The 143489-nt window shown below is 47.8% G+C and overlaps 3 protein-coding genes and 1 long non-coding RNA gene across 11 annotated transcripts; 3 read left to right on the top strand and 1 right to left on the bottom strand.

Moving 5' to 3' along the window:
• The first annotated feature begins 30799 nt into the window (after positions 1 to 30799).
• On the top strand, positions 30800 to 36435 carry aktip (akt interacting protein). 2 transcript variants are annotated; one of them, XM_070835525.1, is made up of 10 exons: positions 30800 to 30920; positions 31625 to 31749; positions 32724 to 32932; positions 33061 to 33125; positions 33212 to 33312; positions 33605 to 33693; positions 33861 to 33959; positions 34280 to 34387; positions 34506 to 34566; positions 35055 to 36435. In XM_070835525.1, the coding sequence occupies exons 2-10, from the start codon at positions 31702 to 31704 to the stop codon at positions 35160 to 35162; spliced, it is 888 nt and encodes a 295-aa protein (XP_070691626.1). In that variant the 5' UTR covers positions 30800 to 30920; positions 31625 to 31701; the 3' UTR covers positions 35163 to 36435. The 2 variants fall into 2 exon arrangements, with proteins under 2 accessions (XP_070691626.1, XP_070691618.1); XM_070835517.1 differs by having other exon boundaries at positions 32721 to 32932.
• A 987-nt stretch (positions 36436 to 37422) lies between these two features.
• chd9 (chromodomain helicase DNA binding protein 9) lies at positions 37423 to 101096 on the top strand. 7 transcript variants are annotated; one of them, XM_070828147.1, is made up of 39 exons: positions 37423 to 37688; positions 41133 to 42848; positions 58761 to 59170; positions 69233 to 69338; positions 71753 to 71899; positions 72569 to 72637; positions 72776 to 72831; positions 73509 to 73626; positions 73934 to 74020; positions 74287 to 74424; positions 75257 to 75378; positions 76793 to 77036; positions 79174 to 79350; positions 79439 to 79582; positions 81675 to 81930; positions 82101 to 82311; positions 83921 to 84116; positions 84260 to 84445; positions 85324 to 85512; positions 85609 to 85719; positions 85850 to 86049; positions 86230 to 86429; positions 86540 to 86699; positions 89963 to 90052; positions 90820 to 90923; positions 91259 to 91376; positions 91484 to 91541; positions 91697 to 91745; positions 91956 to 92202; positions 92318 to 92523; positions 92991 to 93869; positions 94060 to 94229; positions 94397 to 94576; positions 95555 to 95732; positions 95999 to 96147; positions 96314 to 96544; positions 96794 to 96943; positions 97061 to 97165; positions 97284 to 101096. In XM_070828147.1, the coding sequence occupies exons 2-39, from the start codon at positions 41241 to 41243 to the stop codon at positions 98280 to 98282; spliced, it is 9048 nt and encodes a 3015-aa protein (XP_070684248.1). In that variant the 5' UTR covers positions 37423 to 37688; positions 41133 to 41240; the 3' UTR covers positions 98283 to 101096. The 7 variants fall into 7 exon arrangements, with proteins under 7 accessions (XP_070684248.1, XP_070684239.1, XP_070684280.1 ...); XM_070828138.1 differs by having other exon boundaries at positions 94397 to 94627; XM_070828185.1 differs by lacking the exon at positions 41133 to 42848 and having other exon boundaries at positions 37509 to 37688; positions 94397 to 94627.
• Positions 54275 to 55823, bottom strand: LOC139199167 (uncharacterized). The gene is made up of 2 exons (XR_011584114.1): positions 54798 to 55823; positions 54275 to 54609 (listed from the first exon to the last, which is right to left on the bottom strand). It is a non-coding gene; the product is annotated as an uncharacterized lncRNA (long non-coding RNA).
• A 660-nt stretch (positions 101097 to 101756) lies between the features above and the next one.
• On the top strand, positions 101757 to 109549 carry LOC139204882 (retinoblastoma-like protein 2). Its single transcript, XM_070834906.1, has 14 exons — positions 101757 to 101991; positions 103820 to 103945; positions 104033 to 104139; positions 104481 to 104584; positions 104747 to 104884; positions 105231 to 105395; positions 105577 to 105631; positions 105733 to 105824; positions 106207 to 106383; positions 106661 to 106732; positions 107227 to 107287; positions 107581 to 107741; positions 107835 to 107921; positions 108048 to 109549. The coding sequence occupies exons 2-14, from the start codon at positions 103872 to 103874 to the stop codon at positions 108504 to 108506; spliced, it is 1752 nt and encodes a 583-aa protein (XP_070691007.1). The 5' UTR covers positions 101757 to 101991; positions 103820 to 103871; the 3' UTR covers positions 108507 to 109549.
• The last annotated feature ends 33940 nt before the right edge of the window (positions 109550 to 143489 follow it).

Here is a 143489-nt window from a genome sequence, read left to right as displayed (position 1 = left end):
AATGTGGTGTCGAGCATTAAAGGGACCCCTGGTGATTTTTTTTTCCGAATCAATCGTGGCTACAAAAAAAGTTAACTTAGGTTGAGTGCATCTGCAGAAGTCAATAAGATCGCTTAAACACGGCCTGCCAGCCGAGGGCTGAGCTGCAGAAGACATGAACTTAATCTCAAGTTGTCCCTCCTCGCGCCAAAGTCTGTTCCGTTAAGTGGGAGACACAATTTAAAAACCTCCGCAGGCCGAGTGATAATCAATAGCTCTCTCTCTCTCTGCTGTTCAATCAGACGGCGATATTTTTAATTTGTTTGTTTGTTTGTTGCCCGGATACATGGCTGCATCTAGAATATTTATTTGCCCCAGAGGTTTCTCTTGCTTTGGTTTGAGTCAGCGTTTCGCACGGTGAGCAGTCCCTGTGGAATTCTCTAATGACAGTCTCAATTTGGAGCCTTAATTCAGCGCCGAGCAGAAAGCACTCCTCTCTTCAGTTGGCTGGTGGGAGAAGCTGCTCCGACGCTGGCCAAAGCCATTGTTTTACAAGTGGAAACCCCAACGACAATTATGCCTCACTGGTTATGGTTACGGTTTGGCCGAGCCGGATGGCAGAAGCCTTCTCCTCATGCTCCTTCTCTCCCAGTGTGGCTTTCCTCAGTTAAGGCGAAACAAACAAACAAAAACATACAAACACGCAGACAAACAGACCAAAAGCCGAACAAAGCGGAGGGGATAACAGACACAAGGACATGCCTGAGAGTTTCCAGAGCTGTCACTCCGGCGAGTCCTGGAGACCCGATAATGCACATAAACGGAGGATTAGTGGTCAACCTTGGAAACACATGTGCTGAAAGCAAAGGAAGTGGAGCGGAGAGGGAAGTTTGGCGCGTGCAGCAGCTGTGTGCTCGTCGGCCCCGCGGGGCGCTTTGATCTGCTGTACTCAGGTGTGACAGGGCTCTGGCAGACGCGGCGGCCGCTGCAGGCCGAGGCCGGACGGGCCCACGTGGCCTCGGGGAGAGCGTGAGAAAGGGCACCTGCCATGCGGCGGAAACGTTTCCCAAATACCTCTGAGCGCACAGACCTGGGCAGATCTGAAAACCATTTCGAGAGTTTGTTTGAAACTCTGCGGTGCTCCAGGTGGATCCAATCGATCAAACGGGACGGTGCGAACGCAGTCTGAAGGGAAGTGTAGAGCACCGCGCCTGGATCGACGACACATGTGACGCCGTCTCAGTGATCCTGGAGTGGCGAGCTCCACCCGGGGCCTGTCTGAGTCCGCTGCCCTCACAGTAAACCCCGTGTGCTGTCTGCCAGCGTCGCTGTGTACATCTTTTATAAAGCGGCACCATTATAAGGGATGAGTGCGCCGGCATTAATGGTCCCAGAGCTGATTGCATCTCATAGAGCAGCTGTCATTGTGTTGACCCTTTCATCAGCAGTGATCAGCTAAGCTCCAAAGGAGCCAAACAGGCTGTGGTATAAACAACACGGTGCCATCATCAACTCAGCAAATTCACAGTTCGTCTGGTAACCCGTCTTAAGGTCTTTCAATAAATCAGTCCGAGCGAGGATTTATGAATTTGACTGAGTGAACCCAGAGGTCACAGGCGGTTTAATTTGATACTTGGCAGTAAATCCTCTAATTGTTTCTCAATGCGGCTTTACAGTTGTACAATAACACCGCAGGAATACTAGCTTGCATATCTGGATACATAAAAGGAAACAAAATATCATTTTTATGTGCTGTCTGCTGGACACACCTATGTTTAATAACACGTTGCATTTGATTTTGCCCAATAAACCTTGTCTGCAAAATAGGAAATTAGCCTGTTACCCCGATGCTTAATGAGCTGCATGTTTTTAGGGAATCCAAGTGAACCGTTTCTGCCATTTTATCATGATTTGGCGGCCTGTGTTTCAGTCCTGGGCTCTATTATTTCTTATGGGCTAATTAAGACATTAGCCATTATAGAAATTCCTCCACACTCTTTGTGGAGTTAAGCCTCTCGTCTTTAGACTCATTCCAACTCCCCCCGGTGCCTGGGCAGAGCTCAGGCCTGAGGTTTTCTCCCTCTGCAGCTGTGATTTCTGGAGCGGAGGCGGGAGTCGGCGACGGCTGTGACCCTCGTGACCCCGGCAGCGACCGTCCGACGCGACAACCTGAGCGCTCAGACGGGTGAAAGCTGGGAGTTGTTCCAGTGTATCCTGAGCAGCACGGCCCTCCGCCTGAGCCTGCAGCCTTCTCCGACTGGAGTTTGTTAACTCTGTCATTTGCAGGGAGAGACTTTACAAAGGTCACTGTCTGTGTATTTTTCATTAACGACCAAGCGCCGCTCACTCCTCAGCTGGATAATGAGAACCATCGCCGCGGCAGATCTGGAGAAACATTTTTGGTGTCAGCAAATGTCGCAGCTTGATGGCATATAAATGTAATTTATCAGCGTGTTTATGTTGCCGGTTTAGTAGGACATTTTTATGCCCCACTAGAGCAGGGATGCTGTGTCAGTGCATAATGACAATGTCACTGGCAATAAGAGACAGATTTGGTATTTGTGGCGTCATCTCATAAAGCAGCTCTGCACAGTTTGTGAACTGTGACAACTTTATGATTGTATTTTACTCTCTTTAGGATAACTTTCCAATAGGAACACAGTGAGACGGAGCCCAGAATAGACTGGACACGAAGACACGACTGCTGCCCTTTAGTTCTCTGACTGCTCTTGTGCTCGTGCTGCTCTCCTCTCGCTTTAAAACAGTGCATAAAGTCCTGATCGCAACGGCACCAACATGGAACACGTGTTGGACCAACGTTCACGGGAGGCGGGTTCAAAAGCCATCGGCTATTTCACCACGAAGGCTGCAGCTCTGTTACTGCACATGCACATAAAGATACTGCAGTCTTCAAACAATACGAGGGATTGAACTCCTCCAGCTCTCACATCGTGTCTGCGAGGGAAGGGACACTTTTATGGCAGCAGTAAAAGAAGCTGGCTGAACTTCCACGTTTGATCCTCCCAGGGAGTAGAAAAAAGGGTAACACTTTAATCAGTTCAATACCTTTTGTTTTGTGCTCGGACTTAACGGCACCGTCACCAAGTAATTGTCAGACTAATTTTTGCCTGTTAACCCCATTCCCCTGCAGATTCAGATCTTTCCAAAGCCCCGTCTTCCTCGCATTTTGCAGGCACGTCCCGAGTGTCGCGGGCCAAACGGCGCTGTCAGTGACGATTACACAGACTGACGGCTACAAAGAGGGAGGACGCTCCTTAATAACTCGTAAACACGTTGCAAAATGGAAAAGAATAGTGCGAGCCTCAGTTAGCCCCGCGACGCAGCTCCAGCACTGGATATTACTGATCAAAGGCTTCGTGCTGTTGGATGGCGGCCATGCTAGCAGTCCAGCCATTGGCAAGCCACCATGGAGGAGCCTGATAACAGAGCTCATTTCGACGTAGCCTTCTTGCTACAGAGGTTTCACATGCCAGCGTATTCATGAGGTGTGCATTCCCCTTCGCTGCTGTCATTGCTGGTGAGGCAGATACTTCATATGGATGACTGCCACTGTATCAGAACCAGACGGGTCGGACAATTATCACGCTCTCGGGCTGATGGCTTGTGCTTTCTATCAACCGAGAGGCATCAAGTAGTGAAAAAGAACAAAATGTGGAAAATCAAAATCATAAAAAAAGAAAAAAAGAGGAACAAAGCATGAACCCAGAAACAGAGAGTGTAATGGCGGGCAGAAGAATCATAAATCCTTTCTTTGGTTTGAGTCTAATCAACGAGACTTTCGCTGTTGCCAGATTTGATTGATGTGTCAACCATTTTTTCACGGATCATTTCGCTTCCAGTAAATATGTGCACAATCACGCTGCCTCTCCGAAATGAGAAAAAGAAACACAATTTCTTTTTGTTGTCAGTCTTGTAAACCACAACACTTGTGTGTTGTCCAGTAATGACAATGTCAGACAGAAGGAGCCCCAGAGGGCCTTCTGGGCTCCGGTTCTGAGGGCCACAGGCTGACAGATACATGTGGGAGAACAAGGCGCAGAGGAAGCCTCATCATGACTTTGTGCAACCACCACCCCTGCCCCTCCTCGCCAAGCCTTCCTCAGTGACCGGGATAGTGTAACCTCAGCTGCATGACATATTCTGATGGCAGGCGCTCACAGAAAAACTATGTTTTTGTTCAGGGTGTAACTGCTATGTTTTATCACCACCAATTCCACAGTGACAACAATCTATTAATCTCTAAATCTCTAACTTCAGACTGATGAAGCTTGGTGAAATGCACGACCATGTGTCTGCTGTTTCCAACTGGATTTAAGGATTCGTGCTCCCTGAAGTGGTCGTTGGAGCCTTGCTACCATCGCTGAGGCAAACACACGCTCTGAAACATAAACACATACAGACGGGCTGAGGGACCTTATTGGAGATTTAAAGGGCAGTTCCACCCTGATTAAGTCAGCCAAGCTTGCAGCACGGCTCCAAGGGTGGCAGTCGGTTTTTCGTCCAGACCCCAGGATAGGGGGACATACGAGTGAGCGCTGTATGACTCCCATCAGCCTCAGCTGTACTTTGTGTTTGGTGCTAATTAGCAAATGTTAGCATGCTAATCTAAGATGCTGGTTAGCATCGCAGCTGCTAAACATTAGCCTGTTAGCATGCTATTATGATCCCACGAGGTTCTGGACTTAAAGCTGGTCTGAAGATCTGTGACTTTTCTGGACAGAGACGGGAGTCGGCCAACAGCGACTTCCTCACTTCAAAGATGTTTGATACCAGACTTTATAGAGCCTACGAGTGTGAAAGAATGAGATATTTCCCCGGGACAGGCCATCAAGGGGGGAGTCCATCTGGTAAAGACACTAAGACGCACACATGCACATGAACCGACTGAGACAGTAAACGTTTACTAGGATGAAACAAAGCGTGTTCTCCTTTTGAAAAAATGACGTTTCCTCTGTGAAAAATTGTTGCTGCAACATTAAACTCAACACTTACACTTGAATCTTTCCATACGTTTGCTTCCTGAAATAAATGTCTAAATGACTGTACGTACAAACAGGCAAAGTTTCCTCTGAGAGAAAACGCAGCGATCCACTGCGACCCGGTGCGGATTCTACCTGTGTCAGAACGCTCGACACATCTTCACAAGAACGAGCTCTGCAGAACGGTGCGATTTCAAAGAGTTACACCAGGAGCTGTGATAGTACACACGAGTGTCTGTGTAAGTGATGAATCCTTACAAAGAGGCCCTCGGCGTCCCAGGAGATGTCCTCATCTTCTCGGAGAGGTAACGCAGAGGACAGAGCACACACTGCATCCATCCCTCTAATGTATATTTATAGCTCTTCACTGGTGTTTAAAAAGTTTAAAAACCCTTTCCTACAATGCTAAATATCTTTGATCTCCTTCTGAGCGTAATGCAAACAGATAATTATGTTTGCTTTTTTCTGCCTATTGATATTTACTCTGGTTTCCTTATGCCTGTAACAGACACTATCAAAGCAAAGTCTGTTCCTACAAGGAAGCTTTGTGACTGCTCTCTAGTCTGCAATTTGTCAGTGTGATATTCATGCTCGCTTTCATATCTCCACCAGCTCTGGTGGCTCCTGGTCCGATGATTCGTACACTGCTAACGGCTAACGGTCCTCACGTTAAGGTGAGGACCAGGTGTCTTCCCTCACTTTAACTGGCTGCTCTGTCGGTCTCCTTCTGTTTGAAGGTGAAATCAACTCATTTCAGGCACGTTTTTTTTTTGGGTCGTAATGTGTTTTACACGGATGTCAATAATTGATAAGGAAAAACAAGCCAAGAGGTTGAAGTGGTTAAACAGTAATGGAGTCAGTTTACCTCTGACAGCCGATCGGTCGCACTCCTTCTCTTCTCCTGAGTTTGATCCGCTCTCCGCTGCAAGCTAGTCAATCATCAGGAACAATAAGCCGCGTTGCTGCGGGCGTGACGGCGTGGAGAGCGGAGAGGAGAGTGGTGGCTACTCGTCAGACTAATTAACCATACAGACAGGGCCCAGCGCCATAACCCAAGACAATTCCAATCTGAGGGGCTGTAATTGAAGTGACAAGTTAATTACAGGCTGATATTATCGTACGTTCCTTGTAACACCCCTCTCTGGTCTCACCCCCTCCTCACGTCTCCGTTTCCTCCCGTCTCGGTGTCTCCCCCGTCCTCTCCTCCCTGCTCTGCCTCCCATCCTCTCACGTGTTAATTAAGGACGGAAGCCCAACAGGTTTGGAGCTGGTGCGCGCGCCCTCTCTGTACCCCTGACCTTTTCACCTGCGCTGGATGTATAATTAAACGGAAATGAGTCCACTTTGTCTCATTTTCATTTACAACATTTATGAGCTGCACTTTGTAGACTCGAAACTCCCAGCAGCCACGGCGGCGGCGGCGGCGCTGCCACAGGCCCCTCGGCTCAGCCCTCTCCACCCGATCCCACCCAGCACCTCTGTGCACCTCTGTAATTAGCGTTAGCATCTTCTTTAAACAAGCTACATAAAGTTTAGTGGCAGGATTAAATCAGATCATTACCATAATATGGCTGTGCAATTTGCCCCTATCTCTCTGCTTTTCCGCCACATCAAAGCCCGGCGGAGCTCTGGTGTAATTGGGCCATGCCGCCTTGTCAAGATGATTCAGCCTGATGGCTGCTCCTCTCCCTGAAAAACCTCCTGGGCATGATAATTAATGGAGAAGAAAGTCGAGTCAACGGGAAGAGAAGAAGAAGGAGGAGAGAAAAGGAGTGAAGAAAAAAAAACTTTGGACAGCTCCACATGAATATTTCACACCTCTGACTTATTCAAAATTAACATTATCAATTTGATGTATAATGGATATTAACTTTGTCAACGCTGTTTCCTTTTAATCCGCCGATGTTTTTCACCATGTTCCTCAATCTGATTTCTTATGCTGTGACCTTATGAGTGGCTCTAATGATGTAAGTGAAGTGAAATCAAAGTTTGTTTGGCTCATTGAATCCCTCTCAGATCAATGTTGTCATTTCTGATGAGGTGTCGACATGAGGACAGCTGCCAGTCACCGAGTTCACACACACACACACACACACACACACACACGCGGATGATTGTGAAGCTGATTTCCCTTTGGAGTTAAGGTAACAAACAGCGCCTTGTGTATCTATTATAATTTCCTTTTCAAATAGTCTCGTGAGACCAACGCCAATGGCATTACAACAACCCCGGCGTCTTACACAAAATCAGTTTTCTTTGATAATTTACATCATTATGTCACCTTGTAGGAAGAATGCAAATTACAGGCCTGCTGTGCCTTTGTTGACACTGTTTGCCAACACACTTTGGTAATGAATAAGGCAAGGCTTCAAACGCAGACAGGTGCTGGGCGTCTAGTAACTCTCACTATGAATATCCCGAGTAGAAAGTCAGCCTGGGTCACTGTTGATTTGTTGCAAATTAGCACCATATGTTTTATCTCTGCTTTTACATATGAATGACTGGAAACACAGAGAGGGAGGCTGGAGGTGGACCAGGCGATGAATATCGATGACTCCTCTGTATGCCGGGTTCGGGGGGGAGAGAGGCGGTGGTGGCGGCGGCGGGGGGCAGGATGGTGCCTGCCATTCAAACGTCCGTCATCTGTTCAGCCAGTGAGGGAGGAGAGACAATGCGGGTGACAGTTGGTGACAGAGACAGCTGGTTGTCCCACTAGCCCCTGCCTGTGAGGTGACACCTCGCTCACAGAGAGAAAAGGGAAGCGGAAAAAAACATCTTTGACTAATCAAAACAGCAGGCCAGACGCCCGGCCTGCGCCAACAGGAGACCAGTGCCACCAGGACGCCCGGCTGGCATGTCAGACAATACCTCCTCTGTCCCAGCGCCACGCTACTCCTTCTTCCTCCTTCCATCTGCCCTTCCCCGAGTCTTCACCCACCAGCGTCGGGGGCACTGGGGGTTGTCAGCTAAACCAAGTAACCTTTCCGCTCTTTCATTTCTTCCAGCCCAAATTTGAATATGAAAAGGGACTCTCTCTTACCCAGTCAAAGACCATCACTTTAATGACATTTGGCAGTCATTTGATTTATTAGGTTTTAGAAGGAGGGGAGAAGAAATCCACTAAATATTTCATATGCCATGCTAATCCTTGTAATATTGCCAGCTGAAGCCATGTACCTGCACCACTAAGACGTGAGGCACATGGATTTTTCGCAGTCAGGTGGCTGCAGATGCCTGTGAGTCTACTGAATAATAAAATAGCTGTATTGAAATATTTAGTCTTTGATTCCCATTAAAGGAATCTTTAAAACATGAGATTTACGTTTCGGGGAAAAAAAAAAGAATAGAGCAATCACAACACACTCGCGGTGAACAACCTTCAGCCGGTCTGGATAACGGTGTCTCCCTCTGAACCCCCTCTGAATTTGGGGAGAGCCAGACGGCAGAGGTTCAAACAAAGAGCACGCTACCACGGCACAACAAATGGCTCACAGGAAGCCGTGTGCGTGATAGCATGTGTCGTGTTGTGTTTCTGCGGTTGATGTCGGGTGAAAGGCACAAGTGAGCAGCGATAGGACCCACGCACATAAAAATCACTGTGTGACAAACGTAGCTTTGAATGAAAGGAAATGAGGTGTCAGCAAGTTTCATGCCGCTCGCGACACTTCTCTCATCTCAGCCCCGTTTGACATTTCCACAGCTGCTGCGAGCAGTGAGCGCCGCGCCGAGGACGCCAAGGCTCCCTTTGTTCGCCCAGCACTTTGTCCATTTGACTGCGTTCCAGAGCGTCTGAGCGAGGAGACAAAGAGCGACAGAGACATAAACGGAAGCATGTGGTTTACTATCTGCGTCCCCGGGCCCGCAGGCCGCGGCTGGCTCGCAGGGCAGCCGGGCCTGATGTGCAGCCGCGTAGGCGAGTGCGCCACATGGTGCCTCCGTGCCTCCCATCTCAGGACACTTCTGGTTAAATTTGTCTCTCGCCACAAGTCCTTGGCAGCCACTTCTGCCTCTTTCATATTTGACATTGACCCTGCAGTGACATCACCCCCTCGGGGCGCTGTGGCATCGCTGAGAGATGTGATGAAAGCATCCGACGGCAGGCCACCATGACTACACACAAAACAGACACCACTTTGAACTCTCCGTCTCCTTTTGTTGTCACTGCAGTTTAAGAGCCGGGGTGGTCAGAGGCCAGCGCAGCTCGGCGTAATGTGCGGCTCACATGTGGCCAGAGCCCGAGTAATGCCGCTTCTCTGGTCGGGCCATGCCGAGAGACGCGCCGCAAATATCCACGGACTGAAATAACAACAACTGTACGACAGTAAACGCTACAGATCTAACATTTCATTTTAAACCAACCAAAACCAGCGTGCTTCTCTATTCTGTTCCACATAACTGCACCGCTGTAGGCTGTTTGCAATATGCAATACCCAAAGGCTTTGGAGCTGGTAAGATGAGAATTCGCTCTGTTGACTAGAGAAGGAACTGTGATCTTTCTGTTCCCAGCAGATTCTTTTACTTTGGGGATACGTGTCACAGTGGCATGTGTCACATAATAGTATTGTTTGTAAGCGTGATGACTACCTGCTCACCTGCATTGCCTTTAAGGAGAGATGATGCGCCTCAGATGTGATGTGAAATATATACATGTAGTATATATAGCCTGTCACTCATTAGCTGATGGCTGCTCTTTGCTTATTGCGGAGCACAATCAGGAGGCTTAGAGGAGGAGATGAAAACCCAGAGGAGACACTGCTGCTCTGCATCCGCAGTGAGGGGGATCGCAGGTAATGAAGCTCACGCTCATGGATGAGGCTGTGTGTGTGTGTGTGTGCACGTGTGTTTGTTTGTGCACTCCGTGTGTGTGTGTGTGCCCATGCTGGAGCGGCTGGTTATACATGCTAATCACAGCTACTGGGTGTGTAATTGGACATAACAGGCGTCACTCGCGTGGGGTGGGCGGGCAGAGGCAGCGCCGCTCCTTGAAGGCCCAGCTAGCTAATTTGCACACAGTGATATTCCCGCGATGACAACTGGAGGCAAATAAATGAGCTGGGGAAAGGCAGCCAGACGAAGTGCCACCGTGCACCCGCTGCTTGATTTGCCACCAGGGCTTCGGAACCCAGGTAGCACAATTACTGCCCATCCTCTCTCCCTAAATTGTGAAGCGGAAGAGAAGTGACACCCATAAGGCGTGCATCACTGTAATCGAATCTAAATGAAGGCTGTGCATAACCAGAGCTCCCACCTGAGACAGCGGGAGAGATGTGACCGCGGCAGCCTGTCAACACCGTGTCAACACACCCGTTCACAGCCCCGTCCGCATGCATAATCACACCAATCATTACACTGTCAATGATGATAATGTAAATATAAAGAGGGAGGCAGGCGAGAGGAGGAAGAGGAGGGAACGCTGAGCAAAGCCCCAACTTAGAGAGGAGAACCAGCGATTGTGAGCGCCAGCCATGTGGTCACATTTCCATCGGTTACACTGAGCTCACTCAACATCAGGAGGCGGGAAGAGCACACACACACACCTGTCTCACACCTGTGTCAGGGTGAAGATCACATCTGACGTCTGGGGTTAGGAGAAACTTTTAGAGAAAAAAACTTTCAGGAAGCATCACGTCAACATCAGCTATGTATGTTTTGGTGATGCCTTTGCCACCAGGCCACAACACCGGCTGAACAGTGAAAGAAGCTACTGGCTTCACCTTGAAGCTAATATTAGCGGAAAGAGTCCTGTGAGGCCGCAGCAGGGTTCAATAATTGACAGAAGGAGCCGTTTAATAAGTCACATACACTCACGGCTTATTGATGTGCGCTGTGACAGCCTAATGTTGAGTTGTAATTGGACTTTTTTTAAACACCACTGAATTGTATGTTACAATCTGAAATAATGAGCTATGTGCATAAAATATGTCTGGCTCCAAGTTTGACAAGCTTAGACTGTGACATGTGTAGCACAGGTCATTGCACATGGTTGTATCTGATAGCTGGTTAGCAAAGTAGCTTGTTAGCTCAAAAATGCTGCACGAAAACTCAGGACTCCTGTCACAAAGCCAATTACTCCTATTGAAATATATCCAAAAGAGCCGTGGCAGTCGTAGCTCCAGCGTTCAGGCTGTTTGTGCGCTGCAGAGTGTCAGAGCTAGCTGGCTAGCGCTGGGCAAAGTGCCGTGAGTGCAGTCTAGTTGTACTGCAGAAGTGTGTTTGACAAATGCAGCTTTTTACACGTAGTTTGGCTCGAAAATGACGTATAGACGTATAAGACAGCTTTTCTAAACCTAGTTTGGTCGTTGTGATTCTGTATTATCTGTTTTTTAACATTAAGACTGGTTACGTAATGTGTACGTTTCGCGATAATATTAAAATACTGACGACTGCGGCCGTGTGTCAGGGTTACTCACAGCACTACGAAGCCTGGAAACATCTACGGGATGTTTGTGTGTCAGTGTCAGTGCTGTTGACTGCACGTGCAGCTCTGCAGGTTATTAATAATAATTACATTATGTTGGTTTCGTACCGCTGGTATCATGTTATGTGTATTGTAATGACAGACTTTTGTTTGTGTGTCAAACTTAAATTAATAATAAACTGTAGCGTGCATTTGTTTACGATGGTAATAGTGTCTGTGGTTTGTTCATGGAACATGGAAGTGGCTTTTTGACATTTTAATCAGTTTTAAAGAATCATTTCCCTGCTGGAAAGATCCTCTTCTCATTAGACTGGACTGTCTGTGCAGGACTAATTAAACTGTGATACATGACGACAGTAATCAGAGAAAAGGAGCCGTGGTATTCCCTTTTGCTCAAAAGCCTGATAACCTACAACAACCAGAATGCACTGCTGCTATCCTCACTCGCTGGCGGCCTCGTCCTCCTCCAGGAGAAGCTCTTCGGTAGCTCTGAATGTCTGATTTCATCGTTAAAGCTGTTAAAATGGGTTCGTTACGGCGAGCAGACACAAACTGTGGAAGGACAATCTGTAGTTCCAGCGGTGCAGGAAACACGGAGGAAAGTTAAACGTGGTTGTGTTCACTGCTGAAACAGAGCACAAGTTTACAACCAGCTAATTGATTAACGAGGCTGATGTGTTCATTCATGTCTGTCCATCTAAAAAATAAAGATGACATTAGGTTCTGTGGGCCGTCATCTGGACTGGATGACTGTGTGTGTGTGTGTGTGTGTCTGTGTGAGTGTGTGTGTGTGTGTGTTTGAACTTGCTCACCATAGCAGGAGTTTAAATCATGGCTGATGTCAGGAGGGACACGCTCCATGCCACCCGGCATCATTATCAGCACTACCTGGTGCCAAAGGGGAGGCATTAAATCCTCTCCACCACCCCGGCGATTGAGACTGTCACTGTCATTAACCTGAGGTGACTTCGGAGCGGCCCGCTCAGCCTGTAAGCAGCTATCCCCACTGACATCGACGCTCCGCTAACCTGCCAGCAACAGAGACGGATGTCTGTGCGATGCTCCAGCCTGAAACCGGCCCGTCTCCGTCACCGCTGCTGCCTCCCCAGCTCGACTCTGCTCCGTCCCAGGATGAGCCGGAGCCTGTGGGAGCTGCTGCTGATGATCTCGGTGAGGAAGAGGAGGTTACAGGAAGGGCCACGGCTCCTCTTCTTGGCCTTTACTTTGCAGCACAAGTGAGGCTGTTGATTAGGGTGTTTTTTCGACCTTTGACTCCATAAAATGATCACACTTTAACTTTAATCTTTGCTAAACAAACCAGTGAACCTCTCAGTAGCATCGTCTTCCTTAACTTTCAGTGTTTTTGTCCCATAAAACGTTTCTTCCATCACATCATCCCTGTGTCTCTGTCGGCCTGCCGGCCTAAACAGTCGGCTCAGTGAGCGGTTTCCTTCCCTGTCATGAACAAAAAAAGCTATCGACAGCACGGCTCTGGTAAAGCGGGGATGGCGACACCCTGTTTAACGACGGCGTGTACTTGGTGCTGTAAGTGTAACACGTGATTTACAGTACAGTGGGTTTTATTTTAAGGGATCCGACTGCCGTCTTGGGTGATGATGAAGTAGCAGCGCAGGGATAGAGGAAGTCGGACAGTCTCTGGAGGCTTTGACCAGACATGTTTTCCTCTTTCTTTGGCCCACAATTAGAAGCGATAGTCTCCCACTCCTACGACGGCTCCCTCTCCTCGGCAGAGATATATTTATCTGAGGATAATTGGCCATTAAATCCTCACTTGACAACTGTGAAAATGCCACCCCAAGAGTAATCTGGCTGCCAGAAAATGACAACGGTTGGCAGAGCTGTCGACTGCTGGGAGCCACATCAGGACTGGATGGATCTATTCCACACACGTGCACACACACTCTTTCACACACACACTGAACATTGAGCCGGCTGTCCTACTCAAATTTTGTCCACAGACTTGTGATTTATTTATATATATATATATATATATATAAGTGTGTATATATATATGTGTGTGTGTGTGTGTATATATATATAAAAGGGAACCCCTCATTATGATCCTTATTAAAAGACAGGTCTCAGCTGCGAGGATAAAACACCCTCCTTTAAACCCTCCTGTCACCGAAGACAAATGCACTTTTTAGCTTTATTTATTTTCATTAACTTTGCAAGCTCCCCGCTTTGATCACTTTATCGGGGTACTCTACATTCAATTACGGGTGTCGCACTTCTTTGAAAGCCCTTATGTAAAACTGGATTCTTCTCAGCGCAGCGTCTGTCTGACTTGAGCTGATCCTTATCGCGCGGTTCAAAGTGTCTGAGCTTACCAGCTTTTTGAGGCTGTCGAAAGCCCGGCCAAGGCACATGAGAAGACAAGCGTTGCACTATAAATTTCTGTCCTTTTCGTCCAAGTGCCTTGGCTGTCTCTCAAGCTGCTGACACGAATCAGGCTGAGCGGCAGATACAGTAAGTGTAATTACTCTCAAAGGACGCAGAGAAGACCGGGTCTTTGATAGTGTTTCAAACGCCGGCCACAGCCAGCCCCTGGGTGAACATCCTCCGCTAGATCTTTGTTTTCTTTCTCGCTCTGATCAAATCCATACCAGACCTCTTCTTACACTTGAAACATTTCCATTTTGAGGTTTAAACATTAATTAAGTTGTGTTTGCACAGAGGGATCCCTTGATGAGAACTTCATGGAAAAAGCGGTGGAAGAGCGGAGGGCGATCGGCGGGCTACCGGCCGCACCGTGGGAGTAGGTGGCTGTGGTTTTTGTTGTTATCAACATCTTGGATGGGCGGCGTACAGCATTTATGTGTTTTATTGTCTGGCGAGAAACCGCTGACCATGACAGAGCGGTTGCCACGGGAATGTGAATATTATCTCTCACGCAGGAGGTCGAGGGGGTCTCTAACTCTTAATCTGGTTAGCATGTGTTGGCAGTGCGGGGCCGATGGAGTTACTGTATTTGTTGGGGAAGTGTGAGGTTGTGGCAGAGCGACAAGAGCTTTAGAAAACTGCCACAAACGTACGGCTGGAAAAAGTCAAAGATGGATGAGACTGGCGTGTTTCCACGGCGCTCCAGATCTAGGCCATGGCGCGGCGGAGACACTTACAGCGCCGCACCTGTGTACGGAGATGTCACCGGCTTTCAGACAGAGGTCTCTGAGAGGATGGGGAGAGCGTGCTTGGAGGGCAGCCTGTCCTTTCAGATCTACTTTGTGTCGCAGATTCAGGAGTTACTGAAATCACAGCAGCCTGCCAGAGCACGTTTCAGGAAACAGCCGTCTCCGATCGGCATCCAGCAGGCTGAGAGCTTTCTGTAATATCACTCAGATGGTAGTGGACGACAGGCTGCGGGTGAAAAGTAATATCACTAATAATACAGTGAGCAGCGGGAACAGCGTGGATTCGCCTCTAAAAGCTCCAGACTGTGTGGTTTATTAATTCAAAGCGCTGTTTCAGTTTCACAATCCATGTTATCAAAAATTCCAACATTGTCTTGAGTGCAATCTCATGTCGGAGTGATAATGGGACGGAAAGTACGGCCGAGGTGGATAGAAGGTACGCGGCATAAACTATTCACCAGAGTGCATGAGACAGGAGGAGAGCGAGCGAGAGGAAGCGGTGTTTCTGTATTTCCGCACCTCTCCCCACCGGTGACGACACCCCAAACAGACACACTCTACGTTTTAACAGTTTGTCGAAGAAGCTTTTGTTTGTTCCATTGTGTTCTTTGCCTCTGTTGTTTTTCTACACCCCTCCTTTCATATCAGTCCTATACTCTGGAGGCTACCTCGCCGCTCACAAACAACAGCGCTCTCCCAGTCGGCTCTGTTTGATGACCTACATTACATTCTCTTTGCATGGAGGTACAGCGGGCTTACATGTTGTGTGTGCATAAACTGCGGTGTAAATGACTCGAACAAAAGGGGGGAGCAGCCGTATGGGGATGGAAATGAAAGCGTGCACCATTGTAGAGGACGTGCTGCATCAAGAGAGCTCAGTGTAGTCTAAACACCGCCACGGAGGGAGTGGGTGACGCTGCTGATGCTGCTGATGCGGCGGCGTGTTTGTGAACATGCTTTATGTGCATGTCTGTGAATATACACATGCAGGACGTGTGTACACATCACAAGTTGGTCCCCAACACATGAAACACGGCTCGGGCTCCTCTGGGACCGACTGGCAGCCACTTCCTTCCTCGGGCTTGACGAGTCTCGACACGGCAGAGCGTCTCTGGGCACAAATGAGCTTCATCTGGCTGCATGTCGAGCACACTGGACTACCATCCTGTACTCAGCATGCCTCTGTTAAACCACACATGTTCAAAAAGTTAACTCCACGCTGCTCCTCCACCAGCGGCCTGTTTGTTTCCACCACGTGAACCCTTCGTCTCTCCGCTCGGCACACACTCGGCCACACCCGCGGCGCTGTTGCAGTTGGTGTAATGTGTCGTGTGGACGTCTGCTCGCTTGGAAGTAAAAGCTCACTTCTGAGAGAGCCACCGCGCAGATTAAGCCCCTTCGTTTCCTCTTTCCAAAAACTAAAAGTTTTGGTGTTATCCCTGAGAGCAGCACTAAAGCAGAAAGCCAGTTAAGCCCCATTAGGAGCCTGCGCGCTGTGACGATCTCATTGGAAGTGCTGGATGAAAATTGCCCGGATTAATGTGTTAATCCACCTCTTTAAAATGCTAATGTCCATTTTATGCCCATTAAATCTCAGTGTGCGTTTTCTTTGATGCGTGCAATTTCTATCAATTAAACACAGAGGAGTGAAACAGGCAGGAGGGAGATTAGTTCCCTTGCTTCAAGCATGAATTTCTCCTTTTGGTTTCATATTTATCTTGAATGGGGAGGGGCGGGGGGGTTGTTTGGAATGGGTTTGTGAAATGCAGAGGGAGCAATGTGGTGATATGAAGAATTCAGGGAGCTTATAACAAACCCTCAAACATCCACTAGTAATAGGGAATATGTAAACATAATACTAAAGTGATTCCAAAACTGTATCCATAAAAACTGACTTTCACTTGAAAACCACGTTCATTTACCTCATTTTACATACTTATATGTTTACCCTGCATTCCTTCGTAATAAATAGGTTTTGTCAGCTGAGGGGGGAAAAGCTGGCTGTATACTGACCACAGCGCTATAATTCATTTTGTAAGATCGCACCTAAATACCCCATGAGCCTTTGCATGATCTCACATGCACTGCATTTTACAGTAATTAGCAACTGTCCAGGTTTTTTTTTTCTTTTAATGAAGCACTTGCAGCTCTTTAACACGTACTGACAAGCCCTTTGCACGTTAGGCAAAATATGCTTTTCTACAATTTCTAAATAAAAATGTCGTGGGATGACGTGTGTGTGTGTAAAGGTGTCGCTTTTGGTTTCAAACCCACGGAGAGGATCACCGGTCCCACCCTGCATCCCTACAGAGAGACGTGGCTTCTTTCAGCCTCAGCTTTTGTTTTTGTTCTGTTTTAAGTGAAACATTTCAGATGACAAGCTTCCCAGCACCAGACAGACAACAATTAGCAGCCAGCTAATGAACACGGTGAAGCAGGCGAACATCCAGATATTTGAGAGAGGTGGAGGAGACCAAATCAGAGCTAAAAGGAGATGCTGTTTGAATCTCGCTGTAGACACGTGTCGATTTGTCTGTTTCACTGCAGCCAAGTGGCAAAGAAAGTCGGTTTAATCTAAGTGGTAAGAAAGAAAATCAGAGTTTAGACTTTTTGAGAATTGTTAGCGAGGGTGAGAGGATTTATTAGGATGTCAGGTTTTTTTCGTAGAGGAAGCAAACCAGTGTTGTGAGGAGGTCAGTAGAGGTAAACTCCAGGTCTGTCCTGGAGGTAACAGATGACGGGACTGTGAGTCTAGTTACCGCTGAGGAAAAGCTGGGGACTGTGCAACCTGTGCCACAGGACCAAGTCATTCAGACAGCAAAGAGAAGAAGGTCACAGTTGGTAGGCTGCATTTAGAGCCTGACTCACAATAACACATCAGAGAGTTAGTGATTCAGAGCCATCATCCTGTAACACTGACAAATCCATCACCACATTAGTCAGAGTGAAGCTCCAGAAACCCGTGGCTATTGATTATGGACAACAATCACAAATTACCGAGCTGAATCATGTGTCTGCAAGAGCCTGCAGATAGAATAAGCAGTTTGGATAGAAACAAACTGTGTGGTGAATCCTGAGGAATTTCTCATCCCACAAATGGCGGGATGACTCGCGGATGCCCTCGCTGTTGTGCAAAGCCTTTTAAGACCAGGAGTGACATAGCTTGTCCAATCACAGAGGCCTCTGCGGCTGACCATAAAATGCTTCCAGATTTGTCACACACAGACACACACACACAGACTCATTGTTCAGAGTTAAAATGCTTCCAGTAAACTCGCATTTATCATGTGAGCACTATTTTTGAGGTAGAACGCAGGGAATGATTTATGGAGGCATTTCAACTTCTCCCGCGCTCGCCCTCCATCATGAGCAAAATATGCTGCCGTAAAAGTAAAATACACCCTGTGCTACGCGGTGAAAATGTACTAACTCATATTTTATTTACTCCCGCATTGTGTGACAAGTTGCTGTGTGCCAGTGGAAAGGCCAGTGGCTTTTTGGGAGGTCCAGGAAACGAGATGAATATAGATTATTCAGATGTGGAGGTCTGTGCAGTCCATTAAGATGACTGAAGATACAGCTAAAGCCTTAATTGCTCCTGTTTACAAGGACTCCAAAGTCACGGAGCAACTAGGAAGTGCTGCCATTCCTTATTTGGATGTGGGCACCCCCGAGCCAACCCACCCTCCGCCTCCTCCTCCGTTACTCCTATTAAAACAACCAGTCCTCCCGCCGGCAAAACAGCCCCTCCTCCACGTAAGCATATGTGGACCATTCACTGGGTAATTTATTAAAATCAACCTAATTTTCCGTGATATATCAAATCTCTGCCTCAGTAATCGCAAGCCCCATTTCATTGAGTGAATTAGGTGCCCACTGCTCGGCGCGATCAGAGGCCTGGAAAATGAGGCCCGGCCTGGTATTAGCGAGTGTTCACAGCCTGCTAATGGTCGGGGGATGAAACAGATTAGCACAGCATTCATTACAGTCCAGCAACGACGTCCAGCAGCCAAATATAAGCAAGCACACGGTCAGCGCCTCCATTACTGAGGCCTGTTTAAACACACGGGGGCATCTGGGGTGTGGACGTCTCTGGCATTTAGCTCCAACTGTCACCCAGAACTACTACTAACTAACCACCACTGTAACTACTGGTTACCTGCTAACTAACCACCACTACAACTACTGATTACCACTATAACTACTGATTACCTGCTAACTAACCACCACTACAACTACTGATTACCACTATAACTACTGATTACCTGCTAACTAACCACCACTATAGCCACTGAGTACATAACTAACCACCACTGTAACTACTGATTACCACTATAACTACTGATTACCTGCTAACTAACCACCACTACAACCACTGATTACCTGCTAACTAACCACCACTGTAACTACTGATTTCCTGCTAACTAACCACCACTACAACCACTGTTTACCTGCTAACTAACCACCACTGTAACTACTGATTACCACTATAACTACTGATTACCTGCTAACTAACCACCACTACAACCACTGTTTACCTGCTAACTAACCACCACTGTAACCACTGATTACCTGCTAACTAACCACCACTATAACTACTGATTACCTGCTAACTAACCACCACTGTAGCCACGAGTACCTAACTAACCACCACTATAACTACTGATTACCTGCTAACTAACCACCACTGTAGCCACGAGTACCTAACTAACCACCACTATAACTACTGATTACCTGCTAACTAACCAGTCCTGTGTTATGAAAGCTGTCAGTGTTTGACATGATCAGACAGAAAGCACCATGTCACCATGAGTAGCTCCTCTTGCCCCTTTTGTTAACTTGTTTTGTTAACTATGTTATATAAAGACCATGTTGCCGGGGGCCCACGCTCTTTGTAGCCTGCTAACAGCAGCCGGTGGTGCTCCGGCTACACTGAGCGGGCTAACGTAAGTTAGCTTATAGTGGCAGCTAGCGTAGCATGTGTGGAGCAGGACTGAACAGTAAAACATTTCTCTGGTAATTTACTAACCTGGAGACGCAATATGGTAAAAATATCTGTAGTATGTGTGTGTGGAGTCTGGACTGAAGGGACTGTTAGCCAGTGTTAGCTTGATTTAACCTTTACTATACCAGAAAGACTTTGTGCTTGGCCCCTTACTGATTTAAACGTTTCTGTGCATCCCTCCCACCAGCTGACTGTGTGAGCTCACGTCTGGTATGATATCACCTGCAGAACTGACACACACCTGCCACCCAACAGGACACAAGTATGTCCATGTATTTTCCTGTACGGTGACTGGCCTTGCTTCTGTTCGGGGCTTCGAACACACAAAATTACAACTCTGGTGTCTTCTTTAGTGACAAAGTGGAGAATTACTCTGAGTTAAATAAGAAAATCTTGGGGGTAATAGCCCTGAATGCCCGGGCCACGACGGGTGGAGGGATGGCTGAGAAGGTTTCCCCTTAACGTTAGTGTTTCTTCCCATGTTAACCTGTAATGGAGGATGACAGTAATCTAATCCAGCGTCTGTGGCGCCAAACTGAGTGCTCTGCCTCCAGCCTCAGCGTGTACAAATGACCTAAATGTAAAAAAAAAAAATAAAATGTGCGTTTCTCGGTCATGTTGAATGCAATTATTCTAAAAACTGTTCACAGCCCTGTGGAAAGTGGATAACTACGAGTAGAGTTCCCGTCACATCCAGCCAAACCTCAGAGACCATTTTTGCGTGGAAACAGACAAAGCCTGGTCATTGTCATGTTGTTCTGCTTGTTTTGGGGTTGAAGCAAAATTAGTTGCAACCGAGTTTGAGGTCCAGAGACGGCACGCTCCCACGATGTTTGGGCCACCATTTGTCATTATACAATTTGTCGGTACTGTTTTCAACAAACAGGAAGTCCCTTAAAACCAGCGGAGGACCTGGCAGGGACGCGTCTCCTCCGACAGGCTCACGGAGGAGGAGGACTGATGGGATTGGACAGATTCAAGATGGTGCGGTTATATCTGATGGCTGGGACTTTTCCCTCCCACCTCTCCCGAGGAGGGAGCCAGCACACTTGGACAGCCTGCCAGCCGCTATAGCGCGTGAGAGATCTATCCCACAGAAAACATTGTCATTCTTGTTCTCTTTTTGCCTCTGGTTTTTCTCCTGAAACACAAGCGCCCATGCGTTCCAATAACTGAAGCAGCGTTTTGGTTTGCACTCCAAGATTTCCATTACTTCCCCTCCCTGTCTTCCAGTGGTTACAGCTGGTGTTGTTGGATTGCATATTGCAGCGTGATCCACGGGGAAGGCATTGTTATGGAAGTTGGGTCTACTGCACTAGAATCTATTCTGACTCCATTCAACAGCCTCCCTGTCTTAACACCACAGCTGTCAGCAATGTCACTACATGATGAGCCGTGACACCGCCGAATCTAGCAACGCTTTGTCACCCTGATACACTTAAGCATTGGTTACAGAGCTCTGGCTCGGCAAAGACATGCTGTCAAGTAGGGAAAGACCATTATCTGCAATAGACACAAAAGTACAGGGGATCCCTGCAGACACAGAGATGATTAAGGGCTAAGTGTCATTCTTCCTGTCTCGGTGTATTTTTTTTTTAAAGAGCTCTGTCTCTTACTGTCCTTTTTACCCTGCGCTTCAGCCTTATAGTCGAGCCCCTCACGCCTGCTGTGAAGGGACGCAGACCCTGACAGCTGTGCCGGGGTGTTATCCAGCCGTACCGGCCCTCGTCATGCAACACTTCTCCGCTAAACAAGTGAAGATGGATGGAGAGAATATGAGCGTGAGGATTTACATACATGTGGGAAGCTCTCGGTGATGAGCACGGGGAGCGAGCGAGGTTTGCACTGATGGGAAAGTATCTGAAGAATGCACACACAAGAATCACACTCTTGGTTCTGGGGCCAAAATAGTGGAGCTAATCCTCGCCGACATTCGTCTGGCTGTCGGTGTCTGATTTCCCAACGACGATACCACCGGTATGCCACTAAAACTGCCAGATTTGGAGGTGTGAATCCCCCCGGGGCCAGTCATGCTCAGTGCTTAACCACTCAACGTACTTTCACTAATTTGGTGTACGTAAAGACGGACCGTAGAAGACAAGTAATAGTTCAGTGGTGTGGAAAATACACCTATTTGCTCTTTTCGCAAAAGAGTTCGATGAGAATAAAGATCCCAATCTCACAAATACATAAATACACGTCTACAGCCAGCAGCCTCTGAGCTTAGCTTAGCTTAGCTTAGCACAAAGACCAGAAACACAAGTCATTAGCTAACAAAATCCAACTACCAGCGCCTCTAAAGCTCAACATCTGGTTCGTTTAGTCCGTCCTCAAACCAAAGCGTCTAATTGGCAAATTCTGTGGGAGCAGTAACTTCGTCGGGTCATCGCCGCTCTCAGCTAGTGTGCTAATCAGTGAGCTGGTCCCCATGTTTCCAGTCTTTGTGCTAAGCTAAGCTAAGCTAAGCTAAGCTAAGCAGACAGGTACTGGTCTCCTCCTCCAGCTCTCTGCCAGAAAGCAAACGAGCTCATTTTTCCAGAATGTTGAACAACTCCTTAAAGTGAAAGTTGTGATTTTCAGAACTTGTTCCTTTAGCCTGCCCCAGATTTGGGCGTCCTGAGCAGGAACAGGAGAATCTTTCAGTAACAAGTCTGCTCCTCCAACCTCTGCGCTGCCGCGGCCCATCTCTCAGCCTGAAGAGTGGCATTAGTATTCACAGAGACAGACAGACAATCAGGCTCCAGTTTTATCACTCAGCATTTGTAAGAATCAGATCTGAGACACAGCAGTATCAATAAAAGATCTCATTTCCAGCCGCACTCAAACAACTGCGCCTCTTTCAACCTACACTGTGGGTATCAACTGTGCACTGAATAATGAAAAGCAATTATGTAGCTAAACAAAGCCGTGGCGGTAATAGGCTTTTGTTTTATTTTTATCCACAAAGCGAAAATAGATTCTGTGGCTGTGTGTGGTTTTCTTTTTCGGGATCCCGTGGGTCATGTTCAGGACACGCTCCTGCTAACGCCAGTCTGGCTGCAGCCGTATTGTGACGGCGGTTCCAATCCAGATAAATTAGACGGGCAAGTTGGTATGAATGCGGGGGACAGCGTCAGACAATCTGGCTGCAGCGAGGAGGAAACAGAAGTCGGCTGCTTAGATTGTGTCTCGATTAATTATTCAGCGGCCAGATTCTCTATCCAATGACCCCGGTAAAGAAGCACAAATTATTTAGCGAGCTGCCACATCAGCGCTTGGTGTGAGGACATGAAGCGCGGGCTCTCACGGAGGTATCATAGGAGGCATGTGAACCTCCGCTCAGGCCTCGTGGGTGTTGAAGGCTGTATCAGGGTACGGGGGCACCCCACCGGCCCGGCCTGATGTGGAACGACTCAGACAAAACACACCTACCACACGTTTGAAACAGTGACACAACTGAGGGTTTAAACTAATGTTGGTACTCGTTACAGGGAGCCGCACAGAGACAAACACGGTAACACATCAGATGCTCCACAATTAGAGGACGGCGAAGAAATAAAATTATGTTATGTTTTTAAATAATTCTTCATGAGCAAGTGTGGCTGAAAGTGAAGCCTGCTCCGTTGCAGCCAGCCGTGTGACTGTGATCCAAATAGACCGTGTTTCATGTCGAACAATGAAACATGTCGATGTAGTTTCTGCTGCAGCGTGACCAAGACCAAGTTCTGAACTTGGTGACATAGAGTGAAATGAGACAGCCACGTCTGACAGCATGATTGTCACCCTGTTATTTTTGTTGCTCTTAAAAAAGCTATATACTTTCCACAGCCACTCAAAATGTGTTATGATTTCAGAGGGTGCCAGAGAGAGAGAGAGAGAGAGAGAGAGGAGGGGGGGTTTGGATGAAGAGAGGAGGGACACACTGCAAACACATGCAGGTGTATGTGTGTTTGTATACTGTGCATGTGATGGGGAGTTAGCCTTGATCTTGTTAGCGGTGATTGGGGTCTCTGTGAGACCTCACACACTGGGCTGTGGGTGTAATTGCCCCTGGCAGGCCGGCCTGTAACCATGTGGAGACTTGGGGAAGAGGAGTGGGGAGGAGAGGACGGGGCCTTTGTTTGTGGCAGCCGCCACATGTCTGCCTGTGTGGCAGTGCCGAGCTCCCGGGTGTGGAGGCTTGGCTTCGGGGAGATGATTGTTATAGCACTGGTGTTGGCTTTAAAAATGCCTTTTTAATGGGAATGCATTTCACAGGCGAGAGCAGCGAGGTCTGGGAAGCCAGCATCACAGCGGCGGGGTGCAGAAGTTCAGCATGTGCTGCTGTGGGGAGGCGGCCGATCAGTGGAAACAGCCTGCCATCTGCTGCCGGACGCGAGAACGACAGCCAGGCTGCCTGGGCCGCGTTTGACACACAGGTTTCATCTTCTGACACAAACCTTCTATTACAGACACGTGCAGCTGCTGCCTCGGAAGAGTTTAAACGCTTAAAATATAGCAGGTGAAATTATCCTACATGCAAACGCAGATTACACACGCACACAACGCTTCTGGAGGCTGTTACATGTGATTTTAAATAACTGGGTCAAATCAGCGTGGCCCTGCTCGTCTCCATCGTTCCTCCCTGACTTATTGTCTTTTCTTACATACAAACAAACATGACGCACACATGTCATCAGCCGTGTAACTGTGGTTGTAAAGTAGCTTAATTAAAGATCCATTCAATACATGACCTTTTCCACTTACCTCAAGCACTTTCAGTGCTCTTCCTTAATGAACAAATGAATTATGCAGTAACCTGGGCTCAGCCAACAAAAGGCATTTGCTGCCTAATGTGTTTGCCTAAATAGCAGTGAAGAGCAGGCCTACCTTTTAAGTGGATAAGGTACCTCTGTTCGGCTGGCGGTAAGTGTCTCGTTTAATTTAATTCAATAATCCTGATAAATGAAATAAATCCCTTTTGGGACATCCATTCCTTGAGTAGTGAGATAATATAAAATGAGGTTCACAGAGAAAAAATTAGAACATTATGGTTGATTGAGCTTTTACAAAAAGCAGAAATATTAATACAGAGATCTTCTTTATGTTTATAATTTTGCAATAATGAATGAAGGCATCCATGTGGAAAACAATCAGAGCTGGAAATGGATGACGGTGATTGTGAGGCTTAGTGAAAGAGTGCATTAGCATTTTCACACACTCCCAATGCAAATTGTTTCACTTAAACTTTTTAAATACCATTTTGTGTTCCGACTTAATTTTAATAAGTTTGCAGATAAGCAAGCATAAGCATGGACTTGAAAGGCAGATCGTGAGCCTCTGCAACACAAATAGTCGCCATGTGATTCATGAGAGGAACGGGTAAATTGAAAAGAATGAAAGAACACGATCTTCTCCGAGAAATAATACATTTTGTGCTGAATTGAGATTATTTGAATATAATAAAAATATCCATATCAGACATTAATTTGAATCCAATGTAGATGCTTGTATAATTGAATGCACCACTCTGCACAAATTAAAGGGGGCCTCTCCGGGCGCTGCTCGTATTGGAAGTGTTTCCCTTCTACCCTGGACATGTTTGCTCGGGCTGAGGTCCATTTAATAAGCGTGTTCTGTGCGTGCTGTACGCTCCCGTTATATTAACTGGCCAAACTAACTTTGTCTCAGCTACGTGATTGAGGATTTTTAGCCCGGCACATAAATATGACGTGTGATTCCTCAGAATTAGTTTCCTCCAGTAAAAACAAACGCAGGCTGACTTTCAGTAATAACTTAAATGGGCTTATCGCTGACAGCGGTGGAAACAGCAGCACCACGTTTTGAGAGGATTTCACTCCATTAAGTGTGTGTTCTCGTCTCAGAGACCCCGTCGGTGATCTCACTCTAAATAATGGGCCGACTGTGAGCCTCTCCTGCTGAACCGGTGTATTACCACAGCAAACTGTTTTTATTTAACCCCTCGTTCCCCCCTCACAGACTTATCGCTGGTTTCCGGCAACTGCAGCCTCTTGTAAGTCAAATTGATTGAGTCGTCCTTGAACATCTGTTGTTCAGCCAAGCCTCAAAGGTAATCCCACTAATGGCCCTCTAAGCTATCCACATAAACACACACATAAATAAAAATGTTTCCAAAGAGATTTGGTCATTGACTTGCTGCTAATCAATTCTGCAGCTGCATCTGTTGATGAAGGTTTGCGAAGTACAGAGCAAGATATATGTAGCGATCAATGCCTGGCACTGCAGCGGCCGGGCCGTGAGTGACAGTCACTGCTCCTCCGGGAGTCAACATTTACACACAGATGGACCGGGCCTGTCGGGTGTCTTGGCTGCCGCACACACACACACACACACACCGGTGAAACACTGACCGACAGAATGTTGTCCATCAACGACACAAGAGGGAAAATTACGGTCTCGTGTGAAGCGGACTCAGTAAAGTGAAGAAGTGGCATCCCATAATTCGAGCTGCTGAGCTCTGGCACAGACTGATATGACTGCTGTTGGATGAGCGCCACCTCAGAGAGCCAGTGTTTCAAGACTGTAGGAAAAAACACGGCTTTTCAAGTGGGGGCCAGTTACATTTTTTATATTTTGTCACCAGCTTTTCCTGCTGCACCCAGAGGATGTACATCTTCAGTTTAATGGGGGGGGGGTGATGATCACTAGAGCAGAGCAGCATCATCGTCGATGCTAAACAAAGGCTGAGCTCACACATGCAGCCCAATAAGGCCTCAGTTATCACAGCTCCATCCTGTGATGATGTGTTTAGCAGCTCATTTCTCTGTCGATGGATCAGAAATGTCTTTTTTCCTCTCAGTCTGCGGTCATTCACAGCCAGGATGTGTTGTCTTTTCAGACCAAGAGGCGTCTTTGGATTGGGGCCATAAAAGATGTCATGCTGGTTAGCAGAGTGCGGCTAGCAGCGTTAGCAGCCTGCAGGTTAACGTCCTCGTGCCTGTGCAGAGTGCGGTCACACACACACACACGCTCCGGTCGGGTGGCTGCACGCCAGTTTATTCTGACGCAGCAAACACACAACCTGGGGTTCACTTTCTAGATTAAAAGACTGTCCAACCGTGCTGGTTTTACGACCTGTCGTCTGCGTCCCAGTTTAAGTTCACATCAATGCATCTGACATCTGAGGCACAATAGTTAACCCAGGTTGTAAATTAAATATCAGTAAATGAGTTTGACTGGCGCTGACTGGCGAGCGTAGCTCCGTGTGACCGACTGGACACCATAACCACACCACACAGTAATCACACCATGGCTGCTTTATTTTCCAGCGACACGTTTCTGTCTAGTTAGACTAAAGTTGCCCGAAGCTTCTACTTTTGAATGACGACGGGCACAACGGGGCCGAAACATACCTGCTGCTTCTCCAAGGTGATACTCATGGGGAGACGGTGGGAGATTTCTCCAGCACCTGAGCTTACAGCGAGAGAAATATCTGCATCTGACAGACCGAGCTGGGCTTTTTTGGATCACTCCTGCTGCCAAGCAATATTCATAAATTTAATTTCCAATCTGCTCTCCTTTTATTAGTTTGGGTGTTATTAAATGAGATTGCTTCATCTTATGATAATATACTTCCAGGGCCTGCCAATGTGGCTAGGAGCTGATATTCAAATTCAATAACATGGCCTGTACTTAGTGCATGGCACTAATAAATGCCAATGTGTGATGCATATGAAGACGGGGCTCAGTGCGGACGTCGAGGCGGGCAATAATAATGCTGTGGATGTCCTTCAGGGGGCCTGTCTCCGACCCTGCCTGAAGAAGTGCAGGTGACCCACATACAGACGCAGGCGGGATGGGAGCGCTGCAGCAGGTAGCGGCGGGCGTTCATATTTCCATGTATTTTATTAACTACACTCGACAAATCCCTGAAGAACACAGCACTGTGTCAGAGAGAGGACTACAGTATGTAAATCACCCCTGCGTGACCGACCTCTGGCCTCCCCAGCGGGCGCCGGAGGAGGCTGACCTGTTGGATCCTCCGTTGGACTGACATCTGTACGGTTTGGTGGCGGAGGAAGACGAACACGTGGCCGAGGAGCTGCGGCTTTAGCAGCAGTTTGGCTGCCGTGTCTCACCTCTTGGCCTCTGCAGGGTTAAAACCTAACGCTTCTCTCCTTCTCTTATTTTATCGCTGTAACCTGACAACTGCTCTTGCAAAGATTGCAGCTTAGGAAGCTTAGCTGCAGGAGCGAGTGACCTTTACTTTTATTATGAATATTTCTATTTCATCGTTATTATAGAGTGAAATCTATGCATATGATCAGCACAATGGATTTCTTTTTCATTAGTTGTGTAAAATGCCACTCAGTGAATGGAGGGGCAGCCGGGACTGTCTGCCAGATTACCCCCCTACCTGCCCCCCCACACACAAACACTGGAGGGATCTGACAATTGGAATTAATATGCGTGGAGCTTTCCCTCTCCATTTGTTGGCTGAGGTTTTCCAGGCAACTTTATCAGGGGTAACATTATCGAGAGCTTTGCCGAGAGCTTCTTCATCATGCTCACATCCGAGCCTGCCCAACACTTGTCACTGTCAATCACAGGGTGATAATACACACATGATTCTCTCATTTGGTTTAATAAAATCTCCGGGCTTATTTCAACTGCAGTCATTACAGCAAATAATTGCAGCACTGAGGTTTTAGCCAGGCCACAGCCTGAGGGATAAGGAACTACTATTGCTCTATGAAGGATGTGGCTGGTGTTTTTCTAACCTTTAGTCCCCCGTTGTTCATATTTCTAAAATGAATATTACATTTGAATCTAGATTTGGCCTTCTTTATTCAAACTAACATTGTTATTACACATTATCTGGACATGGAGTCATCTTTTTTCACTTTTTTCTGTCTGCGCCGTCGAGCCTGGTTTCGCCAGGGACTGCCAATAATAATTCTTTACTGTCATTTAAACCAAATTGTCGATCTGAGTCAGTGGGCCTAAAACTCTCTGAAGAAATGGACTGACAGAAGGGAACATATTTCATCTGATGCCGGTGCGTGTGGAACCTCGACATAATAAATCTTTCAGACAGGAACAATCCCTTCGCACCACTGACGGACACGGCAAATAGATGATGCTCGCTAACAATAGAGCCGCCACCAACGATGATTTTCATTGGCAATTAATCGATTATTAGAATTAATTATTATCAATAAGTGTCAGAATCAGTGTTTCCAGGAGCTCAAAATGACGTCTTCTTTGCTCAAAACCAAAATATATTCAACCAAACAAAGGAAAACCTCATAATTAAGGAGCTGGAACCAGAATTGGGTTTTTTTTTTTGCCGTTTCTGCTTGAAAAGTAAATCAAACAATTAATGTTCTGCTCACTAATTGATTAATCGACTAACCGTTTCAGCTGCAGTAGATCGGGTGGTGCAAAGGGTATTTGTTATTTGCCCCCCGCCCCTCTCCCCCACGGATAAACAAACTCCAGAAAAATGTTTACTTTGAAAGTATTAAAGAAAATTCAGCTGTGGTGGGTCACATAATCAATTGGCTAATCTAATCACCCTCTTTAATTACATTCATTAGTATATTTGTTTGACCAAACAAGGTCACGATAGCTGATTAGATAAAGAATCAATGGCAAAGACAGAAAACTCATTACAGAAGCAACGGTGTCGGTGTTTGCACCCTTGTTTGTGTCAGACAGTTCATCTCAATGTCGATGGAGGCAGAGCTGAACAAACTTATTAGTTCTGAGGTGGTCTTTGATTTGTACGTGTCAAAACAGTCATGGTGACCTTGCACTGTTGGCTGCCCCAATAAAGAAGCAGGACACTAATTACCTTTGTCAGTGAAGTGTACTTGGGACAATATACAATCAGATAACAATAATGGAGTCAATAATTTGTATTTACTCTGAAACCTGGACAATGTCATTTCTCCCAATTAATGCAGTCACCCATGCATTAAATTAGTTTTTTTTTTTCCTCACCCAGAAAAATAATTAGGGGTAATTGTTAGGAAATCAATCAATCAGCAGAATGAACTGCCAATGAAGCGTGGTCAAAACTAAAGAAACGTGTGCCACAGATGGCTTGGATGCATTTTACCCTCAAGGGACTTTTGCTGTGCACCACACCGCGAGATTAAAACGAAGGCGATAGAAAAGAAGAGTGTTTTATTTTCATGCTTGTCAAAGTGCCCTGAAGTGCTTTTGGGAAAAGTGAACAGGCAGTACGGAGGATAGAAACAGACACACGGACCGGACAGACTGTGAGAACACACTTTTTAACCTCTAGAGGGCTCTTATTAATATTATTCTACATCTTCAATGGCTATGTTTTCACAGACACATCCAGCTCCTATAAGAGTTTTCATAAAAGAAAGTTCACTTTAACACGCAGGTGAGCGTTTTAATCTGTGGATTTATTCAACCTTTAATACGGATGATAAAAAGTGAAATATTTCAAACAATAACCCTTCCCACGTTTGAAAGAAATGGCTCAATATTTTTGGACATTAAAAACTAGACATGAGTGCAGGCTTTGAGTTATTGCTTTTGTAAGCCGGCTCATTAAAACACGGTGAGCACGACAAGGTGAGAGACGATAAGCAGCAGAGCTTCTTCTCAGTCACATCTTGGCATGTCATTGTGGGAAAGTGGAGCGACTAACATTAAAAACTGTTGTCCTGTTGATGACTCACTGTGACACTAAACCAGGTCACCGGTGCTTTTCCTACTAGGACGAGTCAAAATGTCTGGTGTGAAAAGGTCTGTATCAGACTCAGCCTTATTAGCCGTGGATGTGTGCACATACAAGTGACTGGTTCCTCCATTGCTCTCAATGAAGGAGAAACCTGCAGCTAAAAACAAGACCAACAAAGCCGAGCAGAGGCAACTTAACATGTGACTACTGTGCACAGACAGAATGTAAATGTATACACCAGCGATGGAAATGTTAGTATTTTCTGTGCAGAGTGCAAAGATGCAAGAATAAATGCAGGAGGCTTAATATACATGAGATAGGTGGATGTGACAGCATGCAGTCTGTCTTTCCTTTCCTTGTCAACACTTATATAGGGCAGCTGTACTCACCGTTTGATTGACAGCTCTTCTGTCTCTGAGGTACGTTCTCCATTTCACATGACAGAGGCGCCAGCAAATCAACGACGAGGACGTCCACCCCATTGACCAATCACAGCCCGGAATCATCCAAAGAAACGCCCCTCGTCATGTTAGGTTGAACTCCGGCTTCTGTGTCTGTCAAATTATTTAGCTAACCGCCGTTAGCTAGTTAGCCGGGATGACATCCAGAGGACTGGCGAGCAGCTGAGCCGATTCCCTGAAACCTGAGCCGAGACACACGTTAACATCTCTGCCAAATCGTCTTTTACAGCTCTCTAGTATACACGGTGAGTTGTGTCGCTAAGGTTTCTGAAGTTCACCCGCTAAAATTAACGGAACAGTCAAGTTGTTAGCCAAGCCAAATGTAGCCTGGTAAGCTAATGCTACAGACAACGTAAAGCAGATGAGACAACGTCAGTGTGTGGACATTAACGTACATTAATTAACTAGTCTTAACTAGTCTTACGCGTGGAAAGAGTATTTAGTCAGATTTGCGGCTGTCAGCTAAAATTGACTGGGTTTAACCAGCTGGTGCACCAAACGCAGCTTCATGACGTTTGCTAACGCAGCGTTAGCAAACAATCCTTAAGTTGTGGCGAGTGACACTTAACTTGATACACTGTCAGCAACAACACGGCATTAATATCAAATATAGTGGAGATTAAAACAGGAATATCTACCCTGACAGCGTTCATTTATTACGCAGCGGACTTTGTGGACTTCGGCAGCAGTACAGCAGTTAGCATGCTCCACGAAACAGCCACATTAGCACGAAGCTAAGCTAACGTTTTCCCAAACAATCCCTCATTTTGGATTTTGCTAATGTTCCCCACCTGGTGAGCGCTGTGTCAGCACTCAGACATCACAGTGTGCACTGCCAGGTTGCATTGACAAGTAGTGTTGGCTAGATGACATGAGATCAGTATTAAATACCCGGTTGTGTGTTGACAAGTTGTCTGTGGTTGTCTCACGTGTCCTCTTCCCACCACAGCAGCGGATGGCCCCCACGGCACCTGTCCTGGGACCTACATGAGAAGAGGGACACCAATCTGAGCCTCTGAATGAGTAATGAACCTAAACCCCTTCTGGAGCATGTCTGCCAACACAAGTCGTAAGGTGAAGTCAATAAACACATTGAACCACAGTGTGTTTTAACACTCAGCTCTTTGTGTGGGGAAGCAAGAGACACCAACCAAAAGTAAAGACACAGAATAACTAAGCGCTTGTTTAAGATCTCAGTGCAAGTCTGTGGACTGTCTGTGCCGAACATAAAAGCTTTTTCAAAGTCTTGACAACAGCTGGTATTCTTTTGCCAGGAATCTGGGTTAACTGGATGGGTAAACTCAAGTTGAGGGAGGAGTCGCCTACTAAATTCTCTCTTGGGATTGGCTTATTTTGTCAAATCAAGTATAAATGTATGCCTGAAAATGGCAAATAACTTCCTTATCTTAGAATAGTATTAAGTGTTACTTGTGTCAGGAGCTTATTACTGTTGGCTTTTACTAGACTGAATTTCCACCGACAAAGGGGAGGGGAACTAAATTATAGCATGCTGGTGCAACCCTGGTGAGGTAGGAGGAGACGGAGCTTAGTCAGAGAAACACTTCAGAAACAGTCTGACTTCAGTGAGATCTGCTCAGAGATCGGCGCTCTATTCGCTGCGAGCATTCCTGGCATATTTGTCGCAGTGTTCATCCTCAGCAGTGCCCGTCACGGCTCCCCGATGCATTGCTGGCGTCCTGCTGCTGCTGTGTGCTCGGTGTGTACACTGACGCTGGGGTGTAACTACTCAGATTGCATCATTAAGATGCAATGATGGCTGCACCTGAAAGTGCCTGCTGTTGTCTACACTCTGCTTCCTGATGAGCTGCAAACCAGATGGTCAGTGTAACCAGAGAAGTTGGTCACAGATACAGTCACCACTCTGGGCCGCCGGTCTACACTTACACCGCACATAATGGCTCAACCAGTAGCCTTCTCTCTTCCCCTCTCAAGGATTTCTGACGGCCTGATTTTCACACAAGTAGGCTTTTTTTTTTTTACAGCTGACATGGTGATATTCATGCTGTTTTTGCTCCACTAAACAGCAGAGACCTGACAACGAGGAACAGAGCGGGCACGGGGAGCAGAGAGCCAGCCCAGCCCGGCTGCCCTTTGGCAAAAAGCAGCTTCCACCCATTCCTAAGAATGCAGCCCCCATCACCAAGCCTGCATCGACGGGCGCCCCGGCCCAGTCAGCCAACGGCACACATGCCTCCTATGGCCCCTTCTACCTGGAGTACTCTCTTCTGGCTGAGTTGTAAGTATTAGGCCAGTATCACAATTATAGAGTATTTTTCTTGGCACCTAAATTGTCTATCTAAGTTTTATACTTGATGTTGGTGTTAAAATGTTTGTCTTCATTTTGTATTGATCTAACTTCTGCAGCACACTGGTGATTAAGCAGAAACTCCCTGGAATTTATGTCCAGCCGTCCTACAAATCAGCACTAAGTAAGGATCCTCTTTTTTTAAGTCCATACATGTTTGATGTATCCACATATAAAACCTGAACTGACCTCGTGTCTCCTGCTGTTTAGTGTGGTTTGGGGTCATATTCATCAGACACGGCTTGTACCAGGATGGAGTCTTCAAATTCACCGTGTACATCCCAGATAACTATCCAGATGGAGATTGTCCTGTAAGTAGACTATACTCATGCAACGAGTTTTGGATTTTGAGGTGTATTTTCTAGCATGCATCCAGTCACACAGTATTTCTGCTGGCAGTAAGGTCGTGGTTCTTCATTTTGTTTTTATCTCCCCAGGTCAGGAAAGGTTTAGGAAAAAAGATGTTTATCATGGAATATGTGGGAATGTGTTCAGAGTCCTATTTTAAACTGCTGAATTACACATTTGTTTTAGGAGAATGTGTCTATGGATTAAAAAAAGTAGGACTCATGATGAGCAACTGTTGATCGTGCTTAATTTCAGAAATTAGTCTTCGACATGCCCGTCTTCCACCCTCTCGTTGACCCGGTGTCTGGAGAGCTCGATGTCAGGAGAGCTTTCACCAAATGGAGGTATTCTCTCTGCTGAATTAGCCGTCCTGTGTAAACCACGTGATTCATTTTGTGCACTAAGTATAAAGAAAATATAAAGTCTTTAGTTTTCTTACACTCATTCTGTTGAAGGTTCAGAGATGTTGAAGTTGAACATGTGGTGAACGTGTTATCTTGTGCTCTCGCAGACGGAATCACAACCACATCTGGCAAGTCCTGATGTACGCACGCACGATTTTCTACAAGATCAACACCACGGAGCCCCTGAACCCTGAGGCCGCGGTGCTGTGAGTGGCTCAGCCTCCTCTCAGTAGATCTGATCTTAAATATGGAGAGCAGCCAAGTGACCCCTTCCCTCTAACGCTGAGTGATGCTGCCAAAGAATAAGAATATTTCCTCAAACATGTTTCTGTTGTTGAGCTTTTTTCAACAATCTCAAATGAAACAAGTTACTGAGCCTTTAATAAGCTTCACCCACTATTACTTATGAGTGTTGATATTTCAACTATAATATTAATTAGATGGAAACATCATTTATTATTGCTTCTACCATTTTGGAGAGCTCCAGAGGTTCGGATGTGTTCATGAAGTGTTTCTGTCCTTTCAGGTATGAGAAGGATGTTCATTTGTTCAAAAGCAAAGTGGTGGACAGTGTAAAACTATGCAACAGTCATCTTTTTGACCAGCCCAAGATAGAGGATCCCTACGCAATAAGGTTGGTGAACCGTTCCTCAGCCGCCACTGCTCGGACACATGACCTGTAATCCTCTGTGTGTGTGTGTGTGTGTGTGAAGAGCTGAAGCCTCTCCCTTACTCTGTTTCTCCACTCATAGCTTTTCTCCCTGGAACCCAGCTGTTCACGAGGAAGCAAAAGAGCGGATGTTCACGTACAAAGTAAGTTTTACAACAACCTAAGCTTACCATCAGTGTGTGTAGTCTTCAGTCGTCTTCCTGGACTCTGCAACACACATTCAATAAGACAAAACTGTAAGAGGTGTCCATATGAACATGTGTAGAAGAAACTACATGCTGCCACACGCCAGATTGCTTTTAACTGCAGTAGTTCAGGTCTCTCATAAACCTTCCCTTCCTGAGTGCCTCAGTGACCATAGTTACCAGCAGCTAGTCATGCTGGTCTACATTGTGGTGGCTCTATACATCACACATCTGTTCTAGGTTTGTGACCTGATCGCCTTTAGAACCCTTTAGGTGGAGCTACAGACGGAGGAACATCCTCTAATGCCTGGTGGAGTGCCAGGAGTGCAGTCTGCTGACCCCCCCCCACAGTTAAAGCCCCGAGGGTTTGGTCAGATCGGAGCGTGAGCTGTGATTGGTCGAGCTCTTCCTGTTTTCTAACTGCTGACTTGCCTTTGTTGCTGTAGAGACGGCCCGAGGATCACCACAAGGGGACGCATGTGTCGGGGTTGTCCTGGGTGAAGCCAGGATCGACGCAGCCCTTCAGCAAAGATGACAGCCCCCCCCAGAGCTGAACCCGCAGTACCACTCAGCAGCCACTAGAGGGAGGCACACGCCCCACCGCTGGCTCGCCTCAGCTGTTTATGTGAACTGGATCCTTTAAAGAGTGGAGAGGACTTTCTATTGAATCTCCACGTTATTGCTCAGCTTTAAAAGCTTTGTAGGCGTCTCCTGGCACAGCTTTAGAATAAGGAAACAAAGCGTGTATCATATGTAAACAGACCGTGACAAATGGATGTCGACATCATTCAGGCTGTGATGCAGTCAAAGAGCTTTCTCATTTAGATTTTTGGATCCATGCACACGTCGGGCTTTAAGCTGATAAAATGTTCTGTCCCACAAGGAGCCGAACGGTGTGAGCAAAGCAGTCTGCGCCCACACGGCGTGCACAGTGGATCACATGATCTACACCACCACGCGCTGAGATTGGCTCAGGACTGTTTGTCAGACAGCTGTGTGAATGAAACACCCCCATCACCGCGGCCCGTCACCCACTCCAATCGGCACCAACTGTTTTATTTTTGTTTCTTATTGGACAATGATTTCTTCTGTTCCGCTGTGTAAACTGTTGTCTTACATAGTTCCTAATATATATTTAAAGGGGGGCAGGCAGGTCTGGTTTTAATGAGGCTAAATAAGTGAGCTCATGTGTTTTATTTTGTCTGATTTTAAATAACTTTGAATGTTTTTATGTACCATCGGTTATTAAAGGTTTGACGTGGTAACAACGGATGCTGTGCTAAGCTTTGACTTTAAGAGACGTGTCTGCATCAATGCTTGGATTTCTTTTTCTTTTTCTTTTAAGTGAATGTTTTGGGTTTTCTCGGCTTTCTTTCCATGAGGTTACAGCAGGATTCTCCTATAGGTCTGAAGGAAAATCAGACGTATTTTTAAGAAGGTTAAATAGTTACTAACTAGTTCCTGAGCAGCACCAAAAGGAGTTTGGTCCAGCGTCCTGTTGTGTCCGACTGAGACGTCTGCCTCTGTAAAGTAATGTTTCCAGCCCACTTTCATTATGCAAATGTTGTCAAACAAAGGATGTAGAAACGGTTTTTAACGTGTGGAAACCCCAGAAGGACGTGACTCAGCTGATAGATGTATTTATAGCTGCTGTGGAGGGCGACACAACCTCCACGTTCTTCACTCGCTGTCATTCGGGCCGTCGGCGTCATCACACGTGGGAGTTCTCATGTGTTCTACATGGACCTGTTGCTCCAGACGATCCTGCAAAGGTGACATGAGATTCAAATGCTGTTCTCTGAAATCAATAAAACGATCAAAAAACTGTGCCAGGAGTGGATTTCTTTTGTTTACACAGATGAAATAGTCAGCTCGGACTATTAAAGTATGATTTTAGGGAAGTTTCACTGGAGCATCTGTGAATCAGTATCTGAGGTCACTACCGTCAGTCATGTTATTCCTCATTCACCTCCTCTAAAGATAACTGCTAATCAAGTGCATTTTCTGCTGGTCCTTTATTCTAATAATGTTAATCTATCAATTAAGGTGTCCCTACAGAATACCTGACCTCAGGACAGTACAGTTTAACAGTCGTTTGCCTTTGTGCCTTAGTGTGACAACAGTTCTGTCTAAATCAAGGTTGGTATGGTTCACTAAAAACTAAACTAAAAAACAGGTGTGAAAGAACATTATATTACTGAAATACAAATTTAAAAGAAAAGAAAAAACTAAAGTAAAATAAAAACTGAGGGAACACTTTAGTTTGAGTCTTTGTCAGCTTCACTAACTCTGAATCACCTGACACATACATACCCCCCAGGTAAGAAGTAACATCACCTTACAGGACTTAGGCCCCTCCTGCCTCTCATCCAGCTCTTTCTTATAATAAACATTTTAAACTATTTTTCTCACATTCTGTTGTTAATATCTTCTATACTTTTCACTTCTCTATTATTTATGATGAACCATCAACCTGTAAAACCCTGAAGCTGATTCAAACATGAAACAGTCAGAGCTCAGGTGAAGCCTGCAGACCCCCTGAAGACCCCCTGAGGACCCCCTGAGCTGAACCAGGCCGGGCAGCAGCCCCACGCGGCGGGCCGGTGTGCGTGTCGGCGGCCGGCCGGCAGAGGTCGCCGTGCCCCCGCAGAGCGGAGCCTCTGTGCCGCGGCTGTCCCGTCTGCACCGAGCCGAGGCTCCGAAGAAAGGCCCCTCCTGATTGGCTCTGGCTCGAACGCGGCCATCTTATGCACTCTGTCAACACGGAGACTTTGCGGGTGGAAACACGGTCCAGGCAGCCGCGCTCCGGGGCTGGCTGGGGGGGACGCCGCTCCAGAAGCGCTCGTACCGGGGGAACCGGTTTTTAACTTCACTCCCGAGGGCGAAACTGTGGCGAACGGCCTGCGGACCAATCAGAGAGCGGGACACTGAAATGCAAATGCGGTGTTATCAGAGTCACGTCAGCAGCAGCGCAGAGCCGCTGGTCTCCAGCAGGAGTACAACTCACAACAGCCACAAGTTCGCCCAGAAAAACAGAGTCCGACACCGACGGCCGGAGCCGCGCCGGGGGCCTCTTCCAGGTAGGACGCCGCGCTCGGGTCGGGGGTTTTCTGGGAGGTGTTTGTGTCCGGGGGGGCCGCGCTTCACGGAGGGAAGGAGCTGTCAAATGTGTGACAGGCGGTGAGTGAGCCAGGCGGCGGGGCTCGGCTCAGCTGTGCGCCGACACACCGCCGCTCCGCGCGCCGGGCGGCACCGACGGCTCCTCAAACTTGTGCGCGCTAGTTTTCAGTAAGTTGGCGCAGAAAACGGCGGGTGTCCCCGAGCTTCCCCTCACTTTGAATGAGAAAGCGCGTGGCTACCAAAGTAGTCCTCCTCTTCCTCCCCCTCCTCCTCCTCCTCCTCCGGTCCTGCTCACGGTGGTCCTGAACTGACAGCGACCCTCCGGACTCACCTGGAGCCTCAGAGCCGGAGAGCATCACACTGGATGGTGGACACCATCACTGTCGACCCCTCCATCCACCTCCGCCCTCCCCATCCCCCTCCCCCTCCTCCTCCTCTTCGTCACGACAGCTCCTTGAGCCCTTTCAGAGTGGGGGGGTCGGCCAGGAGCACGTGTGGCCCGTCTCGTGCTGAAAATGTGTTGATCTTGTTAGTTGTGTTTGACACACCAGAGGAGATGAAGATGAAGATGAAGATGAAGATGAAGATGAAGATGAAGATGAGGAGCAGAGCCTGTGTCTGTCTCCAGACCAAAGCTGTGGAAACACATCCGGACCAGTGAGACCATGAGAGGAGTCTTCAGCTCACAGCAGCAGGACCAGGACTCAGGTCCGGTCCTCCAGGACTCTGGTCCTCCAGGACAGGACCAGACAGCAGGACAGGACCAGGCCCCCCCCCCCTCAGTGGCCCCTGGCCGGTGTGCCATCACTGACAGGACCAGCAGTTGTTGGTGCTCGCTAAGAGCTGCATGTGGCCAGACGGTGCTGACAGCGTCATGATGAAGGAGGAAACAGCTGGAAGGAGACAGAGGCCCCAGAGGGACCAGACTGGGGGGGGGGGGGCCGAGGCGTTGGCCTGCAGGCTCAGGGGCGCGCTGCTCTGAACACGACACAGATTAAATACAGATTTCATGAGGTGAACGGTGCCCGGTCACCTCCTGGTTCCTGGTGTACGTCCAGCTGGGATGGAGGCTGTGTGTGTGTGTGTGTGTGTGTGTGTGTGTGAGTGTGTGTGTGTGTGTGAGTGTGTGTGTGTGTGTGTGTGTGTGTGTCACCACCCAGAGATCACTTTCATTCCTGTTTCCACCAGCGAGGAGAAAAGAAGTCTTTAAAATGTTCAGAGCCCTGATGTCTACATTTCATGAATGTTTCTCATTGTTGTGGAAAGGTTCCTCCTTTTTTCATCACACTGGTGGAAACAGGCTTCGGTAGATGCTATCTTTACTATCTATCTGTCTGTCTATCTATCTGTCTGTCTGTCTATCTATCTATCTATCTATCCATCCATCCACCCTTCTACATGCTTCCTGTTTAGCTTGTTGACAGAGTGTGAGTCACATCGTCAGTGTGTTGCCTTTGAATGCAGCCATCCAGAGAAGCTTGAAGCGCTGACACGTGGGACCGTCACATTACACGACGGTCCCACGATCCCACGACAGGAAACGCAGCACCGGAGCGGACCTGAAGCACAAAGTGGGAGGAGGAAGGCTTCCCGTCTGTGCCCACACACTCTTATTGGGACCTGATGACGAAGACTGGCGCTCTATCCTGGTTAAAATGTTTAGTTTAAAAAGTCTGAAAGCGGGACAGGAGCGTGGAGGAGGAGGTGATGCAGCAGCAGGATCAGGGCTCTGGGGTTTTTTCTGCACAGACCAAACGTGCACATCTAGGCAGGCGTGGGTGTGACGGTTACCGTCGCCCTGTCGAGGGTTTACCCCACCTCACGCTCAGTAGGTGCTTTCGGACCAAACGTTTCTGGGGACTCCCTGAGAGGAAATGCCCGGTGGGGAGCTCCCCCTAGAACCACACACCCTCCAGGGCTTTTTTCCTGTTTGCATTCTCAGCGCCAACAGGAGCGCTGAAGTGATGTGAGCCAGTTGGTATAGCAACGTCACTTCTGCATGACATCCAACAACAACAGTCTGCTGCTGCATCTCCGAGCATCCACTCTGATGTGGGAGCCCAACAGGTCCCTCAGAACGGCACTGAGAGCACCACCAACACTCCCAGTTCTCCCAGTGTGACTCAGTCCAAAGGGAGGGGGCTCGTCCAGAGAATATGAAAGAGTTGCCTCAGTGTCAAAATGCTCAGTGGGAAAGACAAGTGACCTTAAAATTTACCTTAAAACAACGCGACCTACGTGTTGGAAAGTTGGCCGTTAGAATCCCATTTTAGTGGACCAGCTCAGGAGTGTGATGTTGGTACATTAACGGTGTGTCTGGGTGTGTTAAGCCACCCGTGTTAAATGAAACATGCTGTGGGAACTCTGTCCACCGTCACTGTGTTGTTTCTGTGCTCATAACCTGCTTCAGAAGGAGAAGAAGTCACCGTTACTGATTTATTTGGCCTGTGAACACAGATCCCACGCGCAGTAATTGATGCTGCCATAGTTATAAACAGAGAAAGTACACAGAATGGTACACAGACAATATCCCATATTTTCTAACCAGGTCTCAGCCTGACTGCCATTTGAAATAAATATCATCTCTACACCTTTAGACGCAGAAATGTCTGTGCTTTATGTGCCTGTGTGCATAGCTAGTCACCATATAATGACTGGCCTGGGTGAGCTTCTGTCATCTTCTGCAGGTCTGTGGTTGCAGAAAGCACACACACACACACACACACACACACACACACACATATATACCACAGTCTCAAAGGACCTCATCTGCTCGTGTCCCTAGCTGTTGAAACTCTATCAGCTGTCTGCACCTCCCACATACTCTGCCGGCAGTCGCAGGGCAGGCAGCTTCAGTAGTTGTGGGGGTGGGGGGAGGTTGAAGTGCGTTTGTGTGTGTGTGTGTGTGTGTGTGTGTGTGTGTGTGTGTGTGAGAAAGGGGAGGGTGTACAGGAAGAGGCACCTGCTGATGGCTGGCAGTTGGTTTGCACCAGCTGCTTTGCAGCACACATGAAAGGCAGTGCTGCTGATAGATGACTGACGGTACCAAATTTCTCCTAGACCCCCCTGACCCAGCCGCTACCCGCCAACTGGAAGCTTTTCTGGCGCTGCACGGGCATTCGTGCACTTCTACCTGCCAGCCAGCATGCATCAGTGACGAGCAAAGGGCTGATAAAAATAGGCATGTTGGGAAAATAATGTACTCGATAAGTTGTCACATCAGACTGAAAATGATTAATTTTCAGTGTGTTTGTGTGCGGTAGGGTTTCCGCTGCTTTTTATTTGTTTGCAAACTGTGATCTGATGTTCATCTCGACCTTATATAACTCGGCGAGAACACGCAGCCTTCGTCTTCTCGTGTTAGTGATGTATTTTAATGTTTCTCTCCCTCTGTTTTTGGACAGGGACTCGACGTAATGGACATGCTGTAGCCCTGTAGACAGCGAGGCTCGTTGGGACCAGCGCGGATCCGGTGGAGCTCCAAAGGTTCCGGTTATCCTCCAGGCTCTGCCATGGACTTCTTTAATGATCCCAACCTCTTCGTTGGGGGTTTGGAAGGGCTGGACGAGGATGGCTTCCCCTCGGCGCCGTCACTTGTTGATGAGCTCAACCTTAGTGCTGACTTTGAGCCCCTCCAAGTGGAGCCTCTCGGCCCAGGGAAGCACCAAGACCTGATGCCGCCAGTTTCTAGCCACCAAGCCATGCCCACGTACGGTGAGCAGATGGGTCACTACATCGGCATGAAGGCACAGAACCCTATGGGGCAGCCATTTTCTGGTGCTGGGGGAGGTTCAGGTGGCGGAGGCGGTGGCATGATTGCTGACCAACACGGCCAGTACCACAGTGCTGCCATGAGCCAAGTACCTCAGTCCAATGGGCTCTTCTGTAACAGCAGCAGCCCGATGTGGGGCAACCAGGAGCAGAACGGGAATATGTACCACCCCTTGTCTCAACAGCAGCAACATCAGCACCCACAGCTTTGTCATCAGCAGCAGCAGCAGCAACTGCACAACCAGCAACTTCATGTCAGACAGCAGCCAACACAGCAGCAACACCACCACCCGAGTCACCACCACCATCAGCAGGAGCAGCAGCACAGACTGCGCCAGCAGCAGCTGCAGCAGCAGAGTCATCAGCAGCAGCTGCTAAACCAACACCAGCACCAACAAATGAACACACAGACCATGTCCCTGCAGCAGCAGCATCATCATAACTTCTCCTTTCACCAGGGGGGTCAGCCTCAGAGCCAACAGCAGGTTCACCACCCACCGCAGCAGGTCCAGCACCAGCTGCCCGTCGGAGGGCCGAGGTTTCATTCGAGGGCTCTGCCCAGCAAGGCTTATGTGGACGGCCAGAACGTGTCTCTGAGCGAGTCGTGCCTACAGCCGCAGCCGCAGCAGGGTAGCTACCAGCTGACCAGGGGAGGTCAAGCCTTCTCTGGGTCAGGACCAGAGGACCCCAACCTGCCCTTCCCCATGCATTCAGCCTCTATGGTTCACTCCCTGCCCACATGCTCCGTCACGTCTGCTGCTGCCTACCATCCGGCTCAGTACCCTGCCTACCCCGGAGAGCCAGAAATACCCTCACTCAGTCAGCAGCCCTCTTTGTCCTCAGCCGCCGCGCCGAGGCCGGCCACCACCACTGAGCCCCTCACTTCTGCAGTGCCTGAGCTCTCGGGGACAGCGTGTCAGTTTCCATCCACAGCTGTTATGAGTCAGCAGCACACCAGGGCCTCTGTCAGCCAGGCACAGGAATGTCCTTTCCGGGCACTGCGTTGTTCTGGAGAAACCCAGGGAAACCACAAGTCAGCTGAGATGTTTGGTGACTCTATGAGCTGCTACCCCAGCATGGCCGGCCAGCTGCCCTCTGAGCAGCCTCCGAGCTGCGGGGCCATCAACACTAATGGATACCAGGCACTGGGAGACACTCTCCTGCCAACGGGGGCTCAGGATGGAGACTTGGAAGGCCTGGAGCCTCCAGACCTGCTGCCTGACCTACTGCCCCAGCTGGAGGCTGCTCTCAGCCAACATGACGAATCCAACTGTTCCTGGGCCGAATCCAGCCAGGAGAGGGGACGTGAGACCAGGAAACACCCACCTGTGGAGTTCAAGGAAGAGAAGGTAATGCAGTGTTAACAAAAGGAGGAAGGAGTTTTCATTTTTTGGTTCTTTTATGGAGTGTTTCTTCTGTCTAAAGCATGTGTTTGATTGGAGGCACATGTGAGGCAGTGAATAATGTAATATTCACTGTCTGTCTGTCCTCTAACCCCGTTTCTTCAGCGTCAGGTTGATGAGGGGACTTGGAGGGAGTTTGATAAGTTGACATTATTAATTGAAGACGTTAGATATTACATTTGCATGCGTATCTGCTTTGCTAACAGAGAACACGTCTTTGCTGACATTAAGCCCATTTTTTTGTTAGTGTAGCACGCAGTCATGTAATGTTTAACTAACCCCAGTCACTAACCAGATAGAGCATGAGCCTGTCTAGCAGGGAACCTGCAATCAGAGGTGGAGAGGGGGGAGGCGGAGAGGCAGTAACCTGGTCCACCTGAAAGCCTCGTAGAAATGATAATGGTCTGTCCGGCCTGTTCTGTCTGTCTGCCCAGAGCGCCGACAGCAGGTCAGGCCTGATTAGGCTAAGAGTGGCAGGAGTGTCTTCAGGACTTAGCTGTAAGCATACTTAGGGCTATATCAAGATGTGGGTCAGGGCAAGCCAGAGGCACTTGCACACTGCCTCGCTGGAGTGTGGGGGAGGTTGCACGCTGTTGTGGTAGCTGCCACAGTGTGTGTGTGTGTGTGTGTGTGTGTGTGTGTTTAGTGCGTGTGCACATGTGAGAGAGCAGGCAGGAAGAAAAGAGTGTGGTGGAGGAGAGTGGTTAGCACTTGGGGGAGGGGGCTTGGGAGATGGGGAGGGCAGTGGCTCATGGAAAAAGAAGGAGAGCTTAGGAAAGAAAGGGAGAGAAAGAGACAGAGAGGAAGAGATGAGAGGGAGAGGAGAGGAGAGGCGGAGGGGGAGGCTGGGAGAATGCATTAGCTGGCTGTAACAGGCTTCAGGCGGTTCCTGGACCTCGGTTGGCGAGTAACTCAGCAGCATCCACACAGCCTCCTGACCCACGAGTGACACATGACCAGCAGCTACAGCAACAGACGCTGTATCCTGGCGTGCACACATAAAGAATCAGCAGTGTTGTTGCAAAAATAATACGCTGGACCAACAGTCAGAGATATTTGGTGGAGGGCAGCAGAAACAAACGAGCTAAACCAGAATAAAATGAGCACTTGTGTTTTTGACGAGGCCGACGGTGTCTCTCTTCGCCACAGAAGTGGGGTTTGACCTTATCTACCAACCCCACCTTCTGCTATCTGTGGTGAGCATGTGAATGATTACAGCTTTACTCTAACAGTTTGACTGAACACTGTCAGAGGCAGCAGACCCACTGTGTCCCCCCCCCACACTTCTAAACCAAACCCAAAACACAGCCCGTGTGTTGAGTGCTGCCTCAGCCGCCCCCCAGCAGGCAGCGGGGGCACCGGAGCCGGTGGTCTGTCTCACCAGAGCTCATCCGCACGGCCCGTTTGGCCATCTGCAGAGGTCCTCGATTGAAACAGGGCCATGAACAGCCAGGGCGGTACGAACCAGCCCCTCCCTGTCTGTGTCAACATCCAGCCCCGTGTTGATGCTTACAGGCTGACTGTGCTATTCATGTGCACTGATGTGTGAAGAGCCTGCTGATAGTGTGTTTGCTGAACAGGCAAGGCATCGGGGGATAGCTGTCCGCTCTTCACTCCCCCGCAGTGAATGTGGCTAATTAGGATTTCCAATGGTCGTACTGGTCAGCTGCAGTTGTCACGAGCACCAGGCCTTCAGGATTGAATGGCCGTCCCAGGCTGCCATCTTCAAAGGTCACATTTAGTGAAAACCAACGGGTCACAATCCAGATGTGTGCAGAACTCTAGTCCGTCCCATGAATCATCTCAGGAGCATCTTTGGACCGCCGGGGTTTGGGCGGTGGTGCTGACGTGTCCTCATGTGAGCGACCAGCCAGCGGTCAGTGTGTCCGCTGTGTGAGGGGGCAGATAATATTAATGTACCGGCTGGAGGAGTGGGACACCTTTTTGGCTGGGGAAGGGTCAATATTCATCACATACTTAAATAGTCATTAAATTCTGAAAAACTGAGCAGTTCATAAAACAATTGTCATGTTTTAAAAATCTATTTTCAGGCCTGTGCACAGACGTGGATCAGGTCTCTGTAGAGACGTGGTTCAGTAAACACGTTTACATCGTCTGTACAGTAAATGGTTTCTCAGTTGGAGTCCCAGAAAATCTACTACTTCATCCTACAGTATTACTTGTTGTAATATTTATCACCCACCTGCTGGTTAAGGATTCCCTGGAAACATAGATGGAGAGTCTGATTAGTCTAATTCGAGGTCCATTTTCACTGGCAGACTTCCTTATGTTCTACTCCTGATCACAGCCCATACTGTGGATTTAATTGAGTTATATATGGCTACAAACTAAGCTGAGCCCCAAAGGCAAAAGTGAAACTGTTTTTTCTTCATTGGGCGGCAGCAGCAGCAGCAGCAGCACATTAAAACCACCGTGCTGGTGTCAGTCCTGCCCTTTGGTACCTCAGGAGCATCACTCACTGTGTTCAACAGCACTGCAGCAGCCTGGTGACTCTAAAACCTGGGACAGCGCTCCTGAATGCCTCCTTCATTAGTTGTGGAAGCAGGTGATTTGCTGCTGCAGATAAATAAATCAGAAAACAGGGAGCCTGAAACATTAGTAGACGTCAGTGAGGCTGACTCTCTCCTGTCAGGTGCTTCCTGTGTGACGTCACCGGCCTCACTGCACTTTAACCTCCGCTGGGAAGTTTGTGCCCTGTTCTTTCATCAGACCTGAGGCTTCAGACCCCCCCATCCTACCCCCCAGCGGTGACACAGAGCAGGTGCCCCCCCAAGATTTATTATCTGGGTATGGCTGCTCCTGTCTACCCTACCATGGCCCCTGAGCTGTGTCGCGAGTAAGCAACTTAGGCTGTGTGTGTGTGTGTGTGTGCGTGTGTGTGTGTGCGTGTGTGTGTGTGTGTGTGTGTGTGTGTGTGACATGCTAGCTTTGTTGCTTCCTGACCTCTCTGAGGTTTATATAACTCCCAGCCAACCAGCCAACCAGACTGGGCAGGCAATGCCATAATCAGCCCTGAAACTTGACACCGTGCATCACCCCAGCACTCACCCCACCACCCACATGCAGCACACACACACACACACACACACACACACACACACACACACGCATGCATGCACACACACACCCCTGGGAAACCTGCTGCTTCAGTGGCCACATGGTGATAGGCTGTCTCATTCACACACATTCTCCCTCCCTCTCTCTCTCTCTCTCTCCCCCTCCCTCCCCCTCTCTCTCTCTCTGACTGTTTGCATCCGGCCTCATCGGCCTTTCGGTTTGGAGGCCTGCCAGAGATGGGTGGGGGCGGGGGCTAGCTGAGGGTCAGAGGTAAACAGGAAGTCAGGCGGTCTTTGCTGTGGGCGGAAGGGGAGGAGCGGAGGCGGCGGGGGAGGAGCTGGGGGGGAGGAGGGAGTTGTACTTGGACCGAGTGTGTCGGGAGCATGTGGGAACGCTGCCAGCCCAGACTGCACAGTAGGTCTGAATTTAAAGTGTGCTCTTCTGCTCGGCTTTTCTTGCTTCTCTCTCGCCTCCTCCTCCAGGGATTAAATGGCTTTGAATATTTCTCGGGCTGATGGATGTGTGAATGTTTGCTCAGCGGTCAAATGTGGAGCTTCTTCCCTCTGTGTGTGTGTGTGTGTGTGTGTGTGTGTGTGTGTGACTGGAATGCAGTTTTTTGGTTGTGACGTGAGGCAACCTCCTTGAACTTGTGTTAACCTCTGACTGGTGGGGGTGGGGGGGGACCGGGGCGGCTGGACTGTCACAGAGGGAATGAGAAAGACTGGAGGCTCTATGGAGGCATGAAAAAGTTGTAAATTAGCCTCAGTGTTGGGTGCAAGACAGGAAATTAGAAAAGGCATGAAGGCTAATGACCCCTTTGCCCTTGTGTGTACAACTGACACTGTCTTATGTTCAGGGGGGGGGGCTGTCTGAGAAAGTCTAGAAGGAAACCTTTAAATATCAAGTAAAGCCTGACTGAAGCTAACTGGAGCGACGCTGGTTAAAGTTAGCCTGTCCCACTGATCCATGACTTTCTTCACCACAGTTTGACTTTGACTGAACGTAATGTCGGTCACGCTGTCCGCGGAGACGGCAGTCTGCTCATTGGTTACTGATTTGTAGGTTCAGCAAACAGGTTTGTCAGTAGGAAGTCATCAGGGAGTTGCCATGGACGCCCGTGTTGTAAGTGGAGACTTTGTTTATTGGGAGTCACGCTTCTATTTACAACTTAGTTTCTGTTGACAGAGCAGTTGTCTCACCCAAAACGCCGTCAGCGTCTTTCTGTGATGATGATTTTATTGGAGACGACACAGGCAGAGCAGGATTGTAGCGGGTAGCTTTAAACCACCAGATCAGATCATCAGTTTGAACGTGTGTGAAGAGAAAATAAAGTAAAACTGAGCGTCGTCATCACATCTTAGTGGAGCTGAGGCTTTGGTGAAGGCCCCCCAGGTCTCCCTCTCTGGATGATCTTGATTCATAGACCCTGTGTTTCTGTGAGGGAAGTGTCCCACTGTAGGACCCACACTTTATGCTCCTGTGGAAAGTATTCCAGTTTTCTAAACCTGTTCGTCATCAGTCTGTCATCAGCAGCGTGCAGTGCGTTGAGCTACAGCTCCGCCACGCCGGCTCAGCAGGGTGCATTTCTAAACCAACAAAATGTTGGCGGTAGAGGTTCAGAAGAGACTCATTGACAGATTTTATTGGACGGCCGTTAAGGATGTTTCAATCCACTAGTTTCACCAAAGTGGTTCCATTTCTTGCAAATGAGTGTGTGTTTTTATTCTTGAGAAATCTAGACATGAGGGTCACACAGCAGCCATTCGAGTGTCGGGCTTCACACGCTGAGTACCTCCACTTCACTGAGGGGGATTACTGATTAAAACATCTGAACGGTTATTTGTAATAAAAATTTTATTTAGCTGTTTAACGTTGGCACCCTCGGGGACAAAGTGCTTATGAGTGCCTACGGATTTTTTATGTTTTTCATAAATGTTTTAACCACATATTTAACAAGTAGAACTTACAAGGGTGTACATTATATATTAATTATTGTGTGGTGTCAGGAAACCGATGCAATCATCTCAGACGGAGATACGACACGACGGCTGATCCAAATTATCCACAAGATGTGCCCCGTGCACCGCTGCTCACAGGTTACGTTTGACCGTGTTTTCTACTTAGTGTCTGAAATTAAATCAAGGAACTGCCAGCCAGTTAGTTACTGCCAGTAAAAATAACTCCTCCATTAACATACAGCTGAAAATAGGACATTTTAATTGAGATTTAATCTTAATTGAATCAGCTTTGAATCAAAGTCTGATTTTAAAAAATGCTGTTTTTGTGTCGGATTGAATCAAATCATCTAAAAGGGGCAAAACTGATGAGGGAAGATTATTTTTCAGGGTGTGAAGAAAAGCCGGGATCAAACATCACCAAGGATAAACTGTTACTGTCTGTAATTATCAGGGGATGTTGATAAGGTGCCGTGCCCACACGGGGCTGTGACAGCCACCGAAAAACACATTTTTTCTGCTGCTTCATTTATTGATTGCTGTCAGGCTCTTGTGATGATTTCACATTCAACCTAAAATCCTCTAAAATAAGCTCCAGACGCTGCCTTTAAGCACAGTTTTCTGCTTTCGTGAACAGCATTAACTCGTCTGTGTTTGTCATCACGCTGCTGTTTGTCTGCTCTGTCTCACAGCCGGTCGCTCTGACTGTCACCGCGATGGCCGTACTCAATATTTACTGTCCCAGCGGGATGAACTGCAGCAGCTGAAGGACGGTGAAACAGTCCAGTCCACCTGTGACAGCCCTCTGTCTCAGATCACCAAACAATCACACCCAGGATGACACAGGAAGGGGAGCAGAGGCCAGAGCAGCCTGCTTTGATCACTTTCACCTTGAGAATAAATTCAAAGAGGCAAATGATGAACGCTGTAGTTTAGTAGCTTTGGTGTGTCTATGTTACCGGCAGCGCTCCACCTCTGCACGCCTCTGATCCCGGTCTGAAAGCAGGATCCAGGTGATCCTGTTCAGTGCTGTCTCTGCTTCGGTGGCAGAAAGCCCTCGTTTCTGGCCCGTGCTGCTCCAGCAGAGATTCACTGCAGACACCTGTCTCACACCGAGCAGGAGGTGGAAATCAGAGCCGGGGGTGGGATGGGAGGGGGGGGAGGTCCTTTCTCCATCACATCGTGCAGGCTGCAGGTTGACTACACACCCGCTCTGCCTCTGTGTGTGTTCTTTTTTTTTTTCGCAGGCTCTGGCCCTGCTCTCACTCTGCACTGCTTCAATAATGAAGGAGTTGTAAAGGTCTGGCAGTAAGCCCCCCCCCCCCTCGCTGAGCTCCCCTCAGCCTCATCCCTCCCTCCCTCCCCCCTCTCGCTCTCTCCCATCCTAAGGGACCTCCTCTGAGCTCTGCTCTTCAGCGTGCACCGATGTTCCCATTAATGAATGGCATCATCCGCTTGCTTGTTTTGCACAGTTCAGCTTCACTTCCCTGCCTGGTGTCTGACCTGCTGAGCCATCTCTGATGCAGGGAGCGCCGCGTCATTACTCAGAACCCCCACAGTTACAGAGCAGCCGCCGTTTTGTTTGGGACACAGCGTGTACAGTACACGCAAACCTTGAGCTCCTCTATATGCACAACACATTGAACCCTTCTGGGGCAGATGAATGATGCAGCACCTGCCAAACGCTCACTTCTTTAGAGGCCACCTGTGCTGCTTTCAAGTGCACGGCACTGGGAGAAGAGTCTCACTTCAAAGGATCAGTCAGATTCTGTTCGCTAACTCAGATCTCTGATCAGATTCAGATTTCTGAATGAGGAGACCTCACGTGTAGTTGGAAGCATAGTTCCACCTTATTACAGCATGGATCTTATTTCCACGGGCTGCGTCGTAGAGACCTCCATCTCGGTCCACAGGCCCGTGTTCCTGCTGACCTCCTGTCTGCGCTCCAGCTTTGGACTGTGGCCGACCTTAAAGGTGCAGCAGCATTTGGTTTTATCACCAAATTAGGTGGTTAGCTTAATCTGCCTGTACTGTTGGCTTTTAGAACCTGTTTGATCAGACCACGAGCTCGGGTTTCTTGTCCCGTCTGACCTCGTTGCTGCTGTATTTCAAGGTTTTTAAAGCCCTTGGTGTCTCCAGTGTTGGCGTCGCTGATAGAAACGATGGCCGATCGATTCGATCTACTTATTACAAACTAGAAGTACTGTAAAGGTTTGTGAAACCTCCAGTCAGCCCTCCTCTCTGTGAGGCAGCTGCTGCTGCTCCGGAGCAATTCAACAAATGTTGTCGGGGTGAAAAGACACAAGTGTCAGTATGTGATAGCTTCACCACCACCTTGACTTGCTCTGATATTTTATTTAACAGGAAAGAGCTGCACAGAGTGGTGTGTGTGTGTGTGTGTGTGTGTGTGTGTGTGGACAGCAGAGGACCCTCAGTGTGTCAGATCTGGGAGTCAGCTGCTAATAGTGAAGGGTGTCCCTCTGTGGATGGACGGCCTCTTGCTTTCACTTTGGCTCATGTTCACGAGTGCCTGCACACAGCACAAGCCCTTAAAATATCACCTGAAATCTTGCTGAGCGGCCGCCCTCTGAGCTGACACTTGACGATGCAGGAAGGGCAGATGCCCTAGTTAGAATCACTGCCTGCTCCTCTCAGCCGCTGGGCCTGACGGACACAGAGCCAGGCTCAGGCTGCACTCAGCCCTCACACCGACGTCACAGCTGCTGTTTACGGGGGTCTGCGAGAAAACGAGCGTCACCGGGAAGCCGGACTGAACCTACACACAAATTAGACAGAAGGCACATTATCATCACAACCTGCTCCTTCCTTCTTTAACGTCCCCTCTGTGTGTTCTAGCAGTGAAATGCATTAAAACGTGGTGGTATTCTGAGTGCGATCTGACAGGCAGCTCTCAGAGAGGTGTTGGCTCCGTGCCTTCCTGCTCTCTCCTCACAGTCACCCCCTAGTGTTCGATGCTGTCATAGCCGGAACAACATGCTCTACCTGGAACACTTCTCGTGGGTCACAAGCCCTCTTTACCACCAAAACAGTGGCTCGTCTGAGCTGAAGCTGATTAAATAAGAGAGTCAGTAAGCTGACTCTGTAATAAGGGCCGATAGGCTGGCTTTGTTTGGGGGGATGGGGGGGACGTGCCCGTTACAGCCGGACTGCTTAGATAGCTGTATCCAGAGCACTGCTTACTGTATGGGCACAGAAGGAGTCTGCTGTAAGTGTGTGTGTGTGTGGTTTGTCTTTGTGATTAGAGCTGAAACAATCAGTCTATTAACAGATTAGCTGAGTAGTTGACAATGAAAACAGTCGGTAGTTGCAGCTCTATTTGTGATTATTTGTGTGTGTGTTTAACCATGAATGTCTCCTAGAGAGGCACACACACACACACACACACACACACACACACACACACACACACACACACACACACACACACACACACACACACACACACACACACACACACACACACATACACACACACACACACAGACAGAGTCCTGGCCGTGCTGTCTGATAACCGTGTTGACCTCAGGGAGAATCCTAAACCCTGACGGTCTGTATCAGACTGTATGGCCGCTGGCCAGCAGTGGTGTGGGGGAGGATGGTGACAAAGGTTTGCTGCTGCATGAATTAAGGCCAGATCCTGCTAAAAACCACCACTGGGTCCTGGGTCACAGACCAGGATAAATGGATGCAAGACGAGCATGAACACATAAGTCAGAGGATTCCTTCAGATGACGCCTCAGAGCTCGAGCACACTGTTTTCTGTTGTGAGCTTGTGGTCCTCCTCCGTGTGCGGTTCATCGCGGGGCCTCGCTCTGGTAATAATGCTGTGTTAGACTGTGAGCAGCTTCTCCAGAGGGCACCGTGCTCGGCCCCGCTACTGTTACTCTTGGCCCCGGATAAAGGATCATTAATGCGTGGCGCTGTATTTAATTGGTTGAGGAAGCATTGCTGTGCATCATGTCCCCTTTCATTTATCAACCCTGCCGCTGCCTCACACTCTGCCGTGGCTGCGTTCTGGCCTGTGGCCGTGGGCCTAATTAGCAGGGCCTAATCCTTTTTTTTTCTTCTTTCACACCTAGTCTTAAGAGTGCACTCCGCGTTTCATCTTCACAGAGCCATAGGTACGAGATCCGGTGATGAGGCGTCTGTGAGAAACGCTAAAGGCCAAGTAAAGCCTATTCTTAGCAAACAGCTCTCTCTAGGAAACGTGAAAAGGGAGATAAGGATCAGCCGAGGTTGGAGGTGAAGCAGACAGCATTCCTCTCCAATATGTCCGACAGCATCCAGAGAACATGTATATAAGCACAGCTTTCTGACGTGAGGACTGATCAGCCTGGATGGACGCAGCATCCAGACAGTCACAGATAAGATAAATGATTCTTCAGCTCTCTCTCTCTCTCTTTCTTCGTCTCTCCTCATTTGATTTGCTAATCAGCTGGTAGTCACTGTTGGAGATCCTAGTCAATTAATTGATGAGTTAAATGATAGAAAATCAGTTGGCGACAACAATCATTCATGAGGATTTGCATAAATGATTAAGCACACTCTTTCATATCATTGTTAAATGAAAACCTTTAGGATTATTGGTGATCAAACTAAATGAGCAAGCTGAGGACATCTGCTCAACTCCTGTTGCCTCTTTAACACCTTCAGACCTTTTTCAGCTTCTGTCGCAGCGGGAAAGTCACTGGGAGTTACTGACCACAGGATCCGAGCCGTAATGTTGTCAGTTAAAAAGCTAAACTACTATTTACTACTATTACTATACCAAGCATAAAATAGATTTAAAAAAAAAAGGGTGAATGGTGTCAGACTGGATAAGATGATGTGACGGCCTGTTTGCCACAGCAGGGTCTGTGACCAGTGTTCAGCCAGCACTGTTACACACCTTAATGTGGAAGCAGAGCAGGTGAGGCACCGTGGACGATGCTGCCATTAACGCTGGGCAACATTATATTCCAGCTGGCTTCGGGTTTCATCCGTGTGTGTGTGTGTGTGTGTGTGTGTGTGTGTGTGTGTGTGTGTGTGTGTGTGTGTTCACTCTGAAGCTCCATCTTGTCATTTTCAGTCGTCAGCTCTCATTTCCCTAATGGTGAGTTAGCAGAGACTCTCACGGCGGTACAGGCAAGAAATGAGAGCAGTGGCGCACTAATACAGTCCCTCTGATGAGGAAGTAATGGAGTGTTCAGAGACAGACACCTGTGCCTCCACACACACACACACACACACACACACACACGAACACACTTCTTTTCACCAGCTCTGCTACTGCCCTCCCCTTCCTCTACTGCCCTCCCCTCCTCTTCCTCCTCCCTCCCTCATCTGTCCCTAAAGGAAGCCACTCCCCCTCACACAGAGCTGCCAGGCTCGTTTGCATATTAACTGTTTAGTTGCCAAGGAGCTGTGGCTGGCTGCCATGTGACCGTTGAAACGTGTTGTTGACTGTTATTTTCTCCTTTTTGTGCTCTCGTTTTGGACACAAACAAACCTTTGCAGTGAAGAAGAGTGTTTTATTGTCCCTAGCAGCTAGCGCTGGAGCTAAGAGCCTGTGTTTTTAATAAGGCGTCGTCTGACTCTCTAAATGTCGCCTGTTTTACACATCAAATAGTGTGTTTGCTGCAGCACTGATTTATTCAGACTGCATTTGGCAGCTGGTACATGTACTACTGTGTATTCCTCTGACAGACGCAGTAATGACGGACACACTTCTGTTTTCATTTTGCCCGTTTGTGTCACTGTAGTAGAGACTGTACAGGCCGAGCGTGTGTCGTCAAAGCCCCCCCAGGTGCTGCCGTTCCCTGCAGGCCATTATCTGACAGGAGATCTGTTTAGCTTGGACAGGACACTGTTGCTCTGCTCCTGGTGAGCATGTGGTCTGCTTTAAAGTCCAAACTCCAAGGCCTGGATGAGCAGGTGGATCTGATGCATGCTGCTGCACACACACACACACACACACAGAGGAAGGACTGGCACTGTCACACACACACACACACACACACACACACATATGACAGGTGCCTGTGTCTGATAAATAAGGCTGTAAAATGTAAAACTACACACACAGAACAGATACAGCAAGAGAAAGTCGACTGCCACGATGACACCTGAGTGCCAACAGCTCTCATCCTGGTCACATAACACACACACACACACACACACACACACACACACACACACACACACACACACACACACACACACACACACACACACACACACACACACACACACACACACACACACACACACACACACACACACACACACACACACACACACACACAGTTAGAATAAGGCTGTCCACACCGTTCCAGCTGGTCAGTTGCATATAACTTTATTCAGTTCATCATGCAGTGTAAAGCCATATTGTGCTGTAGCCTACACACACTCACCCACATATTTCACACCACACTAGAATAAACTCACAGCGTGTAGCGTAGTTTGCTTTGTGCAATGGAACAGAGTGAAAGAGAAATAATACAAAATAACAGGCAGAGAACATTTCGTATTTACCAAATAACAGAGCTCCTTGGAGATGCACGCTTGTTCTCTGCTCTTTAAGACATAGTGGAAGATCCTCGGTGATGTCTCACTGCGTGTGTTGTGTTGTCTTTGCTAATCTCCTCTGGTCAACAGCCTGCAGTCAGCCTCACCTGTCAGGAGCAAATTATTAACATGTTGAGGCTCAGAAAGTGTTGATGTTTTGGATCAGATGTGGTCAAACTGACTCCCATGAGCTGGTGTGTTCAGCAGCATGAAAAATGAGCAGGTTGTTGGCCGGGAGAGAAGCCTGCCTGAAGTGAATAAAGATTTTAAAGGCTGATGGGGTATCTGTCAGTACCTCAGGCTGATCCAGTAGTGCCGTGCACTGTACCTGGCTGCGGGCCAGCCATGTGTCTCTGCATAACTCCCAGTACCATGTGCCAGCCGGTGCACATGGCGTCATGCTGTCAGGAGTCCTCTGAAAGAATGGCTCGCTCCTGAAGATCTCCTCCGGTGCACAGGAAGAGCTGCGTGTCTTGGACACATCCCAGTTTCCCCTCCTGGAAGTTCTTGTCAGACGTCATAGCAGGGTGACCAGGCCTCGACCTCACAGTGCGTGAACTCACCACTGGAGACTCTGGGCTGTGTCTGCTCGGCTTCGGGAGGGAGGGGGGGAGAGAGTGCGTTTCCTGTTGTCTGCAGGTTCGTGTGCTGCTTGTGTCAGGAGCACATTTTTAGCCTCTGAGTTAGCTGTGTGTTTGTTATCTGGCCTTTTGTGTGATGCTGGTCCATAAATAAATGGGCTCGTCACAGGCGGGAGCCCACACGGGGACGAAAACAGCTCCGCTGCTGACAGTCTGTGGTGTGGGTGAATCCAGTACTTTGGGGGTTAAGTTGTGAAAGTTAATGTAATAACTGCTAGCACCATCTGCTGGCCTACTTCCTTACAAAGAGAGAGAGAGTGAGTGAGAGCGAGTGAGTGAGAGAGAGCGAGAGAGAGAGAGAGAGAGAAAAACGAGTCTGGGTTTTAACGACATCTCTAATATTCATGCTGATGCATTTTGCTGCTTTGTGCTTTCATTTTCCGCCGCTCTGCCTGCCAGAGTCTCGAGCTCGCCATACACGCCTCAGCCAGGGAGAGGGGAGGGCAGCGAGGGAGGACGAGGAAAAAGACAAGTGGGAAAGAGGAGGAAAAAACAACCGGCCAAACAAGCACGCAAGCAAACACAAAAGCCTTTTTGTGTGTAATAAAAGGAGTAACCTACCTTATCCTGGCTGGTGAAGAGGACGAGGAGAGGCGCAAAAGGGGAAACGGGCAGAGCGGAAAGAGCGAGAAAGAAGGAGAAACAGGAGGGAAAGGGCTCAGAGAGGTATAGAGAGCACACACGAGAGGCAAGCGGAAAGAGGAATCAATGAGAGGGGAGGAGAGAGGAGGCAGGGGAAGGCAACTCTGACACACACACACACACACGGAGAGAGAGAGAGAGAGAGGGAGAGAGGGAGAGAGGGAGACTTGGGTGAAGCCGGACGGCGGTGAAGCAGCACGCAGCAGCAGAATGAGAGCTTCCTGGACTGCCACGCACCTCCTCTACCGCCCACAGCGCTGCTCCCTCATCACCCTGTGAAGAGACAAACGAGGGTGAGAGAGGGAGAGAGAGGGGGGGAGGAGAGAGAGAGAGAGAGAGAGGGAGAGAGAGAGAGAGCTCCCATGCGCTCCTCTTGAGCCCTGCCCGCTGGGGGAGGAGGAGACGAACAGCTCCGGCGCTCTCACACTGCCTGAGGAGAAGAGCTGACCGGGGAGGAGGAGGGGAGGCAAACGAGAGGAGAGAGGGAGGGGAGGGGGGGACGCACGGCTCTAGGAAGAGTGAGAGAAAACGACTGTTGAAAGGGAAAGAGTGAGTGTGTTTGTAAGAGACGGCGTGAGCGAGCAACGGAGAGAGAAAAAACCCGGCGAAAGGGCAAGGCTTTTGTTAGCCGGTTGGAGAGGGGGAGGAAAGAGGAAGGAGAAAAAAAGCACCATGTCTACAGTGAAGAGGCCAAGAGGAAGGGTAAGTGAGCTGCTCTGAGAGCTGGGAGGGAGGAGGGACGAGGGGGAGGAGGAGGAGGGGCCGGCAGGAACTGAACAACCTCCTCTGCTACTGGCTCATGCTGCACTGCCGCCATCTTGAACTCATTGCTGCTTTATTTTCCTCCCCTCCACACTCATTTGCTTTGCTGTGTTGGACCTTATCAAGGCACACTGGAGTTACAGTGTTCCTCCTCCCCACCCCCACGCTCTCCTCATTCCACACATCCCTCTCCCATCCTCCTTTTGAATTCCTCTCTCCGAGCTGCCCTGCGCTGTAGCTGCTGTACAGTGCATGCTGTGTGTGTGTGCATGTGAGTGTGTGTGTGTGTGTGTGTGTGTGTGTGTGTGTGTGTGTGTGAGTGTGTCCTCCATGAGTTGAACCTGTCAGTCAGCAGAGCTCACTACATGTGGAAACGGGGGGGTGAGAGCTGAGCGAGGCTGAGCTGGCCGGCCGGTCCAAATGGAGCTCAGCCTGCCTGTGTGTGTGTGCTGTGATGGTCCCCTCCGTCTTCATGGGACGACGTGCTGTTAGAGAGATTGAAATCACTGCAGTGCTGGCAGGCTGTAATTTCAGTTATTTATAGATGTATTACACAGCTGCGGTGCTCGCACTTTTGGTGCATTTTATCTTTTCCCTCTCTCTCCCTCTCTCTCTCTCCCTCTCTCTCTCTCTCCGGCTCTCCGATACAATCCTGTTTTCATATTTTTCCTCCCTCTTGCTGCTCCTTTCATGTGCCCTCATGTTCTTCCACTCTTTAGCATTACTTTCAACCCCTCCCCCTGTTTTTTTTACCATTAACTTGAATGAGAACATTCCAGCATGAGCCAGTAAATTTCTTCCTAATAGCCTGAGCAGCGTCGCACACGTGAAAATCATAATGCAGCTCTTGTGTGTGTGTGTGTGTGTGTGTGTGTGTAGTGATTCATTTGGAAGGAAGGGGGAAAAACACAGTTATTCAACTCCCTCCCCCCACTTTGTTGCCGAGGTTCAAGCTAATTCTCTTTATTTAGCTAGCAGTGTGGAAAAAAAAGCAAGCGGCCGCGCCTGAGCAGTGTAGGCATACGCAACACATTTTTAGATTAGGTCATCCATTTATGGGTTCCCTCTCCGCTGGGCTCCAGGCCCACCACCAGGCGCTCGTGTAGGCATAACCGCAGCCACGCCATCTATTATTCACATATTATCATGTATCAGCCAGGCTGGATTATTTATGTCTGCTCGGCTCACGGTAACCTGCTGCACTGAGCCACTGTTTACCCCACCTTCGGAGAGCTTACACCTAAAGAATTCCTCTCAGAGTTTCCCCGTCACATGCTCTCAGAGTTTCTCAGTCCTCTCCACCCGATCTAAATTAATTCCTGGGGGGGACGCTGGCCGTTCTCACGCTGAAGCTGTGCCGCTAGAGTTACATACAGCGGGAGGCTGAAGTGAGCATCATGCAGAGCAAGACAGGTCCACCCCCCACCCCCAGCATCTGAGACGGGGGCAGCAACAAGCTTCAGGAGGACTGAGGGACGGTGGCAGTGGCCACATGGCAAAAAGCACTGAATCTGTGCATCATATACACACACGTGCACTGTGTGGCTGCACTGAGTGGCTTCCTGTATTTCGGCTGTCACACTTGCCCTCTCAGATGCCATTTCGCTGCTCAATAAGCAACATGCTGGCACCATTTCCTGCAAAGAAAACCACTGTTTGCCCGTGTTACTCACCTGGTAGCTGAGCTACACGCCTCTGTCACAGCCTCGTCTGTTTGTTAGCAGCTAGAAATAACAGCCTCGCTCTGTACGGCTGCTTCCTCTAATATCACCACACGTTCCATGTTGCAAAATACGAACACGGGTGTTTTGAACAATACGCGATACATTATTTTAATCTTTTTACAGAGAGAAGGGGTCTTAGAGGTTGGATGTGTTTAAAGGCTCAGCTAGAAAACTGCTTATTCGGTGCCTCTGTGCCGTGTGTGGAGACATGCATGTGACCAGGGGGTTGAGACCTGTAGTCGAGCACGTAGCACCTGACTGGCTGCTCATCTTTAGCTACAACATCAGCCTCAGTCACGGAGCTCTGCTTCAAAGGTCAAGTGTCATCGTTACAGGTCTGGGTGTCACCGGGTGTCCTCCTACAGCGCACACAGCACGTCTGAGTCTGAGGCTGGTGGCGTCCTGTCAGTAGCATTCATGTCTGAGCAGCATCCTCGTGCTGAGCACCAGTTCACTTTATTCCCTTTATTTTTCTGCCTCTTTCCGCAGCCTCGAAAGAACGCTAATGGTCCCGGTAGCCAGGTGCGGGTCCTCAGTCCCCCAGTGAAGAGCAGCTCATCGTCCTCCTCCTCTTCCTCATCGTCTTCATCCTCATCCAGCTCCTCATCAGAGAAGAGGACGCCGCGGAGGACGCATCATCAGATGGAGACAAATCTACAGGACAAGCAGGAGAAGGCCAACAGGATAATATCGGAGGCTATTGCTAAGGCCCGGCAGCGGGGGGAGAAGAACATCCCCAGAGTTATGAGCCCGGAGAGCTTCCCCAGCTCTTCCTCGCAGTACAAGACCCACCGTGACCGCGGCCACAAAGGAAATGGCAAGGCACGGTCCAAAGAGAAGGACTGTAGGAACGCCTGCATCGTCCCCTCCTCCAAGCCCAAGCAGAAGGCCAAGATCGGGTATGTAGCCCCACTTCCAATACTGCTGTTGGTAGAATAATCCAGTGGGCTTCGATCAGGCCCCACTAAACCACTCCAACGTTAATGAGCCCCAGTGATGGCAGAGCAGCAGGTGAAGCCTGTCACTGCATAAGTGGACTTACTGTGCTGCAATAAACGGTTGATTTGATGATATGATCACAGTATAGGATATCACAGTATGGCAATAATCAGACAAATGCACCTCGTAGAGTGGAGAGAAACGTCTTATTCATTTTCAACACAGCAGATTTCCCCTAATAAGGACAGAAGCTGTTGGAGTCTCTTCCTCGTTTTTCTAGTTAACATGTGAGTGTCCAGTATGTGTTCCTGTGTGACAGAGCACAGGAGCAAGAGCAGCTAGTGAACAAAATGAAATCTGATCAAGTCTGAAGGTTTTAAAAGGATGGCTGAGAGTTTTTTGACATAAGACGGTCTGATGTTGTGTTTAATTTAAGAGGCCACATTCGCTGCTCTGAACTCTCCTGTTAGAAAAATCTAACTTGTTAAGAGTCCGCTGTGTTTGAGCTGAGAATCACTGCCTGGATGGATCACGAACATCTGATGGCCGTCCTGTTGTTGTGCACTGCTGCACTGTTTTACTAGCGTACACGTTCTGCCTGTGTTGCCAAGACGGAAGCTCAAAGTTCAACAGAATTTACTGCACGCCATAACAATAAAGCAGGCTCAGTCGTTGGCATAGACATGGGAGGAGCAAACAAAGGCTGCATTTACATGTGAGACAGTGCTGCTGCAGAGTAAGTAGTGCTGATGTATAGATACTGCGAGCCGCCCGCCTCCCTTCCCCCTGTTTAACTGCTATAAGCAGAGTGGAGCTCTAAGCCACACCCAACACGAGCTATTGCAATATCAGCTGGTGCAGATGTGAGGGCCGAGGCGGGGAGCTGAGGGAAGAGGGGAGCGTATAGAGAACACACCGAAGACTAGCGACGTCAGGTTTAACCATGACTGAGGAGGCCGAGCGTGAGAGTGACTGACGGTGGTCAGCTATGATACGAGGCTGGCAGCTGTGTTGATGAATCATTAGAGGAGCTGGGCAGAGGAGAGAACGCTGCAGCAGATAATGGATTAATTTACAGTGTGTGTGTGTGTGTGTGTGTGTGTGTGTGATAATGAGAAAGTTGTGGCGGCGCTGATGTTTGGGAGGACAGTGAGATGATGGAGGAGAGGGTTGTGATAAAGTCCCGCTGGCTGTCCAGCCTCAGCCGGAGGTCTTTACACGGTGACAGTAGCTCTCAGCTGCTCAGTTTGATCACATGATCACGCCGTGAGACCGCATGCTTTTGTGATCAGGAAGCTCGGCTGCACCTTGGTGAGTCAGTGCACGCCCAGATCCTCTCCCCTCCTTAACCACCTCGCTGATTTAATCATCAGTATTTAATCAAATGCCATCTAGGACTTTGTCAGTCTTGCAGGCAGCTGCCAGTCGGTCAGCCTTTTGCCATTCAGAGGTGTCACTGATTACAATCCTCGCTGTTAAGGTAACGAGCTGTGACCCATTTCCAGTAGTGTGACCACACTTGGCCTACATGCAGAAAAAGCAACAGATCGGGGTGCATGCAGCGTGCCTGCTTATGGAGCCTAATATCGTCTCAGCCAACCTTTTCAAAGCGTTTTCATTACATCACCCATGTCAGCCATTACAAAACGCCAAACTGGTTCAGTCCGATGGGATGGCAGACTGGCACGGTCTTAGAGAAGACGTTTCACAGGCCATGACCGTGACCTCTGAGCTTGTTTTGGAGCTTTGTTTCTGCGTGTGTTTCCTCTCTAAATCAACTCTTCTAGTTCAAGTCTCTCACTGCTTTGAGGTTTACTAATGCTACTACGCTGGGTTTCACTGACCTCTTTCAAGCACAGCGACTCTAAAGGATGCAGACACGCCGTGCTCTCAGTGTGCTCAGGCTTTACCATCTCTCCGGTGTAGACTGTCCTCCTGAAGATCACGTACATGTAGTGAAACTGCTGAAAAGGTCACATACGTGTGACGGGGGGGTCGTTAACAGGATGAGGCTGCAGTGATCACCGGTTTCCAGTTGTGGCGCCTGCTTGGTGTCCTGATCCCTTTGTTTTAATCGAGAAAAGCCATTGAGGCGGCGATGACGTATAGCTCAGTCTGTATATGAGAAAAGGCTTGTAGGAGTGTGTGAATATCTCATCTGAGGTGTCAACACCGCTCACGCTAATAGAGCTTTCACTTTTCTTCGAATTAGAAAACTGCACAATAAAGAACAGACATTCTGGAGCCCAGTCTTCTAAAGAGCTGTACTTAACCATGAAGCCTAAAGGCCTCAGTAACCAACATAACTGTGACTCCTGATGACTGTTGAAGTGGAAAAAATCTCCACTCACAGTGGAATGATCACCTGGCTTTTTATTATGAATTCTAAAAAGCTGAGATGATAGCCCTGTGCTGTGCTCCGGAGAGGGCCGGCAGCTCGGGGCCTTGACTCATGAGAAGTGGGAGCATAATCAGTGTCGGGCTCACGGCTCTGCAATGTAAACACGAGAAGTAAAACTAAATACTACGGCATCGGCCTCAGCAGCACATGACCTGATTACACTCCCTCCGTTCCAACACTTGCTTTTGGATTTATCCAGCAAAATGACTTTAATTAAGATAAGTAGGCAGATGGACCAGTTTCAGAGTGGCTGTACAGTAAAATCATGAAAAAGCATGGACAGGAGGACGTCCTCCAGACTAGCAGAGCAAACTGTGATGTGACTGTAGCTCACCTGCAGCAAGTGTAACTCAGAATGACGACTGGCTGCATCATGGCGTGTCAGTGATGGAGCGCTGGTGGTGCTCACACTCTGAGAGCTGGTGTGTTTGGCCGTTGGACTGTGTGTCCGTGCGGCTGCGGTGAGGGACGGCAGAGCCTGAGCACATGATGACAAGATGCTCTGGGGAGAGATTGGTACCGGAGGAAGAGGAGGCGTAGGAGGAGGAGGAGGAGAGTCCCGCTCATATGCGTACACCACCCAGGATCTCCCCATAAAATATTGATGCATCTCGGCTGCAGAGGTTCTAACCTTCCGCTGGAGTCATTACTTCAGCCTCCGCTCCGCTGAGGGTGTGTGCAGAGCGCTGTGCTCACTCTTCCTTTGTGTCCAGCCTTTCTTTAAGTGAGGAATGAGGCTGAGACAGGACGGTTATCCTAAATGTACGGGGGTGTTTCTCTGTGCTGTCATCACTACAGTTCAGTTTGATTGTTACCGAGAGCCTTCTGCATTACTTTGCTCGACGCTTGGCGAGAAAGTTCAGGCGTCGTATGGAAAATCTGTGTGAGTGATGAGGAGCGTGAATGAAAGCAGATGATCAAAATATGGACTCACCAGCCTCTGTGCCAGCCGAACCAGCAGACGTCATGTGTTTGTCGTGATCTTTTTCTTGGCTGCACTCTCATCCGAAGCAGGGCTCCTGGTCCTGGGGCCTTCTGAGAAAAACACAACCAGTTAAGGCTTTACCAGCGCTGCCACAATAAGTGTGGGACATTAAAGTGTGGAAGCTGCTTTAAGAGTGAATTGTGGTTGGTGACATTGTTTATCAGTTATAAAGATTGTCTTTAATCTGTGCTGAAACTCGTATCAAAGCTGAAACATGGACTGTATCATCTAATAACCTTCAGACAAATCAACACTAATCAACGAGGAAGCTTCTGCACGTGGGCGGAGGGGGGTATTTTTGGTTAGATACTCTCAAAAACTGACATTTCCATGTGGAATAAATTGTGCAGCAGATGACTGCATTGTGGTTTGAAAGCTGGAGGAGGTCTGTGCTGAGCGGAGAGTTTAGTTTTTCTCTTCATGTAACACTTGACTCCTCCATTTTAGATGTAAAGGCCTCTTTTCACTGACATTCATCATGCTGAGCGTGTGTGTGTGTTTGGTAGTGAGGGGGTCTGATGAGGGGATTCTGCTGTAAATTACAGTGTTTCAGATTTGAATCTCCCAGGTAGATTTAGGTTTAGAAAGCTGCTGTTTAGATTCTATATTTGAATATTCACCAATAAATCTCCCCATGGGTGAGGCGGGGGTCATTTAGCAGGCCAGGCCTGACTGATCACAGCGCTCCGCAGGCTGGAGAGGGAATGCTTTTGTAGGCAGCCTACCTGCTGAAAAATAACCTCATATAATCATCAGATGAAAGCTCTGTGCCGCTCGCTCCCTTTGTGTTTCTCCCTCCCCCTCCTGCTTTACATTTTTTTCGCTAATATAAATTAGGCTCTTCCAGCAGGCTCGAAGCCCTACATCCAGTGTTTCCTGTTAGCGGGCATGTTCTAAATATGCTGCTAGTGCCAGGCAGCAGGGTAGCAGGAAATATCAAACAAAATGGTGCTCGTGAGATCAATTACATGATAGAAAATGGAGGTTTAAGTCGAGCGTATATGCAGCAGCGTATAGCTCTTCATATTTCAGTGCTTGCCTGCTAGGCGTCTAATCTCCTTCCCCTCACTTTTTCATTAGATGGAGCCAAAGCTGTTTTTTAATGGAGTGTTTTCCTACTTAATCCCTCACTGGGTGTGTATGTGTGCATGTTCATATGTGCTCGTGTGTGATACATAAACATGTTCGTGGGTGTGTGTTGCATGTCTTTGTGTTGGCAGGTATGCAAATGCACACATTTCTGCATGTGTGTGTGTGTGTGTGTGTGTGTGTGAGACAGAGCGTTGGCCATTTTTAAAATGTTTGCTGAATAAAGCAGAAATCCCCCGTGTGGCCATGTGCACCGTGCTGATACAGTGTTTGTCTTTGAGAGGGGGCTTGATGGTGCTCCTACTACTGTTTCCAGTTGTGTGCTGTGCAGCGTTGAGATTATAGCCTTCCATTCATAAGAAGGGGGATTTCCTGACAAGAACCAGTACTACTCTCTCAATAAGCCCCTCAGGATGAGAAACAGACACACACACACACACACACACACCACTTAACAGCAGTTTCGAGGATGACTCAGTCACACATGGTCAGAATTTCTCAGGTAGACTCACTCAGGCGACGATGAAGATCTCTGAGCTGCTGAAGCACCACGTAGCTCTCTTGGTCTGCGAAGCACCATCATATCCTGATTCTATTAAAATCAAATGCTCGCTCTCTCACACACACACACACACACACACACACACACACAGTCCCAGTGGCAGCATGCCAAGTAGGGCAGGACAACACTGGGGGGACAAGTGATGGAGGTTATTTGGCACAATAGGAGGACGGGAGCCAAGCAAGCCCCGAACGGCAACTAGGCTATCAGTGAGAGGAAGAAGCCAGTGGTAGACCATCGTCAGGGCTCTGCTGTGTCGGATCAGGACCAGCTGTGGTGTCATTAGAGAAGCGGGATGATGTCTGGGGGGGGGGCTCTTTAAATCCTGGGGGGGACGTAAACCAAACGCCTCCACTCAGGTGGAAACACATCTGAATGAAATGATGACGAAGAGTGAAATTAGAGAAGATGTTTCCATGAAGACGTCCGGAGGAGTGGGAAGTGGCTGAGGTATTTATTATGGGATGTACTACAATGGAGATGTCATTGATCCAATTAGATATTGATTGTGTGTCTGCATCAGGACGGTTTTACAGAGTAAATAATGTGGAACAGGGAACTGAAAATGAAACGAAATGATCACGTGAACACACAGACAGGATGTTGTGTGTGTGCTTTATTTCTGGAATCCAAATAATGAAACAGAAATCCGTCGCGGCGTCCCACCAACACCTGAGAGCTGTCAACACCCCCATCTCCTCGTGTCACTTATGGTTTTAATTATGGAAGAGCACGTCAGAAAAAACACAGCAATTATCCCACCAGACCACTGTGGACGTCATGAAGAAGTCACGTTCGGATCCTTTAATATCTTTTCTGAAATGAAGATTCTTCTGCCAGCTTTTAATTTTCTAACACTGTCTCTTTTTGGATAAACTGGTTACAGTTCTGTTCCTTTTGTGTTCCTCTGATTCGACAGAAGTTACACAGCAGTTGTTGCAAAGCTTCCTGCCAAACCCGTTGGCATTTGCTCATGTGCATCGTGTACCCAGAACCAGTTTTTAAAGCAGGCTTGGAGAAGAACTCCAGCCTGTGCAGCACACTGGGCACTGTGGGAACTGAGCTGTTGAGCAACATCACACTTAGCACACGTGTGTCTTTGTCAAACTTTATTGCAAAACATATGAATGTGTTGCAGCGAGCCCGGCCCTCAGTATCCAGTGCTGAACTACGTCCACATGAGGAGCAGCAGCAGCCTGGGGAGGCGCTGCTGTGTCTGTTTACTCAGACTGGGTGCTGTGATTGGACCAGAAAACCAGCTCTGGGTTTCCTCATCTGCCCCTGTCAGATAAACACCCCCCAGATTAGAATAAAAAGACTAACAACAAAACCAAACATTTTAGACAATACACACCAGACTGAAATCAGCAAACTGTCCCTGAACACTGACTGAGACTGAGACTGAGCGGGAACAAGAACAGAAACCAAATAAGACTAACAATGAATGGAAACTGGAAGACTGTTAGAGCCCTGGTGGGTTCAGGACAGGGTTTCTGCTGCTTGATGTCAGACTCCAGCTTGTTTGCGGTCATTGTAGCGACACACGGTAGAAAACACTGACACACACCCGTGAGACGGCTCTGTCAGTCTGTCAGTAGTTGAGGTGTCGTGATCCAGGGTCAGCAGGTGTGGTTTGACCTGCCGGAGCACGGCTCCATCTCTCTACATCAGGGCTCTGAAGAGCAGAACCGGCTGCTTTCAGGCTCCTCAGGCTTGATTTGAAAGTGTGTGCCTGCTTCCTGCCACCTGAGTTTTTCAGCTTGTGGAGGCGAAGGGAGCCTGTGTGTCTGTAAACTCTGGGTGGTCCTGTGCAGGCTGGAGCCATCTTAAGATGTGGCTTTGTGTGTGCGTGTAATTTTCCTCAAACTGTGCCGTGTTGCTCCTGTAAAGGCCATGCTCACAGTCAGTATAAGTCCGTACTGAGGAGGAGGAGGAGGAGGAGGAGGAGGAGGAGTTCTGTGCCTGGACGGGCTCAGCTGATGGTTTCACAGCCCTCCAGTGTCTCCTTTCACAGTTCAGGTTTTCCCATATGGGGATCAGAGAGCTGCTTCAGCCCTGTTATGTGTTGTTAGCTGCTGAGCTGCTGCCTGGTAATGTGACACTGTTGTTGTGCAAAGCCCGCAGCCCAGCCAGCTTTTATTTAATAGAGGAAGAAGAACCCTGTTTTGTCCCATTCAGCCGCCTGATAACGGCTCTTTTTCTTTATTCTTCTGGGTGTCACAGCTGATTATTTTTGACTTGTCACATTTCTGCCATTCACGCTGTCAGCGGACATGCACTGGTGTTGTTTTTCACAGGAAGTGATGTCACCATGAACATTACCGCCCACATCGTCAAACACACTCCCAGGGGCATGTTGCATGGCAACCGTAAGTGTCATCGGCGAGAGGATTTGTGAAGTGTAATATCATGCAGGGGGGGGGCAGGGCTGCCACACAGGAGGGACATGTGTCCAGCACGGGGCTGCTGCTGTGCACAGGACACACACATCCTGGAGCTGGAGGTGTGTGTCGGAGCATCTCTGATACAGATTACCTTTCTACGTTTTTTATTTTATTTTACCTTTATTTAACCAGGAAGTCCCATTGAGATCAGAAATCTCTTTTACAAGGGAGACCTGGCCGAGGTAGCAGCCGTACAAAATCAAAAGCCAGATCCATGACACACAAAGAGAACATAAACAATAAAACAGACTGACACCTATTGAAGGATACTGGTCTCTCAAGAACAACAGTGACATTCCTCCTTCACTGCATTCTTTATGATGCTCTTAAACTCATGAATGGATATGAATGTTTCTAGTTTAACAGTTTTTTCAAGGTTATTCCATGACCATGGTGCGTGATAGGAAAACGCTGTTTGGCCACGTTTTACCAACGTGTCTGAAAAACGAGAGAATTCAACATTTTAAGGGAGAGAAACCTGTAGAGGAGAAACACAAATGAACGGCTCTTTTCCTCTGAGAGTCTCTGTTCCACCCACAGTGCACAGATATGTTATTTAGAGTGTTTAGAGTATAGTATAGTTGTTAGTATCTGTGCAAACTTTAACCGCTGCAGTGCCTAAAACCATCTCCACCTGTGAAGGGTGGACAGCACCGTCCACTGAGCTGGACCGGTCTTAAAGCTTGTTGACAGCGCTGTGCAGGTTATTCAGTGGATGTCCGCTGTGCTGCTGTGGTTATTTGTTTAATCTCCACACTGTATGAAGAAAGACACAGAAAATAAGACAAAGTCTGAGTGTCGTTGTTTGTCTAATCTATGTGACTACATACAGCACGCAGTGTTTTCACACGGGTGGTTATTACCGTCACTCCTGGGGGGAGGGGGGAGGATAGTGATGATAAATAATAAAAGTCCAGAGTTTGGGAAAAGCAATAAAAACAGAAAGAAGTTGGTTGTTTATTTTGGGAGACTTTACTACTTCCTGCTCTTTTAAGGAAGCAAAACCATTTCTCCTCTGTCGATTAATCGGTGGAAGACTTGACCTAAATAGTTGATATCTGCAGCCCTGGGTGGATGTAAACCATCAGGGAGCGCTAACTGAAGCTAAATTAGTCATAAACGCGCGGCCCTCACGTGTAATACATGGAAAAGACTTAAAAAAAGAGAGATAAGCAGTGTTTCTTTTGAATGGTTGACTCTTAGGACAGCAGCTCATGTTTTCCTGTAGCACGTTGGCTTTCTTACCATCAGCGTCGTCGTGCAGACGGACTTCCTGTCTAGAGGGCCCACCTGGTGACTTCCTGGCTAACGGAAGGACTTGTTGGCTAACAGGAGGAGAGTCATGGGGGGACGTCCTTCTCACTGGAGTCCAACCTGCTCGGTCTGTCTGAGTAGGCCTCCGAGTGTGTGTGTGTGTGTGTGTGAAGGCCGTGTGAGTGGTCTATGTGTATCCAGCATGTTGGAGAGTGAGACAGGAACGATGGCGCTGTGTGTCTGTATGATAGCAGTGTTTTCATTTTATTTTTCCCATTAACATCACACCAAGCCAGAGATTTGGCGCCTGTGGCTTCCAAGAGATGATAATACATGTGGAGAGGCGCAAGATAGGAGGTGTGTGCATATGTGGTGAGAGAATATATGGGAAAAGGTCACAGAAATAATATGTGACTGTGTGTGGAGGAGAAGAGGGAGTTAGAGGATGAAGCGCTGGTGTAGGCTTGTGTCTGTTCGCTGTGCAATCTGCTGCTATCTGGGCTCCTGATATCGCAGCGTCCCAGCAGTCTGTCTCGGTTCGGCACTTGTACATTAGGCCACGGTGAGAATTTCAACACTCCCAAACTAGCAACGGTAGCCTAAAGGGAAAAATATTTGCCAGATTCTGATGAAAAGACGTGGTGTGAGCTTTAGCAAAGCACTGAATTCCTCTGGCAGCTCCCATTGTGAGCGCGTTAATACGTGGAAGCATTTCCCTCCGTGCTTCAGCTTCACACAAGCTGTTGGTGTGTGTACGTGGGGGTCACAGCTTGCATGCTGACGGCTGTGCAGAGAGAGATTCTTCTAGAATATACACTATAGGCTGCTGCTGTAGATGCATTTATTGTTCGCAGTGCAGCAAACGCAGATCTACGAACTCTTGTGTCACTTCATCTTGCACACTGGTGCTCTGCGTGTCTGTCCCCTCGCTGTGAGACACGTCCACTTCTGAGGACGTGTCTGCCTGTCATGGTGTCTCACTGCAAGCCTCTTTTTAACATCAGTCTGAGCACACAGGCTCATCCTTTCCTTATAATCCCCGAAACGGTTCCTTATCCACCCACTGAAGAGCCGATAAAGTGTCTCAACGCTGAGGTTAAAGTCGCCCACATTTTGGTTTTAGATGAGAGTTCATTTCATTCATTCCAGGTGATCAGCAGTTACCTCAGGCAACACAAAACAATCCTGTTAACGACATGAATGTGTGTCTTCACAGCTGGTTTCATTCCTCTGGCTCTCACCTCGTCTTCATGGTGTGTGTGTGTGTGTGTGTGTGTGTGTCCACAGGAAAATTGTCATCAAGATTGGGAAGAAGAAAAAGCGAAAGCCGGAGTCTTCAGAGGAATCGGACGATGACCCGCCCCCTCGACACACTCCTAAAGATGTCGACTCTGTAAGAGCACACACACACACACACACACACACACACACAGTTAAAGTAACTGGTGAGTGTTTGATCTCACTTCATCAAATTGAAAATATTAATCCCAAACTGAGAGACGCCTGTTGGCTCTCAGGAGTGGATCTGCTCACATTAGACGGTTTCCATCGTGTTGTTACCTGCGGTGTCACACCTGTGCTGACAGAAAACAGTTGTCGGTTCAGCTCTGCTGTGCTGTACGGCGCCGCTGTCTGCCGTCTCTGCTGTTGAGCCCGAGGAAGGTTCACAGCTCCAGTCTGAGCCCTGCAGGAGCGGGTGGTTCACAGGAAGGTCGTGCAGGGGCGGGCTATCTCCAGTACACATGCATGTCTGTGTCAGTGCTGCGACACGATGGAGACACGGTCAACGCAGCGCACACACATCACAACAGCAGCTCATCACATGCATGTGCACACACCTAAATTTAACAGTTTTCAATCAAAGGAAATGTTGTTGCCACGGCAGCCAGTGAAGTGAAAATCCTCCGGGGATTTGGTTTTCAGTGAGTCTGATAACACGACACTTAGCAAAACTGAATGATCGCATTGTTTTTCAGCTCCTGAGCAATGAAGCCACTTTCTGTTTTCCACTTAACACGAGATTCTGTTGTTAGAAATAATGATTGCTCACTTGAAGTTGAGATCTTTTTAGGTACAAAGAAAACACCAGGGGAGGGGTTTGCACTAATGAAATACTCTGAGAGCTGAGCGTTAGTTTACTTTAGTCCGAAGCACTCGGCAGGAAGAAAAGACTTGATCTGAATGTTTTTGGTTTAATAAAGTGGATTAAGATGTCAAAGTGAAACACTGGGGAGGAGCCCTGTGTTTCACCCAGTCCGGGGTGGACCCCGCCTCTCGCCCTGTGTCAGCTGGGGTCACCCCCCTCCTTACAGGATAAGCAGTACCAGATATTTAGTATAAATCATGTCTGTTATATAAAAAGCTTTGCCGCTCAGTGTAAACACTTCCATCTAAGATACTTAATAATTAAAGATCACTGTGATCTTAATTCATCATGGAATACCCCGTGTGAACATCAGCTTTGTGCTTTGTTCTGACTTTATATGAATATTGTCACAGTCAGACGTGAAGAGTTGCTGCCGGGTATTGACCAGCAGCACCACCGGCCCCCCACCACTGATATCCTGACATGACCTGATGAATACTGACGGTTGATGGAGGTGACTGGTGCTGCTGTGACAGATATCTGCTATGTGAGGGTGACGTGTGTGAATGAGTGGGGATGACTGTCTCCTCCTTCGCTCGCCCCCCTCCCCCCCTCCTTTTCTCCGTCCTATCCGGACTATTGCCGATGATATAATTACGCTCGTTAAATGGCGCCCCTGGCTTTAATTAAAGCCGTCTGTTGATGACTCATTTAGGATGATCCTGTGGAGGAAGTGAAGGCGGCGTGGCCGGCGGCGGCGGCGGCGGCCACCTCAGGGCTTCGGCCCTGTTGTCACGGCATGCGGCGGGTCGGACTCTGCAGCTCGTGGTCAGCTCGGTCGTGGGGATGTGAGGCTAAATCTCCATGGGGACATTATGCTCCACACCTAATTAACTTTGGCTCAGTGGCATTTGTTCCTAATTAACTGCATATTATCATTAGGAGGGGCTCATGTATTGATGCAGGATCCAGCAGCCCACGCACATGATAATTATAAAGGCTTGACAGGAAGGAGTAGAAAGGAGCTTAAGGCACTCCTGTTTTGTGTGGGTTTCTTCTGACTTACACAACGTATTGTTTTTCTGAAATTCCTTCTTGGTTTATTGAAACGTGGGTCAGTTATAGGTCGTGTTTTTTCATGACTCAGGAGGACGGAGAACCAATATTATTGTTTTCAAAGCGGCTCGACGTGAATCTAAAATGTTCCTATGATTCATGTTTTTCATCTGTTACCCAGAAATATAAGAATAAAACAGGTGCGTGGATACTGGAGAAAGTCATGAGCGTGTAGAGAGAGGTTTCCCCGACGTCAGTGTCTGAACACACGAATAGTTTGAGTTGTTCCTGACGGGATCAACAGCGGCGACAGCCAGACGTGTGACACGAGGAAAGGTTGGAGCGCTGCTGAAAAGTACCTGAGCATCGGTGCTGCTTCTTTAACTTATATCATAAACTGTGATGTAAGGAAGCTGAGCAGGAAGTAACCTCGTACTCGGAGCCTCGATGATAAATCAGTGATGAATCACGACTGAGGATCAGAGTGCAGAGTGTCAAGTAGAGTCAGTGATGCTTCTTTTCAGCTCCAGTTCCTTTTCCCACAATCATTTCTTTAAGCTAGCCAGCATTTTATCCCCAAACTCAGCTTTTACTCTTTAGCTGTGAAAGGAATCCCGATCAGTTGAATGTTTTTGTGATGGTGCCTCTTCTGCCGTCTCTCCTAGAAGAGGCGATCTAATCGGCAGGTGAAGAGAAAGAAATATGCCGAAGAGCTGGAGGCCCGACTGTCAGACGAGGAAGTCAAGGTTATTGTCAAGGCCAAGAAAACCAACAGCGCAGCATCCAAGCAGCCGGCTGTTCAGCTCTTTGTGGTAAGCTCCGCTGCCTACAGCTCCACACGGGAAGTCGACTTTAAACTCAGTCATCAGTAAATAATTGTTCATACATTTCATAATCATTTACGGTATCATTTACAGGCTCACAAACCAGAATAGTTTTTATGAGGCACATAAATATGTTGACTCAGTTACATGGTGAAACAACAGAGTTTGTGAAAGAACAGTAGCTCCACATGCTGAGTGAAGAGCAGCACGGCCTGTTCTCCTCACAGACCAGGAGGCCTGCCGTACGCCCGCACAAAGAGGAGGACACACATTCGGCGTCCACTTCTAATCATTTAGAGGCAGCAGCAGAGACATTAGGAGGGGAGCGCCAACAAGACAGCTGTGCTCAGGTGGAGGCAGAGCTCTGAACTCTCCAGTCACTTTTATTTAGGCTTTACAAAATCACAGCGTTTGCCAGAGAGCCAAAGGTCCTCTGCTCCGAGGAGGACAAACTCAGACAGGACAGGAAGGAGGAGAAAGGAGAAAGTAGAGGACCTCAGGAAGGGCACAGTTGGACTGTTTGTCTCTTAAACTCTTCACACACTAATCAGTAGTTTTTCTGTTTCGGAGTGTCGGGCGGCTTCTGCACATTTCTGTTGAGGCAGAAACAAAGAAACACACGTGACACTAAAAGCTTCGTATCCACTGTGTTTGTAGGAGAATCCCAGTGAGGAGGATGCCGCTGTTGTCGACAAGATCATGTCTTCTCACATCGTGAAGAAAGAGGTAACGCTTGAGCTTTCAGTAATGACGGTACATTTGTGCACACTTAGGATGAGTGGTGCACAATCCAGCAGCGAGAGAGGCTCAGCTTGAAGGTCATCTGTAAAGATTCATGCTTGTGCTACTTTACACTCTCTGCAGGTCTCTCCAGGAGTGGTGGTCGAGGTGGAGGAGTTCTTTGTAAAATACAAAAACTAGTAAGTTTGTTGTCTTGAATGTGTGTGAGTGAGTGAATCACACATCAGACAGTAACTGGAGGGTGGTGTTATGTGTGTGTTGTGCCTGCAGTCGCCCCCCCGTGTTAGTCAGACTCAGGTCCAGACATCACTGCTGCACTTCCCAAATCACAACCAAAGATCCTAAAAGTAAAGTGGGATGAGAATAGAAAGCAGACATCCTGAGGGCTTTGTAAAGGATGCTGAATAAGACACTAGCTTCCAAGCAGCTCAGGCGTCTGTGGGACAGCTTCAGTGTCGCCCTGTTTGTTGTCATCACATTTTGCAACAGTGATTTAATTCCTCCTCTATGAACTCGGGGGCATTATTAAAAGACTGCAGTGAACCGTAGCTCTACCACCAGAGAAATCATTCCTCTTCACTTGACAGATCATCTGTCGCCAGCCAGATTGCATTCATTATGTTTGGAGCCTCATGATGGAGAATGAATGTCACACTTATCGTTTCTGAGCCAAATATGACTGAAGAGATCAGCGAGTCTCTGAGCAGCTGGTCAGTCGGACCACATCTGCAGCCTGTGATCACACCTGCCCCAGGTGCTGTTAAGAAGGTGTTTTTCAGGGTTTCTCACCTTAGTCTGAACGTGTGTGTGTGTGTGTGTGTGTGTGTGTGTGTGTGTGTGTGTGTGTGTGTGTCAGCTCCTACCTACACTGTGAGTGGGCCACAGAGCAGCAGCTGGAGAAGGACAAGAGGATTCAGCAGAAGATCAAACGTTTCAAGATGAAACAAGCACAGAGGGCACTGCTCTTTGCAGATGTAAGTCTGTGAGGAGATACTGTATGTACTGTCCTTATATACGTCTGTGTGTGTTTCTACAGTGTGGTGTCTCATGCATATAGCTGCTCTGTGTGTGTGTGTGTGTGTGTGTGTGTGTGTGTGGATGATGATATACTCACTGTGCTTTGTTTGTGTGGGCAGCCACATCTGTGTGCATATATTTGAATCTCTTTACTCGCTCAGTCGATACAGTAGTGATGCTTATCTCAGATTCCAGATGGTGAGTGGGCACTCAGGCTTATTCTCTCGCTTTCTTTCCCTCTTGTCTTCTTGCTGCCTCTCTCAGATGGAAGAGGAGCCCTTTAACCCCGACTACGTGGAGGTAGACAGAGTACTGGAGGTGTCGTATTGTGAGGACAAAGACACGGGAGAGGTAAAGTGAATCCTCTTTCATTCGTTAATCTTACTCGAGAGCAGCGTTTATTTGTATCTACTTGCCTGAACATGTTTTACTCTTTTTCATGTTTTGTGGTTTTTATTCCTTTCAGTATGTTCTCCACTCTAGTGATGTCTTTGTATCTCAGAAGTGCCCAGGGCCATCCTAATGGGCTTCCTCGCAGCCTTTGTGTGATATTATAAAAGCAGAGCTCGGCCTCGCTCCAGTCTTTTTCAGAGCTAATTCTCATGTGCCTGCTGCAGGAGGTGGTGTACTACCTGGTGAAGTGGTGCTCTCTGCCTTATGAAGACAGCACCTGGGAGCTAAAGGATGACGTGGATCAGAGCAAGATTGAAGAGTTTGAGCAGCTGCAGGCAGTCAAGCCAGACTCACGCAGGATCGTAAGCCGACATTCCTCACGTGTCACCGTGTTTCCATGTTCCTCTGTCGCTCTCACACGGCTCATGTGTTTGTCTTCTTTAGTCGCTGCTATTTTGAAGTGCTAATAAGGAAGTTTTGCCTTTTAAAAAAAAGCTGGTTCTTTTGTATAGCGATGCAGATTTGTTGTCGTGGAATCTGAGGAGCTGTTTACACTGCACCCAGCAAACATCCTGCACGGTGAAATTAATAATGGGCATCATTAGCCAAATAGACCACAGTCACACAAACACCTGCTGCCAGCCACTTCAAGAGCAGCGGCGATGTTCCCGCCGTAAAAGCAAAAAAAAAACACGTTGTTTTTATCAGAGAGATTTCCCAGCAAAGACCCGACTGGTAATAAGATGTTGGAGCTGGAAAAAAGAGACAAATGGCCTTAAAGAGAGCCGTGTTTTTGAAAGCAGAACCATGAGCACGGCGCTATCTGTAGCACAGCACAGTAACCAGACGACACACACGTCAGTCTGCCGTGTGTTCTGTCCTGGAGAGGCACAGCGTGAACCGCCCCAGTGGAGGTTATCTCTCCTCTTGCCGTATTCACCAGGAACTATTTGCTTATCTGTTGATTTAACTGCAGGCCTGCGGGTTTTCTCAGTACAAACTATGTGACGGGAGCGGTTCCACACAAGTTTGAGACCCTTTTTGTACAAACACGACCTCAGCGCCTCCATTTACCAATAACCTTTAGTTTGCTTTTCCAAAGATTTAGTCACAAATGTTTTCATGCTTCATCTAAAATGTGGAGTTAATGTCAAAACTCTCATCTTAACTCTCCGTATAAAATGTGTCACTTAGGAGCGGCCCCCGGCCAATCTGTGGAAGAAGAGGGAGCAGTCGAGGGAATACAGGAATGGCAACAGCCTCAGGGACTACCAGCTGGAGGGGGTCAACTGGCTCCTCTTCAACTGGTACAACAGGTCAGTCCTAAATACTCCACACACACACACACACACACCTACAGCCCCTTCACACTGGACCCCCTCCCCCAAAAAGAGTGGTGTCAGTGAATTAGTCACTGTGTGCAGCCTCACCAGGGTTTTTAGTGGCTCTGCTCAGTTGTGGTGTGAAAGGTGAACACAGTCAGTGGTTAGTGGAGAGAAAGCCTCAACTAGAGCTAAACTGTGATCGTCACAACACAAGACTGAGCCGATAGTGAGCCTTTACAACAAGCTGCTGTCCAAACACAGTATAACAATAGAGTACAGTGAGGGGAAGCCTTGGAATCAATATTTCCATCAAAATGGCACAGATTGATTACAATTCTTTCAAGGAAATATCCTTGGACCTGCTGCCACTCTGTGCACAGGTAAGCTGGCCTCAGCAGCTGCAGCACACTTTTCAAACAGCAAGACAAATAGTAGATTTAGCATCGTACACCTCAAGCTAAAGGGCGTCTCTTTGCATTCTGTGTTCGCTAGTAGAGCCTCAGTAATCCCATGCCAATAGAATACTACAGTATGTTGATTGATTCAGAGATTTTACGTGGGCATTTTGTGTTTCAAGAGGAGTCCTCTGGGTGCACTGAGACTGCAGATGATGAATAATGAATCACTTTTCCTGTGTGTGTGTGTGTGTGTGTGTGTGTGTGTGTGAGGTTGGGCCGTGTTCATCTTATTTGGCTGGGGCTGCAACAAGAGTCAAATTTCCTGTCAAGGTGCACACTGCTGCAACAACAACAACTCCTTTTCTTCGCCCACAATCTGAGAAGAAGCGCTGCACAGTGCATCCAGAGGACGCAGTGTCAGTGTGTCTGCATTAACCCTGGGAATTGGCTTTGTGTGTGAGCATGCAGGATTTTGTGTATGCCTACGCAGAGAGATTCATCAGAAGCAGAGAGCTGCTTAAGAGGCCAGTGGGAATATCTGCACGTTGCAATTAGCATCAAGACATAATACCCCCACCCACTGGACAGCTGAATAAATGGTTTGCCGGAGCACACCACGCAGCACAGGCACTAGCATTTGCCATTATGTTGCATCTCGTCTCTTTGGTCTGTTATTACCGCTGATCATGTCGTTTTCTCCTCCACTGTTTGTTCTTCCGATATCATGGGGGAGTTTTCCCTCCTCTTCCTCCTCTTCTGCTTCTGCCTTCTCTCACATGCAACAGAAATGCTCACCATGAGCACTTGGTGATGTGGAGACATCAACGCCTCCTCCAGCAGCATAGTCAGACTGTAAAATCCACACCCCCACTTGTACAGTATGCTGCACACATCAGGGGCATCATCTTCGCATCCGCACACAGCTGTCACCGATCTAGAAAGCTCTTTTCGCTGCACCCCGGCTCTGCTGGTTTTGTCCTCTCACCCTCGTTATCTCCACCTTCCAGACGAAACTGCATCCTGGCGGACGAGATGGGCCTGGGAAAGACCATCCAGTCCATCACATTCCTAGAGGAGATCTACCGTGTGGGCATTAAAGGGCCATTCCTCATCATCGCCCCCCTCTCCACCATCGCCAACTGGGAGCGCGAATTCCGTACCTGGACCCATCTCAACGTCATTGTGTACCATGGCAGCATGGTCAGCAGGCAGATGCTCCAGCAGTACGAGATGTATTTCAGGGATGCACAGGTACGTGGACAAGAAGCACTGAGAGGTTTCTGCCTTTCACTGTGTTTACTACCTGATTAAAGTCTGAGTGAAGGAGACTAAATGAATTGGAAGCACAAATACTGAGCAGGCTGAAGACACCTTCCTCTCTGTGGCCTGTGAACTTCATCGCATCGTGTATCTTTGACAATTCAGAGCTTCTTTTATTGATGTGCTGTAAATGTACAAATGGCGGTCCTGAGAGAATGCCCTTTGCATTATACATCAGGCATCTTTAGCAGAGCTGCAACTAATGATTATTCTCATCGGTGATAAATGTGTTGATCGTTTCCTCCATCAGTTTGTTGTCTTTAAAGTGTCTTGGCTGGAATCAGAGAGTTTTCACTCAAAACAGTTCAGTTGTTTATCAGAATAGTTGGTCAGTAATTTAAGAGTTGACAGCCAGTGGACTGATGGTCTCTATTTTCTTGTCAGCTGCAAACCTCCCCTACACATCATAGCGACAGTAGGATCACAGGTGTAGCAGGTGTAGCTGTCGTACGTGTGAAGACGGAGCACAGCTCTCCTTTCCCTCCCCGTCGGTCTGCCTGTGCGTTCACGGCCTGACAATCAGTCATGGATCAGAGCCGGCGTTCAGCTCGTCTCACGGCCCGAGCACAAATGGAGCCGTGAGGACCGAGAAGCCTTTTAGTTCATCCTGACATATCTAATCTCCCCTTTTTAAAGACGGCCGAGCAGAAAGCGCTTTACCTTCAGACTGGGAGGCAGTGATTCGCTTCGATTAAAATAATCACTGCTTTTCAGAAAACAGCAGCAACATGAAGTCCTGAGAGTGATCTAATGATATGTTTGAAAACAGGAGGCCTGTGTACAACAAAAGGAGTCGGATTCTGAAAAGCCAGGCAGAACGTGATTACCATGTGCACCACAAAGCCAGATACATCAGCACTAATGCAGCAAACTCACTTATCACAGCGTTTCAGAGGCAGAAATCACCTGTGAAATGAGGACAGCAGGCAGCAGCTGAAGGATGCTGAATATCTCAGAGCGTTTCTTTGCCTGAGTGGAAGAGAGAGCAGGAAGTGTTATTTCTGTGACTGTTGTCCTTCAGTCACGTCAACATGGAACTGACCTACACTTAAACACTGCTCCAAATTGTAGGTCTTCTTAGAGACATTTCAAGAAAGCTGAGGAGAACATGGGAACAGTTTTATGAATTAGTGGTTCGTAGTACTAACGGCGTAAACCAGGATTCAGCAGGAAGTGTGCTGCTAGGTAGCTAGTGAGCCGTGGGCTCAGGCTCTCGGTGGTTGGCAGGCCATGTGATGTGTCGCAACAGGCCGTTAGAGGCGCTCAGTGTTCAGACGAACCGTAGGAGGAATTAAGGCGAGCGAGAGCAGCACAGAGCGGAGCCGCCACCAGGCCGTCTCCCAGGCAGCCTGTGATGTCATAGCGGCCCCCAAGGGGAGCTCTCTGTCAGCGGCGCTCGGGCATGTCAGAGAGAGACGCTCCTCTGCAGCAGTCTGCTGGCTGACTGGCTGGCTGTGGGAGGGGGCTGCTGGATAACTGAGTATCCCCCGAGGCCTGTTGTCAAGGCAGTAGATACAAATGGAGAGGCGGGCGGAAGCAAGGCCTCCCCAGACACACAAACAAACACACACGGCGTAGAGACTCACCAGCCGGTGTGCACTCGTGTCCTGGTTATGCCGGAGAACGCGTCCCGACCATTAGCCGTGTTTTTAGGTTGTCAGTGAGATCTAAAAATAAGTACGCCGAGTGTTTGAAGGGCTGCGAATTCAGTGCCGTGGTTTCTAATGTTAACAGGGTAATGAATTCCAAGGGTTCACTGGAGACACATGTGCCCGAAGTAGGAATGAGTTCACAGCCGTTTCTCTGTAGTCTTCCCTTTTTAACAAGTACATACTCATTATATTCTGGGAGAACGCTGCTCTTTTGTAGTGACTGCTTCATTCACATTCACAAACCTTAATAAGCAAATGAATAGTGTTTTTACAGACCTCCAACACGTGGAACTGACGCCGCTTCTTCTTCTCCTGCATAGAAGCACAAACGTAACCTCTGGATGAACAGTGAATATTCCTTTAGGAACTCTTTAGAGTGTCTGAGTAAGTGTGCCCCCCCCCCTCTCTGTGTGCAGGGCCGTGCGATACGAGGTGCCTACAGGTTCCAGGCTGTCATCACCACGTTCGAGATGATCCTGGGGGGCTGCCCCGAGCTCAACGCCATAGAGTGGCGCTGTGTCATCATCGACGAGGCCCACCGCCTCAAGAACAAGAACTGCAAGCTGCTAGAGGGCTTCAAGCTCATGAGCCTGGTACGTAGAGCCCCAGCTCACAGGGAGACACCACACATGCACCCCAGTCCTGAAAGAGTCTCCTCTCACGCCTCGTGTTCTCCTTCAGGAGCACAAGGTCCTGCTGACGGGGACTCCTCTCCAGAACACAGTGGAGGAGCTCTTCAGCCTGCTCCACTTCCTGGAGCCGGCACGCTTCCCCTCAGAAAACACCTTCATGCAGGAGTTTGGAGACCTGAAGACGGAGGAGCAGGTGAGAGGACACGTTCATGTTCTTATGTCTGATGAATGCTCAGAATTTATAACACGTGACAAATGTACGAGCAAACGCTGGAGCCCGTGAAGTGGGGCTTTTTCTAACTAGGCCACTGTGGCATTTTGTAACACACACACACACACACACACACACACACACAGCATATGGTGGGTAATCATAACAGAAAATGGGATATTAATGCTGCTCATTGTTGGACTATGTACTGACTGAATTACAAGAAAAACGCTGTCTACTTTCCTTCTACATGTTGTTTATTTTGGAATTTCATTTTAAGGGGATAGTTTGGACTGTTTGAAGGTTGGCTGGATGAGGCACTTATCCAGAGTCAGTGTGTTACTGACAGTAGGTTTCCTGAGTCATGGCATGGACGCAAAACACTGTGCTGCTGTGAAAACACTATATTTAGAATATTTCAAGCACTTTACATTGTCAGAAAGCCCTTTTTCTCAGGGACCTGAGGGCGTCTTCTCTCTCTCTGTCTGTCTTCAAAGCCACCAGACTTCATTGACAAAACAGTGATTTTAGAACACAGGAGTTGCTGGTGTACTGCTGCCTTGATCTCTTATTTAGTTTGGGCTGTTGTGTGACTTTGGTGTTTTAACTGGTTTGTTCAGTTTGTTGATGGAGGCGGCAGCAACTCCTGTGTTCTGTGAGGTAAAACTACTGTTTCTGTCAATGGAGTCTGGCAGAAAGGGCTCTGTGGTGGATATGTGTAGTGGTGAAAACACCCTAAATATAGTTGTTTAGTGTCTGTGCTGTGACAAGGTAACACACCGACGATGGAGGAGGACCTCAGATAGTACGGACTGGCCCTTTCAGGCAGAAGCCCTGCAGACGTGCTGGAGGAAAGCCCATTAAAACATGTTTGAAGTGCAGTGCTCATGCTGAACGGTAAAATATTTGGAACAGAAAGCGCTCGACAAGCGGCACTAAATCTACACGCTCTTTGTGCCAGCGGGAACGTGAAATTCTTTTCACAGTAAAAGCTGCTGTTCAGATGTACTTTTTCATCACATAGCCGATGTCAGACGGAGGCCGTAGTAAGGAGCGATGGGCGGGGGGGGGAAGCCGGCCCGCTGCGGGGGGGTCCAGCTGTGACTATGCTGTGATGTCGAACTCTTTAAAAATGTGGTTCTGCATCAAATGAAAAAAATCTGAACTCTGGTTGTCAACTTAATTCCCTCATATAAGATAAAGACACTTTACAAACATTGACTACAGATGTCAGCGATGTACAGAAGGAGTGAGTGATTGGAAAGGGGGGGTGAAATTCTCTGATCCCAGCTTGTGAATGTTTTCTGGTTTCTTTCTTTGGGACAGTGAACTGATGATCTTCAGGCTGTGGACACAACAAGACATTGGACAATGTCATGTTGGGCTAAACACTGCTACAGTGTACTACAGTGTACTACAGTGTACTACAGTATTTTAGTGTACTACAGTATACTGCAGTGAACTACAGTATATTACAGTGTATTACAGTATATTACAGTATATTAGTGTACTGCAGTGTACTACAGTATAATACAGTGTATTACAGTATATTACAGTGTACTACAGTGTACTACAGTATATTAGTGTACTACAGTGTACTACAGTATATTAGTGTACTACAGTATACTGCAGTGAACTACAGTATATTAGTGTATTACAGTATATTACAGTGTACTACAGTGTATTACAGTGAACTACAGTGAACTACAGTGTACTACAGTGTACCACAGTGTACTACAGTATACTACAGTGTGCCACACTGTACTACAGTATATTACAGTGTACCACAGTGCACTACAGTGTACTACAGTATACTACAGTGTACCACAGTGTACTACAGTATACTACAGTGTGCCACAGTGTACTACAGTATACTACAGTGTGCCACACTGTACTACAGTATATTACAGTGTACCACAGTGCACTACAGTGTACTACAGTATACTACAGTGTACCACAGTGTACTACAGTATATTACAGTGTACCACAGTGTACCACAGTGTACTACAGTGCACCACAGTGTACTACAGCAGCTGCCGTGGTGAGAAAACTGTCCTCATGTCTGGGTCCACAGGTGCAGAAGCTGCAGGGCATCCTGAAGCCCATGATGCTGCGTCGGCTGAAGGAGGACGTGGAGAAGAAGTTGGCTCCTAAAGAAGAAACCATCATCGAGGTGGAGCTCACCAACATTCAGAAGAAATACTACCGCGCCATCCTGGAGAAGAACTTCTCCTTCCTGGCTAAAGGAGCTGGCCAGGCCAATATGCCCAACCTGGTGAACACCATGATGGAGCTGAGAAAGTGCTGCAACCACCCCTACCTCATCAAAGGTAGGTCCTTTTGGTCAAACACAGCTCCGATGTAAAGTTAGGATCTCAGCAGCAGAAGGCCTGCAGCTCCACACTTTCCATTACTTGGTGTTTGCTCCGTTTTTTATGAATGAAGCCACAGTCACAGATCTTCAGGCACTGCTAACGTGTCCGTGTGATTTCTGTATCAGGAGCAGAGGAGAAGATCCTGGAGGACTTCAGGGAGGTGTACAGCCCCACTGCCATCGACTTTCACCTGCAGGCTATGGTGCAGTCTGCCGGGAAGCTGGTCCTTATTGACAAGCTGCTGCCTAAGATGAAGGCCGGGGGGCACAAGGTGCTCATCTTCTCCCAAATGGTGCGCTGCCTGGACATCTTGGAAGACTACCTCATTCAGAGAAGGTAACATGGCACTTCACTTACAGCTCAGAACAGGGATTTTAATACTTACTCAGTTTATTTGACAGGGACGACGCTCCTAATGAACATCAGTGATGTTCATCTTCATACTAAAACATCATGCGTCGTCGTGCAGGCAAAGTCAGCTGCCAGTCGGATGAAACTTTTCATTGCTGACATAGTGCTGCTGCTAAAAGATGCAAAGTCACTCTTCCTCTGGCTTTATTAGATTTGTTCTGATTCAAAGGAAGCAGCAGGCCGCGTGCAGACAGCAGGCAGGGTTTAGTGGTACAGTAAACTGGGAGCGCTCGGTAGCCACGACACATGCTGCAGCAGATGATGTCACTGTGAGAGCAGCAGCGTCAGAGATTAGAGGTACGGAGACAACAGATGAGACAAAGCAGCACGTCTGTCAGCCAGCACGAGCATCTTCTCACAGGTATGAGCGAGGTGTTGAACTTCATCTAACCTCTGTGACTTTGGACTGTTGCAGAAAGTGGAAATTGTTTTCGACAGTTGCTTCGACGGCGACGTGTGTGAACTTCCCTCCTCCCTCTCTGCTGTTGTCAGGCCAAAAGAATTTCTGTGTTGCCTAAAATAATTACAAATCTTTACTGATGAATATTTTAATCTTGTTTTTAAGCCTCACTGTGGTTCAGCTTTAAGGTTCAGAGCAACAAACACATCAACAAAACAAGGCACTGGAGTTCAGGCGATTATTGATTCAGGCAGAAAGTGCTCTTTCCTGGTTTTGGTGCTGAAGGTGTGAGAGTGTCCACAGAGCAGAGCAGCAGCTGAAATAGATGAAGATCAATGACTTGCATCATGTCCACAGAGCTGCTGCAGACTGTGAGCTCTCACCTGCTTTGGGTGGCGTCCTGCGTCAGAAATGAACTGAGTGGTCGGGAACATTTAGCAGACAGTCATGAGGAAGGTTTACAGCCGGACATCGGCCTCAGAGTTAAATGGCATTTAAGAATTGAATAAATAGAGATAAGACTTGGCTTTCTGGTTCTCATCTCTATTTCTGCTGTCGTCTCCAGCTGTCACTTGTCAGCTTTTCCTATTTCTCTGTCCTGACTGTGTTTCTTTGTCTCCCCAGATCCATTTGTTGCTCTCATGTCTGCTTCTCTCCCTCCCTTTCTAAACTGCTGTAAACATGTGAGGTGCTGTGCAGCCCAGACCTCAGACAGGGTTCAGCAGCAGGTTACAGAAGCCCTCGGGGCTCCTCTACATTAGACAAGCGGGGGTTTCTGTGAGGCTTCTCCTGACAGAAGTGGATTACCCTGGGGAGGGCAGGGGTCGGGCTGTGGGAGGCGATGAGAATGGACACAGGGATGAAGGAGCAGAAGAACTGCTCACAGAAGCAGCTTTATCTTTGAAGATGGTGGTGTCTCCAGGTGTGGAGAGGAAGCAAAATAAAAGAAGAGTTTGGGCTGAATTTAAAGGAGCATTCCAAGAGTATTATGGCTCAGTATAAAAGGTCCATTCACTAAATCACAAACAAAAGTGTTTTCACTGTTTAATGTCTCAATAGAATTTAACCTAAAGCTTAAGGTCTTGTATTCGGCGAGCTATCATGATGCATCATGGGTCATTTTTTGTGTTGCAGGTACTTGTACGAGCGGATAGACGGACGCGTTCGGGGGAACCTGCGACAGGCAGCTATCGACCGCTTCAGTAAGCCCGAATCAGAGCGCTTCGTTTTCCTTCTGTGTACAAGAGCCGGAGGCCTGGGAATCAACCTCACAGCAGCCGACACCTGCATCATCTTCGACTCTGACTGGAACCCACAGAACGACCTGCAGGTGAGACACACACACACACACACACACACACACACACACTCAGTAATTACAGCTACCGTCATGTATGATCAGGTGACATGTGGGTCAGAACAAAGACATCCACACAAAGCGGTGTGTTTCACTCTGTGCTCGTGCCCTCGCAGGCCCAGGCTCGCTGCCATCGGATCGGTCAGAACAAGGCAGTGAAGGTGTACCGACTGATCACCAGGAACTCGTATGAGCGAGAAATGTTTGATCGCGCCAGCCTCAAGCTGGGCCTGGACAAAGCAGTGCTGCAGAGCATGAGTGGCCGAGATAACAGCCTGGGAGGAGGCGCCGCCGGCGGAGGGGTGAGTTTGACGCGTGTCCAAATGGGCTGGAAGAGGAAAGGGAATTTAATAATTTAGATGTGGAAATTATGTTCAGTTAATTTGCAGAGAGGGGTGTTTGTTTGCAGACGGCGCTTTGTGATGGACACCGTCCGCTTCACACGTCATTCAATCATTACGCAAACGAGGGGGAAATAGCTATGACCTGGTGCCGCACAGAGCAGCGGGTGACTCAAATGTTCTTCTAAAGTCACGTAGATGTGAAAAACTGGAGCGAACTTTGGAACTCACTTGAGCCTCATGACGCAATTACTGTGACAACGAATGAAGCGACCGAGCCCGTTCCTCCCAGTCAGCAACTCAAACCTTCCTGTTGTCATCGACGAGTGAAATCATGCAATTAAAATGTAATATTATCAGTCCAACGATAATTAAAGTCAACATTCCTCCATAACAGATGGCAAACAACAAGGCAATGCCAAGCAAAGAAAAACAACTGTTCACAAACCCTAAAACTTGGAGCTCACTCTTTAGATTTCCACTTGACGTGTAGCCGATCCTATTAGAGCCTGAGCTCTCTGTGAGGGAGTGTGTCAACAGCATGTGAAGTGTGTAGGCGGTTGGCGTCCTGTGAGAATTATCTCAAGTCTAAGGAGGTTGAGCTATTAGCAGGGTTTCACATCTGGTCTGACTGAACATGTTTGCATATTAAGCAGCTGCTGGGGTTAGAAACCGGCCTGCTGCTGGTACGGTTTTCTACATCTAAGACAACTGTGTGTTTGACACGGGGGCTTTGCTCATATTCATGCACCTCAAGTCTATGTTACAGTCAATGGTGATATATTTTCATGTTACATATCGTTTTTTGGCCCTTACAGTGTCTCTCTCCCCCCTCTCAGGCCGTGCAGCAGCAGCAGCTCTCTAAGAAGGAGATCGAGGATCTCTTGCGACGCGGTGCGTACGGCGCCATCATGGACGAGGAGGATGAAGGGGCCAAATTCTGTGAGGAGGACATCGACCAGATCCTCCAGCGCAGGACGAAGACCATCACCATCGAGTCTGAGGGACGAGGATCCACCTTTGCTAAGGTGAATGAAACGGATAGACACAGGTCGCTGGCTGAAACCAGGACCAGCTCCTGGTGAAGGATTATGGTTTAATATGATTCTGATGTCTGCTTTCAGGCCAGTTTTGTGGCATCCGGAAACCGCACAGACATCTCTCTGGATGACCCCAACTTCTGGGACAAATGGGCCAAAAAGGCCGACATCGATGTGGAAATGGTCAACGGCCGAGTACGTACCGCACCACAAACGATGCACTATACAGAGCTGAGTGTGTGAATGGTAGTAGGAGCGTGGTTCCTTTAACGGCCCTTAAAAGCCTTTTGCTGAAGCGTAGTCTGCCCTCCCCTCGTCTCTACAGAACAGCCTGGTGATCGACACTCCCCGTGTCAGGAAGCAGACGAGGCCGTTCAGCGCCACCAAGGACGAGTTGGCCGAGCTTTCAGAGGGCGACAGCGACGCTGACGAGACCAAACCCAAGCTCAGGCGAAACCACGACCGCCTCAACAGCTACGGCCGCACAGAGTGCTTCAGAGTGGAGAAGAACCTGCTGGTGTATGGGTAAGAGGAGTCAGCCGCTGACGATGTGTAGAAGGATTCCAGTTCGCCTCAGTGTTCCTGACTGTGTGTAACCAATCATCACTGTGAATGTGAAGCCCTCCATACAGTACCACCCCCCACCACCACACCACCACGGGAGCCCGCTTTTCTTAAATTAGTTTTCTCCCCCCCGTCGTCCAGGTGGGGTCGTTGGAAGGACATCCTCAACCACGGGCGTTTCAAGAAGCAGCTGACGGAGTGGGATGTGGAGTCCATCTGCAGGGCCCTGCTGGCGTACTGCCTGGTCCATTACCGTGGCGATGACAAAATCAAGAGCTTCATGTGGGACCTGATCGCCCCCTCTGAGGACGGACGCACCAAGGAGCTGCAGAACCACCTGGGTGAGTCTAAGAGCCCTTACAGCTGCACACGGAGAGGTCAGACTAGGAAATGACTGCACCCCCCACCCCCCAGCGCACCTGTGACTGTGAACCTCCCTCTGCTCCACCAGGTCTGTCTGCCCCCGTCCCTCGGGGCAGAAAGGGCAAGAAGATGAAGACCCAGTCGAGCTCTTTTGACATCCACAAAGCTGAGTGGCTCAGGAAGCACAACCCAGAGCACATGCTGCAGGACGACGGCTACAAGAAACACCTCAAGCACCACTGCAACAAGTAGGTGCCCCCCCCCCCGGTCCCCCTGAACACAGCGGGACCACATTAATACACCGACAGCAGAGATTTCTATTGTTTTAAGCAGCTGATGAGAGGAATGCAGTAACCACAACACACAGGATGAATATTCTCTACCACAGTGTTATCAGATGAAAGAGACACACACACACACACACACACACACACACACACACACACACACACACACACACACTCAGTGACTGACGGTCTATGGTTGGCTTGTGTGTGTGTTTTTAAACTTTTATGCTATTATAGCAAATGACAGGTGGTCATTATTCTCGTCGAGCACCAATTTAATCAGTTTGTTTTTAATGGAATGAAGAGTATGAAAATACAATTTGCACATTTCTCAAACGTTAACAGTGGCACCTCAAAGCCACAGTAATTAGGAGGCACTAAAACATGTATTGGAGCCGACAGTCGACTGATTCATTAACGGACGAGCGTCACATGGAGCCCAGCTGACTGATATGATTGTTAATGAGACCTCTTCCCGGCTAATGGCCGCCATAGATCTCTCTTATTTACAGACAGAGGGAAAAAGATGGCTGCTATCACAGCACGGGCCGCTGAGATATAAAGCCAAATAGATGGCTGCTGCTTTTTAAAAGGGGGGCTTGTGTCCACAGGGCTTTGGACGCAGAGCGCTGCAGCTTCCATAGAAGGTTCTCCATTGTTTCCCGGTCCGATTGTGCTGAATCCAGGGATTGTCTGATATGTGACACGCCGGGCAAACGGGGACACACAGTCAGCGGGGTTTGCTGACTTCTGCGTTTTCAGGACCGGGAATGTGACTGGTGGGGGTGGGGATGTGGGTTGGTGGGGGCGTAAATGTAGGACAGAGGAACTGACACTAGAGGAAGCAGTGGCGAATGATTGGGACTGTCTCTGGGAGTCTTAAAGTGTGGGATCATGTTGTGGATGTGCTTTGCCTCCAGCAGTTGGCCTGTGCTCTTTTCTGGCATAGTATCAGATATCCGTCACTGCTTACTGTAGTGAAGATGTGAAACTGATTACTGAATCTGCTTTGGCATGTAGGAAACAGTTCTGAGAGAGCACATACAAAATTCATGGTGTTTGTGTTTTTTCAGTCAGAATTGACTCAGTATCTCTAGTTTTTGATGGCTTGTTTTCTGTGAGCAGACCATGAGGGATTCTCTGCATGCCACTCATGTCATGCGTGCTTGGCTTACGTATTTACGTATTCTGAAAGACTGTGAGAGTGATCCTCTGCAGCCTCTCTGAGCGAACCACATCACACACACACACTAACAAAGGCTTGGAAGGAGAGTGATGAAGGGCTGTGCTGACAGGCAGAGGAAGCAGCAGCTGCTCCTGGGCGGCTCCAGTCACACAGGAGGGTGGAGGGTGGAGGGTGGAGGACGGAGAGGGAGGAAGTTCAAGACTTTGATTTAGCAGAGCTACAAGTCCAGACTGGTCACCGCAGACATGCATCACTCTGACAGGCAGGCAGACCTCAGAGCCCTGCAGCTTTTCCCGGTCCTGTCAGAACATCAGGGGAGGATTTGGGGCTCATTTATAACAATATTTAGCTGAATCACAGTGAAAGAAAGATGGAATGCCTGGTATGCTGTATTTCAGAGCAGCAGCCCACAATTGTTTCAGGGCTCTTGAAAGAAGAGCAGCAGCGTAGAGAAGCCTTGGCAGGAGGCCGCATGAAGGAGTGAGAGGTTAATGTAGAAGTCTTGGTGATAATTTGTTTTGAATTGGCTGCAAAGACACACAAGTAGACAGTGTCACAGTTTACAGAGGGGCTCTTTACTCCTATGGATGAAATATTCAGCTGCTTCCTGTGCTCATTACTAGTGCTGCTAAAGTAAATGGTGACAATTTACAGGGACTTTACATCGATAAGAAAAACGACTTATTTGCAAATTGGTTTAATTTGCATTAAAGAAGTATTTCATCATTGCAAAGAAATCAGAGAAAAGGGGGCTGTGGGATTCTCCCTCCTCTGCAACCAGGATGCACTGCTGCCATCCTCACTCGCTGGCTGTGGCTTCCTCCTCCTCTGTGTTCTGGCTCTGAATGTCTGATTCCAGCGTTAAAACTGTGGACGGACAATCTGTGGTTCCAACAGCAGCGTCTCACGTCAGCTCAGGAAACATGGAGGAAAGTTAAACATTAACGCCCACTTACATTCACTACCCACACTGTGATCATACAAAGCAGGTTGAAAATCTGCTAAAGTTCAAGTTGTCAAGTCAAAATGAGGTGTTTGCAGGGCTTCATTGGGAAAAGCTTCCTAAAACGTTGCTGCTTCCTAAACGACAGTGTCAGAGGAGCGAACTGTATTCCTCAGAGATGTCACCAGTGAAGAATGGTTGTATCAGAGCTAATGACTCCACAGAAACAACGATCCTCCACAGAGAGCTGAACTCTCGTGCCAGAAATCCTTTAAACCTGCTTGCTGCTTTTGTCCAACAGCAGACGTTACACGGTGGAATTTAAAGTCATTTTGTGTTCAGACAAAACGAGTACACACAACAGCTTTCCACATAAAGCACGATCTCAAGGCGTAGCAGACGTTAGAGCGCGCCACAGTTCCCACCACTTCACTGTGTCTTCGCTCAAAGCCTGTTGGCTGTGATGTGTGATCATGCATCACAGAGCTAATGTCTCCCCTGTGAGTCAGCCTCTCTCTACCTTGTCAGCCTCGGCTTCCCAGCCTTCATCTGCTGCCAGAGCGCGGCCACATGACGGCTGGAGAGAGACTGTCGGCTGTTCATTCAGCGCTCTGAGCCGAGCCGTGGCGCCGGCTCACGGCTCCCTGTGAGGTCTGTACAGTAGTGACAATAACTCACCAAGTTAATCGATCAGGCTGATCTGACGACTGGCCTGTCATGGTGAGTCATGTACTGTCCTGCTCTGTGGAAGGCATGTACAGCTAATGATGTACAGCCACACACACACACACAAATCCTCCAATACACGTGTGTGTGTGTGTGTGTGTGTGTGTGTGTGTGTGTGTGTGTCACATGGACTCATTAGGGTGTCCTGTTGCTGGAGCGTACCGGAGAAATGATGGGACCACGACTGCACAGAACGATTTTAGGATTACAGCTGAATCGCCACACATTTCACTCATTTGCATTGTGTCCAACAGGCTGCTGTGTGTGTGTGTGTGTGTGTGTGTGTGTGTGTGTGTGTGTTGGTTCTGCTCGCTCAGCGTTTGTGTGCGCTCAGGGCTTTGTTGTGACCAGTGGGTTTTCTCTGTGCAGGGTGCTGCTCAGGGTCAGAATGCTCTACTACCTGAAACAAGAGGTGATAGGAAGCCAGGCTCAGCAGGTGCTCGACGGCGCCGACGCCAGGTGAGCTCAGCTTTGACCCACTCACACATCCCCTTACCTTACACACACACTTCCTGCTCTTCACTTTACCACTGCTAGGATTCTGCTACTGCTAGAGACTCTTGAAACCCAATCAGTGTAGTTTAAAACGACGCCACAGACGGGAGGGAGCTCTCTGCCTCGTACAGCTGTGCAGCTCCTGACCTGCTCTGATAGCAGAGTAGCTGGATTTATGATATCCACAGCAGGTTGGATGGATTTTGCAGCTTTCATACAGCAGGTGTAGATTTTCCATATCGAGGGGAAATAGCCGCCTCATGCGCTTTTCCTCTTGAGTGGTGAGTGTGGTCATTAGCATATGATCTCAACCTGTTGAAGATGAGGAGTCGGCTCATCAATAAGAAGGTTGTAGCTCCACCTGCTGGTGAAAGGTGGGCACTTTTCTTCTAGTTTTCTACCACAGTGCTGCTGAAGATGGTTCATCAAACCCACTGTTAAGATCAAAAGTTGAGGCAGGCTTTTATTCTGTCACACTTTTCATTTTCTTTCACAATAAAAACCCTAACAGCAAGTTAATACGGCAAGTGGGAGCAGATTGAAACAAGTGGGTTTGTAGATTGTCATGTAATATACAGTTTATACTATATACACACACAAGATTTAAAAAACAGATGGATACTACAGTCTCACTACAGAGGAACTGTGTTTAAACCCAAACTGAATCCCAGTAAATCAACAACGATTCCTACACATAATGTCTGCCTAACCCTCCTCCTCCTCCTCCTCAGTGAGATACAGATCTGGGTGCCAGAGCCGGACCACTCAGAGCTGCCGGCCTTGTGGTGGGATACCGTCTCTGACAAGTGTCTGCTGCTGGGTGTCTACAAACATGGTAAGAAGGCTCAGCTCAGAGCGTTTCTGTGGAAGCTGAACTCAGCGAGCCTCTCGTGTGCTCTGTGGTCACTGCAGACGGGGGAAAGGTCAGCGGCTGACATGAAACATTAACGAGCTGCTGCGCAACAGCCCCGGCGCTGAGAGCTCTTCACACACTAAATGTTTCAGAAGTAAAAGTTGTTTTATCTGATCATCGCAGCTTCACAGTTTTCAGTGTCTGTGTTTTCCACTGACAAAAGGTGATTGTGGGGAAACGTCCAGCTTGTGCGTTGTGTTTCCAGGCATTATCCTTTGCCAACTTTGGTGTTTGCTTATCCTCCTGTGCCCTGCCAGGTTATGAGAAGTACAACACTATTCGTGGAGACCCAAACCTGTGCTTCATAGAGCGAGTGGGACGACCGGACGAGAAGGCCATCGCTGCCGAACAGAGAGGCAATGATTTCATGGATGGGTGGGTACATCACAGCCGCCCGGAGCCTGAAAAAACACCACGTGGACTTTGTTTAATGTCTATAAGGACGTCAAAACTGACACAGACGTTATTCTGTGTGTGTGTAGGGATGTAGATGATCCAGAGTACAAGCCTGCTCCAGCCCTGCTGAAGGACGATATGGAGGTACGGCCACGGGATAATGACCAAGAGTCTTCATCTGGTTTAGGAAGTCAGCTCCTCTCTGTGTTGGAGCTCATTTGTGATTTATTGTGTGTCCCAGTGTCTAACCTGTCATTCTCAGTTTTGTTCTGCCGTAAACACTCTGTCCTGTCATGCAGGATGACGCCTCTTCCCCCGGAGACTTGGTTGTCACTGACAACGCCGGAGGTGAGTATTAGATGCTCGTAATCCACAGCCGATTATAAATAAAGTCTTCCCACGTGTGGGAGAAATCTGGAAAAGTTGTGATATTTCAAGTTAAGATGAGATGAACAACATGCTTCCTACAGCTTCATCAAGAAAAAAAAAAAAGAATGTGGAAAAGATGGCACTCTGATTTGGGCTGTAAATGTTCTTTGGTTTATTTCTGTGATCCAGATGCAGCTCCAGCGACGGGAGGTCAGACCGTCTACTGGCCGTCACCGTCGGTGCTGACCGCCAGGCTGAGGCGTCTGATCACGGCCTCCCAGCGCTTCACCAAGAGCCGGCAGATCCTCCACATCCACCAGACCCAGGGTCAGTCCCAGCCGGCCATGATGCCGTCTGCTCCGCTCTGCCCGCTGCCCCCCACTCTTAACGACACCCTCAACCCCAAGATGGCTGCCAAGATTGAACGTCAGCAAAGGTCAGAGCACAGAGAAGATCAAAGTTTGGTTCTGAATAAACCGATCGGTGAGAGAGGATGTGTGTGTGTGAATATTGTGTCTAAAATGTTCCCACAAATGTTTCACTTTCCTCAGATGGACGAGGCGCGAGGAGGCCGACTTCTACCGCGTGGTCTCAACTTTCGGTGTCGTTTTTGACCCGAACCTCGGCCGCTTCGACTGGACCAAGTTCAGAGCGATGGCTCGCCTGCACAAGAAGACTGACGAGAGCCTGCAGAAATACCTGTGTGCTTTCACCGCCATGTGCCGAAGGGTGTGTCGCCTGCCACCCAAGGAGGGAGGTCAGCAGTCTGCATATTACACACACACACACACATAGAGAGACCTTGAAGAGGTCTGGACACTCTTTTGACCCCCAGAGAGTCTGTTACCCTGAGATCACAGAGATCACTGTCTGTCCTGTCAGTGAGGATCTTTGAAGGGAGGGTTTTGTGTCGGCAGTGTGTCTCTGACATGGATCACGTTAGGACACATGATGTATCTCTACATGACGGTGTTTTATGATCCGCACCGTGCCCTGATGGCAACAACACTGTGCTGCTCTCATTGGTGGCTGTAAATGGTTTTCCTGAGGAGAGAGGTCAGCAGCTGGCTCAGCAGGACTGAGGTAGAGCGGCTGATAAGGTTAATCATTTGTGGAAAGACAAACAGTGTGATGTTTAAACTCCAGACACAAACAGCTCTCTGGGTCGTACCTGTGGATCGGCCTTCATTTCCTCTCACACCTGCGTCTTCTCCTTTGTTCCAGACTCTGCGGTGGACCCGTCTCTGACCATCCAGCCCATCACAGAGGAGAGGGCGTCCCGAACCCTGTACAGAGTGGAGCTGCTTCGCCAGGTGAGGGAACAGGTCCTTCGCCATCAGTTGCTCTATGAGCGCCTGCCGCTGTGCCAGATGAGCTCCGACTTACCCGTCTGGTGGGAGGCCGGTACCCACGACCGCGACCTGCTAATCGGTGCCGCCAAGCACGGCGTCAGCCGCACAGATTACCACATTCTGAGAGACCCTGAGCTCAGCTTCATGGCTGCCCAACGCAACTACAGCCAAACTAAGGCTGCTGCACAGCAGCAGTCACGCACATCCACCCCGCTCCTCCACCCCCAGTGCCCGGCCTCCGGCTCCCTGCTCACAGGCTCTCCACTGCCTCCGCCCGCCCAGAGGGACGCAGAGTCCTGTGGGCTGGTACCCAAAGCCGAGCCGGCCTCTGAGGGGGAGGAGGCCAGGGAGAGGCAGGGGGAGAGCTGGAGCCCCCCCAGAGCACCGGCCACTCCCACGGGTGTGGAGGAGAAGCCCGTCTCTGAGGCGCGGGACAGCGAGAAGCAGATGGTGGCGGCTCGAACCAAACCTCTCACCCCCAACTCGTCCGAGAGGAAACCCAAGAAGGCCAGCAAGAGGGGCCGCAGGGAGGCCCGGCGCCGCTCAGAGTCCGACTCGGACGGGTCCTCCTCCAGCTCCTCGTCGCGCTCCTCTTCCACTTCCTCATCGTCCTCTTCCTCCTCGTCACATTCCGGGTCCAGCTCCTCCTCCTCTTCATCGTCTTGTTCCTCTGGCTCTTCGTCGTCATCGTCCTCCTCCTCATCTTCTTCTGATGACAGTGAAAGTGAGGGAGAGGAAGGGAAGAAGAAAGGTGAGTCCCTGCAGCCATTTATTCAACCTTTAGTTGTTTCAGTGGGTCACTGACCAGCTCGCTGCTTCACCTGTGATCATTCAGTGTTTAATAATGTTTACAGAAGATAATCATGTGTCCAACAAGTGTGCGCCCGTCAGAGGTCTCCGGGTGTTTCTAATTTCTCTCGCTGTGTCCCGTCACGTCTCAGTGCCTGCAGCCCCCGGCGTGAAGGGCTTCGATGAGGACAGCGTGGCGTCTCTGAGCACGACGCAGGACGAAACGCAGGACACCCACGTGGCCGAGAACGGCGTCACCAACAACTCGTCACATCCTTTCCAGGGAGGAGGATACATGCTCGCTGCATCCTACTGGCCAAAGGTGAACCGGTGTACATGTGTGAAGAAAGGGAATATTTGATCATTAAACCGAACACGAGTATTTGTCTCTCATAGTCAACATGGAGACTTCCAGCGTACAGGAGATGTGGAGAGGGGAGAGATCCCTCTGATCCAGCCGTTTGAATGTGCTGCTTGTTGTTTATTTAGGACCGTGTGATCATCAACCGCCTGGACAGCATCTGCCAGGCGGTGCTAAAGGGCAAGTGGCCGGGAACACGTCGGGTCTACGAGCCTGGAGGCGCCGTGGCCTCCTTCTACACCACCAAGCTGCTGGACAACGCCAACAGCCTGTGCGAGGACCCCTCTGCCTCGCCACAGGGGTCAAAGGTGACCAAGCATGTTGCAGAAAACAAGGAGTTCTCAGTAAAACTCAACGATGTATGTTGATTTCTCCCTCCTCCTCCCCCTCCTCCCTCCGCTTCGCCCTACTCATAGGACCCTACCACTTCTGCTGCCATGACCGGCGCTAGCTGCCATGCTCAGCATGTTTCTCTGGTCTTCTTCCCTCTGTCCTTTGGGGATGATTAGTGGTTTGACTGCCTGGAAGGAGGAGAGATTAATTTAATAGCAGCCTTCCTCTCTTTTCCCACACACTCGATTTGAATTGGGCTCTGAGGCTGTGATTACATGAGCACAAATCACTCAGTCATGAGAATATAATAAGGTTCAGTACGAAGCCTCTCTATACTGAAGGGGTCTTTCTTATAATCTGATTGAAATGGAGACCTCGGCTGTGGGTGTTCTCTAATACGCTTCTAGGCAACATGGCTGTTAACGAGGCCGTTCTCAGACTCGCTTTATTCCTCGCTTTTGTGTTGCTTTCTGATAAGGATCCTTTTACCAAACTGTGGTTTTGACCAGCGCAGATCCTCCAACAGCTGATGCTTGTTACCTAAAAAGTCATCATACGCTGACAGCAGCTATCTCTCTGGCATGGCTTCCCACTCCAGACTACGAGTAGACTTTACCCGCTGCCCTACTAGCCACTGCCCACTGTGTGTCCCAATGCTACTAACCAGAAAGCACCTGAAAAAGATTTGCTGTTACTGTCAGAAATCCTAAGAAGTGAGATTATACTTGTAAACATTGACATTTGATGGATGAACAGAAAGCTCCAGTACGTATTAAACACTGAGAAGGAATAAAAACATACATTTATTATAAAAGCTATTATTATTTTGTCTAAAGGCTTCTTCCTCGTTTAGAACTCTGTGTGTCTGCTCTGTGACTGCACGTCTGTCTGGACTCACCTAACACCTTTGTGGCTTTGTCTCTCTGTGTGTGTGTGTGTGTGTGTGTGAGTAGCAGGAGGGAGGTCTGAAGCTGACCTTCCAGAAACAAGGTCTACCTCTGAAGAGGCCCCTGGAGTCGGACGAGGCCCCCCAGGCCCAGCAGCAGTACCTGGCCCGGCTGCACGAGCTGCAGAGCGCCTCGGACACGGGCCTGGCCGACATCACCAAACCTCAGTGCAGCTTCCAGACCGGTGCGTGTGTTTCACTCAGGGTGTGTCCGGGCCGGCCTGCTGTCCTTGAACACCACCAGATGGCAGCAGAGTGTAGTTTTCTCCTCTGTGGCCCCACTGGCTCTGTCAGCACTAAGGTTTATGGAATAGAGAATGTGGCTGCTCTGAAGTGAATGTGTCCACATTCAGGATAGTTTCCAGATGTGCCTCAAAGCTTCACCGTGTCATTTTAAATGAAGCAGAAGTTGTCGCAGCAGTTTGTTGTTAACAGGCTGGTTGTTCTGCAGCGCCTCCAGATCCCACCGGGCAGATGAGGCTGAACGGAGTCCTGGACGGCCAGCCGGTGGTGAAGAAGAGGAGGGGAAGGAGGAAGAACGTGGAGGGGATGGATCTGCTCTTCATGAACAGGAGCAGAGTCCCTGCTGTCCCTGATCAGGTCAGTGGTTGTCTTTGGTTCCTTGTTGTGCACAAGCAGCATCTCTGCTTCAAATGTGAACCGATGGTTTGAAGATTCGAACTATTTCTACTTACTACAATGTTTGAATAACAATAAAGTCCTGGCTGGTGGTCATCAGCTGTAAAACCCTGTGTTGTGTCTCCAGGTGCCTGCAGGGTGGGGCGGTATCGGCCAGGTGGGCATGGCCGTGGCCCCTGTGCCAGGCTACAGCCAGAGTGCCACTCAGGTCCCCGGGGACATGGAGAGCAGGGTCCCTGTCATCAACCTCAAAGACGGCACCCGGCTCGCCGGGGACGACGCCCCCAAGAGGAAAGATCTAGATCAGTGGCTGAAGGAGCACCCCGGCTTTGTGGCAGACACAGGAGCCTTCATCCCTGTGAGTCCTTTGTTTTGTCCTCATCTTCCTCTTCCTCTTCCTCTTCCTCTTCCTCTCTCTGGAACCAAAACCACTTCTTTGTTAAGAAGATTCGTTCCTTCATTCATTCAGTTGCTTATGAATTTGTTAAAGTTGGGTTCACCCACAGGGGCCGTCTGATGATGCCCTGGGGGGAAACACTAGTGAACTACTGGCTGCTCTGAGAGAGAGGTTTTCTTTCAGTTTGACCGTTTGTCCTTTCGTGTCCAGGGCGTAAATAAGATGCAGATGCAGTTCCACTTCCAGGACGGTCGGCCCAAGCAGAAGAGGCACCGCTGCCGGAACCCCAACAAGATCGATGTGAACAGCCTGACGGGAGAGGAGCGGGTCCAGATTATCAACAGGAGAAACGCTCGCAAGGTGTGTTAGTGTGTTTGACACGTTTCCACAGTCACGTCCACACACACCGTTAATGGTCATGATGCCCTTTACTCAGTGGGTACGTTGGCTTCATGTCGCCTGTGATCTGTCCTGTAGGTTGGTGGAGCCTTCGCTCCTCCTCTGAAGGACCTGTGTCGGTTCCTCCAGGAGAACCCCGAGTATGGAGTCCCCCCGGAGTGGGCCGACGTCGTCAAGCAGTCGGTGAGTGACGCAGTAACATGTCGTGAGATTAGAGGCCGTGTGACCCGTGTCAGTTAGGAACTCTTACTGCTCACCAGTCCAGATCCTTTCATCAGTAGATCCTCCCCGTTCTCTCCAGGGCTACCTCCCAGAGAGCATGTTTGACAGGATCCTCACAGGACCCATCGTTCCTGAGGAGGTGAGCCGGCGTGGTCGTCGACCTAAGAACCCTCTGGCCAAGGCGGCGGCGGCAGCGGCTGCAGCCGCAGCGGTACCCAACGCTGCAGCCTCTTCCCTGGGGCTGAACCCCCTGCTGGCCAACGGCCTCCTCTCTGGAATGGACCTGAGCAGCCTGCAGGCCTTCCAGCAAAACCTGCAGAGCTTACAGTCGCTGCAGCTCACCGCCGGCCTGATGGGGCTGCCGTCCGACGCCAGCAACCTGGCCGCCAGCAACTTAGCTGCCATGTTTCCCATGATGCTGTCCGGTATGGCTGGTCTGCCAAACCTGCTCGGCATGAGCAGCCTGCTGGGGAAGCCCGCTCAGGAGGGCGGCGACGAGAAGACAAAGGGACCCGCCGGCAGTGCTACCGGAGAGCCGTCTGCTTCCAAAGCGCCCCCCCACACCTCAGACACCAAAGGAGAAAGGACAGAGGGCTCGAACACGACTCCTCCCTCCACCTGCGGCTCCTCCTCCTCCTCCACAGCCCCACAAAGTGCTTCGGCTGCCTCCGCAGCCTCCAGTCACCCACTGTCTCTTAACCCCTTGTTACTCTCCAGTATGCTTTACCCAGGGATGCTTCTCACTCCAGGCCTTAACCTTCCCGTGTCTGCCGCACAGCCGCAGAGCTCCAACAGCGACCCCGCCCTTCCTCCCGCTCCTCCTCCTCCTCCTGCAGTCTCCCAGTCACCGGCGCAGGAGACCAAGCGGCCGGCGGCAGAGAAGGACGGAGAGGAGGATGACGAGGAGTTAGACGAGGCTCTGGACGAAGAAGAGGAAGAGGAAGAAGAGGAGGAGGAGTCGGCAGAACAAAAAGAGAACAGTGGTCCTGACGGTTCGGGGAAAGCGGAGTCATCTTCATCAGAGTCTGGGAGCTCCTCTTCCTCGTCAGATGATTCAGACTCCAGTGATGAGGACTGATCCTACGAATATAATTATAAATTTATTTATGTATCGCCTAGAAATGTAAACATTTATTCACATATATATGGATTTTCCAGCACTTATGTTGCGATTCTTTATATGTAAATACAAGAACTAACTAAAATGTTGTGTAATAAAGACGACAAAAACCTAAAAAAACAAAACAAAAAAAAGGAAAACAGGAAAAACTGACTTAAAGGAACTGAAATGAAATTTCAGTTTTTGTTCACAAGGTACAGTCTTGTTTTGAGACATTTTGCATGTCAGACTTTAGTAGATTTCTGAACTCTGTGAACTTGTACCACAATTATGTACAATTGCAACAAAAAAGGCATTATTGTAATTATGTCAGGATTTAATTTTATTAAAAAAGTGAAACTACATCAATATGCTCGTTGAGCTGTACTATTAATATATTTTGATTGTCGGGGGTTGGGAGAGTGACACTTGACAAACACTTTGGTTTCTCTTGTAAATAGTCCGTACTTTTACAGGTTCGTTGACACTTATGCTTTGCAGATCATACGTTGGATATGTCAGCAATAACTTGGGCAGCTAATGAATGTCACTGAAGCTGTAGATCCTCTGTCTGCCATGTTCCACCAGTGCACACCTCACAGCCTCACGTACCTTCATGTTTCAGCATTCCTCCACATGTTCGTAGGAAACACGCTTACCGGACGCTCCCCTCTGTGACGTCGCGTGGTTTGGGGGGGAATCAGTAGAAGTATTACTGCTCAGTCAGAACACTTAAGCTTAAGTCCTTCAGAGTGGATCAGAGTTAAATCGTCTGCTGTGGGTTTCTTTTGTTCACATGGATCTCTGACTTTAGAGCCCGCTCATGTTCACCATCACCTTACAGACACGTCACAGTAGTCGTGTACACGTTCACTTGCACATCTGTTGATTTTGACTACAGCGTCTGACCTCCTCGAGCTGTGGGGACAGAAAACAACCTTTTACTGTGTGCCAAAAACTGCCCGTGGACCCCCTGCGGTCCCGACCCAGCGCCGTGGTCTCTGTGTAGGGAGAATTCAGGATTCTTGATGACATATTATTACGACAACCCCGGGATATTTGACTGCATCTTACCTCAACTGTGCTAAATGATTGGCTTCACTGTGCAGATGAACTCGTGCATGGCTGTCCTCTCGCTGTCCGTGTACTTGATGTCTTCGTCTCTGCTGGAATGTGTGTCAGAGGCCTTTTTGTTTGGTTTTTTTTACTTACCAAGAGCTTCCACTGTGTTGTCCTGTCGGCTGGACTCCTTCGCTCTCCTGCCATCTACTGCTTCTCCTGTCTGAACGTTGTGTCTCGAGCAGGGGGGGCCTCCAGGCTCCGACCTGTACAGAGCACGTCAAGTGTTCTTCTCATTAGAAACGATGGTCCTTTGGATTCTGTGTTGCATGTCTAGCAAAGTCTTACAGAACATTCATGGCACAAGCACAAACTGGTTCAGATCCGAGCTGAGGCTGTAGGCGTCGTCGTCGTCCCGGTCTTTGAGTATTAAACTGTTCTTCAGACGTTCTTCAGACGTTCTAGCTTCAGAGGCAGTTTGTGTGTATTTCACTGTTTCACTGATGAATGGAGCTTCAGCTAGATGTAGAAGTGCCCTTATCCTGTACCTCACCGTCTCTGTCCGACAAGCAGACCGCTCACATCTGTGCTCCGTGTCCATGCTCGTGTGATTTGTCTGTCATCTCTGCACACGTCCACGTTCAGCTGTAACCAGGACACACACACACACACACACACACACACACACACTGGAGTTCACCCAAGCCGAAGTACCTTTTTGTAACTCTCCAGCGCTGCGGTGCTGGCTGTAGGACTGCTGTTACACAGTGGACTGTTAGATTCACATTTCACGATGATCTCTGAGGGGAGGCTTGTGTCTGGGCCCCCCCCCCCCTACCGCCCGCCGCGTTTGAAACCCCCCCACTGGGTTAACTGAGTGTGTTTAGGTGAAGTATTGCTGTAGCATCACTCTGGTGGTGAAGACCTGTCTAATCTGATGTTGCTTTAACGTGGTCCTATGTATGCCTGTTATATTTAGACCTCGTCTTGGGTTTTGCTTGCAATGCAATTGCATTTTTTTTATATTACTACTAACAGTACAGTATTTTTCTATGTCTGAGCAATGAACTTAAACATGCCACTGTCATTTTGTATATCTGCACCTCTGCTCTATTCAAACTCGTAGTGCCCTTATGCAAACACCCAGCCATTGCAACTTCTGCTGATCGATCTGACGCCTTGTGCTACTTTCTGTTGCCCCCCTCCCTCCCTCCCTCCCCCCCCCAGCCCAGCGATGGCTTTGACTGTGCTGAGCCTCCTTAGGACACAAATGGAAAAAAAGGGTTGACACAGATGGGACTTTTTGCTTTTCTTTTCACTGTTTTTCTTTTGGTTGTACTGTACATGGACTTCCACAGCACTGCTGGTGTCCGGGGGTGGGCGGGGGGGCAGTGCTGAATCTGCGTTAACCACAGACACAAGCAAACAATGACCAATATGCAAGAGGAATGACAAACACACTACTGCTGTACAGGGAGGTTTTCTTTCAGTTCACACCTGTAATATTCACTGAGATGACAGAACTAGCATCCTTGATTTGTATTTTTATTTCAAGCTTGATAATAATTAAATGTCACCCTGGTCAGTTTTTGTCTTTTTTTCATTGGACAGTTATAATATTTGCAAGTTGTGGTCTGTGTAGTCAAAATAATTCTTTATGTAGTGCAGGAAAACACGTCTTAAAAGTCATTTGTAATTTATTGGATTACTTTCTATGAAGTTCTATAGAGGAAATTGAGGTTTAATTATTTTTATTAAACATATTCTTCTGACTATCACTGAAGTGTGCCTTTGCCTGTTGCTTTTTGTGGCCCCAGTTCACTCAGATCATCCGAGTCGGGACCTTTTTCACACCGACACACCCCCACTCTGTTCTCCACACTGACATCCACTCCATTAAGCAGAGTCAGTCACTCCGCTTCTTCCTTCACTTTTTACTGTCCGCACAAATCAGCAAGAAAAACTGTTTCCAACATAAAACAAACACTCAGAGTAGAAGGAGCACCACAGGGCGCTCTCAGGGCTAATTAGAGCTGCTCTGGTGCAGCATTCAGTAGAATGAACTGCTGCTCCTCCACCGAGACTTAAATGTACCCTGAGGTTGATGTTACCAACATCCTTCTACATTCTTTCAGTAGCTCTAGAGTTCATTAAACACTGCTAGTGGGAGACGGTCCATGAACCAGCTCACAGTCTCACACTGTGTTCACAGTCTCAGTGCGGGGAGTAAAGGGTTAACAGGTTTCCCTCCCCGCTGAAGTGCTCCTCTCCTCCACTTGGTGGCGCTCTGTGGCCTGTCAGCTGCTCACTTATCATCATAGCAACCACATGCAGATGACAAGTTGGGACTTGTCTGCTGCTGAGAGAGAGAGAGACCAAAGATCTGAACTCCCTCAGTGTGCAGAGCAGCAGGACGGCTGCCCAGAGCCCTCTGCTCCTCCTCTGCTCCTCCTCTGCTCCTCCTCTGCTCCTCCCTGCTCCTCCCTCCTCCTCCTCCTCCCTGCTCCTCTTCCTCTCTCCTCCTCTGCTCCTCCTCTCAATCAGAACGAGGACTCGTCCAGGCCGAACCAGAAGAGCCACATCTGGACCTGGAACTCACCAAAACCACTTCCAGGCCTGAGCCACACCGGTGAGTCACTTTGAGCCCGTTTCTGTTCTCAGTTTTCAGAAGTTCAGTTTGGATGACACGACTGAAAAGCAGTCCGAAGTCCAAGTTCATCGGTGGCTGAGGAGCCAGTAGAGCTTCAGCACATGAGTCAAAGTGAAAGTGAGGTAACAGAAGGACAAGCTGCTGTCAGAGCAAACAGGAAAAGGGTGTAACCCCCAGAAATGTGCAACAGATTACCGAGAGTGTAAAAACCATTTGTGATTATGACCAGAGAAGTAAAAGCACCGAACAGGCAGCTCTGCTTCAAATATGCTGCAGGTTGTTTCACATATTCCATCACAGACTAAAGTCAGAGGAGGAAGTTACTGACAACAAGAAACCTTTTGCGTTCACTTCATCACTCCCCCGTCGGCAGAACGTGCTGATGACTGACTTCCTGTTCTGGGTTTCTGTTCTCTGTTGTCTGAGGAGGATGAACACAAACTAATGGAGGGCCGACTGATTCACATGTGAGTCGCTGCGTGAAGTGTGAAGTGTGAAGTGTGTCTGGTCTCACACCTGCAGTGGGACTTTGGACGGATTTAGATAAATCAGCACGAACAGCAGCAGCCAAACGTCTGGACACCTTTTTTATGTTGTGGATTAATATTGGAAACTATGAAGGAACAAAAAACCAGGACATGTTTTATATTTTAGATTCTTCAGAGCAGCCTCCTTTTGCTGCGATGACAGCTTTACACACTCAACACCTTGTTTACCTTGTTACCTGGTCTGTACACAGTGATCAGCCCTGTTCAGGTCCACGTTATGACAAGAACCTCTGAAGTACGTACAGAGAAACAGTCACAAGTGTGAATGTGCAGTCACTAAAACCATCAAACACTCTGATGAAACTGGCTCTCATGACGACCCCCCAGGAGAGGAAGACCAAGAGAGCGGATGTTTTCTGCATGTGTGGTTCTCACCGTGAAGATGGAGGAGGTGATGTGATGGTGTGTGGGGGGGCAAACTGAACCAGCCACTCACCTCTCAGCGATGGAGAAGGTGTGTCCAGACCTTTGAAAGTCAAACTGTCACGAAATAAAGAAGATTTGTACATTTCAGTGCTTGAGGTGAAGGATGATGAAGAAACAAAGCCACCGATCCTCCTCCTCCTCCTCCTCCTCCTCCTCACTGTGCATCATTAACCCTCTCAGCCACCCCCCCCCCCCCCCCCCCCCAGGTCTGTGTGACTGTGAGGATGATAAACAGCACATGTGGGATGATTAGAGGAGCAGAGTTTGAGGAAGGAGGGAAACAAACACAGATGAACGGAGGAGAAAGGAGGAGTAAATAAAGACCCACAATAATGCAACGATGCTGTCAAGCCTGCAGCTCGTTTCATTCTTCTAGTCGGTGACAGACACACAAACGGACCTGCAGCTCACTGTAACACACTCCAGCCTTAAAGGACTAGTTCAACAGCAATCAGTGAATATTTCCCAAAATGCCAGTCTCATTTCTTTTCCCTTTTAAACTGTTTGTCTCTTTGCACAAATAAATAAATCAAGAAAAAGTAGGAAACAAAGGAGGAAACAAACAAAATGTAGAAAAGGCCACAGCACAGTTTTAGACTATAAACTGGATCAGAACAGTTTGTAGGTTCACTTTCTGGTGTGTGTGTGTGTGTGTGTGTGTGTGTGTGTGTGTGTGTGTAAAACTGTGTCTTTACTGATATGACTTTATCTCTTTATCTCTGAGATGTTAGTGAAGATGCCTGCGTCATGCTGAGGGGGGGTCTGTGTATCTAGTGGTTCTGAAAGGGTTGATGTGCTCTGGCTTCCTCTCTGACGTCCTTCTCCTCGCTCAGGCGCTCGCTCCCGCCCCGCCTCCCGTCACGCTCTCTCAGTGTGCAGGTCACCATGGCAACCGAGCCTCAGGGCAACCTGGGGAAGCTGAGGTTTGGTCCCAGTGACCACCTGGTAGCCATGTTCAGGTCAGTGCTGCAGGCCTCAGACACTTCTCTGATGTTTTCCAGCCCATGACTTCCACTCATGTAACCAGCGTGCTTCCTGTGATTCAGGGCCTGCTCCGTGGATTCGACCGAGGCCATTAAAGTCCGCCTGAAATCTCTGCTGCACACGTTTGTGCAGCACCACAAGCACAACGCAGGCGACGGGAAGACCATGGGTACACTGACAGGTTGTATTCAGCTTGAGTGCTGGGGGGTAAACGCACGGTGGAGGCCAAAGAAACACCGTGAGCTCGTGTGCAGATGATCACCTTCACACGGGTTCATCTCTGATGTGCAGAGACGGCAGCACCCAGACACACACCAGGACACATGTTTAATCTGCTCTGGCTCCATCAGACGCAGCTGCTGTGTTTGAGCTCAGCAGGGAACCTCTGCCTGCTCTGCTGCAGCGTTTTAAATCCCCACCGGCTGCTTTTTAATGACAGCTATCATTTTCTGAAATAAAGCCGCTGTTGTTGATACGTGTCACAGCTGATCTGTGTGATTGTGTTCACAGAGTTGGCAGTGAAGTGCTGCTGTGAAGCCGGCATCTGGTACTACAGGATTCTGGAGAAGCTCGGCAGTGGGGAGAAGGAGAGGCTGGGTGTCACTGACATCTCAGTGAGTGTGGCGCCCTCCTGTGGCTGCAGCTGGAACTGCTGTTTGACAGCTTCTGTCTGCACACTGGGGGCACTGTGTCTGCCACAGGACCAGTTTATATGAGCTCGTTCTTTTGCCTTCTGAAGTTATTTCCATTAATACAGTCATATTTTGTCCCGGCAGTTCATCTTAGAGAATGACCTCATCCAGGTGTGTCTGGTCACCTGCTCTCTGGAGATCGCCATATCCTCCAACCGTCTACCATGTGACTTCCCTCTGCTCCTTCACATCCTAAAAGTGCCACCGTACCACTTCTGGAGGGTGAGCATCCAAACCGGTTCGCTGCACACACACGTCTGTGTGTGCATGTGTGAATGTCCATGAATGTGCAAAGAACAATACTTTTTTATTAAAAGCACATGTGCACAGCCTGGATTCTGAAAATATTCATCATGTTTTGCACATTTACACTGTAGGTGGTAATCCAGTGTTAAGTGTTCACACCTAAAGCTAACAGTTTCACCATGTCAGAATAAAATCAGTGTCACTTTTACATGTTTATGAGTCCATCAACAGTTCAGCTCCATAACAGTGGAGTGGTCTGAGATCTAACCAGACAGTAACGTCTCTGACTCCTCCGTCCTCTGCTGTGTTTTGCTCTGGTCAGGTGATCGAGCTGGTGCTGCGGGCTGAGGCGGGCGTGCCTCGCGCTGTGGTCAGACACCTCGCCCGAGCAGAGTACGTAGTTCTGGAGAGCTTGGCCTGGACCAGCGACTCACCGCTGTGGGAAGACATCAGGGCCAACGAGGGCCATCTGCCCACCTGCCAACAGGTGGGCAACGACACACAGAAACCTGCTTAGCTCACATTTGATACTCAAGGTTCCTCCAAGGTGATGCTGGTCAGGTGAACTGTCAGCTGACTGGAAGATGGAGCTGTGTTAAACCACCAGAAGCACTACAGCATCTTCACACTCACAGACGTGGCTTTAACGAGGCCTTTGTGTCACACAGGTGATGCTTCCTGCACAGCTGGAAGAGCCACAGCTGGACGGACACCCCCCAGGAGGTATGAATATATAAACCTGTCAGTAACTCTACTGCAGTATACATTTTAACTGACCACAGTGTTGTTATTGCCGACTGACCGGTTGATTGTGTTGTTGCCAGCGGGTCTCTCTGTTCGCTCGGACCAGCAGTGGCCCCCCCCAGCTGGAAACAGGCCTCACAGAAACAAACCCCTCCCCCTGTTCGCCCGCAAGGTCAGTCGGTGAAGGACAGCCCGACCTCCTCCCCGTGTGGAGAGTATGTTCTGTTCTGTGCTGGTGACCACAAAGCCTCCGATGGTTTCACTCCACAGAGACACGACACTCGATGTCACCAAACTCTTTTACCACCTGTTACCTGCATACATCTGTCTAGTACTGATCTCTTAGTGGTCGTTGGCTACTCGCCGGACTGCACATTGTGCTGTGTGTTCATGTTGTTGGTCCTGGCCGACATGATTGTGCACTACAGACCTGCGACGGCTCTGTTCTCCACAGACTCATCACGTCCTGAATTCATGGTCGATCATTTCAGGTGTACATACTGGTCATGGGGGGAACGGGCTGTCGGTGTGGTCATGCTGTCTCTTCGCTTCAGGTTTACCACTTGATGGCGAGGCGTCTGACGGAGCTCTGCTCCACTCTGGACATTTCGGAGGAGCTGCGGCTCAGGATCTGGACCTGCTTCGAGTTCTCTCTGGTCCACTGCACGGACCTCATGGTGGACCGGCACCTGGACCAGCTGCTCATGTGTGCCATCTACATCGTGCCGAAGGTGGGCTGTGGTTTATCTGACGGCAGTCTCAGCACCTTATGTGATGTGGTAAACATGCGTGTGTACACGTAGGTGCAGCCATGAACTGTGGCTCAGAACAGCACAAGAGGTGGTAGAACAACATCTGAGCAGCTTCTTAAAGATGAACCTGGTTTCCTGATGCACCTGCATCAATGTTTACTTCTGTTATTAATATTAATTCTATTGGTAGTCATGTTCATTTCTTTACTTTTACAAAATCAGGTATTAACTTGTGGAATTTGTGTTGTTTGCACAGGTTACCAACGTGGAGATTCGCTTCAAGCACATCATGAAGTGCTACAGGTCGCAGCCAATGACCTGCAAAGATGTACGTCTTTCTTTGAGATGGTTCCTGTAATATTCAGCTGGATCAACTCTGTTGAGTTTCTGGGTCAACAGGGACAAGACTGAGTGCTTGATGCAAAAACCTGAAATCAGCACGCTTTCACTTTTAGACAGCTCGGCTGCAAGACTGTGACTTGATACTACTGAACATTAACGGCATATCAGAGCCACTAAAGACAGATCCAGGGAAGGGAGGGATACCTCAGAGAGAGAACTTAAGAGTTTAAGATGGCACAAGAAAAAGGTCTCACCTTGTGAAGTTGGATCAACGTGTCTTTACATAAGGAAATATTCCTGATCTGAGCCCAGGAACAATATTTATAGTTATAGTTACAATAGTTATGACTCAAATCTCAGACTCTCTGAGTATCACCCCTCTCTCTGGCTGGGAGTATGCAGAATTCCCAAGAGTGGGATTAACACTGAAAGTGTGTCACGGCTGTTTCACTCCAGTAAACTGATATTTTCTGTCCTCAGGTCTGCAAAAATGTGCTGATTTCCAGACGAGACACCCAGAATCCCTTCGATGGAAACACCGGTAAGAAAGTGTAAAACCACACAGTCATCAGCGTGCAGAGGAAACAGGGAGGAATCAGGACTTCCTCTCTCTCCCCAGAGATGAATCAGGGTGTAGTTTCCTCTGTGGCGGCCATCTGGCTCCACGGCGGTTCCTTCATCTGAGGCTCTTTAGGCTCTCTGTCGCAGAGCTACATTATCCTCACTGTGGAACACATTTAACACTCCAAGGTACCACGGTAACTCACAACAGGTGACCTGCATCCTGCCGTCAGTAATGACGGAGGGGACCGTTTGTCACGTTGTTGATTACAGATAACGGAGAACACAGCGGTGAGATCCTGACCCCCAACACGCCATCAGCACACTATCCAGGAACTTGTCAGGAGGAGAGGGGCAACCTTATTTACTTCTACAACCAGGTCTACAGCGCAAAGATGGAGCACTTTGCCCTGCAGTTTGCTCCGACCCCTGAAGTAGGTGCCCCCCCGACACCAGCGCTAACACAGCGAGGACTGTTGTCATGTGCAGCATCACTTTCTAACTTCTGCTGTGTCGCTGTCGTGTAGGGACAAACTCCTCCCTTGTCTCCATACCCCCAACTGTGGAGAGCGCCCCCATGCAGACGCAGACTGTCCCCCACCCGCTCCCCACAGGTCTGAGAGCTTTTACTGATTCAGTGACGTCTTTAATAAGATGTTTGTCTGCAGTTGTTGTTGAGTTACTGGTTTCATCGTCACTGACTGTAGCAGTAAAACCCTGTGACCTCCTGTCCCCCACAGGGTCTGCGTGACACCAGTAACGTGATCTGGACGGGCAGGACCCCCCCCAGTCCCTCCCACCTGGTGTCACTGGAAAGAGAGGAGGAGGAGGAGGAGGAAGATGGTCCTCCAGCAAAGAGGATTCGTTTGGATGATCAGTCAGCCTGGCTGAGGAGACTGCAGAGTGTGGTGAATGAACGTGTGGCAAGAAGGGGCCAAGACCAGAACCAGGACCAGAACCAGGACCAGAACCAGAACCAGGGCCAGGGCCAGGGCCAGGGCCAGGGCCAGGGCCAGGGCCAGGGCCAGAACCAGGGCCAGGAGCAGAGCCAGGGCCAGAGACCGGACCAAAACCAGGACCAGGAGCAGAGCCAGGGCCAGAGACCGGACCAAAACCAGGACCAGGAGCAGAGCCAGGGCCAGGAGCAGAACCAGCACCAGCACCAGGAGGGTGTGGCCTCACTCTGCTCCTGTTTCTGAGGCTCTACGTTTACAGGGACACTAATATTCCAGCGTTCTTCCCAAAGTGACGATGATGTAAAAGTCGACTGTTTGGAGGTTCCACCTTGATCCAGGTCTTGGTTTCCAGAGGAGACTTGTGTGTCTGAAATGCTGACGCTCAGCCTCTCTCCTGCTGCCCTCTGAGCTGGAAACACAGAGACTGTCAAACACTGACATCAGGTACCTCATTACCTTCCTACTGCAGTATTACACAGGAGGGTGTTTTTAAATAGGAATATTAGTGGAACCACCATCTTCAGCCACTGACACAGCAGAGACACTGTGGTCTTCAGTAGCTGTAGGTGTGGGAGGAGTGTTAGGACTTACACTCATCTCTAAGCATTACCTGCTAAAATGGCACCTTTTTGCTCTTTCGCTCTGCGTCCTCTCTCCCGCCCCCCCCGGCCCAGCGGGGCAGACCGTGGAGGTCCTGGGCAGCTCCGGCTGAACTCTGATGTATGAATGTGAAGGAGGAAGTGCTCAGCTGCCTTTCCTGGGATGTATAAAGGCTAGAGACTGAGAAAGGACGGCGCTGTGCTCCCGTCGGCCCCCGTTAAGTGCTCTCAGGGACGAGCCGGCCTTCATCAGCGCTCGGCTGTGACGAAGTGATGAAGGTTTGATGCTCAGTGTTCAGTGCAAACTGATCTGAAGTGATTTTTCATGTCTTTCTTTCTGCTATCCCATCATAGAGGTAATAAAATAAAGAGATCACAGCCAATCTTTAAAAATGTGTGAACTGTAACTTTACCATGAAGGTCTGCTCTGTGCTGGAGGGGGGCTGGAGTAAAGGGGAGGGCACAAGCTGCAGCAGATGTATTTTATGGCACATGAAGTATGTTAGCAGATAATAAAAACCTCTGGTCAGCCATTAGTGAGTGCAGCCTCGACATCATGGCTGTATTTCACTGCACTGACGTGATATGAAGAATAAATTAATGACTGAATTAATCATCTGTGTAGGTACAAATGTTGTTTAAAACAGTGTTAAGATCATTTAAGAATAAACTTGCATTCATAAAGTGTCTCTGTGACGTTCTTATTGATTCAATCATTGACGCTGACACTCTTCAGACAGCTAATGAGACCAGTATCCTGGCAGAGCTGTGACCAACAACCTGCTCGGACATCATCCGACTGTCCTCGAACAAAACTCAGAAAACCCTCTGACTGAATGAAAGCAGACACTGTCGGCACATCCGCTGTGGAGATGTTGGTAACCATGGCCGCCCTGTGACCGACACACAACCCCCCCCTCAGTGTTGATCAGTAACCATGTCCTGGCACGCCGCTCAGTTAATTCTCAACCCATGTTGCTTAGGAAGTGATTAGAAAAGGGCAGACAAAGGCTTGGAAAGCAAGAGCAACACACAGTCAGGTGCCCAAACGCAGCAGGAAGTCTCAGGGTTGCCATAGAGAACAAAGGCACCTGATCCCACAACACTTGGACAGGTTTTCGGGTTATGACCGGCGTTTTAACACTCCATACGCCTCCGGACTCCCAGCAGCTGAACGGCACACCGACCACTCTCACATTTTGCCAAATCATGGGTTGCAACACAAGCCGGGACACCACGGCGGTGGACCCCGCTGAAAAGCCCGAGGAGAGGCCGAAGACGGCCGCCTCCGCCGAGGACGCGTCTGCAGAGGAAACAGAAGCAACAGCAGACAAAGACAAGGATGGAACTTCAGGGAGCTCCAGCTGAGAGAACACTTCTCACAGTAAGAAACATCACCCACTGTTGTTTGACTGGAATTACAAACCATCTCAAATATTCACAATCTACAAATGTCAGCCATGTCCTTCCATTGTGCTCACTTCCATCAGTGGAACGAGGATGTAGCACCTCACGATGAAGCCGGCAGTTTATGACCGTCACACACTGGGGTCACTTTGATACGATCACCTCTATAAGCCGACCGCCGTGTCTGTCTGAGGCTGCTGCACATGACGAATGGGCTGTGTGTGTCTGTCGCTGTGTGTACAGATTGGCCTGTCCGGGGTGAAGGAGGGCCTGTCAGCAGGAGGAGGCCACGCTGCACTGCTGTCCGTCAACCTGTGCGTCATCTGGACACACACACACACACACAGACCTCTGAAGAGATCCAGCTCTGAGCTTCATACTCCAGAAAGTATCTTGTGATAAATATACTGCTCCAAACAGCGTGTTGTGTTGTTGTGTACCTGTGCTGCCTCTCTACTCTCCTTCTGTTCTTCAGGTTTAGATCTTGCACAGCCCCCTGCGGCGTACTTTGCATGGCCTTTGTTTGTGTTCACAGCCGTTATGTGTTCATCCTCCTCTCCTCCTCCTCCTCTGAAGCGCTCACACACCTCTGGTCAGGGCTGATAGTTACAACACACTCTTTCAAACGCTTCCAATTGTGCTGCAGGCTAAAGCAGCAACCCTTTAAGATAGACAGCTTATGTTTCCTCTGTGGATACGCAGCAGCTCTCTAACTAGATAGCATTCTCTGCATATCACAAGACTGCTGTTCATTTGAGCAGTCAGACACAGTGAGTGCCCCACACAGCAAATAATGAAACGCTGCCAGGAGCCGCTCACAGAGCTGCCCGAGCACGCCCCAGTCCTCGCCGCCAGGTGGCGCAGGCCCCCCGTCTGAGGCAGTCCTGTCCGCCGCCACCAGGGAGCAGAAGTGGTCTGCGCTGGGCGCTGGGAGACTTCTGAGGCCGGCTCCATTTGCTGAAGACATTTAATCTGAAATATAGGTTGTAAGTTTATTACCAGCCAGTGAATGGAGCTGGAATGGAATAGCCATTTCACAAAGCCATATCAAAAATACCCATCTCAGAGGCAGTGGGAAATTACATGAAAATATTACCATTATACAAATGGAAAGTGTGATTGAATAATGTGCTGGAGAAGATAAATGAAAAGCACTTTGTTGGAAAACGTGGTACTAAATAGGTTTTTAATTTCAGTAGTGGGATAAAAGAAGCGCATTTTTACCCCATTTCACTGCCAATTGATTAGTGGCTCCACATCTGCAGATAGAGAGGAGGCCTTATCGTCTCATTATCAGTTAATTAATATGCATGCACACATGCCAATTATCTTTCCTCTGCCATTTAGCAGAAATGAGACATTGATGTTTTAATGGTGCCAGAATGGATAACTCCTCTGTTGCTTTAAAGACAAGGCAGGCACATTGATTGACATAGCCCGGGAATGTTAAGAGAGACAATTGAATTAAGAGCAACCTGAGACACTTGATTATTACATTAATACGTCTGTGCAGCTCAGCCGACTGCTGTCCCTTCCCCGGGGCTGTAATCCTGTGATCTCAGAGTTTTTCTGATGAACTCTCTTTCGTGAAACATACAAAAAGGGCAGGGCTTATGGCGCAGGACACACACACACACACACACACATACACACACACACACCTACCAATGAGAATCCATTATGGAAACATTTTACTTGAAGGACATGCAGAATAGCAAGCTATTAAATTTTTCCACTGTGCCATGACTATTAAAGGACCCAAGGCCACACCAAGTGAAGCAAACCCAAGATGAAAGTTATATTAATCATTATTCGGTTTACTGTACTGTGTGCGCTTGAATTTATGTTCGTGAGTCACAGGCCAGTGTTATGTGCCAGTGAAATAGGCAATATTATGGAAGGAAGCACTATTGACATTTTTCATTTCTGCATAAATGCTCCTGGCTGCACATTATGCCCAAGGCTGTTGGGTTCTTTTTTTATTTTATTTTTTTTTATCAGCGCTCTTTGAGTTCAGTGCCATAATGTTGGAGTGATCCTGCACAATCAAAGAAAAAAAGAGAAAAAGAAAAAGGTAGATAGATAGATAGATTCTCGCGGCCAAACCAAGGATGCTTGAGGTTTTCACACATAAAAACATCACAGAGGACAAACTGGAGCCACTGGAGGCAGCTGCTCGCAGGATTGTGCCAAAAAAAGAGGGCAAACAGAAAATGAGAAGGGTAACTAAAAAAAACTCTCTGGGGCGTAATCTCCTTACTCAGTAATGGACCATTTATATGATATGTATAATGTGCTGCCACAAATATTCACAAGTAGTGGTCTTATTTTCAGCCGGCCTCTCTTTAAAGATGTGTTCTTCACAGGGTATCTTTTGTGAATATATGATCAGAGGCACGACAGCCCCGGTCTTTAATCTTACACTGGCCTTGAAGAATGTCACTGATTCCACCCCTCCAACCCCACCCTCCTCCTCCTCCTCCTCCTCCTCCTCCTCCAGCCCCTCCACCACCACCACCACCACTGCAGGCTCCAGAGACCGTCCCATTCACACTGCGCTGCAGCCACACATCTCTGGTTGTTTCTTTATTTGGGGCTTTAAGATAAATCAAAAGTAAAATCAGCAGAAACATCTCATCACAAACGTCTGATCTTCTCGTGTGGCTGAGGTGAACTTCTTTTGTTACACCACATCTGCACTAGTTTGATCTTTAGCTTCTCTGTAGGATTATTTTCATTTTCTTTGGCCATTAAACAGAAACACGGACTAAGTAAAGCTCAGCAGAGTCTAATAGTATAATGGCAGCAGTATGTTAGACCTGATCACCCCTGGGTCACATGATCACAGCCGCAGTGATTCAGGGAGGATCAATAGCTCATCACGCAGTAATAACAGTTTTAGTTTGTTACAAAATTGCTTCATTTATTCTGATTTTAGTACAATTTAAATAAGCTTTTAAGGGAATTCAATAAAACAGCCGACGTATTGTTGATTTCTAAATGAACAACGTACAGCAGAAGTTTCCAGCTGGAAGTAGGAGCTCCTCAGTCCTTCTGTTTCCTCCTCCACCCGTGTCAAACTCACTAATCTCCACCTATAGTCCCACTGCACCTCCCTGCTGGGGTCGGGCACATGAGTAGCATACATACATACATATTACATGTATGTAATACAATATTACATTCATGGTGACCACCGTCAGTAATGTAATGTCTGATACAGTCCTGCTGTGACCTGCAGCTTTACAGAGCTCACAATGTTCAGTTAATGTCTTAGTCTTAGTCAGGTCTTAGTTGAAGCTGGTGTTGTGCTGGACTACATCACTGCTCTGTTCATTTACACACACACACACACACTGCAGTATAACTCACACCACGCTGGATTTCTATCATCATATCACCATAAGTTATGTTTATAAATCCGCTTCCACACCAACAAAGCAAAGATCTGCTGGTTTAGAGATCGATTGTGACGAGAGACAATAATACCAATGTGTTCATTCACAGGGAAAAGGCCTCCAGCTGAGCAGAAAACTCTCTCTCAGTTTTTCTAATTGTGCCAAAATGGACAGCGAGCAGCCAGCGGGGTCCACGTTGTGATTCCAAATCTTAATTTATCAAAGTGTTCAGTTAAAGTTGCACTGGAGGAACGTGTTGGTATTTCTGTGTTGATGTGCTTGTAGGTTTGTCTGTGATACCTTCAGTCAGTGTGACTGACTGTAAAACCTCAAAGCTGCATACATTCAGCTCCGACAGAAAGAGGAAGCAGTGGTCGCCCACCGTGTAGACCACTGTGTAGTCCATCAGCCTCTCCTCTGCTTAGTAAACAACAGCAACTCCACAAAGTTTTTTTGGGCTCCAGTATTTTTATGATTTGAGGAGCTGCTTAATGGAGCACACATCCAAAAAGGTAATCTCGCTGAACTATGGGGAAATGTCCCTGGAGCAAAGCTGCTCCCAATCCATCTCCCCGCTGCTTCAAAAAGGATTCTCTCAAAGTCAACCGCAAATGAATACAGGGACTGAAATATCTTACCATTAAGTTTTTCGTCAAATGTCATGGCAATGAAAAGTCTGTAGGACACTGCAAATAGATTATGAACGAGTGGAAGACCCTATAAAGTCCTGAAGGCAAATAAGATTTAGCTGAAGATAAAGGTCAGGGCGCTGGAGGAGAGATACGGGGAGGCATGTGGACAAGGATGACTTGATTATCCTGGATGGGAGCACAAAGAGACGTGTCCTTTTGCAACAGGGTTAGAAGAAATACCAGCTTCTAATAACAGGAGCAAGAGTCCAACTATAAACGTCGGAGAATTCATAGAAGTGATTGAATTACTAAAAAAATAGTAATTCTGGTGCTTTAATAACACATGTGGGATGGGAACTGATGTCTGTGTAGTGAATTAATGTTTGAGCTTGGTGATTCTCCACGTTATTGTTACAGTAACGTCAAATTAAGTCATTCACCATCCCAGAGTGACTAGCTGGTTGACCACAGACCTACCTACACATGATACACAATCAGTACGTGTAACTGCTGAATCCCAGGTAAATGTTTGGGGACTTTACTGTTTGTTTGACAGTAAAACACGAGAGCTTAGTGGCTGCTGAAAGCCTTCAGCACGTCTCTGTCCACACATGTGCACGTGTAGAGTAACGTCTTTCAAAGAAAACGGTGAGAAACAGGAAATTGTGCTCTAAATGTCACTCATTCAGCTCGGATGTCGCGGTGACCTTCAGCAGAATCAGCTCCTCCTATTGTGAGCGTGGCCGAGTGGCTCTGTAAAATATCACAGTTGATAAAAAAGTCTGCGTGATGGCGGCCACTGTGTGGTTATCTACATGCATGGAGGGATTCTATTGTGTATTGTGTCTGTGGCTTCACTCATTAGATAAGCTTTGTGAACACAGAGATGATCAATACACTATTTACAGGAAATATTTTAGACATTTTGATTGGCAAGTTAAAGCTGCAACAGAGCTCATTCAGACACAAACCAAAGCACCAACACAGCAAAGTGACCACAGAGTAACATGTGATGTAATGTCAGAGACACAAGAGCTGAAGGGACGGATGTTTGTAGGCCTCAAATGTTAGCACGTCACTCCTCGGTGAATCTGTCAGCGGCTTGTAATGAAACTAAACGTATGAGGTCATTAAAAACAGTGTAATTACCAATCGATTGATTGTTTCTCATCATGCTCTCTGATCTCCTCTGGCCACATGTCGCCTCGTACTTTCTCCTCCGTGGTACCTGCCTCCATCACCAGTACAGTAAGTGTAACCGCAGCGACGGTGGACCACGAGAGTCAAAGAAACATGGCTGCAGTGGAGTCGTCCTCTTTCTCGTGTATTTTATTCAACACCTCAGATTTTTACTGCTACTTTTAGACCCTGAACCTAGCGTAGCAGCACAGGTTAGGTGTTTAAGACCGACACAGCTACTGTGGGGGAGCCACGATGCCACTAGAGTGACATACTGATTTATTTTGGTGTTGGGAAGTTTACACTGCCCGACAACCTGGGCCAAGCCTGTTACAAGCAGAGACGGTGTTGGATACAGTTGCAGTTGTCTCCTTCGTGAAGCAGCTGGTGATGATGTTGAGGTTTTGCTTGGAACATCCTCAGTCAGCAGCATTATATCATGTGTGCAGCCAGCAAGTGCACATTCAAGACCTTTTTATAGGTTATAGCTGGAGACACCAAAGGTCAGGTGGAGAAGCAACATTCAGCCAAATCATGAACGTGGCTTTAATAAGCTGAAATCCTCTAACTGCATTAGAAATGAGTACCGCGTCACCGGCATCGCTGCAGACTCCACTGGTGCTAACAGCCTTCGCCAACAGCAGCAGGGTTTAGCGAAGGCTCAGCTGCTTCCTGCTGAGTAATAATTCTGTTTTCACTTCCTGGATTGTGCTCACACTGAATAATCACTAGAGTTAGAGGCACGGCGTGAAACGTCGTGATATTTCAGCAGAAAACGAATGAAGCACGGTGAGTCAGTCCGAACCAACAGTATGTTATTTAACAGCATTAACAAACATAATTACATTCCCCTCCAAGCACTTGGTGTAAATTAGTTGTACTTCTAGGAGACGCGGCTGTGAGGAGGATGGAGATTACTCTGTGCTACAGCTCCCAGACATGAAATCCTACCAAAGAGGAGCAAGAGAAGCGATCGCTCATAAAGAATCATCCAGATCAAATGTGTTCTCTGGAATGTATGTATGGTTTCTGTGTTCAGTGTGTAACATCACTAGAAATCCATTAGGACATAAAAAGGCTAATTATCACAATAACTTTCCCCAGACAGTTTGCCGAAGCCTTAGTGTTCACCATGACAACGGGCCCAATACCCCCGAACATTACTAAACCATCTGTGGGGGGGTTGCTTAACGCACATCAAATAACAGTAATAGTCTGCTGATGGCGTTATTGCCCGCTGTGTCATCATGCCGTAGTCCTGCTCGGCTCCGGGGAGAAGAGAAAAATCTGCTCCATTGTTCCGAGTTAAAATAGTCCAGGCCAAAATATTAAGATTATATTCTGTTTGTTTACCTTTCTGTGCTCCTACATTTGCTTGTTTGAATTTGATCATCACGACTGGAGCACAAACCCTCGGAGGGCATGTGCTGAATGGATGCCTTTCAGCCAGCATGTTTGTTTGTCTGCAGATTGTTAATAACAAGCTCTCCTCTCTCCATCATTGGGCCATGAGGAATGTGACCTCATCTCTGGGAAAAATAATTAGGACGGCCGTCCAGAGCATACAGAGAAACCCCCCCTCCCGCCCCGTCTCTCCCAGAAGCAACACTGCACAAAGCCAGTCCTCTGTTCTCCACGCTGGCCCCGCCTCCATATTTCTGTCCAGGCTCTGGCTAAATATCACTACTGCTAAATACAACCAAGTTTGCGGCCTGTGAAAGGGCAGCTGCAATTAGAGTAAGATTAGCCAGGAGAAGGGCCGCTTTTTCAGGGGCTGATTACAGGTCCGGCCTCTCTTCAGCTCATCAAAATGTGTCTCATCGCTGCAGCCTGATGTTAGTGTCCACTAATAAGTCAACACTCACCACACACACTGCCCACAGTCTGGACACTAGAGGGTCAAGGACACGGAGAACATCAGCATCTGATCACACAGAAATCCTTTGATTTGACAATAGGATGAGTTAAATTATGAGCCTGCACATCACTCTTACTGGACAACTAGGAGATCAGTGCTGCTGCTGTTTTTAATATGGTGCCATGATGTCACACATTTACTGGCTGCACCGCGTCTCCTTTAGGCTCATTTAAGTTATTACATATTCATATGAGTAAGGCTGCAGTGCCTCCGAGGACACATCTGATGTGCAGTTAGCATGTAAACACCGGTAAAGCTTTCTGTCACTAAATGATCGTCTGCTTTTAATGGTGATTTGAAGGCTACGTTACTCTTTTAATTAGCTGGAAAGCCTTCAGCCAAGCTACTCTCATCCTACACACTGTGTGTGTGTGTGTTAGCTGTTTGTTAGCATGTTAGCATTACTGTATGTGTGTGTACAGAGTCACTGACCATCAGCCACAAAGAGCCTCTCTGTGGTGACTGAGGAAGTGATCACTTTAATGTTTAACGGGTTTAATGGCCACCGAATGATTTAATCAGCCTTTTGGACAAACCTGGCTGTCGTGCATGAAAATTGTTTCTGTCACTGTGCTCTCTGCATGTCTGGGGTCCACCAATTGTTCACCCCAGTGGCTGCTAAATCTGCGTGTGTGTGCAGCCATACTGTAGATGTGCCCGTGTGTGTGTTTGTGTAGCATCTGTTCATTGTTGGCTGGGCAGAGCAGTGTGTGCTGGCGCTCAGGTGCAGCTGCTCTTGTCTCCTGTTGCTGTGATCTCTGAGCTGAGAGGCATTATTAGCAGCCTGCAGCGCTCGTAGCCTTTTCCACCCTAATTACATACCCATCATTAAAATGCTAATTCATACTGTTAAAGGGGCAATTAAAAGGGTAATTAAAAAGGCTTTGTTCCACCAGTCTACCTGCGCGAGCAGCCTGACCGTTGCTGGTCCCCTTTTGATCTTTACTATTTCCATAATGCCCCAGGTCTAATCCCCTTATCCGGGTTCAGCTGGGTGTGACTGGCCACTGGTGGAGGAGGCTCACAGATTACAGTGGAGGGGACTCTAAATACAAAAAATCATCTGAATACAGCTACTCAGGTATTGACTGACAGCTCAAAATTATTAATTGTTTTAATGCCTTCCTCTTGTATGAATGAAGGACGAAGGAGAACAAACCATAAAAGTGCAGCCTGAAATAAAACACTTTTCTCAAACTAAACGAAACCTGCAGAACAAAGATGAAACAGCAAAACAATCATCTTTGCTCGGATCCTGTTATGAAAAGCATTTGCACTGATCATCTCTGGAACGTGGGCTCATTAGAAAACTCTGAGCCAATGAGTCATCTAACAAATCATTTTATCCACCTGCATCATTCAGGGACACGAACGTCTGACTCAAACTGAAACACACACACAGTGAAGACAGTTGTTTCTCTGGCACACACTAATGTCAATAATTACTGCTGTTCTGCACATAATGTGGGGTTCTCCTATAATCCCACAGTCCTCTCTGTATGTTCTCATGTGATATCAAACACAATGGGCCCTGGTGAATAGGTGGTGCGTGTTTATCTATTATAAGGCAGTTTGCTGCAGATACAGACAGTGTTAATGAAAGTTAGCACAGATGGAACCCTCTAAAAATGAGAAATGATGGATTCGCTCCAGCTTGCTGATGCTGCGGGCCCTATTTGGTTTCAGGGCCGGTGAAGTGTCAGTGGTTTAATTTTATAGTGCGTAGTTTTCCCTGATTTCCCCCTGGAACGGAGCGCTGCTGGAGAATGCGGAACATCTGCCGCCACTCAGAGAGCGATACATATAAAAACCATCATTCCTATCAGCGCTAGTTGCAGCCGAGTCAAGGAAGAGAGCCAAGCGCACATTAGAATAGCTGCCTTTTCTCCCTGTCTCATGTTGGCTCCTGGGGATTGGCAGTCAGAAACCTATTAAATTATCCTGTGTTGCTCCAGCATTTGTAGCATTTCAAATATGAGCCCAGAGGCAGTGCTGGCTAAAGGTACAGTATCAAACAGCATGAAGAAAGCCTGCAAACTCCATAGCATGATGTTATTATTGAATCTGACATAAAGCAATACTATTATCTCACATTAATGTTTTATGGAGCATTAAAGCAGCGCTCCATCTTTGTGGGAGCTTAAAAAATGTTTAAATATTAGATCACAGGGTAAATTCAACCTCCTCTAGATCATAAATGAGACTGAAAATAACTTCATTTACCAAGAAAAAGAAATGGAAATGCATTTACCTTGAGAGCCCTGATTCAGTTATTATAAGAAGGTTGTTTCATAAGAGCTGAGAAAATAATTCTGGAAAAGATTTGAAATATTTTATGCACATGATAACTTTAGAAGTCGATATATAAAAAGAAACTGCTGATTTCAGTTGGTGAGTGAGTGAGTGAGTCTCCTCTTGCAGATATTACAGGTCAGTCTAACTGGAGCAGAAAAACAGCTTGTAGGTTTTGTCTGCTACCAAACATCAGGAAATTCATAATGTTTCCTCCTAAGTGTCATTTTCCAAAGCCAAACGCTCATTTGTAGGCGGTGACACTGCAGACAGGATGCAGTTCTCTAAAATTCACACATGGAATAATAACCGCTTCTATTCTTATTCCAAAAACAACTTTAATCAGGTCTTTTCTGTTGTCGTGCAGCTTTATTGCATCATGATTGTGTCTGCTGATAGTTTGTTCTGTTTCTGTGCATGTTTTTCACACAGGGAATGTAGTTCTCCTCCAGAGGAGAATTGAAGTCATTTAGTCTGTCATGTCTGCTTTCATTTCTGGCAAATCAGACGGACGGGTCTGCAAGTCATTAGATGAGAATGAAGCAATAGACTGTGAAATGTAATGTATACAGAGAGGAAAGCAAACAATGACCTTCAGCAGGAGAACAGAATGAAAGAGAAGGTGAGCGTGGCTGAGCTGAGCACTCGTAAACACTTCTGTCCGGGGAGCGAGCACCGACACATCAAGTGGTGCTACTGTTGTTTACCATAACTCCAGCGCACAGCATGAACTTGTATTTGCACACTTTAATATTATAGTTTGTCCCATTTCAGCTCCATCTGGAACCTGTTTTAGCCCAGTGACAAAGTTGTCGAAATAAAACAATGAAATGGCTGCCGTTTCTTTTCCACGTGTGTTTTGAGGGAGTCGTACTATTTGCCAGGTAGAAATGATTTGCTCTGAAAAACAGTGTTTTAAACTCTTGACCCTTGACAGAAGAACATTTTCTCCGTTCTGGGAGCTGACACGAAACAAATCCCGTCTTTGGTTTGCATCCAACATGTCTGAAGCCCATTGCTCCAGAAGTCCTGGTCGGCGTGGGGGGGTTCCTCATGGGAAAAATGTTCTTCCATCAATTACATTTTACAGATCATTTATAAAGGAGCTTTTATTCAGTTTTGTTTAGTTATATTGCCTCCGTCAATCAATATTGCAGATCAAATGTCCAAATATGCTGGTCCTTACTTTCTAAAACTAAACTTCAGACACTAGTCCATCAGGTGGAGGAGCCCTGCCTGCTAAGGAATGAGTATCTGTATCTGCTGGACGTGGAAACAGGCAGCTGTCGGTTCACAAGTTCGCCAAGTCAGTTTAAATTGTTCACAGCTCGTTTCCAAGCGGCCAAAACATCTGCTGCTGCAGGTTTGAGTGATGCAGGGAAAGAAAATCAAAAACTGTCAGTTCCATTGTTGGAATATTATTTTTGTACATTTCTACGACAAAAGACAAAGGACACAAACACAGGTGTGTTTAAATATTAGCCATCACACCCTGGACAGACCTGTTCCAGCTCCTCCCCTCAGGCAGGCGCCACAGATCGCTGCACGCCAAAACAAGCAGACAGAAAGAGCTTCTATCCACAGGCCATCGCTCTACTGAACACTTAAATCTACTCTAGTGAATTCACTCATATCCCCCCTGCCTCATGTAGGTGATGGAACCTGGACAGAGTCCATATTTAATCCATTTATTCTTTTTTAAACCTACACTTACATCACACTGTAAAGACCATAAGTGTTAAATGTGTGTTTACTTTGTTCAGCTTTGTCGCTCTCGTCTCCCTGTCTGTCTGATTATGTGTAAGAAAACAAGAGCAGTGGAAAAACCAAAGTCAAGTTCCTTGATGTGTTCACACACCGACTGTGACTGTGACCTGGTGAACGAAGCTCGAGGCCTGAACACACTAGTACAGTCACGCATTTGTTAATAAAACATAGTAAATAATCTAATATGCATTTGTTTTTGCCTGGAGAGGAGCTTCCTCTGGGAAATATCACATTAATAAAAGGTCCCATCTCTCTCTGCCAGACCTTTCTGTGACTTCTCATCTTCTTCTTCTCCGTCAGTTTGTCTTTAATTACGAGTTTATCTGATCATTAATGTCGTCTCTTTTTCAGCCTGTGTTGGTGTTTTGCTTGTTGAACAGCTGGACCTCATGCTGGACTCGCCCATGGCCAAACACTGAGCCCTGTGGAATCATGGGATATTCAGGATGAAGTTGCCATACTTGATGGTGCTCCGCTCCAAACTGTCACCAGTTGTTAAAAAATAGCTTCCATTGGAGGTCCAGAGATGCGTTTGCAAATGTCAGATTGGTCATGGTGCAGATTGGGAAAAAGGAAAAGACAAAACAAACAGACAGCTGCTTCCAATTATGGTTTTACTAGGCGCTGATGGGCCAGTAATTACAGGATTAGAGACGTGTAACTGCACACAGCTTTGGGTGCTGCTCTCCAAGTTTGGAGAGGCCCAGAGACGAGAGCGCGCCGACGCCAGAACAGCTCATACACTGATGTTTGCACATTACAGCAGCAGAGGCCCCGTACGTCACTCAGCACGTCCACCGGCCAGAGATGTGCCGAGGCTGCGGCGGTGACATTTCAGGGCTCATTCCACGCTGCAAAAACACCATCTGAGGCCTCAAAGTCGCCCTCCTTCATCACCAGAGGAGTTAAATAAACCGTTCCCGGTAAAACTAGAACTGTGTCAGGTTTAATGATGATGGGTGGAAAGAGAATGAAATCATCAGGTATCAAGTTGTTCCTGATAAAATCTGAATCAAGGACTATTTAGATGTGAGAACTGACTCCTACTTCTACTCCGATGTTACAGGAACGAGTGTTTACATCATTATTATTACATCTGCTCTTGTTTGGTTCCGTCTTGTTTTACCATCGATTTTACCCAAACCTCAAGTACCAGGACTCCAAACACACAAGCACACAGCGCTCACAAACATTAATTATGTAATCTCAGAATCTGCATATTCATCATACAGCTCTTGAGCGTTTAATCAGCCTCACAGCGATGACCAGCTCGTCACCAGTGGCTAAGATACAGTAACAGAAGCCTGAAGCTCCCTGTAAAACCTGCTGCTGTTCTGTTTGTGAGCAGATCGTCTGGTGTTGTGTGGACAGAGGCACGCTGGCCGTCCTCCTCTGCTTCCAGTCTTTCTGCTAAGCTAAGCTAACAGTAAATGCACATTCAGTAGTATTCAATCACACACACACACTCTGCTCACATGTTTGACGGGTTATTGTTGTTCTCTCCTTCACTTCAGTGTGTTTGGCTGTCACACTTCTCTGGAAGGACCCGACTGAAAATACTCAACATGTCAAAGTGGAAAAACAGCTAAAGCTTCATCCCATTAAATCACCACGTCAGCAAAACCAGAGCTGTGGTGACAGCGGGGGCATCGTGATGCCGCCACAGACTGGGGGGCTTTAAACCTGACACGAGTGTTTCCCAGAGGTCTTAATGGATAAGAAGGATGGCCGGAGCTGGGGACCCACCCGCCTGAGGTGTCCTCATAAATTGTAGGCAGAGGAGGCTGAGATGTCTGTAGGGCTCCTCAGGTCTAATTGGGGGGGTGCAGAGATGCTGCTGTGTGTCAGCAGTGGTAGCTCTGGACCCGTCTGACTGTCCGGTGTCACACAAAGTTCAGATACAGGGTCTGGGCTGGGAGCTCTTCACCACATTTCCACTGCTGGGGGGGTTTTAAAGACGATAACGCTTTTACAGCTAAGCCTAAATCAATTACCCATCTCGCCAAAGAAAAGAAAACCAGCATCTGTTCTGTTCTGATCATCAATCTATCATTTCAGTCATCAAGCTACAACTACATTAAACTTCTCCAGATCCCTTTCTTCATCACCTGTGGTTGGATCTCCAACTAAAGGTGGAACAATACATGAATTCATCAAGATAATAACCTTCATGCATCGTTGTGTGAGGCTGAACATAATGTGCAGAGTACAGGTGCAGGTTTGCCTGTAAGCATGAGCTCATATCCATGTGCAGACAGTCCTGTGTGTCAGTGTGTGTGTGTGTGTGTCTACTGATATTACACACTGTCTGGAAAAAAAAATCATTTCTAAGCAGCTGAGTACCAAATATTTGATAGTTTACAAAGCAGAAAAACATCATTATTAGTAACTCTGTTATTATGGAAGTGTGTCGTCCAACAGTCAGAGCTTATTTAGACACCACATGTCCTGTGTACACACACACACACACACACACACACACACACACACACACACACACACACACACACACACACACACACACACACACACACACACACACACACACACACACACACACACACACACACACACACACACACACACACACACACACACACTGTGTGTATATGTTTCAACATGCAGGAGAGGATTTATCGTAGCATGTGCCTTCCTGCTCACACACACGGTGACAGTGACGACACACACTGATCTCCAGCCTTGTCGAGGCCCCAGGCTGAGCCCCGTGGCCCCTGGGACTGCGCTCCCCGTTGTCCCCCTGGATCATGTCAGGGGGAGTCTCGCTATGTGCCAGAGCTCAGCCTCCCTCCAAAGGGAGAGCTGCTGGGGAGCATATGCTGGATGTGACACATGGTTGCACTGACACACATGTACATGGCCATGCATTTATACAAAGAGCAACTCCCTCCCTCCCTCCCTCCCCCCCACACACCTCTGAAAATAACACTCACACACATGCATGCACAACATTAAATACTCTGTTACCACCCTATACATGCACAGAGAGCTGCTCTCTCTCTCTCCTCTACACCTCCAGTTAAACAAATCACCGTTTCCCCAGCAGCACATGTTCTCCCTGCCCCCCTCTACCAGCACCATAGCAACCAGCTGGACTACATCCAGCATAATACGTATTAGATTTGATGGAGTCAAAGCGCTGGCCACAATCTAATTAAAGCTAATGTGTTTATATTTGTGTTGTGTGCGGCTGATTGCAGCCTCTGTGGACTGCAGTCGGCCGACGCTGACATGGTGAAGCCGGTGTTTTGGCTGCTCAGACGTTCCCTGTAATTGAGGCCGCTGTGTTAGCTTGCTCTGATTGGTTGGCTTTTGTTTCTAGATGTAAAACAGACGCTGTGTAAATATAAAGGCCTGTGTCCACCAGGCACGTTTTTGATCCAGTACTTGACGTGCATATGTTGGAGCCGACATGGAGTCATTTTATTCGGCGGTGCCGTGTCCGCCAGGCGTAGATGTGGCATGACAGCCAGACTGGAGCCTCACGGCAATCTCTGCTGTCCTTTATTCACTTCGGCTTTAGTTATTTTCTGGGTTTGCTTGTGTCTAGTGTGGCAATAAGGCATTTGGATCAGAGATACAGTGTTACTACATTATTAGTCCGATTGAAACATAAAGGAGGTATTCAGTCATTTCTCTCATTTACACCCAGATTAATCAAAAAGTAAAGAAAGAAAATTAATTTGAAAATATTCTGATAACTCGTTAGTCGATTAAATGAGTCATTATCTCAAAGATAGTGAATCCTGTTAAGTCACTATGTGTCTCTGAATGATGAACTCTTTGCTGGATGATGAACGTCACTGGTGATTTTTCCAGGGAACGTCGACCCGGACAGCCAGGCCATGATGCCAGTGTGTCTGCCGGAGAGGGCAGGAGGAAGCAGTCAACTCTTACTACAGCTGAACAGAGAAAGAACAGACTGATGACTACAGACGGTGAAAAACTGTGCAAATTTAAAGACGGAGAAACTAATTGGACTAAAGCTTGGTCGCTGAGTGGATCTGTCAGGAGCCAAAAACACACCTGCAGTCACCTCTTATGGCCACAGGGGCCGCCAAAGACAGCCAAACGGAGGTCTTTGAGGTCGACACTTTCAATAATTCTTTAAGCAAAAATGTAAAAAATGATTGTCCAGCATGAGGAAGCTGACAAATGTTGACATTTAAGAAGCTGAGAACAGACACTGTGATTGTATTGATTTTCTATGTTGTGTTTACTCTGTGCTAAAGGCTTTAATTGGCCCTTCTACACGGTCAGGACCGGCAGCTTTTATACTCTACATTGTATGGATCACCTGAGTGACCACGTCGTGGCTGCTCACACTGAACATAAACACTGAGCCCTGGTCTGGAACGCTGCTCAGTTAAACTCCATTATGAACACAGAGTAAGAGGAGAAGCAATAATATGGAGCTGCAGATGGCTGGGACATGCAGACGGAGCGGTCGTTCTGCAGGTCGGACCTGTATCATCATATATATCAGACTGCAGTGTAAAATATGACTCCATCGATGCTAAAACAAGCTGGGACCATGGAGACGCTCAAACTGTAGACACTGATTCTTCAGGCAGTTACTCTGGTGTTGATGACTGAATTCATGTTGGCTGAATCTGTACAGCGTCTGCCCTGCTTGGTCTTCTATGACGCTTCACTAAATATCTTTGGCTTGTTTGTTCCCATAAAATAAGCAAACATGTCAGCTGCAGGTCTAGGAAACTGTGACGGGATTATTTATCATTATTTTGTTGCCTACAGATGAATCCACTGAGTTAATAATCGATAATCAGAGTGATAAACTCATCAGGTCAACTTTTCATTGTATTAGGCTCTGATCACAACACCTTTACTCCTCTTATTCTGCATCATCTTAACGGTCTGATTTTACTCCCCTCGGTCCTGAAATGTGTTATTCCAGCACTTTGTAGCTTTATTTTAGATTAAAGAAAACAAGAGTATAAAAAGATGTAGGAATAAAATGTATAGTGTGTCCCGATTGAAGCAAATGATTAAAATTCAATCTATATCCTACACCCTCCATACAAAAAGTGTGTGTGTGAGAAGCAGCTGGTTTATTAAGATTTTTGAATGTGTTTTTCAAACCACAATGTTTTTCTACTGCAGTTCATATTTTAGAAAAATGCGCATCACCGTAGGAGACGTATATCATCTCTCCAGTGTAAACATGATAACTCATGGCGTGACACTCTGAGATTTTCATATCATGATGAAGAGAGTCAATCTGCAGCAGAGAGCAGAGTTGGATTGAGTCACACACTCGCCTCAGCCTTGTAAAGTACAGAGTGTCACGTCTCTCGCAAGGTAACCATCTTTCTTGGCCGTCCGTCTCATTCACTTGTAAAACATAGCTATACTTTATAGGCTTGTTACTGCCACAGGGTTACTCTTTTATTTATTAGGCTGTCCACAGTGAATGGATGTGTTTCTGTCTGTGATGTGAACCCCTTGAAGTGAGCCTGATTCCTGTGTTGCTTCTATCAAGGTTGGACAGGAATGCTAATGCTATCAGACAATCAGTCCCCTGCCTGTGGCTGGATAAGACCAGTGTGTGTGTGTGTGTGTGTGTGTGTGTGTGTGTGTGTGTGTGTGTGTGTGTGTGTGTGTGTGTGTGTTTGCATCCATGTAAGAGAGAAGATGTGATTAAGGTACAAACTCTGGCATGTAAATTGCTCCCTTATGCCTGTTAAATAGTCACATGACGGATGCAAAAAAAAAAAAAAAAAAAAAAAGCAGCAGCGGAGGTTTTATTTTGTTGATATTCCATCTTTACACTTCAAACCGTTGCACTGATTGAGCTGTCTGAATATTTTGAACATTTGAGCAGCTTTCCAGAGGGTTGTTGGGGGGGTTGGGGCTGGGAAGTTGCCTGCAGTGCAAGGTGACTCGATGCATCTTGGACCACTGAGCCTCAGCGTATTGAACCCTGAGATAAATGATAAAAGGGAGCTAATCCTCAATGGCATGCCATCATAGCTCATTTCCATAGCAGCCCCTCTCATTGTAGCGGGATCAAATCTGAGCTGGCACAGAACAGTTGTTTCCATTTTCTATGGCCCTCTGCCCACTGCACCATAATGGCTGCCCTGCCATAAGGATATACTTTTTGATTGCTGGTGAATATCCTGCAGCGATTCACCGCTTTTCCCCCCTGACGGTGAGTGCGGAGCCCATTCTGCTTCTGCAGCTGAGTTCATCTCGATTTGGACAGGGAGGCAGAGGATGGAGGGGAGAAGAAAAGAGGAGAGATTTTAGTGCAGTCTCTGTTCTCTGCGATAATGAATGCTTTGTCAGGGAGAATCCATCAACGGTCACTGTGGGGGGAGGAAATGTCAGGGAAAGTTATGGTTTGTTGGCTTTTAACCCACGTGGCCCAGCCCCGCAAAGTAATTGAAGTACAGAAAATGTCATGTTGTTGCACTTCATCTATTTGTATAGCTGTCTCACAGGATAAATAGAAATATTGCTGTGGCAACACGACCAACAACAAGCGCAGTGTCTGTTTAGATCTGCAAAGTGTGGGTGGAAGGTTGATGTACCGTACAACACATCACAGCGCACATCCCCAATGTTGCAAAAAGAGAATCTCTATCAATTCTTGCTCTTCTTCCATTTGTCTGCTTTTTATGCTCTTGTGCCTCTTTCAGAAACGGCTCCTTCTCCTTCTGTCGATTTGATCTCGTGGAGACCCGAGTCAAAAAAATCAGGGCTTGCTGATTGCTCCTTGTTGAGGGCGATCGGCTATCTGTGCGATATGGACAGGAAAAGGATGAGTAGTTCACAAGGCATGAAAGGAGGAAGTGTGCGTATGGCGTGTGCACACCCCCCCTCTCCAAGGTGTCCCTCTGTGACAAAGGCACGATGCTAAGAGAGATAACTCCGTTCACAGGGAGCGTGACAATTATTGGATCCTCACTCGATTTCAGAAAACATTTCATTGCGGGCATTTTATCTTTCAGCTGTAAAATTGAAGCCCGTCTGACTGGAGGTTATTATGAAGCAGCATTTAATAGACCCAAAACACAAATACTGACCAGCATTAAGGACGTTTCCTGGTTATTCTAGACCAAAGCCAACAACTAACTCCGTCCACTTCGGTGTCCTAAAAGCTTTGCCCGTTTAATTATATTCACGTTGATTTTAACCCGTAACAGAACACCCATCCATGTCTGACTAAAAGCCAGGCGGATACACTGCAGCCCGGCCTAATTGGAGAGCGCCTGTCTGTCTGTGTTGTTTAGTGATCCATGGATGGACCCTTTCCTCCAGTTAGAGGTAGCTGTGCTTGAATGACACCTCCACGTTAGGGAAAGGTGCACAACCTCGAGCTGATCAGCCTCTTTAACTGCTCAAGCATGGCTCCTCGTGGAGCTTTCCCCTCTTCCAGCCTGCCTCATTCCAATTCTGAGGCCCGCAGTAGCTGTCAGCGTCGGCCCGGCTGTGCTCGTGGAATCCAGGCACTCTGTCCGCCGACATGCTTCACGCCAGTAATGGGGGGAGTGTGTGAGGCTTTATCTCCCATCCATCCGGCGTGTTGTTTGACTACCCTGCCCCAACAATGTAAACGCTCACAGCCAGAGTTCACAGAGGTCACGCGTGGTATTTACTGACCCAGAGAGGAGAGGAGGAGACGTTAGGAGGAGGTTTTGAACGGAGGGAAAGTGGAACAAACAGCAGTCTGAAAAGGCCCCGTCAGAGACGTCACATGATCTCGGCGCCGAGCAGCTGATGTGTTTTGATTCTGGCACTGTACTGTATGTTAAGCAGCACACGGTGATTTGATTCAAATGTTATGATTGGAAGGATGGAAAAAAATCTGCAATCTTCAGTAATTGTTCCCCGGAATGAAATTGATTCACACCCAACCGAGCATGAAATAACATTGGCAGATGACACTGCTGTTACTGTGCCTGAAACACAACGCGATTCTAATAGGAATAATCAGCACCTTCTCACACACACACACACACACACACACACACACGCCTCCAGGCGATTAGCTGCTGCAAACTGTTTTATCAGGTAGGGTTGTTAGAGCCAGGATTAATCCCTAAATGGAGCTTAAAGAAAAATGTAGAATTTTAAATCTTTATCCTGACAATGAGTCACTGCTCCTCTCTACTGAAAGAGTAATTAGGACTGTGAAGGCTCTCGTGGCCACATACTCTTCATATGACACAGCAGGTGGTCTCACACACACACACACACACACACACACACACACACACACACACGGCTGCTTCCTGCTTCTATACAGTAACTGCTGTCAAAGCAATTCCTCACTGAACCATCTCATTTTACGTAAACGCACAGCAGTATCACTGTGCCACCTTTGACATGTTAAAGGGCAGGTTCACAATTTTCCAAAGTAACAGTTCTTTATTAACAAACTACCTCCGACAGTGTAATGAAAATGTAGTTCTGGAAAATATCAGCTTGATTTGGCCAACTCTCATATTAGGTTATTAAAGTTTTATATAACTTATGTGTGACATAACGTATAACTGTGGATTTATGGAGTCGGTGATGGACGTCTTCATGACCAACAGTGGGAACAATTACAGAAACTGAAAGATGTGCCACTACACACGTGGGGGTGATCGTGAACCTGTTTTAAACATGCTTCACAAGCAAAAAGAGTAAAAACTAAATTACATACATTCATGATGCTCCATCTTAGCAAAACAAACTCCCTTCTTAAATATGAACAGAAACAAAGCAGCATGCTGCCCCATTCAAACCCCGTTCACTCAGTATTCAGTCTGTGTAGCTTTCCACAGGCTAAACTTTACCTGACACTTGTTTATCATGCGTTTCCACTACTGATGTACCTCCAGTGGCTTCCTCCACTTTTATAACATGCTTCAAATTATTTTTCTCAGGTCAGGATAAAAACACGTGTGTGTGTGTGTGTGTGTGACGTCTGAGGAGAACCAGGAACTAAACTGCTTCAGCTGTAACCCTCCATCGTACTTCTGAGTCTGTATCTACAGTCAGTCGTGCAGCCACAGCACATAACTCTCCCACAGTTTGTCCTGAATAATGTAAAAGTTATGCATCTGAAAGTGAGCAGGTGGTTTAGAGAATGGCTGGATGGTCCGATGACTAGTGACACCTACAGCTACCACACACACTAAAGCTATAAGCACCACTCGTACTGATGCACATCAGGAATACCTACAGCGATGCCACTTTTATCCATGAATTTCAACTTTTCTGACTTATGGTTATTGCATTTAGAAATTATGCTGCTGAGTTTGGCCCAGGGCGCAGGGTACCTACACGGGCTCTGAAAACACTCCCCACGCTGCTGCACAGCCCGGTTAGGCCGGTGGCTCTCTGGAGGCTCAGGGCTGATCAGTAAACAGACTGACCTGATTCTGATGCTCTGCCTCCGGCTATTCAATCCCGAATCGCTGAGCACTGAGCTGCTCTCGTGAACTGACTACACGGTCTTGGCATTTAGCGGACCACTCCCCCTCCATTTTTCCTCCATTCAGCCGACCGCCACAGCAAAGATAAATGTTTTTTTGGAACGAGACACTCCAGGTTGGTGTATATTAAGCAAGCAGAGATTACTATACCACTTCAGTAAAAATCAATAGCCCCAATTGACTGTGCCTTAGAAAAAGAGAGCGGTGAGCCAGGCTATAAACAAACCCATGGCGAGACCCATTAGACACCACGGTTTTATTCTGACTAGCCTGAGGTGACTGCTACCGTGATGCATATGTACATATCTTTAGAATATCATTTCAATTTATGTTTTATTCAGCTGTGTACAGTGGAGGCTGGCAGTGGGAACACAGCCTCTAACAAAGACATGAGATGGGCTCCAACTGCTGACGAGTTTTATTCAGACTTCCTGCCCGCTTCAGTAAACCACTGACAGTGAATATCTCTGAAAACACAAAGTACCAAGACAGTAATAAACAGGGTCAACACCAAAACCCTACTCTGCACAGGACCGTAGGCAGAAACACTGCACAGGTGTGCAGCATCAAACCCACAACACGTCTTACATAGATATAAAAAACAACATGGTTTTGTATACCTGAGCAACATCATTTATCAGTCTGAGTGCTTTAGTCTCAGCACGGTTAGGTTTAGGACACCTCACAGTATTAACACGAGTACAGTTGCATCAACTAATAGAAGATACACACAGTTTGTTGGCATCTGGACTCACAAGCTGAACAAATGAGTGGTAGCCATCGTGGAACAGCTGCTGAGTTTCTCCTTTTCCAAACCTTGTGTGACTGCAGTGTTACCGTCAAGGTTAACAGAAACAAAGTTGAATTTTGGTAGGAGACAGGGTGCAAATTACGGCCCACAGTCACACCCTGACACCTTCTGTGGCAGTTTAACAAAGTCATGCTGCCTCTTAGAAAAAACATGTGACACTTTCAGGGGACTTTTCAGGTGAGCACAGTCTCCATATATGCAGTGGGGGTGGGGGGGGTCCTGTACCAGCATCTACCCTCTGATCTGTACAGATCCAATAGATGCACTCACAGTCAGTGAGATTAATGCTTAAAGATGATCTTCCCCATCCATCTCACCCTGACACACATCCTGTCGTCAGAACAGGCTCAGTCCCATGAGCAGGCAGCACATCGTCTCCATTGTCTCTCCTGGAAATGAGTGGGGGAGGGAATAAAAAGAAAAAGGTTAATTAAGAAAGAGCTTAAATCACAGCCGCTAATCACTGCTACTCACACACTGAGAGCAGTATCTACACTCACTTTTGTTGAGAGCGACGAACGGAGACGTGCTTCCACAGAAGTGTGCTGGAACCGACAGGTGAGAGGCTCATTAAAGTGCTGACAGCACCTTAATTCTCCCTCCATAACCGGAAACACACAGCAGTGGAATGAGGGAGGCGGGCCCTCCTCAAAGTTGCTCTTCACAGTTTAATTAGAGGTCACAATGTGTGATGATTACACATCAGCACGGCTGCGCTGAGCAGGACGACAGAGCGTCAAGTACGTGAGTACAAACAGGCAGATCTCCTCCCAGGATGTGTGTGATGGATTTAGTCGGTGCACCACTTCATGTCTGTGCTTCCCTTTTCTCTGCACACTCCTGTTTGAGGCAAAACAATCATTTGGATTTGATCCGACATGTTTACAGTGAGGCAAAGCGACCTTTGTAGTGACCATGAGAGCGTGAAGTCGCATGAGATTAAAACTAAAGGTCTGAACTTTAATGCTGTTCAGAAAAGTGGCCCTTAAAGTCATTAACATTAAATAACAGTGACAGATTCATCAGTACTGCATGCTGCGTGTGTTACTCCTCCATGTGTGCGTTTGTGCAAACACACCTGACTTTCTGTGTGCTCACGTCATCTGGATCTTGTTGTTGCCAGTGTTGAAGAGAAGCCGTCCTGCTGCGGGCATGTGCAGGTGGGAAATGAGGAATGCTTGGGAACAAAACCTTCAGCTTCATTCCCCTCAGTTTCTCAAGACTGGTGAGGTCGGGCTGCACCAGCTGCTCGAGAAGCCCCCAGTGTGGGAAAGTCTCTCCCCGGCTAATGGAAAACAAACACCTCGGAGAGCGCTGGAGATAGCATGAAAACGATTAAAGCGTGACCCAGATTCTGTTGTGTCTCTGGCCTTTCACTGCCGTTGACAAATACAGGAGGGGACCTCGCTAATGAAAACACTGAAGAAACACTGGATGCTAATGAAGACAAACAAGCTCATCCCAAGGTGCAGCTGGCACCGGCTTTGGCATGTTGGGAGAGGGAAGGTGCTCGTCAACAGACCCAGGACACCAAACCTGAGCTACGGTGGTTTTTATCCTGGAAAAAATAAATAAAAAAACCAATAATTGCTGCAAATGCTGCAAATTTATTTGTGATCCTGTCAAATACTCAGAAATAAGAGAGTCTGAAGTGAACCAGCAGCCTCAAAGATGCCTTTTTGTCTCATGAATGTGACGGAGGGGGGGGGCAGCACTCGAAAACATTATTCAGTTTTCAGGCTAGCATGAACTTTTCGTGACATTTCACTGGCTGGCATTTGCTTTCCACAGAAAAGCTTTAAATTATCTTGTACTTTCACTGATAATGATGCAATTTCTTTAAAAGGCTTTTATGGCATTTCTACATATTCATTAGTGTCACGCCTTAAAACGACACTTCTTGTAATAAAACATGGTAATTCACGGTGGATACGAGGGGCAGACTTCATCTGGTGGCGTAACCTGTTCGCCACACTGGCTGCGTGTGATCTGATTTCTGTCTTCAGCGATCACAGCTCGGTGCTCGCACAGCTTTCTCCTTTGTGGTTTTTGTCTCTGTCAGTATCCATTTGTCTTTGGAGGGATACATCACAAAAAGAAATCTTTTTTCTGACTCTCTGCTTTAATCTCCAGCTGAGCTCTCAGCAGTTGAACGCTCCTAATTGACCTGTAGATGAGTGCTAATAGACCAATGAGGCGGTGTTTGCTGCAATTTTGCACACCCTTGTGCAACACGCTTTTCCACTGTTGTGAGAGGAGCAGCAGAGAAAGGATCAAATATGGAGGGAGCACAAGCCTCTTGATGTCTACTAGTGTTGCAGCAGTGTGTGATGGGACTCTAGGGAGAGATGCTCACATCCCAGCAGGGAAGTCAACCCACGCCTTCAGTGGCAAACCTGCCCCTGTACTCTGGTGGGTTAACATCAATGAATGATACACGGCTGATCTGGCGTTCTGCTGCGTGGACAGTGTGGCCCCCAGCCCTGCTCTACTAACGTGTACAACGTAGCATTTAGCATCAAAACACAGATAAGCCATCGTCACTTCTCTATCTTCATCCCACAAACAGCCCTCCTCCCCTACAACACATCCCTCTGGGTCCTCCTCCTTTTAAATACTCTTCCCTTTATAGATGTCAATCCCTCCCCTCTGATTCATATCTCACACATTTGGTCTGTTTTTTTAGCCCATGATCTTTGCATGGTCACAGCAACACAATAAAAAAAAAAAAAAAACAACACTTCATACTTGCATGTAATGTTTGTGATTTTAGAGATGAAGTCTGCAGGACCTGCTTTGACTTCTGCTGGAAAACTGTGGAAGCTAAACGCCAATAATGTGGATCTAAATTGGATTCATTCCTGGTATGTGCATATAGCAGGGACTGGCAGAGGAATCCCAGTCATGAGGGATTCATTTAGCAAATATTCCAGCAGCCCAGCAAAGAATCTCGGAGCCCATTCCACTGTTTCTAACAGCCCTCGATGCCATACGTGCCTGGAATGAACAATAGTGCATTTCCACCAGTGGCCAGTAGGGGGCACTGACATAATACAGGACCCTGCCAATCTGTTATGCCTGGCTGGCCCACAGAGATGTTTGCAGTAATTTAGTTCCACTGCCAATATATAAATAGGAATTCTGCTGTTAGCACAAAAGAGTGGAGGGGGGGGGGGGGGGGGGGGGGCATACCGCCGAATGAATGTGAATTGCTCCCCTGCTCCCATTTCAACATCAAAGTAATCAAGGAAAACAAGCTTTTTTAATCGAAAGTATGCAATTAGAATAAAGCAGAACTGTCCTGTCTGTGCACACTGCCAGAATGAAGAGATTAAATGGGTAAGGAGAGAGGGGAAGTACAATCAGCGTAGCAGCTATCGGACTGCAGTCAGAGAAGATAATGTAACACCTTTCATTTCTGTCCTATACTGTTACGCCAAAGACCGGCTCCATGCTGGAGGATTCAAGGGCAGAGGAAACGCCAATCATTACAGGCAGCACGGAGACCAGTCTGTGGACGCAGCAACCAATACAAACCTGGGTTTCTGTCACACTTACATCACAGAGACACCTGAGATTTTAAAAGACCTAATTTCCCTGTGAGATACCACTGCACGGCTACTTGCACCCCCAGAGGAAGCACACGGGGAAAAAATAGGGATATATGTTTACAAGGAGGTGTCACAGGGAGCACGGTAAATAGTCTGTTACAATATAGCACTAATTTGTTTCTGGAGCATTAATGCATTGCACAACCTCTCTGTCTCCCCACACACACACACACACACAGCTGCCTATAGGCACGCCCCATGCTGTCCTATCCTATGCAGTGTCAAAACAATGATAAACATTTGGCCGCTATAGGAGTGCTCTGGAAACCAGCCAAGCTGAATGGGCTGTTTTGTTTCACTGAACAATAGCTCTGCTAAAAGTACTTAACAGCTGTGCAGTGCCCTGGGTTCCCCACAGACCCACAACATGCTAGGAAGTGTTGCTTTGTGCAGTTGTTCATTTCTTTATTCGACTGGCAGCTACAGTCAAAGACTTTCAAAACGTAGTATTCACCATTCTGGAGGAGGAGGAGGAGGAGGAGGAGGAGGGACAACAGTTGCCATTTCAAGCATGTGCTGCATCTTTTGTGTCAAGACTATCAATTAGCTAGTGAAACGATGACTCCTCTCCAAGATGTTTGCTTACAGCTCTGACAGGTTTTTTCTAATGGTGATAAAGTGTGTTATTTCCTGTCAGTAGCTGAAGCTCATGGTCACTGCACTCTTTGTGGGTATCTCATTACTGCACCTTACCCTTAACTTGATCACATGTATGATGCACTAACATGTTAATAAGAGTTGCCTACTGTTAACGTGTTACCTCACTCATACTGTTGTACTCTTGTATTGTTTAATTGTAGATCTGCACTTCTTTCCTACTTTGTGCTGCAACACCTGCTCAATAATTCCCCTCATCTTACCTGATCTTTTCCAATATGTATGTTTCTTTATAGACCTTCATGTTCATGTTTCAAACCTTCCTTTCTTCTCAGTCTTCTTGTGAAAATGCTTCCAGCTGGAGCCATAATGTAGCTACATAACACAGCGTACAGCAGGACGGCACCGTGGACAGCTGAACACAGTGGCTTCACCGAGGCGTCACTGTGTGCAGGTCAGCTTCACTCTCCACAGGAGTAGATCTCACTGCTGTCATTTTAGATTGATTTCTCCCCGAAGCCCAGTGTAATAAACACTTAGGAGAGCCTCTGGTTTGGTGATGTGTGAGTGTAATGAGGCTCTGTCACATGACTGACAAGTAATGTTCCTGCCTCGTTCTCTTTTCTGATGCCGATGATCCCAGCGGAAACCGCGTCCATCTTCTAACCTGCATATTTCTGCTGAAGCCCTCTCTCCAGCTCTGTGAATAACTGTAGTGTCCATTTCTTTATTTAATGCCATGAGTGTGAAAAGAGACTTGCACTGATGTGGGAGCTCCAGTCCAGGCTGGATCATTTATCTGGGTAAATATGATGCCTTAATTTGGTTAAGTGTCTGTTTTGTTGTCTCTTCTTTGTGGCAGAGTTGTGTGTGTGTTTTCATCTCAGTGGGCACATTATTTTACACTGTGCTTACTGTCAATCACCTGACACCCCCCCCGGGAAGAGATGGAAGTGTCTGCCAGAAAATAATACCTCAAATAATAACAACAGTAATACTTCAGCGTGTCACCTTGCAAACTTGTGACATCCATGTCTTCTCATTCAGCCTGTTTTTGTTAAGGCAGACAGCACATTATATCTGCTGCTGTGGTTTCACACAGTAAAGTTTGTCTGTCAAACTAACAAAAACATGAAGGAATGCGGCATGCGTCATAAGATGGTAAATTGCAATGCGACGTGGAAAAACACACACGGTGAAAAAAGTTAATCACTGTATTCTGCCTTCTAACATGAACATACAGCTACAGCTGACCAAAGCACCGAGGTCCTACGTAAAGGATAATGCCAGTATTTTAAACCTGGGCACCATTTTATTAGATTTTTTTCTTTACATATTTTGGATTTGACATAACTGGTAGGTAGTAAAAGTGTTGGAACTGGTCCAGTAGATCACCTCAGCCAGCAGCCACCAAACGGGCTGCAATGGCTGCAACGTGATCCTTTGGGACAACTGCACCTGATCACAGTAGGTCCACTAAAAGAGCTTGTTTGATCCACTGACAGGCTCAGAGTGTTATTCTAAGTGTGTGACAGCATCATGGAAAGGATCCCTACAGAGAGAGACCTGGAAGATCCTTTTGGTTTAACCACAAACAGACGGTATATGTACAGTCAGATTCCAACATTTCAGCGGCCCCACGTGTTCGAGTGGGTGGTCTTGGGATGAACTCACGAAATGTCATCAATCCCTCATCAAGACTTCAGCGATGTTTCTTCACCCTCCACTTCTTAGTACTGACTACAGCCGTATCTACGCGGGCTTTGCCTTAAATGCCTCCGAGTGCATTAACTGTTTTGTTAGATATGATGGCGGCACGCTGGCACAGCCGTATACTGAGGGGGGGGGGTGCAACACGAAGAATACTTTCCCAGACCAAAACTGAACTGTAGCAGCCTGAGATGCAACATCTGGATACTTGGCCGGCATGAAATCCACATAAAAGTGTATTTCTCTTTAAACTGATGTGCTCCTTTTACAACATCTGGCTTTACTGTGTAATGACTGTATGGTCATTAAAAGACCCGCTTACAACACCGATTATTTACCATGTGATTATGTTACACGCTTGTCTGCTACACAGAGTGAAAAGGTGACCGCTGTCCACTGCTTTCAGTCTTCTGACTGCCTTCCTGGACGTCTGGGGTTTAACACGACCGTGGATATAAAGAGCAAACACTGACTGATAACAGTAAATGCTCAGCAGCTTTGACTTGGAAGGCAGTCTGAAGATTTATCACACCACAGAGACTTAACAAATAGCAGCCACCATGATCTTTGCTTTTGGCTGAGATCTTACTCTTTGTACTGTACATAAATTGTATCAGCTAGCTGTATTTACGTTTCACCACCAGACCTCCTGCGTCTACTAGCAGAAAAACAACCGGTAATAATGTATTAAACCAAGCACTGCTGGTGGAGATGAGCTCGCCTTCTCAGCGCAGCCATTTCTTACCTTCGCTATATCACATATATATGACTGAGAAAGAGAGGCTACAGAGTGAAGGTTGGAGAAATGAAGCATTCCCACAACAAGCGGACACAGCTGGAACACACAGCGCTGTGTGTGTGTGTGTGTGTGTGTGTGTGTGTGTGTGTGTTCTCCAACCTCGACTCCTGCTCCCCCCTTTTATCGTATGCACCAATCGTCCCTTTCACTCCCAGAGCAGGGAGACCTCATTAAGGCAGGTTAAGGCAACCCACTAATGGTTCCTCTCAGTGCTAATAACACGAGGTCACCTAATATTACACACTGCTTTGTTCCATTCGTCCAGCTATTTATCATGTATTATTACCAGCCAGGTATCATGAAATCACTGCTATAATCATAATGATGTTCTCATGCTCTGGGTTAAGACAGGCAACACTCAGCGTGTTAGCACATGACTTATTATGGGCAGGAGAGCAGGCGCTCCCTCCACCTGATGAATATTTCACTGCCAGCGGAGTTACACGCGCTAACAAATCAGTGTCAAGCTGAGCTGGACTTTTTGGATGTGTTGTGGGCAGTGTGGACGGACTACACCACAGTGGGAAGAACACGCTGCTTCTTTGAGTTGAACTTGAACATTGTATGCAACACGAACAGGGATGGTGTTTCTGGTATCCGCAGAATATTCAAACGGACAATGACGGAGGCGGCGCTGCCTCCCGTGCCAAATCAGTTTATACTTTTAATCTGTATTTCAAAGCCATGTGTTTGAATAAAGCAAAGGTTTGTCTCAAATTCAATATTCTTGTTCCTCAGTCCTCCACATATTCACAGGCCAAGGACCAATATTTTTCAGCATCTGTTTGGAATATGAAGCACGCTGTTAAATCACATGCAGACCCTTTCTAGACTTTGGGAATCTTGCCTCAGTCATTGTAATGGCCAACGTTGCATTGCCAAGCAGGCAGGCTGATGTGATTTAGCATAATTTGAATAATGTCATTCATGGAAATGTGCAAGGGTGATGAAATTTTAATGGAGCTTGGGATAACACAACTGCTCCTCAATTACAATAGCTTTCTCCAAGACTCTGAGGCCTCCGTGGTAACATGGCTTATTTCATTACTGTACTATCAATGTTTTGTGGGACTTACTTAATTACTATGGATATCTCTATTGCTGCAGAGTAAGAGAAAGCTGCAAAGCCTCCCCTCTCACTCGGAGCCACTTCTGCTGCCTCATCCTGTTTGCTCAAACTGATGCTGCTGTTTGAGAAATGTGGAAATGATTCCAGCCACTGACCGTCGCACGGACGAGCTGCATATCTAACATGAAAAGTCTGCATTGTCAGAAACCCAGATCATGAAGGTGGGGTTGAGGCAACAAATTACCAGCTATCAAATGCCCTTAGCTTGAGCTAAGGCCCCACCCATTCACAAGAAATATGTCTTTGTATAGCAGCGAGTGGCTGGCAGACCACGCCTACACCATCTATCGCAGATGTGGGAGCTCTGGTTGAATTACATAACAGGGTACTTTGAGCCAAGCTATTTTATTGGTCTAAAACATTTTCCAGCAGTACAGATGATCCCCATAAAGCAGAACAAGCCCTACTTTATTGCTATATTGTCTCTTATCGTAACCGGGGAACCAGTCGATGATATTTTCCATTTTTGCTTTCAGCTGGTTATGGCTGCCTCATACAGTCATTGGTCTAGTCATGCCAACTGATCAAGCTCTCTTTTTTTATTCAACCACTGCATTAAGTGGACATTGCATTCTAGTGTAGTGGCTAAAACTTTGCAGTATCAGACATTATTGGTAATGATTACCATCATCATCATCATCATCATCAGATCCCAGCGGCTGATTGACGACTCAGACGAGCTTTTTGCTTCCTGTAATCGCCTGACGTCATCTGTAACTCTCCGGTCTTGCCTGTGGGAGTATGGCAGTGAGAGGATCGTGCTAATGTTTGATATCTAGCTCATACGTACTGTAGCCACATCATCTGTCCAATCGGGGGGGCGCAGGCCTCATGTTTCCCATCGCCCTCACTTCCACAGAGATTACAACACCAATTAGACTGCCGTTTCCTGACATTCTCCCATCAAAGCTGCGAAGAGGTTGGTTTTATTTTTCACATCAAAAGGGTGTTATTCTTTTGTTTCTCCTTTCAAATCAACATCTACCCTGAGGATGTGTGAGTTCTCGCTCTCATTTTCCCTTCTCTACCCACAGTCGGAACCGTCTCTGAACCCTGCCGTAAAGGAAACGGCGATGCAGACCAAAGACAACAAGGAGAGCGTTCCCAGTCGCACTCCAGAGATATGAAATTGTTTATTGTCTTCCCTTCATCTCCTTCTCTTTTCTTTTTTTGTATCATTGCTTATTATTTTGACACCATGTGTGAAAAGTGCAAAACCTAAAGGCAGCATGTAGTAGTTTTATATGGGGGGCACATCGTTACACAGCAGCACGCTGCAGCCATGTGTTGGGAGTGAAGGTTTAAAAATGTATGATCCATGTGCATTATGTATAATAATGTTTTAAATATAAGATCTCCTTTACTCCTGTGAGACGTTTGTCTGTATGGTCCTGGTTCATCAGGTGTGATTGATCTCTAGAAAATAAAGGGGGGGGGGTGATAATCCGAGCTTGGCACAAAAAAAAAAAAAAAGTGTGATCACAGGATAGTCTCGGTGAGTCAGGTCTAACCACACGGTGTAGAAACAGCACAGCTTTAAGGGCACTTTGTGTCATTTCTATGCATCTTAAGCTTTTCCCGTGTCATTTCACACCGTTTAGTGTCCGCTGACTTATATTGTTCAGAGACGGCGTGTCACAAACACATCAGAACAAAGTCCGGATAGGTCCGCGCAGGGTGGAGGTCTGGGTGGATGGATGAGTCAAGCTCAGCTTGTTTGTCTCTCAGTGAGCCTTATTTTAAGAGTGCCATCACTGCTAACGTGACTGTGGAACAGGAACGTGTAGTTTTGATGCTTAGGTGAGGCAAATCTGTACTTAAACATTAAATGACACATGAAAAGCTTAAAATCCGTGAACATGACACTCAAAATGTGGTTCAGAAGCGGAGCTTTTCACGGGCCGACCCCTGGGATCCGGTTGGGTGAGTACACAAACGCTGCTGACTTCCTGTCACATGTTACTGCTGATGACTTTACACAGAGCTGCTCCAGACATTTGATCACAAATGTGCATCGATAACTGCAGAAGACATCAAACCATCTCAGCTAAACGTGATCTATTCAGCCTGAATAATAACTGGAGACCAGAGAACTGTAACGCTCGCTCAGCTCTCCCCTCATTTGCTTTGGTGCCGCTTCTATGTGAAAGCAAACATGTCTTCTTAAAGGGATGTGCACAGCATTTGATTGATCTCCTTGTGGATGTGTGTAGGCGTGTGTGTAGACACGGACATATACTGTATGTTTGTACGTATGTCTTCACAACACAAGAAAAATGAGAGAAATCTGCCAGGAGGAAAAATTTGCTGGATATCAGATCTTCAAAGTGCTAAACCTGGGAGATTCATTTTTTCCTTGATTTTTGTGAAAACTCTGGTGATAAACCATCTTTAACGCGAATCCTTTGCTGCCAATTTCTCCGACATCTTCACCCCTTTGAAATGCGAGTCGTTCCCAGATGTTTAAGCTGCAATAAAACAGCTAAAATATTTGTACCAAATATCAGATGCTAGATTGGAAGTCAGACTGCTCCATTAGCTTTAGTCTAACGTGAGAGTTTGTGCCTCAAAGAGGACAAAAAGCTTTTTAACAGTCTGTTCAGCGGTGGCTCGTGGTGTTGGCGCCCCCCCCCCCCAAACTCAGCAATAGGAGTAAAATGTTTTCATAATCAGCAGGAACGACTGACTGCAGTGACTCCATCTACAAAACTAGAAAAAGAGATTTTCACTTACAGTAAAACAGCCTGAAGGCTTCGAGCCAAAGGACTTTCAAGCTCAACGTCCATCTAATTAAGGTACAGGAGTGAACAATTACCCACAATCCCAGAGTCCTTTTCAAAGTGCCTGATTATGCCAGAGAAGCAGCTCCTCATTTTTACACTGATTCTTCTAAACAAAGCTGATCTCACTGCTGATATATCAGGTTTTAAGGCAGTAAGTGTCCACATCAGCCCGGCTTTAATAAAACCTCCATCTGTAGTTACACACAGTCCAGAGCGATACACGTCCCAAACATTTAAACCGTTTTAAAGAAAAAACTGTTGACTTTCAGGAAAGAACCGTCACCACTTTTCCTTGACAGCATCGGTCGGAGCGATCAAACCCGCCTCCAGCACCAGCAGCCCGCCTCATCCCATTTACCTAACACGGCTGTGCAGTAAAACTCTGGGTTAAATGAAGAGGCTGTGCAGCCTGTACCATCCATCCTTGACACCCAACTAGTAGAGGGTGTCACTGTTGACAGCTCCTATACTACATGACAGAATGATGAGCCAGTGGTGCAGAGGTGAAAAACTGAGCAGACCGTGTGCTGTGGTGCTATATGACCTCTGGGATGGAAACACTGCATCACAAGGAACATGATGTTTTTCTTTGTCGGCTACATCCCTGAAATAGAAAATGTAAGCACATGAAAACCTGTGTGTTCAGGTCGCTCGGTTTCCTTTAATCATTGGGAAATGTGATTAGAAGGCTGCTAATGCGTTAATGAATCAGCTTTATATTAACAACAGGAAGAACATGTCACATGTGGAGCTTTCTTTGGACACACAGCAGCTGATGTTTGGGAGATAGTTTCAAGTGGCAGCAGATGTTTCTACTGTATCCAGGCCCAGAAAACTAATTAATGGGGAAGCCGTCCACTAAACATGAACAAATGCACAAATTGGTGAAGCCAAAGTTCATTACAATCTTATCGGTGCACAGAATCTGCACAGACCAACATGCAGGCAATTTGTAGAAAAGCCTGCCTGCCTGCCTTCAGACTGCTGGGGTTGGTACAGAAACAACTGCTAACATTTACCCACTGGATTTATCAGAAAGAGAGCATGTTTTTCTTCTTTCCATCACAAACCTCTACCTTCCACTTAATTTTCATAAAAAACCTGACCTTTGTGGAAATGGCTTC

Source organism: Pempheris klunzingeri, chromosome 1, assembly GCF_042242105.1.
Source record: "Pempheris klunzingeri isolate RE-2024b chromosome 1, fPemKlu1.hap1, whole genome shotgun sequence".
Taxonomy (NCBI): domain Eukaryota; kingdom Metazoa; phylum Chordata; class Actinopteri; order Acropomatiformes; family Pempheridae; genus Pempheris; species Pempheris klunzingeri.
This window is presented reverse-complemented; position numbering and strand designations above follow the sequence as displayed.

Excerpts from the sequence above, each read along its gene's own strand:
- chd9 (XM_070828138.1), top strand. The coding sequence starts at position 41,241 with ATGGACTTCTTTAATGATCCCAACCTCTTCGTTGGGGGTTTGGAAGGG. Across the intron at positions 75,379-76,792 it reads CTCTTCAACTGGTACAACAG|ACGAAACTGCATCCTGGCGG; the intron begins GTCAGTCCTAAA and ends TCCACCTTCCAG. Across the intron at positions 86,430-86,539 it reads GGAGCTGCAGAACCACCTGG|GTCTGTCTGCCCCCGTCCCT; the intron begins GTGAGTCTAAGA and ends CTGCTCCACCAG.
- aktip (XM_070835517.1), top strand. The coding sequence starts at position 31,702 with ATGAACCTAAACCCCTTCTGGAGCATGTCTGCCAACACAAGTCGTAAG. Across the intron at positions 33,126-33,211 it reads GTCCTACAAATCAGCACTAA|TGTGGTTTGGGGTCATATTC; the intron begins GTAAGGATCCTC and ends CCTGCTGTTTAG. Across the intron at positions 34,388-34,505 it reads GAGGATCCCTACGCAATAAG|CTTTTCTCCCTGGAACCCAG; the intron begins GTTGGTGAACCG and ends CTCCACTCATAG.
- LOC139204882 (XM_070834906.1), top strand. The coding sequence starts at position 103,872 with ATGGCAACCGAGCCTCAGGGCAACCTGGGGAAGCTGAGGTTTGGTCCC. Across the intron at positions 106,733-107,226 it reads AGCCAATGACCTGCAAAGAT|GTCTGCAAAAATGTGCTGAT; the intron begins GTACGTCTTTCT and ends TTCTGTCCTCAG. Across the intron at positions 107,742-107,834 it reads AGTTTGCTCCGACCCCTGAA|GGACAAACTCCTCCCTTGTC; the intron begins GTAGGTGCCCCC and ends GCTGTCGTGTAG.